General features: G+C 37.2%; 1 protein-coding gene and 88 non-coding genes across 89 annotated transcripts; 1 reads left to right on the top strand and 88 right to left on the bottom strand.

The window, feature by feature from the left end:
* Positions 1–59,489: 59,489 nt before the first annotated feature.
* On the bottom strand, positions 59,490–59,561 carry TRNAQ-UUG (transfer RNA glutamine (anticodon UUG)). The gene has a single exon. It is a non-coding gene; the product is annotated as a tRNA-Gln (tRNA).
* Positions 59,562–59,927: 366 nt separating this feature from the next.
* TRNAQ-CUG (transfer RNA glutamine (anticodon CUG)) lies at positions 59,928–59,999 on the bottom strand. Its single transcript has one exon. It is a non-coding gene; the product is annotated as a tRNA-Gln (tRNA).
* An 829-nt stretch (positions 60,000–60,828) lies between these two features.
* On the bottom strand, positions 60,829–60,956 carry TRNAH-GUG (transfer RNA histidin (anticodon GUG)). The gene is made up of 2 exons: positions 60,920–60,956; positions 60,829–60,863 (listed from the first exon to the last, which is right to left on the bottom strand). It is a non-coding gene; the product is annotated as a tRNA-His (tRNA).
* Positions 60,957–61,190: 234 nt separating this feature from the next.
* TRNAQ-UUG (transfer RNA glutamine (anticodon UUG)) lies at positions 61,191–61,262 on the bottom strand. Its single transcript has one exon. It is a non-coding gene; the product is annotated as a tRNA-Gln (tRNA).
* A 366-nt stretch (positions 61,263–61,628) lies between these two features.
* On the bottom strand, positions 61,629–61,700 carry TRNAQ-CUG (transfer RNA glutamine (anticodon CUG)). The gene has a single exon. It is a non-coding gene; the product is annotated as a tRNA-Gln (tRNA).
* Positions 61,701–62,069: 369 nt separating this feature from the next.
* Positions 62,070–62,141, bottom strand: TRNAQ-UUG (transfer RNA glutamine (anticodon UUG)). The gene has a single exon. It is a non-coding gene; the product is annotated as a tRNA-Gln (tRNA).
* A 366-nt stretch (positions 62,142–62,507) lies between these two features.
* On the bottom strand, positions 62,508–62,579 carry TRNAQ-CUG (transfer RNA glutamine (anticodon CUG)). Its single transcript has one exon. It is a non-coding gene; the product is annotated as a tRNA-Gln (tRNA).
* Positions 62,580–62,813: 234 nt separating this feature from the next.
* Positions 62,814–62,885, bottom strand: TRNAQ-UUG (transfer RNA glutamine (anticodon UUG)). The gene has a single exon. It is a non-coding gene; the product is annotated as a tRNA-Gln (tRNA).
* A 1,872-nt stretch (positions 62,886–64,757) lies between these two features.
* Positions 64,758–64,829, bottom strand: TRNAQ-CUG (transfer RNA glutamine (anticodon CUG)). Its single transcript has one exon. It is a non-coding gene; the product is annotated as a tRNA-Gln (tRNA).
* A 1,114-nt stretch (positions 64,830–65,943) lies between these two features.
* TRNAQ-UUG (transfer RNA glutamine (anticodon UUG)) lies at positions 65,944–66,015 on the bottom strand. The gene has a single exon. It is a non-coding gene; the product is annotated as a tRNA-Gln (tRNA).
* Positions 66,016–66,382: 367 nt separating this feature from the next.
* TRNAQ-CUG (transfer RNA glutamine (anticodon CUG)) lies at positions 66,383–66,454 on the bottom strand. Its single transcript has one exon. It is a non-coding gene; the product is annotated as a tRNA-Gln (tRNA).
* Positions 66,455–66,823: 369 nt separating this feature from the next.
* Positions 66,824–66,895, bottom strand: TRNAQ-CUG (transfer RNA glutamine (anticodon CUG)). The gene has a single exon. It is a non-coding gene; the product is annotated as a tRNA-Gln (tRNA).
* A 528-nt stretch (positions 66,896–67,423) lies between these two features.
* On the bottom strand, positions 67,424–67,495 carry TRNAQ-CUG (transfer RNA glutamine (anticodon CUG)). Its single transcript has one exon. It is a non-coding gene; the product is annotated as a tRNA-Gln (tRNA).
* A 369-nt stretch (positions 67,496–67,864) lies between these two features.
* TRNAQ-UUG (transfer RNA glutamine (anticodon UUG)) lies at positions 67,865–67,936 on the bottom strand. The gene has a single exon. It is a non-coding gene; the product is annotated as a tRNA-Gln (tRNA).
* A 366-nt stretch (positions 67,937–68,302) lies between these two features.
* Positions 68,303–68,374, bottom strand: TRNAQ-CUG (transfer RNA glutamine (anticodon CUG)). Its single transcript has one exon. It is a non-coding gene; the product is annotated as a tRNA-Gln (tRNA).
* A 234-nt stretch (positions 68,375–68,608) lies between these two features.
* TRNAQ-UUG (transfer RNA glutamine (anticodon UUG)) lies at positions 68,609–68,680 on the bottom strand. Its single transcript has one exon. It is a non-coding gene; the product is annotated as a tRNA-Gln (tRNA).
* Positions 68,681–69,046: 366 nt separating this feature from the next.
* Positions 69,047–69,118, bottom strand: TRNAQ-CUG (transfer RNA glutamine (anticodon CUG)). The gene has a single exon. It is a non-coding gene; the product is annotated as a tRNA-Gln (tRNA).
* A 992-nt stretch (positions 69,119–70,110) lies between these two features.
* TRNAQ-CUG (transfer RNA glutamine (anticodon CUG)) lies at positions 70,111–70,179 on the bottom strand. The gene has a single exon. It is a non-coding gene; the product is annotated as a tRNA-Gln (tRNA).
* A 372-nt stretch (positions 70,180–70,551) lies between these two features.
* TRNAQ-CUG (transfer RNA glutamine (anticodon CUG)) lies at positions 70,552–70,623 on the bottom strand. Its single transcript has one exon. It is a non-coding gene; the product is annotated as a tRNA-Gln (tRNA).
* A 1,076-nt stretch (positions 70,624–71,699) lies between these two features.
* TRNAQ-UUG (transfer RNA glutamine (anticodon UUG)) lies at positions 71,700–71,771 on the bottom strand. Its single transcript has one exon. It is a non-coding gene; the product is annotated as a tRNA-Gln (tRNA).
* A 367-nt stretch (positions 71,772–72,138) lies between these two features.
* TRNAQ-CUG (transfer RNA glutamine (anticodon CUG)) lies at positions 72,139–72,210 on the bottom strand. The gene has a single exon. It is a non-coding gene; the product is annotated as a tRNA-Gln (tRNA).
* Positions 72,211–72,579: 369 nt separating this feature from the next.
* Positions 72,580–72,651, bottom strand: TRNAQ-CUG (transfer RNA glutamine (anticodon CUG)). The gene has a single exon. It is a non-coding gene; the product is annotated as a tRNA-Gln (tRNA).
* A 361-nt stretch (positions 72,652–73,012) lies between these two features.
* On the bottom strand, positions 73,013–73,084 carry TRNAQ-CUG (transfer RNA glutamine (anticodon CUG)). The gene has a single exon. It is a non-coding gene; the product is annotated as a tRNA-Gln (tRNA).
* Positions 73,085–73,453: 369 nt separating this feature from the next.
* On the bottom strand, positions 73,454–73,525 carry TRNAQ-CUG (transfer RNA glutamine (anticodon CUG)). Its single transcript has one exon. It is a non-coding gene; the product is annotated as a tRNA-Gln (tRNA).
* Positions 73,526–73,759: 234 nt separating this feature from the next.
* On the bottom strand, positions 73,760–73,831 carry TRNAR-UCG (transfer RNA arginine (anticodon UCG)). The gene has a single exon. It is a non-coding gene; the product is annotated as a tRNA-Arg (tRNA).
* A 216-nt stretch (positions 73,832–74,047) lies between these two features.
* Positions 74,048–74,117, bottom strand: TRNAS-UGA (transfer RNA serine (anticodon UGA)). Its single transcript has one exon. It is a non-coding gene; the product is annotated as a tRNA-Ser (tRNA).
* An 864-nt stretch (positions 74,118–74,981) lies between these two features.
* On the bottom strand, positions 74,982–75,053 carry TRNAQ-CUG (transfer RNA glutamine (anticodon CUG)). Its single transcript has one exon. It is a non-coding gene; the product is annotated as a tRNA-Gln (tRNA).
* A 673-nt stretch (positions 75,054–75,726) lies between these two features.
* TRNAQ-UUG (transfer RNA glutamine (anticodon UUG)) lies at positions 75,727–75,798 on the bottom strand. The gene has a single exon. It is a non-coding gene; the product is annotated as a tRNA-Gln (tRNA).
* A 529-nt stretch (positions 75,799–76,327) lies between these two features.
* TRNAQ-CUG (transfer RNA glutamine (anticodon CUG)) lies at positions 76,328–76,399 on the bottom strand. Its single transcript has one exon. It is a non-coding gene; the product is annotated as a tRNA-Gln (tRNA).
* Positions 76,400–77,228: 829 nt separating this feature from the next.
* On the bottom strand, positions 77,229–77,300 carry TRNAQ-CUG (transfer RNA glutamine (anticodon CUG)). The gene has a single exon. It is a non-coding gene; the product is annotated as a tRNA-Gln (tRNA).
* A 676-nt stretch (positions 77,301–77,976) lies between these two features.
* Positions 77,977–78,048, bottom strand: TRNAQ-UUG (transfer RNA glutamine (anticodon UUG)). The gene has a single exon. It is a non-coding gene; the product is annotated as a tRNA-Gln (tRNA).
* A 216-nt stretch (positions 78,049–78,264) lies between these two features.
* TRNAS-UGA (transfer RNA serine (anticodon UGA)) lies at positions 78,265–78,334 on the bottom strand. The gene has a single exon. It is a non-coding gene; the product is annotated as a tRNA-Ser (tRNA).
* A 999-nt stretch (positions 78,335–79,333) lies between these two features.
* TRNAQ-CUG (transfer RNA glutamine (anticodon CUG)) lies at positions 79,334–79,405 on the bottom strand. The gene has a single exon. It is a non-coding gene; the product is annotated as a tRNA-Gln (tRNA).
* Positions 79,406–79,774: 369 nt separating this feature from the next.
* TRNAQ-CUG (transfer RNA glutamine (anticodon CUG)) lies at positions 79,775–79,846 on the bottom strand. Its single transcript has one exon. It is a non-coding gene; the product is annotated as a tRNA-Gln (tRNA).
* Positions 79,847–80,215: 369 nt separating this feature from the next.
* Positions 80,216–80,287, bottom strand: TRNAQ-CUG (transfer RNA glutamine (anticodon CUG)). The gene has a single exon. It is a non-coding gene; the product is annotated as a tRNA-Gln (tRNA).
* A 667-nt stretch (positions 80,288–80,954) lies between these two features.
* On the bottom strand, positions 80,955–81,026 carry TRNAQ-CUG (transfer RNA glutamine (anticodon CUG)). Its single transcript has one exon. It is a non-coding gene; the product is annotated as a tRNA-Gln (tRNA).
* Positions 81,027–81,260: 234 nt separating this feature from the next.
* Positions 81,261–81,332, bottom strand: TRNAQ-UUG (transfer RNA glutamine (anticodon UUG)). The gene has a single exon. It is a non-coding gene; the product is annotated as a tRNA-Gln (tRNA).
* Positions 81,333–81,548: 216 nt separating this feature from the next.
* Positions 81,549–81,620, bottom strand: TRNAQ-CUG (transfer RNA glutamine (anticodon CUG)). The gene has a single exon. It is a non-coding gene; the product is annotated as a tRNA-Gln (tRNA).
* A 369-nt stretch (positions 81,621–81,989) lies between these two features.
* TRNAR-CCU (transfer RNA arginine (anticodon CCU)) lies at positions 81,990–82,062 on the bottom strand. The gene has a single exon. It is a non-coding gene; the product is annotated as a tRNA-Arg (tRNA).
* Positions 82,063–82,578: 516 nt separating this feature from the next.
* TRNAL-CAG (transfer RNA leucine (anticodon CAG)) lies at positions 82,579–82,650 on the bottom strand. Its single transcript has one exon. It is a non-coding gene; the product is annotated as a tRNA-Leu (tRNA).
* A 234-nt stretch (positions 82,651–82,884) lies between these two features.
* On the bottom strand, positions 82,885–82,956 carry TRNAQ-UUG (transfer RNA glutamine (anticodon UUG)). Its single transcript has one exon. It is a non-coding gene; the product is annotated as a tRNA-Gln (tRNA).
* An 804-nt stretch (positions 82,957–83,760) lies between these two features.
* TRNAQ-CUG (transfer RNA glutamine (anticodon CUG)) lies at positions 83,761–83,832 on the bottom strand. Its single transcript has one exon. It is a non-coding gene; the product is annotated as a tRNA-Gln (tRNA).
* Positions 83,833–84,067: 235 nt separating this feature from the next.
* On the bottom strand, positions 84,068–84,139 carry TRNAQ-UUG (transfer RNA glutamine (anticodon UUG)). The gene has a single exon. It is a non-coding gene; the product is annotated as a tRNA-Gln (tRNA).
* Positions 84,140–84,942: 803 nt separating this feature from the next.
* On the bottom strand, positions 84,943–85,014 carry TRNAL-CAG (transfer RNA leucine (anticodon CAG)). The gene has a single exon. It is a non-coding gene; the product is annotated as a tRNA-Leu (tRNA).
* A 370-nt stretch (positions 85,015–85,384) lies between these two features.
* Positions 85,385–85,456, bottom strand: TRNAL-CAG (transfer RNA leucine (anticodon CAG)). Its single transcript has one exon. It is a non-coding gene; the product is annotated as a tRNA-Leu (tRNA).
* Positions 85,457–85,688: 232 nt separating this feature from the next.
* TRNAQ-UUG (transfer RNA glutamine (anticodon UUG)) lies at positions 85,689–85,760 on the bottom strand. The gene has a single exon. It is a non-coding gene; the product is annotated as a tRNA-Gln (tRNA).
* A 367-nt stretch (positions 85,761–86,127) lies between these two features.
* TRNAQ-CUG (transfer RNA glutamine (anticodon CUG)) lies at positions 86,128–86,199 on the bottom strand. Its single transcript has one exon. It is a non-coding gene; the product is annotated as a tRNA-Gln (tRNA).
* Positions 86,200–86,568: 369 nt separating this feature from the next.
* On the bottom strand, positions 86,569–86,640 carry TRNAQ-CUG (transfer RNA glutamine (anticodon CUG)). Its single transcript has one exon. It is a non-coding gene; the product is annotated as a tRNA-Gln (tRNA).
* A 234-nt stretch (positions 86,641–86,874) lies between these two features.
* Positions 86,875–86,946, bottom strand: TRNAQ-UUG (transfer RNA glutamine (anticodon UUG)). Its single transcript has one exon. It is a non-coding gene; the product is annotated as a tRNA-Gln (tRNA).
* A 366-nt stretch (positions 86,947–87,312) lies between these two features.
* TRNAQ-CUG (transfer RNA glutamine (anticodon CUG)) lies at positions 87,313–87,384 on the bottom strand. Its single transcript has one exon. It is a non-coding gene; the product is annotated as a tRNA-Gln (tRNA).
* A 369-nt stretch (positions 87,385–87,753) lies between these two features.
* Positions 87,754–87,825, bottom strand: TRNAQ-CUG (transfer RNA glutamine (anticodon CUG)). The gene has a single exon. It is a non-coding gene; the product is annotated as a tRNA-Gln (tRNA).
* Positions 87,826–88,059: 234 nt separating this feature from the next.
* On the bottom strand, positions 88,060–88,131 carry TRNAQ-UUG (transfer RNA glutamine (anticodon UUG)). The gene has a single exon. It is a non-coding gene; the product is annotated as a tRNA-Gln (tRNA).
* Positions 88,132–88,497: 366 nt separating this feature from the next.
* On the bottom strand, positions 88,498–88,569 carry TRNAQ-CUG (transfer RNA glutamine (anticodon CUG)). The gene has a single exon. It is a non-coding gene; the product is annotated as a tRNA-Gln (tRNA).
* Positions 88,570–89,377: 808 nt separating this feature from the next.
* On the bottom strand, positions 89,378–89,449 carry TRNAQ-CUG (transfer RNA glutamine (anticodon CUG)). Its single transcript has one exon. It is a non-coding gene; the product is annotated as a tRNA-Gln (tRNA).
* A 658-nt stretch (positions 89,450–90,107) lies between these two features.
* On the bottom strand, positions 90,108–90,179 carry TRNAQ-CUG (transfer RNA glutamine (anticodon CUG)). The gene has a single exon. It is a non-coding gene; the product is annotated as a tRNA-Gln (tRNA).
* Positions 90,180–90,413: 234 nt separating this feature from the next.
* TRNAQ-UUG (transfer RNA glutamine (anticodon UUG)) lies at positions 90,414–90,485 on the bottom strand. Its single transcript has one exon. It is a non-coding gene; the product is annotated as a tRNA-Gln (tRNA).
* Positions 90,486–90,851: 366 nt separating this feature from the next.
* On the bottom strand, positions 90,852–90,923 carry TRNAQ-CUG (transfer RNA glutamine (anticodon CUG)). Its single transcript has one exon. It is a non-coding gene; the product is annotated as a tRNA-Gln (tRNA).
* An 808-nt stretch (positions 90,924–91,731) lies between these two features.
* Positions 91,732–91,803, bottom strand: TRNAQ-CUG (transfer RNA glutamine (anticodon CUG)). The gene has a single exon. It is a non-coding gene; the product is annotated as a tRNA-Gln (tRNA).
* Positions 91,804–92,478: 675 nt separating this feature from the next.
* Positions 92,479–92,550, bottom strand: TRNAQ-UUG (transfer RNA glutamine (anticodon UUG)). Its single transcript has one exon. It is a non-coding gene; the product is annotated as a tRNA-Gln (tRNA).
* A 366-nt stretch (positions 92,551–92,916) lies between these two features.
* Positions 92,917–92,988, bottom strand: TRNAQ-CUG (transfer RNA glutamine (anticodon CUG)). Its single transcript has one exon. It is a non-coding gene; the product is annotated as a tRNA-Gln (tRNA).
* Positions 92,989–93,357: 369 nt separating this feature from the next.
* On the bottom strand, positions 93,358–93,429 carry TRNAL-CAG (transfer RNA leucine (anticodon CAG)). Its single transcript has one exon. It is a non-coding gene; the product is annotated as a tRNA-Leu (tRNA).
* Positions 93,430–93,796: 367 nt separating this feature from the next.
* On the bottom strand, positions 93,797–93,868 carry TRNAQ-CUG (transfer RNA glutamine (anticodon CUG)). Its single transcript has one exon. It is a non-coding gene; the product is annotated as a tRNA-Gln (tRNA).
* Positions 93,869–94,543: 675 nt separating this feature from the next.
* TRNAQ-UUG (transfer RNA glutamine (anticodon UUG)) lies at positions 94,544–94,615 on the bottom strand. Its single transcript has one exon. It is a non-coding gene; the product is annotated as a tRNA-Gln (tRNA).
* Positions 94,616–94,981: 366 nt separating this feature from the next.
* TRNAQ-CUG (transfer RNA glutamine (anticodon CUG)) lies at positions 94,982–95,053 on the bottom strand. Its single transcript has one exon. It is a non-coding gene; the product is annotated as a tRNA-Gln (tRNA).
* A 369-nt stretch (positions 95,054–95,422) lies between these two features.
* Positions 95,423–95,494, bottom strand: TRNAL-CAG (transfer RNA leucine (anticodon CAG)). Its single transcript has one exon. It is a non-coding gene; the product is annotated as a tRNA-Leu (tRNA).
* Positions 95,495–95,861: 367 nt separating this feature from the next.
* On the bottom strand, positions 95,862–95,933 carry TRNAQ-CUG (transfer RNA glutamine (anticodon CUG)). Its single transcript has one exon. It is a non-coding gene; the product is annotated as a tRNA-Gln (tRNA).
* Positions 95,934–96,303: 370 nt separating this feature from the next.
* TRNAQ-UUG (transfer RNA glutamine (anticodon UUG)) lies at positions 96,304–96,375 on the bottom strand. Its single transcript has one exon. It is a non-coding gene; the product is annotated as a tRNA-Gln (tRNA).
* Positions 96,376–96,591: 216 nt separating this feature from the next.
* TRNAQ-CUG (transfer RNA glutamine (anticodon CUG)) lies at positions 96,592–96,663 on the bottom strand. The gene has a single exon. It is a non-coding gene; the product is annotated as a tRNA-Gln (tRNA).
* A 234-nt stretch (positions 96,664–96,897) lies between these two features.
* Positions 96,898–96,969, bottom strand: TRNAQ-UUG (transfer RNA glutamine (anticodon UUG)). The gene has a single exon. It is a non-coding gene; the product is annotated as a tRNA-Gln (tRNA).
* Positions 96,970–97,336: 367 nt separating this feature from the next.
* TRNAQ-CUG (transfer RNA glutamine (anticodon CUG)) lies at positions 97,337–97,408 on the bottom strand. Its single transcript has one exon. It is a non-coding gene; the product is annotated as a tRNA-Gln (tRNA).
* Positions 97,409–97,775: 367 nt separating this feature from the next.
* Positions 97,776–97,847, bottom strand: TRNAQ-CUG (transfer RNA glutamine (anticodon CUG)). Its single transcript has one exon. It is a non-coding gene; the product is annotated as a tRNA-Gln (tRNA).
* A 369-nt stretch (positions 97,848–98,216) lies between these two features.
* TRNAQ-UUG (transfer RNA glutamine (anticodon UUG)) lies at positions 98,217–98,288 on the bottom strand. The gene has a single exon. It is a non-coding gene; the product is annotated as a tRNA-Gln (tRNA).
* Positions 98,289–98,504: 216 nt separating this feature from the next.
* TRNAQ-CUG (transfer RNA glutamine (anticodon CUG)) lies at positions 98,505–98,576 on the bottom strand. Its single transcript has one exon. It is a non-coding gene; the product is annotated as a tRNA-Gln (tRNA).
* Positions 98,577–98,810: 234 nt separating this feature from the next.
* Positions 98,811–98,882, bottom strand: TRNAQ-UUG (transfer RNA glutamine (anticodon UUG)). Its single transcript has one exon. It is a non-coding gene; the product is annotated as a tRNA-Gln (tRNA).
* Positions 98,883–99,249: 367 nt separating this feature from the next.
* Positions 99,250–99,321, bottom strand: TRNAQ-CUG (transfer RNA glutamine (anticodon CUG)). Its single transcript has one exon. It is a non-coding gene; the product is annotated as a tRNA-Gln (tRNA).
* Positions 99,322–99,690: 369 nt separating this feature from the next.
* On the bottom strand, positions 99,691–99,762 carry TRNAL-CAG (transfer RNA leucine (anticodon CAG)). The gene has a single exon. It is a non-coding gene; the product is annotated as a tRNA-Leu (tRNA).
* Positions 99,763–100,129: 367 nt separating this feature from the next.
* Positions 100,130–100,201, bottom strand: TRNAQ-CUG (transfer RNA glutamine (anticodon CUG)). Its single transcript has one exon. It is a non-coding gene; the product is annotated as a tRNA-Gln (tRNA).
* Positions 100,202–100,571: 370 nt separating this feature from the next.
* On the bottom strand, positions 100,572–100,643 carry TRNAQ-UUG (transfer RNA glutamine (anticodon UUG)). The gene has a single exon. It is a non-coding gene; the product is annotated as a tRNA-Gln (tRNA).
* Positions 100,644–100,859: 216 nt separating this feature from the next.
* On the bottom strand, positions 100,860–100,931 carry TRNAQ-CUG (transfer RNA glutamine (anticodon CUG)). Its single transcript has one exon. It is a non-coding gene; the product is annotated as a tRNA-Gln (tRNA).
* Positions 100,932–101,165: 234 nt separating this feature from the next.
* Positions 101,166–101,237, bottom strand: TRNAQ-UUG (transfer RNA glutamine (anticodon UUG)). The gene has a single exon. It is a non-coding gene; the product is annotated as a tRNA-Gln (tRNA).
* A 367-nt stretch (positions 101,238–101,604) lies between these two features.
* Positions 101,605–101,676, bottom strand: TRNAQ-CUG (transfer RNA glutamine (anticodon CUG)). The gene has a single exon. It is a non-coding gene; the product is annotated as a tRNA-Gln (tRNA).
* Positions 101,677–102,045: 369 nt separating this feature from the next.
* Positions 102,046–102,117, bottom strand: TRNAQ-CUG (transfer RNA glutamine (anticodon CUG)). The gene has a single exon. It is a non-coding gene; the product is annotated as a tRNA-Gln (tRNA).
* A 234-nt stretch (positions 102,118–102,351) lies between these two features.
* On the bottom strand, positions 102,352–102,423 carry TRNAQ-UUG (transfer RNA glutamine (anticodon UUG)). Its single transcript has one exon. It is a non-coding gene; the product is annotated as a tRNA-Gln (tRNA).
* Positions 102,424–102,789: 366 nt separating this feature from the next.
* TRNAQ-CUG (transfer RNA glutamine (anticodon CUG)) lies at positions 102,790–102,861 on the bottom strand. The gene has a single exon. It is a non-coding gene; the product is annotated as a tRNA-Gln (tRNA).
* A 3,141-nt stretch (positions 102,862–106,002) lies between these two features.
* TRNAQ-CUG (transfer RNA glutamine (anticodon CUG)) lies at positions 106,003–106,074 on the bottom strand. Its single transcript has one exon. It is a non-coding gene; the product is annotated as a tRNA-Gln (tRNA).
* Positions 106,075–106,443: 369 nt separating this feature from the next.
* TRNAQ-CUG (transfer RNA glutamine (anticodon CUG)) lies at positions 106,444–106,515 on the bottom strand. The gene has a single exon. It is a non-coding gene; the product is annotated as a tRNA-Gln (tRNA).
* Positions 106,516–106,749: 234 nt separating this feature from the next.
* On the bottom strand, positions 106,750–106,821 carry TRNAQ-UUG (transfer RNA glutamine (anticodon UUG)). Its single transcript has one exon. It is a non-coding gene; the product is annotated as a tRNA-Gln (tRNA).
* Positions 106,822–107,190: 369 nt separating this feature from the next.
* TRNAQ-CUG (transfer RNA glutamine (anticodon CUG)) lies at positions 107,191–107,262 on the bottom strand. The gene has a single exon. It is a non-coding gene; the product is annotated as a tRNA-Gln (tRNA).
* Positions 107,263–113,045: 5,783 nt separating this feature from the next.
* Positions 113,046–114,306, top strand: LOC149064898 (uncharacterized). Its single transcript, XM_089254807.1, has 2 exons — positions 113,046–113,324; positions 114,027–114,306. Exons 1-2 carry the CDS (start codon positions 113,214–113,216, stop codon positions 114,225–114,227), a joined length of 312 nt encoding a protein of 103 aa, XP_089110933.1. The 5' UTR covers positions 113,046–113,213; the 3' UTR covers positions 114,228–114,306.
* Positions 114,307–121,896: the final 7,590 nt, after the last annotated feature.

Genomic DNA, 121,896 nt, shown 5'->3' on the forward strand with positions numbered 1-121,896 from the left:
TACTAGTTTTGAGCGATTCATGTAATTTATCGTTCAACGTCGGATAAACACTATTCAGATATAGCACTATTTCTTTGCTATAGGATAGGATGCGGAAAAGGCGATTTGACGTCGTCGATGCCGAAAGACGTCTCTACAATCGAAAAAAAATGCCTATTTCTGCTACTGAAATACGGTCGGAACCAATTCTTCAATGCCCGAGACATGCTACTTAGCACGAAAGCACGCTACTTACGAGAAAATTCAACCAACAAGCTTATTTGCAACACATTTTGCTAAAAGATAACAAACTAATCTTATTAGTAGGGGGGGGGGGGAGGGGCTAGGATTTCTATGACAGTGCATACTTTTTACACATTTCGCATATTTCGCTATTTTTACGCGATAGAGCCTTTTCCACGATTTTCGGTAATTTTAAAGCATTTTTCATGATCTTCAGTAATTTTGAAGCATTTTTTCCTGTGATTTTCGGTAATTTTGAAGCATTTTTCCCCGTGATTTTCGGTAATTTTGAAGCATTTTTCCCTGTGATTTTCGGTAATTTTGAAGCATTTTTCCCTGTGATTTTCGGTAATTTTGAAGCATTTTTCCCTGTGATTTTCGGTAATTTTGAAGCATTTTTCCCTGTGATTTTCGGTAATTTTAAAGAATTTTTTATGATCTTCAGAATTTCACTTACCTTTGACATAGTTTTTAGCAATGGTTGGCGATTTTTCGGAAATATTAGCAACTGTTGGCAATTTTAATTTGTGTGCCTGCGGCATAATTTAGACAATGATCGGCGATTTCCAGTGAAAATATAGGTCGTAACTAGACTGATGCAACCAAAGCACTGCCCCTGGGCACTACCTCCTATATAACCCTGGGCCGCAAGCCGAATGGGAGAGCCCCCCCACAAAATTTCCACTTGTGTTTTGCATAATAATTACCCTTACAAGAGGAGTGCCCCAAGAAGTCTTCCCAAGTCTTCCCCAGCGCCCCGAGAATACACTACGACTCTCCTTATAATATAAATGATAGAAAAAGACAGAGAGAGTATTTCTCTTCCTCGGTTTACTGTTGGGGAGGTTCAAACACAATCACCTACACAAAATCCAAAAAAAAAAAAGCCTTCTTGAAAAAAAGATGTGGCATTTTACACAGAGTTTGGTTATTTCCCTCGTGCCACTTATTAATCCGGATCAGTGGAATTTATAAAACGGCGGAAATTGCTAAGTAGGGTACAGAATGGTCCCCCCCCCTCCAATAGGGCCCAGAAAAGTCCACACACAAAACCTCTTCCTTAATCCTTCCAGCTACACAGACAAAATATTATCTTGAATCGATTCATACACGCATAAACATTAGTTTAAAAATAATAATAATAATAACAACTTCGAAACAAAAACAAACACAAATCCCTTTCCTTAACTCCAAACTAATAACACTTAACGCACTGCCGATCATAAAAACCGAATCATTAAGTTTTTAATAACATAATAATTTTAATAAACGCTTTCCGAAAAATTTCTCGATCGTTTCCAGGAGATCAAACACAGAAATTATTCCCAGCTATAAAAATCCACAAACAAACAGATAACCACTAAAAACATGCCGGAAAGATCGAACGCGGGATCATTTAAAATCTCTCACGTTTGGAGCTCATTTGATAGCAAATAGAACGAATCCAGAAGGGATTCTGTTATTTCACTTTAATCCGAGGAATGAATGAAAATATTATTTTATTTTCCTCCATTATGACTATTATCATTTCTTTTTCGCGCGTGTGTGTGTGTGTTTAAACTAACAGAAGCGTGGCGATGTGATTATTATTTTCCGTATCTCTATCTTTTGTGAGCAGAACAATCGTTATAATTGAAATTGATGGGGAAAAGCATTCCTAATAGGCAGTCAGTGAGGATCAAAAGCATTTCGCTTAATTACTTTTTATCCCCCTGACTCCTTTTTATTATCACTCCTCTTTATCGATCCAGACATTCATACTCTGTGTATATACATCGAAAACGAGTTGTACATTTAAATGTAAAAAAAGGCATTCAATTTGGAGCAGACAACGGTAATATAATGTGGCACGTATCGTTTTCACTATTTTTTTTTTTTTTTCGGTTTTCCAAATCACTGCTTCTAATGGAAAATATTTTTCTAGCATGGTATTGATAATAATAATAATAATAACGCTCGAGATTGCGTGGATTAGCATGATTTATATCGGTGTTCTTTAACCGATGTATTCGCGGACTGGTGCTGTGTTCCGTGCGGATTTCCTACCGGTCTGCGAAATATTCCGTCCAATTTATGTAGCTACTACGTAATCCTAGATTGAATTTTAATTATATTATACAGTATCTGTAATCTTAGCCGTCAGCAGGTTTTTGAATGATTTTTCCAATTTATTTTGATTTCGCCGCTCCGAAAACTGTTTCTATTATTCAACTTCTTTTTTTTTTGCCGGTCTGCAAACTATTTCTTGCATTTATTTTTCAATCCGCAAATTATTTCTCCGATTGACTTACTTCTGCTGGTCCGCAAATAACTTTTACTATTTATTTATATTTTGAGGTCCGCGAATTACTTCTGTTTATTTAATTTTTCCTGTCCGCAAATTACTTCTATTTATTTATTTTATTCTGTCCGCAGATTACTTCTATTTATTTTTTCCTGTCCGCAAAGCACTTCTATTTATTTTTGGTTCTATTCATTTAATTTTTCCTGTCCGCAAATTGCTACTACCGTACTTATTTTCGTTCCCATTTTGTTTTTTTGCCTTTTCCCACAAACTATTTCTAAGATTTTGGCCCAGTTCTCAAATTATTTCTTCTAACTTATAATTCGCCGGTGCACAAATTACTTCCATTATTCATTTTTTCTCCAATTTCTTAATTCTTGCTGTTTCTTTGCTCGTACGCAAAGCCCTTCTGTTATTCTTTTTCTCTTCTATTTATAACTCACTTAAGCGCTACACAGACAAGTATTATTCCGAATAGATTCAAATTCGCATAAAAATTCGTAAAAGAAAAATCATTGCGAAACAGAAACAAATCAAGTCCCTTCCATCCTTGACGCCAAATTAATAGTACTTGATGCATTGCCCATCCTAAAAACCCTAATTATTGAATTTTCAATGATACAATAATTTGAATAACGATTTAGAAAAAAAATATTTCGATCATTTCCAGCAGAACAAACAGAAATAATTCCCAACTATAAAATCCACAAATAAACATTAAAAACATGCCAAAAGGATCGGGTCATTTAAGATCTCTTACATCTGGGGGTCATTTTATAGCAAATGCAACGAATTTGAAGATTCTTTTATTTCAATTTGAGGAATGAAAGAAATGCGAATGAAAATTATTTTTTCTCCATTATGTTTTCTTTTGGCTATTATTACTTTTTTTTTGGTATGTGTATAATGTAACATAAGCTTGGCGATGATTATTATTTTCCGCTTTTCTCTCTCTCTCTCTCTCTCTTGTGAGCAGAACAATCGTTATAATTGAAAGTGATGAGAAAGCATTCCTAATAAGCCGTCAGTGAGGATCAAAAGCATTTCTCTTAATTACTTTTCATCCCCCAAGCCATTTTTATTATCATTCCTCTTTATCGATCCAGGCATTTATGTATGTGTGTGTTGTACAGCAGTAACATATATATATATGTTACTGCGAAGCCCGAAATTGGCCGATTCGCGAATTGGCCAATTTTGTTAAATATTCACCCGGCCAATGTCCGAGTTTCTGACATTGGCAGCCGTGAACTAACTGGTCGGTGATCCTTTGCCAAAGGCCGATAGCAAAATACATGATTAGGGATAATCGTCAAGTCCGCGTATTTTTGCGTGATAATTACGTTCACGTTAGTTATGGCAACACATCTGGGTTCTCCTGTTTGCCAGGGTTCCCCGGCCACTTCATGAAATGTCCGGCTAAAGTCCGAATCATTTCTGCAATTCGGACTCTGGCCAATTCGTGAAGTGGCCGACCCCGTCACAGACTGGCCGCACTTCGAGCTTTGGCAGAAACATATATATACAGTGAAACTCCTCTAAGACGGCCACTCGGCGTTCCGCAAAAAAGTGGCCGTCTTCGGAGGTGACCACCGAATAGGGATTGTATGACAGAAAAAACACATTTCGGGGATGGGGGGCGGGGGTGTCAAAATAACGGTTTTCAATGTCACAAAAAAATCTTATGCTCAATTTACTTACAATGTCCACAAAACAGATACATATACAGTGAAACCTCGCTACAACGATACACGATATAACGATAAAACACTCTACAACTGTATTTTTTCAAATATTGTTTGGAACAGCCTATAGTCTGTAATGTTAAACTTCTCTGGATATAACGACATCCTTTACGCTCCTCTAAAACAATATTTCTAGGAGGATTTTGAGAGAGAGAAAGCACTACAAAACTTTCATTATTTTTATTTACCCAACGAGGACTGTAATGATAATTGCATGTGGATCAGCATGATGTATATTCTGCATTAGGGCCGTCGTAAGAGCATCATGGGCCCCGGGCCAAGTTGTTTTTTCTGAGGCCCTACCTGGTAAATTCTAGAGTATTTCAACCGGATCTCATTTTTGTGAGGCCCCCGGGCCGTGCTCGGGTGGGCCCCATGCTTTAAGACAGAATTTTTCTGTATGCTAATTCAACTATTTTTGCATGTGACTTTATACATACGCATGCATAAGAACTGACATCATCATCATCATCATCCCGGCGCCCTCCCCCAGAACTTGAAGTCTATCTCCGACTAAGCTGTGTATAATCAAGTTTTCACACCATATAGAGACTATATCAACACTAAATCTTCATTGTGGTGGAAGTTTGGAACTATCATGGAAGTTCTATGGTTCGTACCAAGTCATTTTTACACTAATATTCGGATTACTGTTTGACAGAGAAGATCTTATTCCCCTCTTTTCGAGATTCGGGGCTATAGTCTTGTTGAATTAGTCTGTTTTCTGTCTTGTATGATCGATTATGTGCTCTTAGGACCAAGAAGTCTTCATATTGGTCCGTCATTTTTCAACTTCGGAAATTCTGGGAAACTTTGAACGAGTATATGTTGTGCTATACTCGGGAAGTAATACATCATACATTGCATTCTTTTAATGAAACCTATCAAGTAAATATTTCAGTGAGACCTCGGTATAACGTCGATGGGTTTTAACATCACATCGCTTATAAAATCAGTTTTTTTTAAGTGTCGGAGATAATACGAATAAACGAAATAGAAATTCTTTGAAATTCTCGAGAAATTCCCGAAGAATACATAGGTTACGGCTGGAAAACAGGGTATACAAAAGAAGCAAAGCTCAAAACTCGAAAACAATGAACAGTGCGTGCAAAGTGCAATATGCGAAAAAATGCAAAAATACAAAATCAGTGCAAAAATACAATAGCAGTGCAAAAATACAATAGCAGTGCAAAAATACAAAATCAGTGCAAAAATACAATAGCAGTGCAAAAATACAATAGCAGTGCAAAAATACAATAGCAGTGCAAAAATACAATAGCAGTGCAAAAATACAATTACAGTGCAAAAATTCAATAACAATGCGAATATACAAAAAAAGAAAGAAAACAGGGTATACAAAAGAAGCAAAAGCTCAAAACTCAAAAACAACGAACAACGCAAGAGTACAAAACGCGAAAACATTCAAAATTTCAAAATCAATACAAAAATACAAAAAAAATTACATAGATTATGCTGAAAACGCAGGTTATGCAAAAGGAAGCAAAAACATGAAAACGATGCAAAACCATTAAGAAGTCCGACTGTATATAATGGTTTTCATGCATATTTTCATGCAATACAGTAGTACTAACGCACTGTGTTAGTATTCTCTTCGATCTCAAAAACATACTTGAAAAAAATTACATTATGGCAAAAAGGAGAAATTCCCAAAATGAGAAAAACGGTATTAGCCGTCCATGGTTTTTAATGGAATTCTATGTTTTTTACGGTGGAAACATGTCTTAGTCGTGCGTTGAATATTCACCAAGTAGAAAAAAAAAACACACAATATCTGCTGAGATGAGAGGAGGAAAACAAAAGAGAATATTCAAATTTATTATATATCCATGCGTGATATTGATCACGATCTTCCTCGCATGAGGTTTTTTTTTTCTTGGTAATAAATTATCGCTTATACGAGATAGTTTTTAAACGCCACTTTGTTAAGTGCTAGCTGTTTATGGGCAAGTCTGGTCAAAACACGACCAGAGAAAGGTACAAAAAAAAAGTTCGATTATTCGACACAATCGCGTGCTCAATTTCGTCCATACTCATTACAGAAAACCGACAACATCGTCAAGTAAAAAAAAAAAAAAAAGTTCCGAACATCACTCACATTTTTCCAATACTTAGGTAAGAATAGTATTATATAGTACCGGAGGGTGGAAGAGAGAGTCACTCACTCACTCTCACTCTTCTCAAACTTCACGAATCGGTTCTGAAAAGTGTTGGTTGGGAACACATCCAAAAACTTTTACGCAGTGAACTCAAACAAGTTTTTCAGCCTAAAATGTCACTTTTCACTTCCGAAAAAAATACAAATAAAAAGTAAATAAATAAGATTTAAAGGAAAAAAAGATATTTTCTACAGATTTCTAACAAAATTCTCGGCGAAGAGTTTCCAAGAGTTTTTTCCTTTCTTTAACATCGTTTTATATTTTATTTTACCCTTTGCTTCTGAAACTCTGTCCCAAAATCCAGTTTCGGAATTCAATCTTTTTTTTCTTGGTTTGCCTTATCTATTGAACTTCAATTCCGCAAATACCATCTTGGTTCCTTTCTTATCGACGAACTTCCGGGTGTTTCTACGTTTTTCTCTATATATTTCTCTCTCCCTCTTTTTGTACCATTCGACTTTAATAGTATACGTACTCGGTATTCGTATACTTTCCGCAGAGCTCTCAGAATAAGAATTTCCGATCCACAATCGGCAGTGATCGAACGGAACTGGACAGGAAATTCTCGTGTTTCTATATATTAATTGCAAGAAGTACAGGGTTCTTCTTATAAATTCGTGTATTATTATAGTGACGAAGCCCGAAATTGGCTAGTTCGCGACGGGGCCGGCTACTTCGCGAATAGGCTAATTTCGTTGAATATTGACCCGGCTAATGTCCGAATTTCGTTGAATATTAACCCGGCTAATGTCCGAATTTCGTTGAATATTGACCCGGCTAATGTCCGAATTTCGTTGAATATTGGCCCAGCTAATGTCCGAATTTCGTTGAATATTGACCCGGCTAATGTCCGAATTTCGTATGTTGGCCTCTGCCACTTCGCGATCTGGCCGGTGATCCCTAGCCGATAACAAAAGACATGATTCGTGTTTCAAGTACAAGGTTCCCCCATAAATTCGTGTATATGTATGCTGCCAAAGTCCGACATTGGCCAGTTCGTGACGGGGCCGGTCACTCCCCGAATTGGCTAATTTCGTTAAATATTGACCCGGCTAATGTCCGAATTCCGGATATTGGCCTGCCACTTCGCGATCTGGCCATAGTCTGATAACAAGTGACATGATTTGTGTTTTAAGTACAAGTTTTCCCCATAAATTCGTGTATATGTATGCTGCCAAAGTCCGACATCGGCTAGTTCGCGACGGGGCCGGTCACTTCCTGAATTGGCCAATTTCGTTAAATATTGACCCTGCAAATATCCAAATTTCGGATATTGGCCTGCCACTTCGCGAACTGGCCGGTAATCCCTCGCCAAAGTCCGATAACAAAAGACATGATTCGAGATCATCGTCAAGTTGGTGTATTTTGCCGTGATAATTATGTCAACATTAGTTACGGCAACTTACAAAACCGCACTCGCGATGCGGTCATCATTTGTTCTTCAAAATTTGGCAGAAAAAAAACTATATATTTATATAATTAAAAATTTGTATAGTTTTCTCCCGAATTTCACTTTTTTGCCCTCTCGTCACATGGAACTAATCCAATACAGATACTACATATATATGACCATCACATGTTGGCGATTAAAAATAGGGAATTTGGCTCCTATCAGGCCGTCTTGCATCAGTACATCGAGCTTTGGCCAAGGATCGCCGGCCCCGTCACAAATTGGCCGCACTCTAGGCTTTGGCAGTAACATATATATGTAGTTTAGAAATTTATGGAACTCGAAGGAATTGGTGCACTTACTCTACTCCGAGTTACGTGAACTCTCGCAATGTTTTGGGTGAATACGCACGTTCCAAATTCAGGAATAATCACAGGATGATTGCTGAATTGGTGGCGATCATCAAGTTATAATCAAGCAAGAATTTTCGGGTTAAGACGGCAATTAAGAATTGTGCGTAAAGACCGCACATTCTGAGTGAACTTCGCATATTATCAACTCATTCATTTGGACTTTCACAAACTTGAACTATAATTTTGTTCCAATCTTAGATGTTTGTCACGGCAAGATTGAAAAAGTTTCAAGAAATAACCACCGGGGGTGTTCTGGTTGTTACCATCGTGTAGCGCATGTGCGATTAAGTATTTTTCCATCTGTCTCTCTCTCTCTCTCTCTCTATCTTGAAGCCTCTTACAATCATTTTGGGATGCTCGAGAGCAAAAACAATGAGCATTTGAGAGAAATTAGCAACACTGGAAATTTCCCGCAATCGTGAATAACTCCTGAAATATGGCAGAGAGAATCATGAAAGTCGCTTAGATGTATAGCAATACGAGCACTTTCCAAACGATAACGAAGGTTTGAGTGCCACCTGGTGGAAAATATAGGAACTTTTCATGCTATCTCGAAATCTAAACAGGATACACCAAAAAAATTCCAAAAAATCAAATTCATAGAATGTCATCCAGTAAATGACAAACAGACTTGGTATTGAAAAATGTGTATAAAGTCACATTGAAAAAATTAATGTAACTAAGTTAGGCACGATCAATTCGGTAATCTGCTGCTTATTCATGAGTTAATCAACCTTTGCAAGTATGCATGCGTAGATTACAACAATACATGTGCTGATCAACGCTGATTTTTGAAAGAGTCTACAGTATAAGCTACTGCTATTAAACCACACATGAACCTCGTCTATATTCCTCTGCGGAATTTCTAACGAATCGGTACATGTTGGAATCTGCGCGTACGTGTCGTGAATCTAACATGAAGTTTGTTGCAGTATATTGCTTGTTATGTGTAGCGCTGCCATCTGCCATCAATTTTTCGAACTATGAGCGAAATGTAATGATTGAATAACTGTACCGTTGTAGGCCTATTGCTTGCTCTCTGCGGTGAAACTTTTTAAAGGGGTACAGTATGAGCTGGGAGTTGTTAAACATTTGTAATAACTCCCAGAACGAATTTATTTAAGGACAGCAATTAGGTTGGACTTCAGATATGAAATCATGACCAGCCTGCAAAAATGGCAGGTGCAACATCAAACCTCATACAGTAATAACATTTTTAAAAATCACGACAAAGTTTTCATTTTTAACAACTCCCCAGTTTATACTGTAGAGTTGTTAATCATGTCACATTGTAATCGCGCGTATGTGTGCTTGTATTTTATATAAATTCTGCTTGGCCAGGAGTTGACCATAGACGAACTGATGGACCTCCACATGCAACAGTAAGAGCTTATATTGAAGGTATATTTTTCTGAGGAAGAGAGAAGTGAGAAGTCCCTCACTTTCCAAATTTGATTAGAGAGATGAGTAAAAAATATGGGAATCCGTGCAAAATTCTGCAGAAAAGTACCAATGAAATAGAAGCACAGTAAAGCAAGCAATAAATCTGCTGACAATGCAATTTCCCATCTTGGAGAAATCCTAAAAAGGAGGCAAAAAGCAAGTGCCATTGGATACGTTCTTTTTTTTAAATCACACAAAAGGAATAAGCATGTAAACAATAGTGAGTCCGTAAAAATCGTCCAACACTAGATAATCGTCTTCTCTCTCGTTGTTTATAGTAAGTTAGTTTGTATACATTATCGTATTTTATCGACCTGGGCTACCACGCCCCCCAAGGCAATCAAATCCAAAACCCATTTGATGTTATCGAATCCATCTTATTTTAACCAAAATTTCATTTTAAATAATGTTTTTTTAATCTAGATGACGACTACCAAAGAAAAACTCCAATGAATAAATTCCTTTTCTAAATAATCAAAGTATAATATATTACTTGATTCCTAATATTAAGCTTTCATTTGTACTGTAAGTACACGTGTAAAATATTCAAAGATTATCTGGTATTTTTTGGATGAATGTCTCCACATGATTTTGGCTCCAACGTGTTCTTCCTTTTTTTCAATTGACAATAACGCGAAAAACGCGGTGCAATTAATGAATATTTAAATCGTGATCTCTTCACTTGCTCAATATTTTCGTACTTGTTAATGAAATAATCATTCTGCAACTAATTAATTATTCTATGTAACATAATCTTTAATGTAATATTAATGAATCGTTGAAGGGATGCATAATCTTTTCTCAATTCTTCCCGCAAAGAATAAAATACAAGGTACTTTGAACGGAGATTTATCTGCTTGACATGAGACACGTATGTAACCATTTACATAAGATTATATTATATCTATGAGAATGAAATGTATATTAATTTTTTGATCCAATCGGCAAAGAAATATTTTCAGAATTTGAAAGATATATTTTCAGAATTTTTGAAAGAAATATTTTCAGAATTTTTGAAAGAAATATTTTCAGAATTTTTGAAAGAAATATTTTCAGAATTTTTGAAAGAAATATTTTCAGAATTTTTGAAAGAAATATTTTCAGAATCTGAAAGGAATATTTTCAGAATCTGAAAGGAATATTTTCAGAATTTGAAAGGAATATTTTTAGAATTCCTGGAAGGAATATTTTCAGAATTTTTGAAAGAAATATTTTCAGAATTTTTGAAAGAAATATTTTCAGAATTTTTGAAAAGAATATTTTCAGAATTTTTGAAAGAAATATTTTCAGAATTCCAGAAAGAAATATTTTCAGAATTTGAAAGGAATATTTTTAGAATTCTTGAAAGACATATTTTCAGAATTCTAGAAATAAATATTTTCAGAATCATGGGAATTTTTTACTTGCCCAGCAATATTTGGAAATTTTAAAAGACTACCGCAGTGTAAGTTTTAATAGAAAATTTCATCCGGCATGAAAATAAATATCCTGTGAATTCGGTGAAATGGTAATCAATTGTTCATTTGGCATTTGAATGTGTGGACGGACTGCCACCGCTATTTGCCTTCAATACACAGGAAACACCGACACGCGTTCACATGTGTATTCCGTATGTAAAACAAAGCAAGTGTCCTGAAATTTTCGTTTGTCACCGCCGCTTATAATTTATGGCAGTGACAAGACTGTCAATGGAACAATACGCACGTATGATTTAGACACCGTTTTACGAAGAACTTGTTGAGAGAGACATAGTTTTTCGGATTTTATACAGCTGCACGTGCTGTTTTCGTGCTGGTGCATGAAGTTATCACAATCGCAACAACAATGAATCTTCGACTGGAGACAAAGAAACAGTCTAGTAACATCTATATCGTAACATTTTCCTCGATCGCGGTTTGAAGATGGCCGTTTGACCGACCGGTCACTTAAAGGAACGTATAATTTTATACACTTATTTACAGATCATGTGATGTACAATACTTTTGTTCTTGTCGCGCTGGTTTATCGCGTTTCGTGCGATACAGCTTCTGATAGAGAGGAAAATAACAAATCACGATTTTATTTTGTAGAAACACCGTCTCTCAGGATGCTTTTTACCGAAATAATACATTTTTCTGAATATACCAGATGATCCAAAAGTAAGAGGAAACGATAAAATTCAATTAGTCGAGAAGTTTAGGCCACGGATGGTCCGCGGACTGGTGCCGGTCAGTGAAAATGTCCTTCCGTTCAGGAAGAAGTTTCGATTCGTGTATCCTATACATAATTTTAGCTTTAATTGAATATTATGCCGTCCCTACATTGGTTTTTATTTGTGTCTTGGCCGTCAGCAGGCCCTGCACCCGATTATTTTTCCCATTTATTTTTTGCCGGTCCGCAATTACTCCTCTCATTTCTTTATTTTTTGCCGATTGAAAATTATTTCTCTCCTTCATTTATTTTTTGCAGGCCCGAAAATTATTTCTTATTTATTTAATGTTTGCCCGTTCGCAAATTATTAATTTAATTATTTCTCTGATTTGGTTATTTTTTTGCTCATTCGCTAATTATTGCTCCCATTTTTTTTGCCGGCCCATAAATTATTTCTCTCCTTTACTTATTTTTTGCCGGTCCACAATTATTTTTCTGTCATTTGATTATTTTTTGCCCTTTCGCAAATTATTTCTCCCGTTTGTTTATTTTTTGCCGGCCCGAAAATTATTTATTAAATTATTTATTATTTATTTAATGTTTGCCCATTCGCAAATTATTTATTTCTCTGATTTGATTATTTTTTGCTCATTCTCACATTATTGCTCTCATTTTGTTTTTTCCGGCCCATATAAATTATTTCTCTCCTACATTAATTTTTGAGAAGGCCCTCAAATAATTTCTTTCGTTCATTTATTTTTTGCCCGTTTGCAAATTATTTCTCTGATTCGTTTATTTTTTTCCGGATTGCAAATTACTTCTCCCGTTTATTTGCATTTTTCTGGTTCACAATGCATCTGTCTTGTGTACAATATTTTCTGTCTCTGTGGTCCGCAAATTATTTCTCGTACTAATTTACTTTTTTGTGGTCCATAAATTATTTCTCTCATACATTTATTTTTTTTTCCAGTCCGTAAATTATTTCTCCTATTTATTTATTTTTCTCCTGTACATAAATTATCTCTCCCATTTATTCATTTTTTGCTGGTCCTCTAAGTATTTCCGCTATCTATTAATTTCCCACTGGTCCGCAAATTATTTCTTACGAATGTTTATTTATTTGTTGACTGCCCGCAAATTATTCCTACCATTTATTTATTTCGAGGGATTATATGCTCATATTTAAATAAGGTAGTTTCATGTAGCTCAAATCGTAATAAACGTTAATCATGCATTGTGTTACATCACATACGCTCAGCTCATGACCCGCTGGCCAAATGTAGCTCTCAGTGTCAGTGCCGTCTTAAGGCTTGGGCCCACCCGGGCACTGCCGGGGCCTCAAGAGAAAAGGGGGGCTTCAGAAAAATATGAGCGGCTTGAGATTTTCGAAAATTTGCTTGGTAGGGCCTCAGAAAAATCATTTGGCCTGGGGGGCCCATGATGCTCTTAAGACGGCCATGCTCAGTGTAATCTTATGTGACTCGTGACCTCAAACCTAATGTTACTAAAATGAACCAAGTGGCACATTGACAGATCACTGAAGTGATTCACGGTGCAGTTTCACGTCATTTAGGTAGCCCGCGACAAATTCTGAGGTAATATAGATGACCCACGGCACATTTCCAGATTACTTGAATGACCCGTGTCACAGTTCCAGATCACCGATATATTCGAATTCGGAAAACAAAGGAAAGTTGGGGGGAAAAACAGCTCTAAATATGCGAAAAAACCGTTTCACCCGCACACATTTATAGCGCTGGTTTTTTTCCAAAATTTCCTCCATTTTCTTCCGTAATTCGAATGTCTTAGTGAATATTGTACTTAGAAACATTTTTTTTTTTTTTTTTTTTTTGGCATCAGAAGAGACAGGGCAACAACTTTGTAGTTGGGTTTTGGGCCCACACGGGACTGCATGAAAAGTTAATTTTTTTTTTATTTTAATAACTATACAACCCCTTGCACCCCTTGCAATGTGAATGACATATCTGAGTGCTACGCGTTGTTTGGGAACCCCTGTTTGCTATGCACCCTGTGTAATCTTATATCTATGATTTTATTGATTCTGAAGAATGTGGAAAATTCACGAATTTGTTGTTTTTTTGTCAAGAAATGTTGCAAAACTTTAAAATTCCTCACATCTTATCAGTAAAAAAATCTTTCTTGTCGAAATTGCTTTTTTTCCCCATAAGATTGATCAATTTCTGCAAAAATTATTGAATTCATGTGGAAAATTTTTTACCGAAATTTTTACATTTTGAGTCACGAAAAAAAAATCATTTTTCGTCTGCTTATCTTTTTTGTGTGTGTGTGTGTGTGTGTGTTTTCAGAAAAGTGTAAAGAAAACTTACTTTTCATTAATTATTTCTCATTATTATGAAATTTCAAGTTGTCATTACTTCTGGAATTTTTTCCAGATATTTTTCCACTATCATTGAATTTTGTCGTAATTTACACTTTTATGAGTGACTTTCATATTTAATACTAATTGTCCTATTCAATGCGCTTGGACAGCGCCGGGCTTGGTATCGCATCCCAACTGCCAATTGGCAAAAAACTTTGTGCACTTTGTTAATTCCGAAGAGCGTAGAAAATTTGAGGATTCGTCAAAACATGTACAGAGACTAAAATTTCTCGTATTTCATTTATAGCAAATTTCATTTGTTGTCTGAATTGTATTTTTTTTCCATAGAATTAATCAATTTCGTCAGAAATGATTGAATTCCCGAAGCGAAAAGTATTAGCCAAAACTTTTTCTTTGAATCACAGAACGTGAAACATTTTTTTATGTTTGTTTTTGACAAACAAAAAAGAATCAAAAATGTTTTTTTTTTGTAAAAGAAATTATATTTCCCATGATATGAAATTTCAAGTTTTCATTAGTTCTTGACGTCTCTCATTAGTTCCGGAATTTTTTCACTAGTTTAAAATTTTTGATTAGTTCTGGAATTTTTTCATTAGTTTTAAACGTCTTTCATTAGTTTTGGAGTTTTTTCATTAGTTTTAAACGTCTTTCATTAGTTTTGGAGTTTTTTCATTAGTTTTAAACGTCTTTCATTAGTTTTGGAGTTTTTTCATTAGTTTTGGAGTTTTTTCATTAGTTTTGGAGTTTTTCATTAGTTTTGGAGTTTTTCATTAGTTTTGAAATTCTTTCATTAGTTCCGAAATTTTTCCATTCGTTCTTAAATTCTTTTACTAGTTTCAAATTTTCATCAATCCGAAACTATCATTATTTTTCGTCTTAACAAATTACATTTGTGGAAGAATTTCATCATCATTACCAATCGTTCTATTCAATACGCTTGGTATTTCAACTCGATTGTCAAATTGAAGAACATGGAAAGTTTTAGGATTCGTCAAAACGTATAGAAAAACTTTAAAAATTCTCGTATTTATTTTGTTTTATTCGTAGAAAATCTCTTTTCCTGTCGGAATTGCATTTTTTTTCTTCATAAAATTGATCAATTTCGTCAAAAGTGACTGAATTCATGGAAAAAAATTTGACCGGCGAATTTTCGCTGAATCAAAAAAAAACAAACTTTTTCGATGTTGTTGTTTTTAGTGTAAAAAAAACATGTATTTTTTGCTCAAAGTTGGTTTATAAGCAAATATAAGCGGGCTCTTGCGAAAATAGATTTTGCTTTCCTCGGTATTTATAATTTCGTTAGCTAGCCTTTAGCCAAGAAGAGAAGTTTTCTCTAGTCTATTACTTCGTAACTTAATATTTCTCTAGCTAAAGTTGAAAAAGAGCGACTTTCGAAATCTTTTTCTCATTCTAATCCTTAGTGGGGATAAAAATGTTCGTAAAATATATTCCGAAACGATGGTTCTAATGGTTTCCAGATCAAATTATGTGTTCAAAGCAAAGAGTTTTTTAAAGAAATGAAAATTCGGTAGTTTACTGCTTCGAGTTTGTTTTTACTCGTCAACTACAAGATTAAAGAGCAGTTAGAATGATCGCCATTTTCAGAATGGAACGGAGGATCTACGGAAAATTCACCGACAGCGAGTGAGTGAGCGAGCGAGAGAGTGATCGAGTGAGTGACCGAATGACTGAATGAGCGAGAGAGTTATCGAGTGAGTGACCGAATGAGTAAGAGAATGACTGAATGAGCGAGAGAGTGATCGAGTGAGTGACCGAATGACTGAATGAGCGAGAGAGTGATCGAGTGAGTGACCGAATGACTGAATGAGCGAGAGAGTTATCGAGTGAGTGACCGAATGAGTAAGAGAATGACTGAATGAGCGAGAGAGTGATCGAGTGAGTGACCGAATGACTGAATGAGCGAGAGAGTGATCGAGTGAGTGACCGAATGGCTGAATGAGCGAGAGAGTGATCGAGTGAGTGACCGAATGGCTGAATGAGCGAGAGAGTGATCGAGTGAGTAAGAGAATGATTAAATAAGTGAGTGTTCAAATGGGTGAAAGAGTGACGGAGTGACAGGGTTAGTGATTGAGCGATTAAATGACCGAAAGAGTGAGTGAATGTTTTGACTGAGGGATTCGCTTACTTGCTTCTTGCCCCACTCACTCCTTCATTTTCTCATTTGTTCACTTTACTTGCTCTCTCACTAACTCGCTCACTCACACCTTCATTTGCTCACTCCACTTGCTCCCTCACTAATTTACTTGCTCATTTACTCACGTTCTCATCTCACACAAACTCTCTCAGTCACTTGCTCATACAATTGGTTACTACTTGTTGTTGTCGATGAATTTTCCCAGTGGGGATTTTTCCTGTCGGTCAATTTTCTCAGCGATAAATCTTCGTTCCGATGAATTGCGCGGTGGAAATTTTTTTTTTTTTTTTTTGGTGAATTACGTGACGATGAATTTTCTTAACGATAAATTTTCCTGTCGGTGAATTGCATGGAGCTGCATTGCATAGCGGTGAATTTTCCTGCCGTTGAATTTTCCCAGTAGTAAACTTCACTTCGGAGAGTTGCGTGACGATGAATTTACATTGCGGCGAATTGTTGGCGGTGAATTTTCCGGACACGATAAAGGCCAAGCCGGATGCTAACAAATATGCATGGTTTACGGGCAATATAATCGTTCCTGTTTACAATAGGAAATATGAGATATTTACGAAGATAATATTTCATTTCATTTTACAGTTTACATAAAACTGAATTATGCAGCGAGGGGACTGATTTCGTGGAAATATCGAATTTGTAATACTCCTTGAATAATCCCCTTCATGCACATTTTAAGGTACTGAATACTATGCCACCATCTACATTTTACTGAGCGTTATTTTTACGAAACGAGAATATAATGACGTCGTTGTTCATTTCCCTTATCCGAGATAATATACACAATCTATTCGATCACGGAAAAAAATCGTGAAATATATCACTAAATTCTGATAGGACAACAATATACGGGTGCTCCTTTTCTTCATTTTAACAAAGTTCCGTTTCCTTGCTGTGTCTTGTCACAACATAGATGAATCAGCTTTCCTGAATCGACCTTGGTCTTCATGAGAAGTTCTCTTGCTTTTTGTTCAGTTCAAAAAAGTGAGAATTATTTTCCTGTTGTTCACACGCGGCAGCAGTTTCTTCTCGTTTCCTCTTGTGAAAGCAAATTAAATCGGCACTATATAAATTCTTCAGGGCTAAGCTTAAGGGCAGTAATGAACCCTGCCCTGGAGCACAAAACGAAATGTTTCGCGGTCTGGTAATAAATTCCACGGACCGGTGCCGGTCCACGGACCACCGTTTGAATAACTTAGAAAATGTAACTAGAAAGTTTTTTCACAATATAATCGATTACATTCGCAATAAAAATGGGATAAATAAAAGTTTCGCTATAAAGCAGGGATTACACTATAAAAGTTTGATAAAAATACTTTTATAAAACTTGAAAAGTGAAACTAATAAGCGCATCGGTTACATTCAAGCGAATGTAGCTTATTGGTTGTGTTTTCTTTATTTTCAAGTTTTGTGAAACCACTTTTAAAGTGTAATCCCGGATTAACTGAAACCACTCTAACACCGGAATTACACTATAAAAGCTTGATAAAATATATTTTATAAAACTGGAAAAAAAAATCCAATAATCCTATTGTATACATTTGCTTGAATGCAACCGATACCCTTATTGGTTGCATTTTGCAATTTAGATTTTGCACTAATCGTGAAAAGGCTATATTCGGACACTCTTCTAATAACTCACGTTGCCAAACTGATGCGAGTCTAGTGATTGGATGATTTCAAATTGATGCGTCGACTAGAATTCGTCGTTGGTAAGTTGTTCGCGAATTACAGCGTTGCATGCACTCACAGCAAGAATCATTTTGTCGCATTTGCATGCGATCGATTGACTATTTGGAATGCGTGAGATCCCCCTTCCGACATCCTGAAGGAAATCTTTTGTGATGAGCATTGGTCGCGATGATAATCTACAGCACCGTTTACTCGATTAGTAGATCCAAGATTGTTTCTGTGATGAGTGAGGTGCAGTGATTTGGTATCGATATATTTGAACTAGAATTCGGTCCCGTTGTGTAGCTAGCATTGCCCAGTGTATCTTATTACATAAGCGTATCGATTGCTTAAAGCTTGACTACACTAAAGCAGGGGTGATTATGTAACCTTTTTGAGCTTCGAATCAACAACGAGATCGACTTCGCGACCAATGGGATTGTTTGTCTTTGGAAATTAGTGGAACCAGTGATGCAAGGGCGTAGCGAGGGGGGGGGGGACCAGACCCCTAAGTCCCCCCCCCCGAAATTTGAGAAAATGACCCAAAAAAGGAAAAAAGATGGCCAAATCCATTGTTCTGTCACTTTGGTCCCCCCCCGAACGAAATTTCTGGCTACGCCCCTGCAGTGATGCGTCAAGTGCATTTATAACAGAACTAACTGTAAGTGAATTCGTATTGGCCCTTGTCTGGAGCCTGTGCGAATCAAGTATGGGTGAACGGTAGCTCAAGAGAACTCTTAGCTGTGAGTAAGTTTGCACGACCCCTCTGAAGTCACTGTGGAGCAAGTTTGGGTCATGACCGATAGCTCAAAAATCATCCCTGGCTGTAAGTGGATTTCAACGACTCATTTCGGAAGCCCCTGTCACCCAGGTTTGGATCGCGACACACTTTTCACCTATGGCCACCTATCCAGCGTTTCCTCGACCTTTCTAAACCCAAGGACCCACTAAAATTTCTGAAATAATTCGAAGGACCGCTAATTTACATTACTATTTTGTGGGCCTTCGACGTAGCCGCACAAGAGCGGGGCTGACAGTGGAGAAGCCCTTTGTCATTATTCTGATTTTTATCATTCGGGGGGGGGGCAGTGAAAAATCCGAGCGGGGGCCAGCCAATGATCCTAGTCTAAGGGTCCTGCTGTAGTATTGGGGTCATGGCCTTTGAAATAGGATGAGTTATGGGAACCAGGGCAGTCTTAAGAGCATCATGGGCCTCCGGAACCAATGATTTTTCTGAGGCCTTATATTTAGCAGATATCACTTTATGAGACCCGCCTCCTTATCTTGAAGCCCCCGGGACGTTCTTGGGTGGGTCCATGAGTTGAGACGGCACTGATGGAAACCTGAATGTGTGTATCTGGTTCTTCAGGCTCAGTTATAGAGCTGATTATTTTATTTGAACTTACAGTGTGCAAACATCATCAATAATAATCACATACAATTGAATGATTTTCATTTAGTTTGAATGATTTTCATTTAGTTTGTATAATTTTCATTTAGTTTGTATAATTTTCATTTAGTTTGTATAATTTTCATTTAGTTTGTATAATTTTCCAAGTCTGCTTGCGGATCATACATCCCATCTCTACGGACCACGGTCCGCGTACCATAGGTTGAGAAACGCTGATTTATGAGATTAAATTTATACCAGCCACAAAAACAAGACCGAACAGCATGGAGTATAATTGAAACATTCGCATTTCCCATTAGCAAAGACCTGACACGTTGATATAAATTACGGGATAACGTCTCGCTTCGTTATTAGACTGTTATTAATAATAATAGACCGAGAATTATTTCGAACGGACATGGAAAGTATAAAAGGAATTCCACTAATGGAGCAATAGAAGGAAAAAAAAACAGGTATTTCTCCTCCGTAAAAATTGAAATTTTAATTTCCCAGTGTCTAGACTCCATATAATTTCCGTGTTTCCTCCCGAAATTAGTGCTGTCACAAAATCCACTATAAACCATCATTTCTTTTGTTTAATGTTCCCTATTTAATCTGGCTCGCGTTCCTCTCTGGAATTACGAGAGAAAGAAAAATCAACTAATAGCCATTTGTAATCTAAAACGAACACGTTCATGTGGAAAATGTTAACAGTTTTTCATAAAGCATCGTTAACTCGTCACCTCCTAATAAGTCGTCACTCCGGTTAAGTCGTCATTTTTCTTAAGTCCCGTAAAGGGACTTAAGAAAGACAGGAACTAAAGAAAGGGACATAGATAACAATGTTATTAAACCCTCTTTTACTCATCGCAAATTTCGGTTAACTCGTCACTATGGAAAAGTTTGAGAGAGATAGAGAGAAACACAGATGATTTGTATGGCTCCCTTTAAAGAAAGAGCTTAATAACAGCATTGACATATGTTCAAAGTGACCATAAAAGCCTATGTACCAAAACGGAACAACTCTAGTAACTAAAGTTGCACTGGGGAAGTTGATGTGCAGACTAAAAGAACAAAAACTCTAGAAACTTTAGGGATGTTTTGAGCTTTACCCGATTCCTGCATGGGTCCCACTAATTTAAGGCTTCAAATTTCAACAAAATATATTTGTGGAAAAACCAGACATTTTTTCCGAAGTTGAGGCCTTCTAGTGTCTGCTTTGCGCTGCCTTGGATCCCCCTCAAGTTAAAGGGCCTCCCGAGCATATCTTGTATTTCATCACGAATCACTGATAAATGTACCGCAGCGTGTTTTACCATATAAGTAAAACACTAAAACCTCAAGAAAGGTAAAAATTTAGTTTTTCTCTTTTTGTACTCCATACATTTTTTATTAATGTTGTAATTTTGATTCACATTTTAATAAATTTTATATTATTCTAAATTTATATAATTTTCACGATATTGCACATTGAAAATGACGTCACTTTGCTTAAGCCGTCATAATTTCTCGATAACGTGAATGACGATTTAATAAGGTTTCACTGTAATTGTGCAAAAAATAGCTACTAAATGCTAAGCACATATTAGTATGCCCGTTGAAATTCTTTGCTCGGATCCGAGCTAAAAATTAACAGAAAAAGGATTTTCATTGCCACGCGTGAATAGAAAAGAGATCAAAGTTGTTTAATAACAGTACTTCTCGTTAAGTGATAACAATATCCGAATTTTAAACAGTGTCAGTAACTCTTATAACGGCGTCCGAATAAATCTATACGGAAAGAACAGGAATGAAATAGAATATTGAAGTGAAAGATGGAAATTTAACATACTATTATCATAAAAGATTTCAATTCTAGGAGGAATGAACCGAATCTATTGTAAAGTGATTATTTCAAATGCACCGTTCTTATTAGAGGCAATTGTTTTCGAAATGATTATCAAGATTGAAATGAAGTAATACATTATAAGGGATATAATGGGATAATAACTTATATTATTGAATTCATAATTAGCCGAAAAACAAAATTAATCAACGTGGAGTATAATTGAAACATTCGCGTTTCTCATTAGCGAAGACCCGACGCGTTGAAATGAATTACTGGATGTGGTCCCGCTTCATTATTTAGGCTATTACTAATTCTAGACCAAGAATTATTTCAAACAAGCACGGAGAGGATAAAAGAAATTCCACAAATGGAACAACACAAGGAGAAGCAGACATTCCGCCTCAAAAATTTAAATTTTCCATTGCCTGGAATTTACATAATTTTTATGTCCCCCCCCCAGAAATGCACTATAAATTATAATTTACTTTCTGTTTGTTTCCTACTTAATTTGGCTCCAGTTTCTAGAACTAGAAGAGAGAGAAAAATCAACTATTCTATTCTACGCATTCTGCCACACGGAAGGAGGTGATGGCTGAACCCAAGGGGATCATGAAAAACAACCTACCAACTCTCCCTGTCCTATCTCAAACCGTTTTCGAGTAATGGTGGACAATCGAAGCTTAAAAATTAAAGAAGTTCAAAATCGAATTGTTGTGCCAAAATTTTTAATTGTCAATTCCGAAAAGACCCTTCTATCTATAATCAGTCAAATTTGCAAAACACTTGTCCATTCCACCAGTTTCCGAAAGAGCCTAGAATAAACTAAATTGGGAATCTAGTTCAGGAGAAATTTAGTCGTTTGTTTGCAATACATGACTGAAATCTGCGTTCGCTGAAGCATTTTCAGCAGGTTTTGGCGACAGTTCGATTTTTCACTTCACCGATCTCCAAGCGCTTGTAGCCGTCCATTAAACACAGATATCCTGCAGGTAGAGGTAGCGTCACCTTATAGGGTATTTTGTGCATAATCAAATTGTTCCAAAATCTGTAAATGCCAATTCTGAATTTTCCTCGAATATCTACTACTTCAACGAACAGAAATTTCAGTGATCTATTGCAAACAAACGATTAAATTTCTCGTGAACCAATTTGGTTTATTCTAGGCTCTTTCGAAAGCTGATGGAATGGACGACGAGTTTTTGTCCAATTTGACCGATTGTAGCTAGAAGGGTGTTCTGCAGAATTGGTCATTAAAAAATTTTAGCAACAATTCAATTTTGAACTTTGACAATCTTTCAGTGCTTGTAGCTTGACATAAAATCTAGATATTTCGATGAAACCTTATAGCATTGTGTCAACTCTTATAGCATTTTCTCTGCTCTTTCTAAATGTGTGTGCTTAAATTGTGTGTAAGTCTCTCAGAAACTTCAAAAATCTGGGTTTTTTTAGACTTGACGCATTTTTTTTTTTTTCACAATTGATTACCCACCATAACTCGAAAACGGTTCGAGATAACACAGGTTAGTGGGGGTGTTTCATGATCCACTTGGGTTCGTCTATCACCCCATTTGGTTTGGCAGAACCAATGGATCGGATTCAACCTGTATATCTCGAGCTATTCCTTCTCAATGTTTTTCAGTTAAGTTTTATGAAGAAAAAATTATATGATAACGAACAAAAAGATATCCTAACACCATTGCCTCTGTAATAAATCCACATTATTATCTCATTTGAACCTGGTGGAAGAATTTTTTAAGATCCCTTCTTAGGGGGGTCATTCAAATATTGCGTCAGCATCGATGGGGGGGGGTTCCGATTTGCTGACTTTTGATGACGGGGGGGGGGTTTGGATGATGCTTACGTCATCAGCCACCCTTTACAAAAATATGATATATTCTTGATGGCATCTTACTCTTTGAAAAATCTTTCGCTAGTTTGTAGGCACCTGAACTAACATTCTCCCTAATGATAAATCCCTTACAGAGCCCCTTCAGCGATCTCTAAATGTTTTATGGATCCTTCAAGTGCTCAGGAAATGTGTCCGTGCTGCATAAGTGCTATGGAAATTTTCCCGGGCCGCTTTTTAAGTGCTCTGGAACTGTGCAACGCATCACTCAAGTGATCCGTAATTTTGCCACGGATCACTTAAATTATCTGGGAATGTTCCGCGGGTAACTTGAGTGATGTAGAACAGCACTGGGGGGCCGCTTAAGTGCTCTAAAATTGTGCCACATATCACTCAAGAGATCTCTAAATAAGCCATGGATCGTTTAAGTGTTCTGGAATTGTGTCGCGGGTTACTTGAGTGATCTTTGAATGTGCCACGGGCCACTTAAATGCTCTGGAATTGTGCCACGGGTCATTTAAGCGTTCTGTAAATGTGCCGCTTAGTTCATTTTTACAAAATTGGGTTTGGGGGCAAGCCACATAGGATCACCTTCAGGACCACATTTGGTCGGCTGGTCAAGGGTTTACCATATATGGCTTAAAGGGTAGGTCGCAATGGATTTCTTAAAGAGAAATTTTGCGTTCTTACCCTTCAAATAGCATTGAAATTAACTGAAATCGATTATAATAACATATAAAGGTATTTTTTTCGAAATTTTCGTTTTTTAATAAAATGTTTTTTAGATTAAAATTTTTTTAGATTAAAAATTTTTTTTTCGTCTGGGGTGGAGGCGCATGAGCCCCCTATGCTTCCTCCACATAAGTGTACTTTCCACATAAGTATAAGCCGTTGTTTTTGAAATTATCATCAGGATTGAAATGAAGTAATATATGGATAAAGGATATAATAGGATATATAATAGCTTGTATTATCATATTCATATCAGCCATAAACAAAACACCGAGTTAATAGAAGAATTTGCATTTCCCATTAACGAAGACCTGAACTTTTGAAATGAATTACGGGATATAGTCTCACTTCATTATTACATTATTAATTATAGAACGGACATTATTTCAATGAAACAAGGAAAGGATAAAAGGAATTCCACTAATAGAATAGAGGAGCCAGAGTAGTCGAGAATAGTATGATCCACGCGGGCTTATCGAGAAGCTGGATACAGGCAGCAATTGCTGACGAATGTCTTAGGACCAAATCAAACCACACGGTGCAGCGATTAGATCAACCCAACAGCAAATTGACAGCTTTCACTGATGTGATAGCAACTGATTCAATGAAAATCCCTGAAGAGAAGCGGATCAAATTTTATCAAGAACTATTCTTGATTATGACGATTTCGTCATTTATAACCTGTGATTTATTTACATGAATCACCATTTTTCGATCATAAATTTTATACTTGTTTATTGACGATGCGCGTAATGGCACCTAATAAGGAGGTGTCCCTTCTTCTTTATGATGTGTTGCACCTGCCCATGTATGTAATACATCTTTCTCAAGCTCAATAAATGGTTAGGGTCCCCGGAGGCACCCGAGTCCTCAGGGACAATGTGCTTATATCATCGAGTGTGACAGAGCCTGGATGTCTTTCGGTTCCTATTACTAATAGAATAGAAGGGAAAGAAGTAAACAGAAGAAAGCAATAGAAGGGAAAAACAGACATTCCTTTTTAAAAATTTAAATTTACCAGTGTCTGGAATCCATATAATTTCGGTATTCCTCCCGAAATTAGTACTGTCACAAAATCCACTATGAATCATAATTTATTTTGTGTGTTTAATGTTTCCTACTTAATTTGACTTCTGTTCCTAGAATTCAAAACAAAACTAAAAGCCATTCGTAATTTAAAATGAACACGTTCACGTGGGAAATTATTACAGTTTCTCATAAACAATTACAAACTAGCTACTAAATGTAACGCACACATTAAAAACTGTGGCTCGGTGATGGGCTGAAAAATTAAGAAAACGGATTTTTTTCATTGCAACGCGTGAATAAAAAAAAGGTGTAAACAGAAAATAACGGTACTTTGCAAAAGTGATAGCAATACCCAAATGATAACATTATACGTGATTCTCCAATAATCGGTATCTACTGTAGTTTTTCATCCGTCATTTATTTATAACGTTACTGGAACGAGTGTTATTTCCCTGTCTTTTATACTTATGGAACGTTCAAATACATCAATACGAAAAACAAAAAACAGGGAAGAAACAAAATATTGAACAGAAAGATGGAAAATAACAACACATACTATTATCATACAAGATTCCATTATTGTAATGAGATTATCGCTCACATGCCGTTTTTATCAGAGGCTATTGTTTTCGAAATGATAATCAGGATTGAAATGAACTAAAACATTATAACGGATTTAATGGGAATAAAGCTTATATTATTATATTCATAAAATATCAACCGAAAAACACAACGAAACAACACTGAGTATAATTGAAACATTCGCATTTCCCATTAGCGAAGGCCTTACGCTTCGAAATGAATTTCGGAATATGGTCCCTCTTCATTACTGGGCCATTATTAATTATAGACCAAGAAACATAGAAGGGATAAAAGGAATTCACAAATAGAAGAATAGAAGGGTGGGGGGGAACACATTCCTCGTTAAAAATGAAATTTTAATTTCCCGGTGTCTGGAATGCATACAATTTCCATGTTTTCCCCCTGAAATTTGTGCTGTCAAAAAATCCACTATGAATCATAATTTCCTTTTGTTTAATGTTTCCTGCTTAATTTGGCTCGCGTTCCTCTAGAATTTACAAGACAAAGAAAAATCAACTAAAAGCCATTCGTAATTCAAAGTACACGTTGGAAAAATATGATAACACTTTTTCATAAATAATTGCAAAATGGCTACTAACGCACACATTAGTATTCCCGTTGAAGTATGTGACTCGGATCTGGGCTAAAAATTAATAGAAAAAAAGGATTTTCATTGCCACGGAGTGAATAGAAAAGAGGTCAAAGTTGTAAATAACAGTTTTCCCCGAAGGCTCGTTAAATTTCTGTGCATGCCGAGGAGATAATAAAGAAATGCTTAGAAATGGAAATATCATTAGCCTAATTTTCTGCGCACTCTGCAAGAGTTTTACGTATCTCTCACTCAGCTCCCTCTTTCTCTGTGTGTGTGTGTTATCTTCTTCGAATGGAATTTCCGGAATGCGACTACATTAAATGCGGTTATAGTTTAAGAGCGGCCACATAAGGGAATTAACTCATTTGTGTGTGTGAGTGTGTGTTCGTTATCCTCTCTACCCCATCTTCCTACCACGAACTGCCTCTCAGCTAGTTACTGTGTACTACTCTCCATCTCTATCCGTATACTCGAGATCGATATGTTGAAATGAAACGCTTCCGAACATTAGGTATGAGCTGCGATTGTAGGAAAGGCGACAAGAGCTTTAATGGAACGGTATGAATAGAAGTCCAAGCACAGGGCCTTATCAGACGCGGGACCCGGTGCCGAATCGGCGTCCAAAAGAGTCATGCTTTACCGTGGAATGTATAGGAGAATGCTGAAAAAAATATCTACTCGAGAATGATGATTCAGAATTAATGAAAGAAATAATTCCAAAGGATATTGATAATTAATGAGAGAGAGAAATGCCACAATTGATGAAAATTCAGATCTAGTGAGGAAAAAAAGATCCCAGAATTGTGGATTGGGGAAACTGATAGAAACTCATAACTAATGAGAGCAAAAAAATCTCAGAATTCATGAAAGTTCAGTTCCAATGAAAGAAAAATCCCCGCTATTGGTAAAAATTCAGATCTAATGAGTGAAAAAATCCCAGAATTGATGAAAATTGATGGAAATATAACTAACAGAAACAAACAAAATCCCAGAATTGATGGAAATTCTGAACTAATGCGAGAAAGAATTCCAGAATTGATGAGATTGTAGAATCAAATAGTTGAAGCTCAGATATACTGAAAAAATAAAACAATTTTCTTCATTTAAGTACATTTTTTAACTTTTGATACCGAAAGTGCACCCCCTCCCTCAAACCGGGGTGGCCCCGCAGTGACCGCACCTGTCATGCACCCCTAAGGGCGGCTGTGAATCCAAGCGCTGAGTAGATACCGACGTATTAGAGGAAACTGTCTAAACTTGATTAACTTGCTTTAGGAGAAATTTCTCATTGAGTCATGTCATGAAAATTATCCATTAAAGAAATTTAAGAATTGGTTTTTATTGGGGATAGAGTGTAGTCAGGTGTTCAACCTTTTCACAACTGCAGACCGGAGTTGAACATCGCGGAACGGCAGGAATTTGAGGTGGCCAATCTGAGAAATAAGTTTCAGATTTTCAGAAACCTTAGAAATAAATAATTTGGGGACAGGGAAAAGAAGTAAATTGGAGCAAGAAATATAAATTTAGAGTAATTATTTGAGGGCCGGCGAAATATACATAATTAGGGGAGAAAATAAACAGTAGAAGTACTCTGCGGACCGTAAAAATAAGTAAATCTGAGAAAAGATTTGCGGACTGAAATAATATAGATGGTAGAAGTACACTTAGCAGACTAACAAAACATAGCAAAAATGCAGTAAAAATCCGTTGTAACGAGTATGGCTTATAACGTCAATCTTGATATAACGAGCGATTTGCAAGTGATTGTCAAAGAGCGAATGTTACGAAAAAACATCCGCTTATATAACGAGAAGTCCATTATAACAATAATTTTTTCCGTGATTGTGAGCCGTGAGTGTGAAACAATAAACGTTGTAAGAGTAATTTGCGGACCGGCAGAAACTAAGTAAATAGGAGAAATAATTTGTGGACTGAAAATAAATGAAGGAAATAATTTGCGGAGCAGCAAAAAATAAACAGGGGAAGAAATTAAATAATAAAAATAATTTACAGGCCAGCGAAAAGCAAATAAATTAGAAAAATAACGCGCAGACCTTCTGACGGCTAAGACAAAAATAAAAACCTATGTAGATATAATACAGTCGGATGCCGTTATAACGAACTTCAAGAGACCGGAGAAATCACTTCGTTGTAACAAAATTTCGTTATAAAGGATTTCCAGTTTTTCGCATTGTTTCCATATAAACTTACCTGGAGAATTAGAAAAGTGTCCGTTAAAACGAGATTTTCGCTATAACGGTATTCGTTAAAACGGGATGTAACTGTATTCAAAATTAAATCTAAAATTATGTAGCAGCTACATGAACTGGGTAAAATGTTTTCGCAAACTGGTAGCAAATTCCTACGGATCGGCATCGGTCTGCGGACCAACTGCTCGCTGGTCCGCAGATGACTATAAACCACTAATCTAAACATCTAAGTAATTTATTACCAGAATCAAAATATATTTATGACCACGTTGAACATTCGCGCATTCCTGAACAAGTTGTGTTTTCGGCGAATTATAAAATATCGGATTAGACGCGCTTTTCCAAACGCGGCTTAACTTTTTAATGTTCCCCGTAAACATTAACCTTATGATGGATAGTAAAGTTTCCTCACTTTGTCTCCCCATTGATAAAGTATATAGAGGACGTAAGTTTTCATTTCACTCTGATAATGTGAAATTTTACGAACAGATGTAGATTATAATCATCAATTTCAACTTGTATTATTCAGCCAAAAACCTCTTAAAATATTCAGAACAGTTGCGATAAAATATTATACTCGTATCTTAATAATGTTACCTTAAAATATTATATCTTACAAGCTATCTGTCAGACGTACCTTATTTCTCTGTCTCAGTTTTCCACTAAAAATCTTCATTTATTTCAAGGAAGTTCAAAAATATTCTTTAAATATTAACTATGTATATTAATGCCCTCGGGATATTTATTTTCTTGAGGGTTGTACGAAAAGTAATATACGCTTACTCAAAACTACTGTTATTTCCAGGTAAAATAGCGGATTCTAGGATATTGAAATCTTATTCTGGAAATTATCATTCAGCTTTCTCACGGTTGTCGGAGTTATTCAGTTTTTTTGTTTTTTTCGAAATCTCTCATTCAACTTTCACATACATGATTCTTCGAAAAAGGAATTCATAGACAAGTTATTCGGTTTCCATACGACCTACGATCTTTGAAGTTATTCAGCTTTCATATGATTGTCAAAGAAGTTATTCAGTTTCTATACGATATTCGAAATTATTCATTCGCTATACTATATTCAACATTGTTCAGCTTTCATACGATTGTAGAAGTTATTTAGTTGCTATAGGATATTCGAAATTATACATTATTAGATGATTATTTTCATATAGGGCTTAAATTCTATCATCTTGGCTGATGCTTACGTCATCAACCATCCTTTATAAAAATATGAAATATCCTTAATATCATCTTTAATAGGAATGCAAAAAACGGGATAAACCTTTCCCTAGTTCGTGGGCACCTGAACAAACATTCTCCCTATTGATAAGTCCCCAAAAGACCTCCTTCTCTAGTAGATCTCTCAGACCTCAGCAGACGCCCCTCCCCCTCATGCCCTGCCTCAATTGGGGGGAGGGGGTGTCGGCTAAATGGTTTTGTGTCCACTCAGTGTGTCACATGCATTATCATTGAGTGATTTGAGCCAACACTACTTACAGAAGACCAACACCACCTCTTCTATAGTTGTACAAAAGCGGATACAAGCTCTACGAATGGGAGGGTGGAGTTGTGGTTCACCAAGGGTGTGCATGGTGGTTGGAGATTGTCTACTTTCGTCTATTCTCTAATCTCTCCCACCTCAACATGCCAATTTCTTCCTACCTGCCCCAAAAGCCTTCTCCACACTTCTTTTGAAATCAGGCTGCGGTCTCCAGCCCTTATGTGCCGCCGCTATGTGGTCGTGTCAGCATCGCGCTGGACTCTCGTCCTAAGGATTCAGGTTCAAACCCCGTTGACAGCACAGTGGTAGCCGGCTGAAGCTAGTTTTCTGCGGTTTCCCGGCTTCGAGGCGCGAATGCGAGCCGGTCTCCCATTTGAAGGAGTCTCCCCGCAGGGAACAGGCAGACCTACAACATTGCATGAAAACTCAAGCATTTCCATCTTGACTTCAGAAAATGTAAGGCAGATGGCAACACGAAACTAGAGTAAGCCGACAACATAAATACGTTAGGGCCACACATACACCCAGGACACACATTCCGACACGCGCCGATCCGTCCGAAATTCCGTAGAGTGTGCACGAGGTGCATGTGCGGTTAAGTAGTAGTAGCCCTTAAATGCCACTGGGCGCACGTGCAATTTTTCTCTTTGGTCACATGGGGAGAACGACGCGAGTGATTTGATATTTGCGCGCACGGGGCAAGGAACCACTGCTATAAATCTTTGCTGACCTTTCCCAACACAACTCTGTCTCTTTTGAGGTAAAGGAAGTAAGTAGCTCTGCATTAGTCCGGGGCTCTGTGTGAGCGCTTCTATCTATATCTATCTCTCTTCATTCATAAGTGCAGTGAAACCTGTCTGGCGGCTGTATTCACCAACACAGTTTAAACTACAATCGCAGGTTAAAGGACTTGCGATCGACACGGATTGGTTAAAATCCTCAATTTAACCAATCCGTTTCGATCTTCAAGAGCTTTTTTCAAACTTTTATAGTGTAATCCCTGCCTAAAGCGGGATATTATTTCAAGACGTTCCGTCTCGTACAGGTTTCAGTGTGTGTGTGTGCGCGTGTGTGTGTGTGCGGATTAAATGACTTAGAAAACTATACTTTCATTTCATTCCGATAATAGGAAATTTAACGAACATATGGAGATTAAAATCATCAATTTCAATTGATTTTATTCAAACCGAAAACCTCATAAAATATTCAAAACAGTTCTGAGAGCCCTGAAAATATCATATATTACAAGCTATCGGTCATATACAGTGTACCTTATATTCTCTGTCTAGTTCTCCACTAAAAATCTTAATTTATCTCAAGAAAGTTCGCATTCTTCAAATATTAAGTTTATTATTAGTGCTTCAGGATAGTCATTTTCCCCGAGGCTTGGGAAAAGGTCAAATATGCTAACTCCAAACTGTCTGTTATTTCCAGGTAAAAAAAAACGGATTCTAAGTAATTTTCAAATTTTATTCTGGAATTTAAAGCCATGCGCAGGAGAAAAATAAAAAATAATTTATCTTCCGGCAGATTGCAATGTTATCGATAACCGTAACCCGTGGTTTTAGATTCGAGGACGCACTTCGTTTGTGATTTTAATGGAGGTTTGTTGTTTTCAAGAATTGGACGGACGCCTGGAAGAATGAGCGAGATGGCAATCGATAGTTTTAAAAGAGCGATGAATTATTTATTTATTTCTCTTTTCGCAATTTATTATTTGTGAAATGAGCCGATGATGCGGTAGCCGACAAAAATTGAACGTTTGGGAAGTGAGTGGTCTACCGAAATTCACGTTACCGTTTGGAAATTATGAATCAGTTGAATAATGAATGGCTAGTGTGGTTTTCGAGGTAAAAGAGAATTTTCTAGATACAGTAGGACCCCGACAAACGATTCGTCGGAAGGAGAATTCAGCGCCAGGAAAATCGATTGACATACCATTCTTTGCTAGGAAAATCGACCAATAACCGGTGAATTTCAGCGGTGAAACCAGCGGTGAATTTCACCGCAAGAAAAATTGACCGACAAACAATTCACCGCTAGGAAAATTGACCAGCAAACGATTCACCGCAAGGAAAATTCACCGCCAATAGTTGGACACAAGTGAGTGAACAAGTGAGCAAACGAACGAGTGAGCCAGTGAATGATAAATTCCGTGAGTGTATGTTAGCGAATGAGCGAGTGATTGCGTCATTCACACGGTTATTCGATAGCTCACCCACTAAATTATTAATTCACCTACTCACTTGATCACTAACTCGGTCACCACTCGGTCATTCATTTACGGTAACTCACTTATTCCGCTCACTCGTAGTTACTTACTCGTAACTCACTTATTCCGCTCACTCATAGTTACTTACTCGTAACTCATACGATCACTGCTCACACACTCTTAGCTTATTCCCTAGCTCATTCACACCATCCCATCCAGTCACTCACTTGTAACGAACTATTGCCAGTGAGAGAGAGCGAATTGTTCATCGAAGAATTTTCCCAGCGGTGATTTTTCCTATCGGTGAACTGTTGTTGGTGAATTGCTCGAGATGAACATTCCTAGCAGTGAATTGCAGTGGTGAACTGGTTCGTCGGTAACTTTTCCTATCGGTGAACTCTTTGGCATTGAACTTTCTTAACGATGAATTCCCACCGGTAAATCTTCCGATGAATTTTCTCAGCTTTAATTTTTTCGTCGATGAATTTTCCTACCGATAAATTGCGTGGCGGTAAATTTTCCTTTCGGTGAATTGCGGGGAAGGTGAACTAAGGTCGGTGAATTTTCCCAGTGGTTAATTGCGTGGCGGTGAATTATTCTCGGTGAATTTTCCGAAGATGTTATCTTTCCCTCGGTCAGTTGTTTGTCGGTCTATCGATGAAGTGCGTGGCGGTGAATTTTCCCACCGTTGATATTTCCATCTTCCAATTGTTTGTTGATGAACTTTCCCATCAGTGTATTTTCCGGTGGCGAATTTTCCCAAGTGGTGAGGTCTCCCAGCGTTGATTTTTCCGTTGGTGAATTTATGTCCGTGAATTTTCCATAAATCTCCAATAAATCACTATAACGTTTCATAAAATACCTACGCACGTTTGCACTGCTGTTGATGGCACAAACAGCATCTCCGGCCATTCTCATTCTTGCTTTTATGAGCACACACGCACATCTTCTTCCTTTATATTTTCTTTATTGATCTGTTTTCGCGACATTTCATACATAATATCAGGTATCATATTCCGAATATTTCCATCACTAAAATCAGAACAAAACGTAGGAGAAACGTTATTTCATCACGAGGAAGGAAAAATAAGGAATGAAAAGACATTCATAGAGCAAGAGACATTCGAAATTTCTGAAGCTTTCTAATATCGAGAAAAATTCTCCTTTGATATCTTTTCAACAACAAAATACGATCTTTTCATTTTTCATTCAAAAATAGTATTGAATTCAATATTATTTATGCTAACTCACGTTCAATCTTCATATACGAAATAGAAATGCGTTTATTCCATTGATAGAGAATTTCCATATTACTTTGAGCGCATAAAACTACTCCATGCGCTGCATTCAACGTGATTACGGTAGGATTCCTTGAATGCACATAAATAATGTGTTTTTTTACTTTTTATTTTTTTCCCGTCTCTTAAATATTCCCATCCGGCAGCGGACGGGAATTGACCGCCACATGGAACAGCGGGTTAAATGCCTGGCAAAAATCCAGGCTAATATATATAATTTTTCTTTCAGCTCGTGCACAAGCGCAGTAGAACACGATCTCTGATGCACGAAGCCAATACATATATATTAAAAAAGAACGCTCCATTGCTCTTACGTCTCCTTGAACTAACATAAATTCGAGATCCATTTTGCATAGCTAATGATTAACTGATAATCTCGGATTTATGAGTGGGAAGGATGGATTCTGATTTCACTTCGGAAGGATTTATGGCTTGCATTCATGGCATTTGCTTCATAAAACTTTACAAAAAAAAAACGACTTGTATATATACACATTCAAGAAATTCCTTTTTCTTTCGAATTTAGTCACAGAAATGTAAATAAATTATTCAAATTTGTGGGAATATTCTATGCCTCATTGCAGAATCAGGACAAGGTCAATGGGTATTTTAGAAACACGAGAAAGTAAAGGGAAAAACTAAAAATACATGTCGATGATATGAAATCTTAATTTTGAATCTCAAAATATTTGCTTTCTTTTTTTTTATTTGTCACTTAATAAGACTAGGTACAAAAACTCACTGAACGTCATGATACAAAACAATATAATATACAGGTTGATTATTATGAAGTTTCCCTTACTTTGAGTAGTTTTATCTCGAAAACTACTCACCCGAATACAGCCAAATTTTCAGGCTATCTTGAGACCATGGGAGACAAATTCTGTGGTGTTTGGGCAGAAAATAACTCCAAAATCACATTTTTGAGATGCAATCATTCTCATTGTCATTTGAAAATCAAAAATAAAGCATACACACAAATGCAAATGAAAATATCATACATCAGCATGTTTTATAGCTGTACGCACGTATTTGTGCATTTATCTCACTTATAATTAGTTATAATTAGCAAGACGTACTTTTAGATCAAAAAGTCATTTTTGGAGATATCATGTTCTGACCAAACACCACAAAATTTATGCAATAAAAAAGTAGTACAATTTTTGACCACCAGGTGAATAAGTGCTATTGCATTCCAACATGTACCAATTCGTTTGAAGTTCCACAGAGGAATATGGACGAGGTGCATGTCTGGTTCAGTAGTAGTAGTACGTGAATAAGTGTCAGATTTTTATTGAATTTTCTTTTCGTCCATGATCCACATAGCGTATATACCAAATTTCGATGGACTACCTCCATCAGAACGGGCGCTTCGTAGATCTGAGTAGTCAATATACTGAAACTGCTCAGACACCTATGTAGCGCACATTATAGTGGTGGTATTCCATCGAAACTTGGCATATACGCTATGTGGATCATAGAAAAAAAGAAAATTCAATAAAAAAAGTGACACTTATTCACCTGGTAGTCAAAAATTGTACTATTTTTTACTGCATAAATTTCTCTCCCATCGTCTCAAGGTAGCCTGAAAATTTGGCTGTATTCGGGTGAGCGGAAATTTTAATTACTATAATGACCCTGCACATGTTATGGTAAATGTGATAAACTGGTTATTATGCATAATCGGCAATCGTCTCAGTAAGTTTGATACATTTATCACTTTTATCAGTAATGATGTATAATACACAAGTGTCGTTGGTGAAAGTTTGATAAATAATAAAAGAATTATCACTTTTAACTGCGATTATACATAATACATAAGTTCCGTTGGTTATGGTTAAGGTTGCTAAATGAGAGTTCACACATACAAACACACACACAGAGATATATGCATAATAACCGGAAAATGTGATGAATTTAGTACGATTTATCATATTTAACAACGACCCTTTGGTATTATGCATTGGCGGTAAAAGTGATAAATTTAGTGGAACTTATCAAACTTACCTAAAACTGACGGCGATTATGCATTATAAATGCTTTATTATGCACGATAACAGGATTTATCACATTTACCGTAGCATATACAGCACAATAACACAATAAAGAGAAGTAAAGAAAAATAAGCATTATTCGAAATTTATGATTTTTTTTCACAATTTTTATGTATTTTTCGACCATTCTTTCAAAATAATTTCTTTTTGTTTTAAAGATACGATATTTAGTCAAAACTCGGCAAATGTTTCGCTCTAAAAAAATGATAAACACTTTTCCCCATTTTGTGAGAATTTCATCAAAAGCTTTTAATAAAAATCATCACTAAAAAAATTTTATTTACTTTATTTTACGTCAAATTCAAATCAAATACGAAAATCCTCAAGCTAGTAAAAAAAAATTACTTAATAAAAATTTCAAAGATTGAGAGAAAAAAATAATAAGGAATGATTCAGAAAAAAAATTAACAAAGGGATGTAGTTTTGAAAAAAAAAATGCAAGTATTAGGTGTAGAAAAAAAATAGAAATTGAATTTCCTTACAGAAACAATTTTTTTATAACAAAATTGAAAGAATCAATAAAAATCTAAAAACGAAAATGTGAAATTCCTTAATGGAAGAAAGGGCTTAGGGTCATGGTTCAGTTTAATGTGAAAAGAAAAATGCATGTTATAGGGGGGGGGGGTGCACGATTCTGGCTTTCTTTGCTTTCCTGTGGGAACACCCTCCTTCCTCTAAGGAGCATTCAAAGATTTTTTATTCACTCCAGGCACTCGATTCTTTTTTCCCAAATACTGTGAATATTTTTATACAATTCAATACAAGCATTTAGGATTTCAATTTTTGGCTATTTTTTTTTTCTTGAAATTTTAACGATTACGAGTTTTTTATACGATCTAGGATCTTTGAAATTATTCAGCTTACATATGATTGTCGAAGAAGTTATTCAGTTTCTATACGATTTCCAAAATTATTCAGCTTACATATGACTGTCGCAGAAGTTATTCAGTTTCTATACGATTTCCGAAATTATTCAGCTTACATATGACTGTCGCAGAAGTTATTCAGTTTCTATACGATTTCCGAAATTATTCAGCTTACATACGATTTCCGAAATTATTCAGCTTACATACGATTGTCGAAGAAATTATTCAGTTTCGATATGGTCTCCGAAATTATTTGGCTTTCATTCGGTTGTCGAAGAAGCTATTAGGTTTTTATACGATCTACTAACTTCGATATTATTCAGCCTTCATACGATTGTAGAACTTATTCAGTTTCTATATGATCTTCGAAATTATTCAGCTTGCATAGAATTGTCGAATAAATTATTCGGGTTGCATACTATTGTTCAAAGAAATTATTCAGTTTCTATATGATCTTCGAAATTATTCAGCTTACATACTATTGTCGAAGAAATTATTCAGCTTACATACTATTGTCGAAGAAATTATTCAGCTCACATACGATTGTCGAAGAAAATATTCAGCTTACATACGATTGTCGAAGAAATTATTCAGCTTACATATGATTGTCGAATAAATTATTCAGCTTACATACTGTTGTCGAAGAAATTATTCAGCTTACATACGATTGTCGAGGAAATTATTCAGCTTACATACTGTTGTCGAAGAAATTATTCAGCTCACATATTCAATTTGTATATGATCTTCGAAATTATTAAGCTCACATACGATTTTGGAAGAAATTTTTCAGTTTATATGATCTTCGAAATTTTTCAGTTCTATATTATCTTCGAAATTATTCGGATTGTCGAAGAAGTTATTTAGTTTTGATTCTAAATACGAAATACAAGTTTCAAGACATTTGAATGAGTAGTGTTCGGAAAAATGTTCCTTATCTAAAAAAAACAGTTTTGAGAAAAGAGAATTTTAGTTGAAAACATTAGCACATCTATAATGCCTGCCAGAAGTTTACATTAAAATATATTAAAAATATTTCTAGCACAGGTAGAACAAAAACTAGAAAACGCAGTCCCAGAAAATTCCATAGTATTTAGAAATTCGAAAATGAGTTTTTTTAGGAAATTTGCGTGCACCAACCCCGTTAATGAGAAAAGTACAATCATGAAAAATAATACCGTGATTGCTCCTGTGATTTGTGTAATCACCATATTTTCTGTGTTACACGCAATCCAATTTTATTAAAGTTATTCGATTTTTCTTTTCCTCTCGCACCGTGTGCCTTAATATAGTTTTAGGCTCTTTCTGCCAGTAGCGTAATAACCACAATTTAGACGTGAGATGAATATTGCTAGGACGCTTAACGGATCATTAATAATAGAAATATGTTACATTTACCTCGCTTGTGCACTTTTCTCAGTGTCGCGAAATTCTGGCCATTCCGTGCGATTTGTTTTTTAATTCTTTCCTTGGGTAAATTCGAATGTTATTTCATTTCTGCCAAAGTCTCTTTTCATGTCCTACGGATTCGTGAAAATAACTTTCATCCGAGGAAGGAAGGACACCTCGGATTGCAACACTATAATTCCCAGCCAGTAATCCGCGGATTATGAGTTGAAAAATATACATGGTGTCCTGTAAGTGCTAATGCAGCCTTTAATTCATAAACCGTCCGCTGTAGAGGTTTAGTCTCAATTTAGAAAATACACAAAAAGGCGTTCAAAAACTTTTCTGCAGCAGTTTTCAGGGTGAAAATTCAGTTTGTTACAAAATAAAGAATCTAAATTTTATTCGGTTCCCCCCGTACATTAACTTCCAATTAGAAAGTTTTCCCCCGTCTCTCCTGAGGCCAACAGATAAAATCCCACATTTCATTCGCCAAGATATTTGAATTACAAAATCGGAGAAGAACTGGAAAGGAACAGCAAAAACTAACGGAGGAAAGCTCCTCTCCCTCATTTGAGCTGTCTTTTCCGAACTTTTCTGCGGTTTTTGAATTCGAATATCTCAGTGAATATTGCACTTTTTTCTGTTGGCCTCGGGCGAGAGACAGGGCAACAACTTTTTAATTGGGAGTAAGAGACAGGGGGCAGAAAGAAAGTTTTGATTTGCGAAATTTCATTGTCGAAATTTTTATTTCGTGACACACTGAATTTTCACTCTGAAAACTGGTACAAAATAATTTTGAACACCTTTTGAGCATTTGGAATCTTACCTCTACTACGGACGGTTGATGAGATATAGGCCGCACTAGCGCTTATAGGACACCCTGTATATCCGAGTTTTTTAGTGTGGGGTTACACACGGTAATTCCATAATAAATGCCGCGTTTTACTGGCAAACCGTTGATCCTAGAGGCATGCTTCCAATTAGAAAAAGTATCCGAATAACGTGAAAAACTCAGATACGTCATTCATATTGCAAAGGGTTGCATAGTTATCAAAACATAAAAAATAAACTTTTGATACGGACATCCTGTCCTGAAAACCCCAATTAGAAAGTTTTTACCCTGTTTCTCTTGATGCCAACAAAAAAAATCTACATTTCTAAGAGCAATACTTGCTGAAATATTTGAATTTAAAAACGAAAGAAGAGAAAAGTTGAGAAAGACCAGCATGAACGAGGGAAAGAAATGTTGCCCGTTAGTTTATGATGAGTTTTTTTCAAACTCTTCTCAGATTTTTCGAATTCAAATATCTTAGTCAATAATTACATTTGGAATAATTGCACTTCCTTGATCTATCACTTGGAAGCGTGGAATTTCTTTTGTTTGCCTCAGGAGAGACAGGGTACGTATACAACTTTCTTATTGAATTTCTGATCACAGAGTGTTCGTATAACAAGTTGGTTTTCTTCATTTTAATAACTACACAACCCCTTGCAACATCAATGCCATATCTCAGTACTACACGTTATTTGGATACTTTTCCTAATTGGAAGTATGCCTCTTAGGATTCACCAGTAAAATACCATACGCCATGTTACCTATACACGCTGTATATTAAATGTAGCACGGACTGTTATGTGTCATATGTGAAATATTGTGTTTAGTTCAAGCCAACTCACATATTGCTTCGTTCGTCACTCCAACGTAGCTTGTCATCCAACGAGACATCAGCTTATCACGATGAATGCAAATATCACCCTGTCGAAATTAAAGTCAACAAACCAGTAATACAGTTAGACCTGGTAATAGCGAACACGGGTATTACGAATTTTCACTTACAACGAAGTTTTTCCATGTCCCGTGTATTACGTATTGCTTATCTGTGTTATTTTGATTGCTTATAACGAGCATCGATTTCAGCAAAGTGCGCATATAACGAATTTTCTCAACCAGTTTGCAGAAAAGTATTTTCAAGAACTTCTTTGTATTCTCATCTAAATCTTCTAATCTGAAAATTAACCTTACTACAATACTTGGTTACAGCTGGAAATGTTCTTTTTCCTTGCTTTAAAAATGTTTCTTAATCCTGGAAGACATTCTATTGGCGCATTTTTTGGTCTTTATTTTGTAAATTCTTCTTTACTTTTTATTTTAACTTTTCTCCATTGAGTCCAATTTTGCTTGAAGAAAGTTTTGGAAGAAAGAAGAGGAAGGTTATTTCATTATAACACTTCCGACGTCCCTGTTTGCCACTTTTTTCTTTTTAGCTACATTCGGGTATTGGTTGTGGTAGTGTTACCGCGTGCGAGTAAATTTTCAGAATGTCCAAGTGCAAATTTCTTTCTATAGCTTTTAAAATTGGAGCTATACAAGCTATTTTGGCTTAAAGCCAAAAATGAACTAAAAGTGAAGTATCAAAGAAATTCCAGATTCCTCGAAGTCCGTTATTCACGATTTCGAACAGCAAAGAGGAATTGAAGAGAAATTTCGATTGAGAGAGAAGAAGAATCCGATGATGATCTGAACATCTGTAGAAGGAGATTCAGCGAAGGACCTCACATTGATGAGGAGGCAGCTCTTGCATCGTTCGAAAAAAGGGAAAAGGAGGAATAGAGTACTGTACGTATGTTCCACTGAATACATTCTAGAACATCTGCTCTAGAAGGTTTTGCCAGGACCCTACTAAAAGAGAAGACTTGACATTCGGCATGTTCATTAAGCAAATATGTTTTAAACTACTGCGATAGGGCACTCAATAAATAAGGTGGCGAGTGCTTCCAATACAGATATCCTTCGCTTTACACGATTTTCGAAAGTTTATTTTTTAAAAATTGCAGCCTGCAAAATTTGGCTTGGAGTTTAACTTTAATCTTGGAAATGGGCTGGCAAACTCAAGAGATAGTATAGTTAGATCCTTTGTTAATGAAATCCGTTGGATTTTTGATGATGTAGTTGAGACAAATACGAGAGAATATCTCAGATACAAATCTCACCAGATATCACTGATGAACAACGTTTGGTGACGCATTAGCGATTCCATCCAAAAGAAATTTAATGTAGAGCGAAATGAACTAGAATGAAACTAGAATTTCCATATTTGTGTGGATTGTTCTCTGGCTTGGCTAATAAAGTTTTTATAAAGAGACAATGAATGCTACTCGGCAGCCGAATCTCGACTATTTCAGTAAAAAGAGTTATCAGCTTATCATAAGCCTGCAACTTGGGATTTTTCTCTACAAACCCCTGTACCTCACTCCACATGGAGATGCCCTTAATTACGAAAATTAGCAGCGAAGTCACGTGGGCACGCCGACGAAATCCAAGTCAAATTTTTCTCGGAAAAAATCGACGATAACCGAGGTATTGCTGTTGTATTTAACATCGATATTTTTTTATGTACATCTTTTTTTTGGCCACCTCGTTGGTCATTTCCCTATTGTGTATTTCCATTAGGTCTCAGACATTTCAACTCAAAACTTTCTTCACTTCTGAATTTTCGGGTTAATTTACACTTATTTGTCTCTATATTTTTGTAATAATATATGAATCTTTGAATTTTCTTCCCTAACAAAATTCATAAAATCGGGCTAACGGACCTGAAATTATTAAGATGTGCCTCTGGCCCCACTACCCCCTCCCCCTATACATTTATTGTTCTTACTTATTTATGCATATAAATTTTATATTTTATTTACCTTTTTTTAAATTTGATTTATTGAGTTATTTATTTGTTGAATTAAAATTGAATGCGGAGCATCATCAGAGATCTTAACGGGACGCTTTATCACAACTCTTCTGTGCACATCACTGTAATAGCGTCACGATGCAGCTCACAACAAAGAGCTGAGTGGATTCAATTATAATCGAAACTGAGTTAATTTTAAATGTTTATCGATGAATTATAGCAATTATTCGTAAGGCTTTTCGACATTCTCTATTCGGATTATTTCATCAAAGCTGTTCGAAAGGAATATCACTCTTCTGTGGGTCATCTAATTCAATCAGCAAAGAATTTCAGCAATTGCTCTGTAAAAATTTAATGAGAATTTGCCGGAATATCCAATATTTTAAAATTACTTTCGTTTTTTATTTAATTACTATGTATTTCCCCGTTATTCTACCTTTTTTTAGCTTTAGCTCTCTTTTTTTTTTATAGGTGAATTGAAAGTTAACAATTGAAAGTTCAACAATTGAAATGCAAAAATACTTTGCATTTCAGTTGTTGCGAGAATTGGATTTGGCTGCACGAGATTGTGTTAGCTCATGCAACAAAATGCTTAATTGTTTAATTTGTTTTGTTCACCCATTGTTTGAGTGAGAAAAACTGAAAAAAAAATGAATACCAACAATTAGCTTCGATGTTGCGGTGTTTAAAGGTTCTTGCAGTAACAATGGCGAACCGAAGGCTTGAAATCTAGATATTGCAGTGAAAAACAATTGAAGAAAAAGTAACCACTTTTTGCAATGATTTCTCCTTTCTATCAGAGACGTATAATCAATTGTTTGATCAATTTTTGTCTAATTGCGTTTGGCAAAAACGGATTTCTTGTCAGGACAAAATCCATTATTCACTTTTCTTCAATTACATAGCACAGAAAAAATTTAATCTTTCCGGGAGCACAAAAATTGACTCTTTTGCCGGGTGTCCCATAAATTGGCAAATAATTCAAAAATAAATGAAAATTGAAGGAATTTGAAAATTTAAATGTGGTTTGCGAAAAAGTTATACCCACGAAAGGGGATGGTTTTTTCCAGAAAAGAAATTTAGTTGAAGCTTTTGTTGATAGAGGGCGCCACACCAAACAAAATAACAAATTCTGGACCTGAACATTTCTTTAAGCTCTTCTGCGTCCAAAACGTTCGTCAAGCTTCAGCTGGAGTATGGTCACGTGAAGAATCGTCAAGGAGTTTGTAACAGAAGAAGTAAAAGGGGAAAAACTATCCTGACAGAAACAGCGTTGGAGTAAGGACACATTCACCATCGAGGTGTAAGTATTATTTCTAGCGCTCGGATTTTTATGACCTAAAAATCTTAAAAATATGCAAGCATTCATGACCAAAGAAACATAAAAATATGACCTTAAAAGTGAAAAAAAAATGGCATCATAATTTTCCCACATTATTTAATCTCTTCAAATTCAGTTATTATTTCTTATCTCATTTGAGTAAAAATAAATAAACAAAACTTCACATCAGTTTAACTTTTTGATAAAAAATTCTCTCACCAAATGCAAATGAAAACCATCTCGGTTTTATGCACATTAACTGGTGTTTCGTGCGTTCTACAATCGCACTGAGTTCTTTGCGATGCAGTTTCAAGTGTTTGAATAAAACTCCCACATTGTTCAGTTTCTTCTACGAAATATTTGAACCAACTACTTGGCAAAGGTTTTTTTTACTTTTAAAAATCCGGCAAAAACCTACGAGACCGCGAAACATTTCGCCTAATTCATGTATATACTCTATAATATAAAATCACAAACTCGAAAAGGGTCTGTTTCTAAGCAACCGAAATTAGTGACGATTTTATGTTACGGAAATGGGTGACGTTTTTGTGTTACGGAAATGGGTGACGTTATGGTGTTACGGAAGTTCGTTACGATTTTCGGTCAAGTATTCATTTAACTCTAGCACATATCGGGACCCATTTGACCCATCGGGACCATGTTATGTGCGTGTACCGAGAGGCTCCCACATCCTACAGCAGGGCCCCTAGGCTGGAATTTAGATGGCGAGCCCCCAAACTAGCTTTTCAGGGGCCCCTCTGTGGTTAATTTATAGTGTGAAAAATCAAAAAGTGATAAGAATCGTTGTGGCCCCTGTCAGCTCTGCCCTTGTGGGAGGTGAGGTCATGCCGAGATGTATGTATATGTATAATATACATATAACAGCAGTTAAATTACTTCCACTATTAGTTTTTTATCTTGTTCACAAATTTTCTGCCCAGTCCGCAAATTACTTCCACTATTAATTTTTTTTTCTTGTTTACTAATTTTCTGCCCAGTCCGCAAATTACTTCTCCTATTTACTAATTTTTTGATAGTCCACAAATTACTTCAATTCTTTATTGTTCATTCTACTTATTTCTATTCTTTCGGTCCGTGAATTATTTCCACTATTCATTTTTTGAGACCGCAAATTACTTCCACTATTAATTTTTTATCTTGTTTATTAATGTCCTGCCAGTCCGCAAATTACAAATACAAATACAACGCCACAACAGGCAAATTGCCCAACGAGGTGGCTGACTTAAGAACATCATGGATCCCCGAGCCCCTACCTACTACTGCTACACCACACATGCACCTCCCCCCGCGGAACCCCCCCCCCAACGAATCGGTACATGCGGGAATGTGCGTGTACGTGTAGTGCAACCTGACGTAAAGTTTGTTTCTGTGTAATGTTTGTTATGTGTAGTGCTGTCATCTGCCCCCAGTTTTACTAACTATGAGTGAAGTGTTATGGTTGAATGATTTACCGTTGTAGGACTGTTGCTCTCTGTGGCGAGACTTTAACGGGGAGATCGGCTCGCATTTGCGCCTTGAAGTTGGGAACCACAGAAAACCAACTTCAGCCGACCACCACTGTGGGGTTCGAACCCGGATCCTCGCATCACGAGTCCGGCACTATAACCACTCGACCACCACAGCGACCACCACTATTAATTTTTTATCTTGTTTACTAATTTCCTGATAGTCCTTAAATTACTTCCACAATTAGTTTTTTCTCTTGTTTACAAATTTTCTGCCCAGTCCGCAAATTACTTTCACTATTAATTTTTTCTCTTGTTTACAAATTTTCTGCCCAGTTCGCAAATTACTTCCACTATTGATTTTTTCTCTTGTTTACTAATTTTCTGCCCAGTCCGCAAATTACTTCTCCTATTTACTAATTTTTTGATAGTCCACAATTTACTTCAATTCTTTATTGTTCATTCTACTTATTTCTATTCTTTCCGTCCGTGAATTATTTCTACTATTTATTATTTCACTCTGCAAATTGCTTGCAGTATTTATTTTTTGTCTTGTTTATTAATTTTTTGCCTGTCCACAAATTACTTCTATTTTCTTTTTTTGTGTACAAGTTGCCACTATTTTAATTTTTGCTCTTATTTATATTATTTATAAAAAAGGTCCGCAAATTGTTTCTCAAATTTCTGCCGGTCCGCGGAAATGTCCAACTTCTTCCACCGGTCTGCAGTTATGAAAAGATTGAAGAACACTGGTCTAACGTTCAAGTTGGGTTCTGTTTTGTACGTGCGCTAAATGAGATGAAGATTGCAGACCGGTATTGCGAAGAAACAAAATGAGGAAAACCAACTTAGTATACCTTTATTCCATTTCGATAAATAAAATGGTTTGAAGCTTATGGAAATAAGTAAATCGGAATTCTCTATTGAAATGCTGCGGTAGAAGATTTGAAAAAAAAATTTTGCATGATTTTTAAGATAAAAGAACATTTTGATAGAAATTATCCCAAAATGATGAAAACAAAAATAAATCTTGGACTACCTATTTCATTTTGTATGAAAACGTCATTTTATGTTGAATTTTAAGTGAATATTCTAAACACGATTGCAAGAAATTCCATGAATGGAATGTTTTGTTGTTTTCACAGTACATTCGGATAGTAATGGTGCAGGTTATGAACCAAAATTTAACTCTTACAGTGACAATCCCGAGATATCTCGTCAAGCTTAATCTGCTTTATTTCAACCACCCCTATGGTGACGACATAGTGACGTCACCATCGTCTTGTTCCCGTCGGCGATTGATGCCAACTTGGCGTCGCGATCAATGCGTTTTATTATCGGACCATAAAATGCTAGCAGTAGGGAGATAGAGCCTTTTACATTAAGCAGTCAATGTACGCTTTTATTTCCAATGTAGTAGTTATAATGGTATCGGGAAAATTTTAGAAACCGCTTAAAGTGTTAAAGAAGTGTATGATATGCTCATAAATTGCACTCAAATCTACACGAATGTACATCTGAATTTTTTTGAAAAATCATCCTGCATTTCGTCTATAAAACACTGTAATTAATCATTTTTGTCGCACCACGGTCATTTTCGGCACACGAGGGCTAATTAGACACACACAGGGACCTACAATTTATTGCCGATTTCGAACGGCAGGCTTGTTTTTCATACTCATCGAGAGGTCGGTGCGCTAACCCTTCGATGGGGGACTCCCTGCGGTAGCAATTTTTTGCTGCGGTCAAGTCGCCGTTTTTTGTTGTACCCCTGTGTGACGAAAGTCTTCTGACAAGGACAAACCGGGTATCGAACTCGCGACGCCTCTAAACATCCTCTGGTACTTTAGGCGAGTATCTTATCGACCTGGGCTACCGCGCCCCCTGTAGTTAATCAAATATGCACGATAGATCTTAGATGTTTTTGTCGCAGTCTCGATAATATGTATAGCAGAATATCATATTAAAATTTCGTAACGATACAATGAATGTATTTTTAGAAATCATTTTTCAAACTCAAGTAAAATGTCAAAAATGGCATTCTTCGTTAAACGCGTTAAACGTTTTTATTCACGGATATTACTTGTATGTAAAAACGCAACACTAAAGGGGGCGTAACTTTGGTTCTGAGCGTCATATAAACAAAACAAGGCCTGTTTTGCAATTACAAAGAAAATATGACTTGCATGGGAAGTAAAATAATAAAAATCGATATTTTCTTCCAAAATGGCGTTTTTCAACGTAGTCGGAGATACCTAAATATTTCATTATTTTTTTGCCATGCATCAACATAAATGAATGGTTCTTTCACTTTCGGCATCGACCAAACGAGATCTTTCTCCCTCTTGAAACTCTCCAAAGGAGGAAAAAAATGTCTTGTTTTCTTCATATCTTGCCGCTTCATCTGTCTTTCATCTCGCGTTTTTTTTTATCATCGCATTGACACTATCAGAAAAATTTCTTTTCAGATTCGCCGACATTAAAAACAAAGAAATTGTGAATAAACACACACACATATATAAAGAGTGTTAGAGTGTAATACACAGCCTAACATATTAAATATCGAACTTCCTCTATCGTAAACATGTTATCTGGCGTACATCCATTCATATTTGTACCGCGTTGCTCACCAATGAGAGACAGATACTGGGAGAGAAAACAAAACCCCCTCCCCAGAGGTTCCTGTTCCAGACATAGCCCAGTTGACAGTGCCAATGTCCGAATTTCGGGCTGTGTGTGGTCGGCCTATTTCTTTCTTTCTTTCAAACCGAGTACGACGCAGGTCTATCGCCACGGGTAATTTACTACCCAGTGAGAGTCGTGCCGAAAATGTAAGAGTATGGACCTAACAGTCTGAGTGCGTATCTAGTGTTGTGTCTGATTTTTCAGTGCTGCGATCTATATGTCCGAAGTGAAGTGTGATGATTGAATATTTGTACCGTTTGTAGGCCTGTTGTTCTCTTTGGTGACTTTTTAATTGTATTCTATTCTTGAGCACAGGGTCTCCGTATAAAGCAGATAACTATACAACCCCTTGCAACATGAATGACTTATCTCAGTACTACACGTTATTTGGATACTTTTTCTAACTTGAAGTCCACCTCTCGGATAAACGGCTCACCAGCAAAATATCATACACTCTGTTACCTATGTACCCTTTATATACACGTAAAAAATATACTCATGTCCATAAATTAAGGATGATGCCAGCTCCGGCAAATAAAGGTTCAGAAACAAAACAAACGTTACTTATTCATAAAGCCCATTTATTAAACAAAAGATAAAGAACAAAAAAGATGGTGTATGTATGATACCATTCATAAAAACTACGATTTTCGCTCCCTGGAGCAATTGTAAAAAATATCTCCTTTACAAAAACTTACTATTACATGGTTGGTATGATGGCTAATACGTCGTATGTCTCCCATGCGATGAAATACAGTCCGTACAACGCCTAGGCATGCTGAGTATCAAATTATCGATCTGATCTTGGGGAAGATCACTCCACTCAGCAAGCAATGCTCTCCGAAGTTCCGGTGCACATGTAGGACGTGGTTGACGGGCTGCAACTCGTCGGCCAAGCATGTCCCACACATGCTCTATCGGATTAAAGTCAGGTGAGAATGCTGGCCATTCCATACGGGTTATATCCTCAGATTCAAGGCATTCGTTTACGATGTTTGCTCGGTGAGGACGGGCGTTGTCATCTGTAAACACAAATAATTGTGCACCCATGGCACCCCTAAACAAACGTACATTTTGTTCCAGAATGATGTCCCGATAAATTTGGGCTTTCATGGTTACGGTTTGAACATGCAGATCTGTTCTGGAACCCAGTATAATTCCACTCCAAACGAGCAATGCTGCACCACCGTAACGGTGTCGTTCAATGATGTTGTCTTGGTGGTAACGGGTACCTGGCGTTCTCCATATGAAAGTCCGACGTGAATCAGACTACAAGCTAAACCTGGACTCGTCGGAAAACATCACACAAGCCCATTGTGGCGATGTCCACATTGCATGTTCCAGGCTAATCGCTGCCGACAGTTAGTTGCCGTGAGCGGAACACATCTGACAGGCCTGCGAGCATATAGACCAATATCTCCCAAACGTCTGTACACGGTTTGCCTTGAAACTGTGGTACCCGTGGCTGCAGATAGCTGATGAGACAGGTCGGATGCTGTGCTCCGTCTGCTTCTTTTGGCAGTTACTGCCAAATACCGGTCTTCATTCGGCGTTGTAACTCGGGGGCGACCTGTACTGTAACGTCTACTGACATTTCCGTTATCTTGGAATCGTTGCCAAAGCCTAGAGATGACACTTTGGGCAATTCCAAGTTCCTCGGATACTTCCATCTGAGTACGCCCACATTCCAGGCGGCCGATAATTCTACCACGTAAAAAATCATCCACATGTGCCCTCTGTGTCATAACTATTCGCTTATGGCACCGAGCGCCTTACAGAACTCTTGTGAACAATTTTACTTCTTTGCCACCATTCCTTATATACCCCCCTCTTATACTCTCGTCATTGTGACGTACTATCGGCATCATCTGGTGGCTTCCTGAAATTTGCATATCATTCTTGCAGATGTGTGTGATAATTCTACAGGTGAAATTTTTACTTTAGATTTCGATTTCCGTGTGATTCTGAATTATCCTTAATTTATGGACATGAGTGTAGTTTGTGATGAAATATAAAAAAAAAATTACATTTTTGCGCTGAAGAAGTTTAATTTTAACAATTTAATGTGAAAACAGTCACTCTTATAACTTTAGGAAGAAAATGAATGGAATAGAGGGTGAGGGAAAGAATGGACAAGAAGGGCTCAGTTGTGCATAAATGCCTTCAAATTCCACTTGTGCGCAAGGGAAACCGCGCCTCTGTGAGACCCCATTTATGTCTCCCAGTTACATGATTTCACATTTATGATACGTTTGATTCGGTCACGATTTATCCCAATACCTTTCAACGTTAAAATATTTGATTTCTGCGACGCTCAATTTCAATTATTTGACATTATCGCTTCAATTCTAGCTCCAAATCTTTGGAATCTACGAAAATCATTTCTAAATATCAAATTCACCCAACTTTTGTGAAAACGCGTCGCTGAACTAATTTTGCATGCATATTATCAACGCAAAAATCATAAACTTTAATTTGACATTCGGATTGGATTGGAGTTGTTTTCTCTTGGTGCAAGGACCATCAAGGTTCAAACAATAGTCAGCGGTACAATGAGTGGTGGTAGATTTTGCGTTACCCAATTTGCACCATGAGAAGGCCTACCACATTACAATACCCTGCATCTTAGTCACGAGCATTGGCGTAGGCAAGATCAGCCTTTAGGGAGGGGGGCACATTGGGTTTGGGGAGCACCAGGAATTTCTCCAAGAGAGATTTTGAGCTACTAACTTTCAAAAGTAAAAGTAAGTTCTTAAACTAACATGAATTGATAAAGATAGCACAATAAAAAAGGTAATTTCTTTCGATGTTTGAATTTTTGACTATAATATTTGAAAATATTTTCAATTTTTGATCGTCTTGGGGAGGGCATGGACCCCCCCCCCCCCCCCCCACCCATGTTCTCTCCTGCGTATGCCTCTGGTCGCAAACGTATGAATTCCGGGATGCTACTTCGCCAGAAAATATCGCAGCAACGTATAAGTAAAATTTCGTGTCAGCCTCACAACATACATCGTAAAACCACCCAGACTGCATATGTAACACCCCCCCCCCACTTGTTAATGTTACTTAATGTCAAGGGGACAATTGCGGGAAAAAATATTCTACACTTGGGACCATATGGCTCCCGGTTGAGAGCCACTGGCCTAGACGATCGGTTAGACTGAGGAAAAAACGACACCTCCTTCTTACTGAGGACTCCAATTCTGACTAGAACAAGTTCTGCGGAATCGCACATTGATTACTATCAAAGGGTTCCTTTACGGTACCCCTCCCTTCCCTCCTCCCCCCCCCCGGAAACATTTTGTACGCTATCTTTTTTTTATTAGTCGACTCGTCTGCCCATGTCACGATAATTTATACCATTTTACAAAGGTTCTTGATTTTACATATCTTATCTGTGTATATTTATGCTATTTGTAAACTGCCAGAATGAACAAAATTTTTCCGACACGGCCACGTCTTCCGGGGCAATATGTTTAAATTGCGCAAGTGACAAGAGTCTGGCCGTAATCAGTAAGTAAGTACGTAACTGTGATCACTTGGTCACCGAGAGAGCCAAAAGTCGAATTAAAATCACCACATATCCCACGCCATATTAATTTTAATGGACTTTTACTGTACTATTAAATCTTGTGGTTATACAGTATTTATAACATATACACTGATCTTAATAAAACCCCACTGAACAGTAACAATAGGCAATCGTGTAACAAAAACAAATATATAAATCTGAACTGGTTTTAATTTGCTGAAAATAAATGAATTAAAAAATTTGAAGTGAAATAATGTTGAGAATACATTAAACCTAAAATTTAAAAAAAAAAGTGAGAAAAAAATTGATGGCTTTTCGAGATTTTTGGAAAAAAATATTGCCCACGATGTGCTTGCCACAAACAACCAAGTCCAACGGCCTGCTATTTTTTTTTTCTAAATTGAATTGTTCTTCAACCGGGTCAGACATCCATAACTCCTAGAAGAGCCATTCTGGCGTCATGTAGCTTGTCAGTTAGTTCCTCAAATTCAAGAAGAAAGTCGTCTGAGGCTCGTTTCTGGTAATAACCATCATGATATAGATGGTAATCAAACACCTCAATGAAGGCATCTTTTAAAGTCCGTCTGACGAGCGCTGGAAGATCCTTATTTCTTACCTTTAGCACCAACTCTGTGACGAGAAAGCATTTCATCGGAAATACTTTTGAAATGCCCGCAAATGGAAAAAAAAACCCTTCATTTTCCAATCGGTGAAACGCTATTTCTTCATGCAGACTATCTTTAGAAGATTCTTTCACTTTGCGCAATACTTTCGAAATTGACCATTTGCTATTCCACGACGTGAAAGATTCATCAGCAATAGCGTTAAGAACGAATCCATAATGATTGTGTAGAGGTGGCCTCTCTCTCCGTTATACGCTCCACGCCATAAACCTGTGTGACTGTTCAGCATATGCAAGCAAAGTCTTCCTCTATCCATATTTGGCAGAAAATCTTTCGAACCTCCAATAGCAGAGCATAGTTCCACTTTAGGTGGTTTCTTGGGATAGTTTTCAGAAAAGTCGATAGTCAAATGGAACGGAATACCTCGGAAATGTTTATGCTCCATTTGGTTTACAACGACATGCCAAACATTGAGAGCGAAATCATCTCTTACAACCGTTAGTCCGTCAATTACTTCGAGCTTCTGGTATTCCTCATTTAATTGTTTCGCCAACTTTACCCACGAATGCATAATGACACCAACGACTTCACATCTCTATTATAACCAGGTCAAACAAGAACTCTCCACTATATACCGAGACGAGCAAACGAAGTATCTTGCGAGAAAATGTTTGATCGAAAAATTCCGGTAAACATACAACCGTTGACAAAAGAACTATTTTGGATAAGTATAAGCGTGCTTTGTAACTGCTAACTCCGCAACACCGGTGCTTCTTCCTTTCACAGGCAGCTTCTTTTGCCGTGCCATTGCAACAGTACAAATACAAATACAACGCCACAACAGGCAAAATGCCCAACGAGGTGGCTGAGAAAAAGATGCCCATAAAAATATGGATGTCATATATTTCAAAAATACAGCAACACAATTAAAAATGCAATTAATACAAATTATAAACAATATATAATTGAAACACATGTGCATATGCATTTGTAAATTTCGGCTTTTTTTTTAGCATTAATGCATATAAATTCATAAATTCATAAAATCAAAGAACTTTTAGTATAAGTTCATATTTTTGAAGGTTTATTTTGAAGGTTTAACAGTACAATGCTCTTGTATTATTTACAATTTTTTCCGTTTCAAATGGTCTGCTCATGCCGAGATCGAGCCTAAGCGCTACGCGTTCGTGACAAGTTTGGTTCATTGAAATTAGAACCCCTTTAATAACGTCTTATAAAGGACAACTTATATAAAGGCGTCTTAATTCAAACATATAGTATTTGACAGGTGCGGCAATAATTCAGGGCAGTGTAGGAGGATGTGCTCGATCATTTCGCCGTTCATCCTGCAGGAATGAACTCTGCAAGTCTGTGATTCACCTACAATGATTGAGTTCGAGCCTTGAAGAAGAATTTTTGCTTTCGCCCCCACCCTCACCCGCAGTCCCAGGAGATCCGTCGTACGCGCTTTCCAAGGAATAAGCACGCATTCTTGAATAATAGTTTACTGAAGATATTTTTGAATTTCCCGCCTCAATAATTCATGGGGGCCTTCTGGCGAACAGATGTTTTTATTGCTCGACCGGGTCATTGATGCCTGTTGACATTCTGTAGCACTGCCATATTTGGAAATTTTTGCCAAGAAAGTTAGTCCTACGCCACTAGTATGTACTTTGGAGGCAGTAAAAGCATCTGTATAAAGAGTTTCTCCACCACTCTACGATCATCTAGTGACCACAGTTGTCTCTTCCGCTGTGGTGGTCGAGTGATCATAGTGACGGAACCGGGTTCGAACCCAACCGTCGCCGCAGTGGTGGCCGGCTGAAGTTAGTTTTCTCTAGTTGCCAACTTCGAGGCGCAAATGCGAGCCGATCAGCCCATTAAAAATTCTCGCCACAGAGAGCAACAGGTCTACAACGGTGCAACTAATCAATTATTACACTTCACTCATGATTAGAAAAATTGACGGCCGATGGCAGCACTGCACATAACAAGCATTACACAGAAACAAACTTCACGTTAGGTTCACAACACGTGCACGTACATTCCGGCATGTACCGATTCGTTAGAAATTCCGTAGAGGAATGTGTACGAGTAGCATGTACGGTTAAGTAGCAGCAGTGACCACAGATGGACAACATATGACATCTTTGCTATTGCTTTAAAGGTAGAGGTGCCAACTTCACTTAGAATTGTGAAGCTAACACCACTGGGCTACTTTGCTTATCGAGCAGAATAGTTTATTGGCGTGGCTGCTTGGACAGTTAAAGGAAATATGGCCAAGATTTCTATCTGATCCAAACATCTTGTTTGCCGCAGTTCAAACAAGGTCATTCTTTTCTCGCTAAGTCGAGCGAGAATTTGATGCATGACACTTTTTGTAGCTTTCTCCAGGGCCACCTCTACACCGGTATAATCTGTCAACATCATTCGTGTTGATCTGGTGCTCGAGGAAAGGTTTCTGGGCCACTCTTGACTTGGAGCATCTATGGAACTCTTCTGAGAATGAGTAAAATTCTCGATGAAAGGTGTGGGTTCTCCGTCGGGTTTGAAACACCTCGAGAGTACTTTCAAGCCTTCAATCAAAGCCTTCACGTCGCTCATGAGTGAAGTGGGTACCTCCATCTTCACGAAGTCGACAGAGGGATGATTCAGCAGGTAGTGCCGGGAGTGCACTGTTTTACGATGTGCTTTCGATGAACGAATGTCGCGTCTCAGGAGCTTCAGAGAAGTATCACATTCCTTGCTGAACATCCAGGACGATTCCAGTATCTCTGAGAAATTCCATACCTAGAAGGGTTCGGTTTTCCTCTTTCGTTTCATTCTGGGGCGAAATGTACGTGGCTAATTGTTCGGGGGGAAATGTCCAGGCGAATTGTCTGGAACGATTTGTCTGAAGCAAAAAGTGTAGGACGAAATATCAGGGGCAAAATGTTCGTGGCTAACTGTCCGGGACGAAATCCCGAGGATGGCTAATGGATACGTGGCTAATTGTCCGGGGCGAATTATCTGGAACGAATTGTCAGAGGTGAAATGTTCGGGACGAAATGTCCGCGGTGAATATTCGGGCGAAATGTATGCTGCAAATTGTCCGGGGCGAAATGTCCGGAACAAAATGTCAGGGGAGAAAAAGTCCTGGGCGAATTGTCAGGGGTGAAATGTCCGGAACGAATTGTGAGAGGCGAAATTTCCATAAACTTTTACAATGTATGTTTATCTTCCATAATGTATGTGTTGAAGTTTCTGATACTTTCAAGACTCCAGTTATATGTATAAAACACCGGCAGCGACGAGATACAAGACACACGCATTAATAAACTATAAAACTGCGATGAAATGGTGTTTTTGCTGGAGTAGAGAATTTTTTGAAAATAAAATAAATATTTGTGAGAAAAGACAATTATTATATATATTTTTACTCTTTTGAAAGAGTGGATAAATTCCAAGAGTTTCTGTTGTTGGGTTTGCCCCGATGATGACTTGCCACCATCCACCAGTGCAGACAGAATACCGGCTTGTCACTGTGGATGCGAACAACAGCAGATGGTCACTGAATTTTCTATCGCATTTGTTTTCTGGAAATGTCAGGGGAGAAAAATCTCCCGAAAAACATTTTTTTTTTCTCTCTCCCATTCTTTTCGGTATCCTTTTTTTTGTGAATGGGACCAGCTGTATTTCATTGTTTGCGTCTTTTTTTACTCTTTTCTCCTTTTTGTCTCAAAGAGAATAAAGTAACATTAGCACACACACAGACGTTCCTATAAAAGGATAGAAATTATTTCGAAGCATTTATTGCCTTGCAGTAAATATTGCGAAGCGGAATTAGTTCTGCGATTCTTATGTACGAATTCTTTTCTTTAGGCCAGGACTACAATACAAAAGTTTGATAAAAGATCTTGTATAAAACGAGAAAAAGCAACCAATAATCCCATATTGATTATATTCGCTCCAATATAACCCAATGAGCTTATTGGTTGCATTTTCGAAGTTTTATAAAAGAACTGTCATCAGACTTGGAGTAGCATAAATATCTGACGTGTTATTTTGATACTGCAGAACAAATTGTTATTGAATTTAAGAATATGTATATGTTACGGCAGCCATCTCCAACCTGTCGCTCGGGAGCACTATGGTGCTCCCCCTGAAGCACAAAGACTGCTCAATGCTCTCGTGAAAGATTTCGTGCTCGCGAGAGCACTTGATCAACTCTTCAATTAAATACACTGTAAAGATTGCATTCGAAAATTAAGATTTCAAGCTTTCTTTTTTTAGTTTCTTTCATACCGAGCACAGCTCCGGTCTATCGCCAAGGGCAATTTACTACCGAGTGAATTGGGCCGGAAGTGTGAGTGTGTGTGTGTATGGCAAACAGTTTGGGGGGGGGGGTAACAGTATATAGTATATGAAAACCTTTTTTTAACGGGGAAATCGGCCCCTTTAAAAGTTCAAGCATACGTATGTAAGCGTTGCCGAAAAGGCATACATGCTCAACTATTGGTCCGCGAGCCTAATGTGGTCCTCTGAGTAACCTGATGTGGCCCACCCTTCAGTGAATTCTGTAATCAGAAAATTTGCCAGAAATTCAATTTTCGGGCTAAAACTAGTGGTATCCCGTATTTAGGACCGCAATTTGGATTAATCATCTCTAATTCTTGGAATGCCTTCGGAAAACGAAATAAAAACGGAAGCAAAAATTTGTCGTTGTATCCGAGGTCATTGCATTTTCAACGACGTTGTAAGCAAGGCTCGTTAACATTGTTCTAAATGGGAACCACCAATTTTATTAATATTATAGTTCAGTGATTCCCAAAAGGGACTGCCCGGACCCCCCGGCGTCTTCATTTGCAATCCATCTCATTAATGGCAGTAAATTGCTATATAGCAATAAGTAAAAAATAAAAAATAAATGCCAAGTCGGAAAAAAATTATGATATTAATAAATTATTTCAAAATAAAAATTTTAATTAAATAAACATGCAAAACACAGTTGCAACGTTGGTAGACTGCAGTAGCTACATTGTTATGATTCGACAAAAATTGTACTTGTGGTGGCATCTTCCGCATATAGGAGTATGAAACATTGTTTTAGCTGTTTTGGTTCTCTTGCAGTCCAGTAAATGGCATTGCTGTTGCATCATATTTGCTAGTACTGAAAATAGAATGTTCTTCGTATTATGAGAGCATTCTCGATGATAGATAGTTGCAGGTTCTGCTTCTTTAAATGGAGGTCCATGCAGGGCCGCAATTAGATACTGAGTCGTCAGTTGGGGTGAGCACGCATTTTCGCTCCCCCAATTCGTTCGGTGGCCGGGGCACCAGACCTACTTGCACTCCCCCTCCCCCCCACAGTTGCGACATTGGGTGCATGGCAGACACCGAAATTTCCGGGGGACCACTACTAAAAGTGTTTGGAAACCGCTCAAAAAATTGGATAAATTGCCAGATAGTACAATATTTGGAGAAGGCTTGTGCGTGATAAAGCAGACATCTAGTTTGCGCAATCTCATTGATAGTATCTCAAGCTAAATTGCAATGTTGCGGCACGTCAAATCAGTTTTGTAGTGGAACTTTTAACTTGTTTAACAAAATATAATATACAGTGGTACCATCGGTCCTTCTTCCTTTAAACCGTCACACATACGACATTTCACTACCGTGTTACACCCTTTCAGAGGTAAGTCAGTTGTGACGAAAGTGTGTGTATGTATGTGTATAGCCAAACGTCTGTGTGCGTATCTAGTGTTACGCTTTCAGTTAGTGCTGCCACCTCAATCTCAAATCTTGCGTAAAGTGTAATGCTTGAATATCTGTACAGTTGTAGATAAAAAATTCCGCAACTTTTTAATACTCTGAACACTCAACTTTAGGTAGCGCCAGAATTACAGGAAATGCCAAAGGGAGTCCAAACTACAAAATTCTGATAGTTTCAATTTCAAGGATAAGAATTTAAAAAAAGAAATAATGAATAATATACATATTTTAACTGGATTGAAAATGATATCCTCCGCATGTACTTGACGTACGATTGAGAGTTTCCGTTCGGAAACATATTATAGCGAGAGGATCCTCCAAGAACAAAGAATGGCTACTGAGAACGCAAAAGTCACCCTCCCCCAAAAAAAGACAATAATTTATTGTAAGTGCATAACTACGTCACTGGAAAAAAAATGCATTCAGATTAAAATTTCGCTGATAAATGACCAAAAACATTCTCTATTGCTTGAAAATTCTGTGATGTTTGGTCAAAACATAATATCTCCAAAAAAATAGCTTTGTTATCTAATTAGAAGTGAGATAAATGCACAAGTACGTGCGTACGGCTAAATAACATTGCTGATGTATGATATTTTCATTTGTATTTGGGTTTATGCTTTATTTTTGATTTTTAAATAACAATAAAAATGTTCATATCTCAAAAATGTGATTTTGCGGTTATCATGTTCTGACCAAACTTCACAAAAATATGGCCAATAGCTCGAAAATGCACAAAATATGACTCGTCATAAAAAAAAAACAAAATGACATTTCATAAAAATCCGAGCCCTACTCATCATTCATCTTGCTGCTGGATTATTTCTTATACAGACTGATATGATGTAAGCTGTAATTCTCTCCTTATTACGATGGAAGAACTCATTGCCCGACAAATCTTGATACCGCAAGAAAATAAAAATTATTCGTATTAATGTTCTGATGGAGAGTTCGAGCTTTGGGTTATAATACACACATACCATTGGTAATACTTCGATAAATCTCCCCAGAGGAATCTTCTCCATCCATTTTATTTCCTCTCCAGTCAATATATGGGACACAGAGACGGTCAGAAGGAATCCATTCCGTTTGCTTCGTTTTCGCTTTTATGAGAGGAGTTCCGGCATCCACACACAGACATATCGAAATCACAAAATCGATATCATTTGAGCAAACATCGGGTAACAACAGGTCGCTCCAATTCTCTCTGTATTACGCGGGAGGAGTTGTTTCTTGAAAAGAAACGTACACCGAGATTTCGAAGAACTCGGGTTTTATAAGAGATGTTTTTTTTTTTTCGGAAATGAGTTTCATAATTGCTGTTTAAAAGAATAAAATACGGTCAAATCCCGTTACAACGAACTCGAAGAGAACGGAGAAATAACTTCGTTATAAAGGAATTCCAGGTTTCTGCATTTTTTTCCCATGTAAACTTATCTGGGGGGGGGGGGGGATTAGAAAAGTTTTCGTTAAAACGAGATTTTCACTATAACGGTATTCGTTAAAACGGGATTCGACTGTATACAAAGTTTCTGTTTGCTGGTTTTTCTTTGTTTATATTGCTCCATTTCGTGAATTTGAGGCTGCTAAGATGTAGTCCCATCTTGAAATGCCTCTAAAACTATGAAGGGTGCCCATGCTGAACGTATACAAAAGTCAGGGCGGCTCTAGCTCACCTGTCGCCCGGTTGCAAAACCTCATACGTCATCCTTTAATGACAACCCTGGTTGCAGGGTCTAAAATAGGTTGTTTGATTAGCCGGTGGAAGCAAGCATTTCGATGCCCTTTTCAATGTTAAAAAAAAGTTGAAGGGTGAAATTTGCATTCCCCCTCCCCTCTGGTCCAGTGTCCGGGGAGCCACATCCGTATGCTCACCTTCCTTGCGGCCCTGCATCTCCTGATAGTTAGAGTGCGATTCATGTGGTCCCTCTATCATACAGCGATGGGGTTGGGGGGAAATCTCAAACTTTTTCTCATCCGTGGAGCCCTTTTCGCTATTCAACGCTTATCCTCGGCTTCCCAGAGCAGAGTAACAAAAAATTGCTTTGACGAACCTTTGTCAGCGTCACCACTCAGCGGTGCCCCAGAAAAAGATTGGCGACTCATCAGGAAGCCGAGGTGCACAGTTTGAGAACTTATGTTACTGCCTCAGAGTATGGTTTTCGTGAACACCTCGTGATCGACAGAGTATGGTTCTCGCGGTCCCTCTGCTATTCAAAATCTCGTCATCGAATGAGTATGGTTCCCGTGGTCTATCTGCTATGGATCGTCGGTTTCAGTGTTCAAAGCGCTAACCATGGAACCACGTTCTTAACAGGAAATCTTTAGGACAACGACCGGAGAAAAATATCACAATTAAGGGAGTAAGAAGGTTCCTCCGAGATTGGAACTCGGATCATGAGATCCGAAACGCTGACCACTACACCACCGAACCACGTGTATAACGCGAAAACTTTAGGACCAAGACCAGAGAAATAAAACATTTACCAATACAAATGTATACCAAAGTACCACGATTAATGGAGTAACAAGGTTCCACTCAGATTCGAACTCGGATCGTTGGAGTCAAACTCCAAAGTGCTCAAAATTACATTATGGAACCCGAACTCGGATCGTTGGATTCACAGTCCAAAGTGCTAACCATTACACCATGGAACCACATGTGTAACGGGAAAACATTAGGACCAAGAAACAGAAATTTCTTCAGTGCAAATGTATACCAAAGTACCATAATTTAATGGAGTAACAAGTTTCCACTGAGATCCAAAGTGCTAAAAATTACACTATCGAACCACGTACCAAAAAACAAATCTTTAGAAACAACACCAGAGAGAGAAGAAAAAATTCATCAATATAAAAAGTTATATATTACTACGTATTAACGGAGTAAGTAGGTTCCACCGAGATTCGAACTCGGATCGTTGGATTCAAAGTCCAAAGTGATAACCATTACACCATGGAACCACATTTGCAACCCGAAAACATTAGCACCAAGACCAGAGAAACAAAAAATTCATGTATACAAATGTATACCAAAGTACCATAATTAATGGAGTAACAATGTTCCACCGAGATTCGAACTCGAATGGTTGGATTGAGCCCAACCATGGCACCACGTGCCAAACAGGAAATGTCCAGGACTACTACCAGAGAAACAAAAATATAGTTCAATATATCAGAATTAAGGGAGAAAGAAGGCTCCACCGAGATTTGAATTCTGATCGTTGGATTCAAAGGACCATGGAACCGCACGTTGAACTGGAAACTTTAGGACCAAGACAGGAAAAAAATTTTGATCAGTAAAAAAGTACCACAACTCATAGAGAAACAAGGTTCCACCGAGATTCGAACTCGGATCGTTGGATTCAGAGTCCAAAGTGCTAACCATTACACCATGGAACCATATGTGTAACGAGAAAACATTAGGACCAAGAAACAAAAATGTTTTCAATACAAATGTATACCAAAGTACCATAATTTAATGGAGTAACAAGTTTCCACTGAGATCCAAAGTGCTAAAAATTACACTATCGAACCACGTACCAAAAAACAAACCTTTAGAAACAACACCAGAGGGAGAAGAAAAAATTCATCAATATAAAAAGTTATATGTTACTACGTATTAACGGAGTAAGCAGGTTCCACCGAAATTCGAATCGTTGGATTCAAAGTCCAAAGTGCTAACCATTACACCATGGAACCACATTTGCAAATCGAAAACAATAGGACCAAGACCAGAGAAACAAAAAATGCATGTATACAAATGTATATCAAAGTACCATAATTAATGGAGTAACAATGTTCCACCGAGATTCAAATCGTTGGATTCAAAGTCCAAAGTGCTAACCATTACACCATGGAACCACATTTGCAAATCGAAAACAATAGGACCAAGACCAGAGAAACAAAAAATGCATGTATACAAATGTATACCAAAGTACCATAATTAATGGAGTAACAATGTTCCACCGAGATTCGAACTCGAATGGTTGGATTCAGTCCTAACCATGGCACCACGTGCCAAACAGGAAATGTCCAGGACTACTACCAGAGAAACAAAAATATAGTTCAATATATCAGAATTAAGGGAGAAAGAAGGCTCCACCGAGATTTGAATTCTGATCGTTGGATTCAAAGGACCATGGAACCGCACGTTGAACTGGAAACTTTAGGACCAAGACAGGAAAAAAATTTTGATCAGTAAAAATGTACCACAATTCATAGAGTAACAAGGTTCCACCGAGATTCGAACTCGGATCGTTGGAGTCAAACTCCAAAGTGCTCAAAATTACATTATGGAACCCGAACTCGGATCGTTGGATTCACAGTCCAAAGTGCTAACCATTACACCATGGAACCACATGTGTAACGGGAAAACATTAGGACCAAGAAACAGAAATTTCTTCAGTGCAAATGTATACCAAAGTACCATAATTTAATGGAGTAACAAGTTTCCACTGAGATCCAAAGTGCTAAAAATTACACTATCGAACCACGTACCAAAAAACAAATCTTTAGAAACAATACCAGAGAGAGAAGAAAAAATTCATCAATATAAAAATTTATATATTACTACGTATTAGCGGAGTAAGTAGATTCCACCGAGATTCGAACTCGGATCGTTGGATGCAAAGTCCAAAGTGCTAACCATTACACCATCGAACCACATTTGCAACCTGAAAACATTAGGACCAAGACCAGAGAAACAAAAATTCATGTATACAAATGTATACCAAAGTACCATAATTAATGGAGTATCAATGTTCCACCGAGAATCGAACTCGAATGGTTGGATTCAGTCCTAACCATGGCACCACGTGCCAAACAGGAAATGTCCAGGACTACTACCAGAGAAACAAAAATATAGTTCAATATATCAGAATTAAGGGAGAATCAAGGCTCCACCGAGATTCGAACTCGGATCGTTGGATTCAAAGGTACATGGAACCGCGCGTTGAACTGGAAACTTTAGGACCAACACAGGAAAAAAATTTTGATCAGTAAAAAGGTACCACAATTCATAGAGTAACAAGGTTCCACCGAGATTCGAACTCAGATCGTTGGATTCAGAGTCCAAAGTGCTAACCATTACACCATGGAACCACGTGTGTAACCGGAAAACATTAGGACCAAGAAACAAAATAATTTTCAATAAAAATGGATACCAAAGTACCATAATTTAATAGAGTAACAAGTTTCCACTGAGATCCAAAGTGCTAAAAATTACACTATCGAACCACGTACCAAAAAAAAAATCTTTAGAAACAACACCAGAGAGAGAAGAAAAAATTCATCAATATAAAAAGTTATATATTACTACGTATTAACGGAGTAAGTAGGTTCCACCGAGATTCGAACTCGGATCGTTGGATTCAAACGTACATGGAACCGCGCGTTGAACTGGAAACTTTAGGACGAAGACAGGAAAAAAATTTTGATCTGTAAAAAAGCACCACAATTCATAGAGTAACAAGGTTCCGCCGAGATTCGAACTCGGATCGTTGGATTCAAAGTCCAAAGTGCTAACCATTACACCATCGAACCACATTTGCAACCTGAAAACATTAGGACCAAGACCAGAGAAACAAAAATTCATGTATACAAATGTATACCAAAGTACCATAATTAATGGAGTAACAATGTTCCACCGAGATTCGAACTCGAATGGTTGGATTCAGTCCTAACCATGGCACCACGTGCCAAACAGGAAATGTCCAGGACTACTACCAGAGAAACAAAAATATAGTTCAATATATCAGAATTAAGGGAGAATGAAGGCTCCACCGAGATTCGAACTCGGATCGTTGGATTCAAAGGTACATGGAACCGCGCGTTGAACTGGAAACTTTAGGACCAAGACAGGAAAAAAATTTTGATCAGTAAAAAGGTACCACAATTCATAGAGTAACAAGGTTCCACCGAGATTCGAACTCGGATCGTTGGATTCAGAGTCCAAAGTGCTAACCATTACACAATGGAACCACGTGTGTGACCGGAAAACATTAGGACCAAGAAACAAAAAAATTTTCAATACAAATGGATACCAAAGTACCATAATTTAATGGAGTAACAAGTTTCCACTGAGATCCAAAGTGCTAAAAATTACACTATCGAACCACGTACCAAGAAAGAAATCTTTAGAAACAACACCAGAGAGAGAAGAAAAAATTCATCAATATAAAAAGTTATATATTACTACGTATTAGCGGAGTAAGTAGGTTCCACCGAGATTTGAACTCGGATCGTTGGATTCAAAGTCCAAAGTGCTAACCATTACACCATGGAACCACACTTGCAACCCGAAAACATTAGCACCAAGACCAGAGAAACAAAAATTCATGTATACAAATGTATACCAAAGTACCATAATTAATGGAGTATCAATGTTCCACCGAGAATCGAACTCGAATGGTTGGATTCAGTCCTAACCATGGCACCACGTGCCAAACAGGAAATGTCCAGGACTACTACCAGAGAAACAAAAATATAGTTCAATATATCAGAATTAAGGGAGAAAGAAGGCTCCACCGAGATTTGAATTCTGATCGTTGGATTCAAAGGACCATGGAACCGCACGTTGAACTGGAAACTTTAGGACCAAGACAGGAAAAAAATTTTGATCAGTAAAAAAGTACCACAATTCATCGAGAAACAAGGTTCCACCGAGATCCGAACTCGGATCGCGGGATTCAGAGTCCAAAGTGCTAACCATTACACCATGGAAACACATGTATAACGAGAAAACATTAGGACCAAGAAACAAAAAAATTTTTCAATACAAATGTATACCAAAGTACCATAATTTAATGGAGTAACAAGTTTCCACTGAGATCCAAAGTGCTAAAAATTACACTATCGAACCACGTACCAAAAAACAAACCTTTAGAAACAACACCAGAGGGAGAAGAAAAAATTCATCAATATAAAAAGTTATATGTTACTACGTATTAACGGAGTAAGCAGGTTCCACCGAAATTCGAATCGTTGGATTCAAAGTCCAAAGTGCTAACCATTACACCATGGAACCACATTTGCAAATCGAAAACAATAGGACCAAGACCAGAGAAACAAAAAATGCATGTATACAAATGTATATCAAAGTACCATAATTAATGGAGTAACAATGTTCCACCGAGATTCAAATCGTTGGATTCAAAGTCCAAAGTGCTAACCATTACACCATGGAACCACATTTGCAAATCGAAAACAATAGGACCAAGACCAGAGAAACAAAAAATGCATGTATACAAATGTATATCAAAGTACCATAATTAATGGAGTAACAATGTTCCACCGAGATTCAAATCGTTGGATTCAAAGTCCAAAGTGCTAACCATTACACCATGGAACCACATTTGCAAATCGAAAACAATAGGACCAAGACCAGAGAAACAAAAAATGCATGTATACAAATGTGTACCAAAGTACCATAATTAATGGAGTAACAATGTTCCACCGAGATTCGAACTCGAATGGTTGGATTCAGTCCTAACCATGGCACCACGTGCCAAACAGGAAATGTCCAGGACTACTACCAGAGAAACAAAAATATAGTTCAATATATCAGAATTAAGGGAGAAAGAAGGCTCCACCGAGATTTGAATTCTGATCGTTGGATTCAAAGGACCATGGAACCGCACGTTGAACTGGAAACTTTAGGACCAAGACAGGAAAAAAATTTTGATCAGTAAAAATGTACCACAACTCATAGAGTAACAAGGTTCCACCGAGATCCGAACTCGGATCGCGGGATTCAGAGTCCAAAGTGCTAACCATTACACCATGGAAACACATGTACAACGAGAAAACATTAGGACCAAGAAACAAAAAAATTTTTCAATACAAATGTATACCAAAGTACCATAACTTAATGGAGTAACAAGTTTCCACTGAGATCCAAAGTGCTAAAAATTACACTATCGAACCACGTACCAAAAAACAAATCTTTAGAAACAACACCAGAGAGAGAAGAAAAAATTCATCAATATAAAAAGTTATATATTACTACGTATTAACGGAGTAAGTAGGTTCCACCGAGATTCGAACTCGGATCGTTGGATTCAAACGTACATGGAACCGCGCGTTGAACTGGAAACTTTAGGACGAAGACAGGAAAAAAATTTTGATCTGTAAAAAAGCACCACAATTCATAGAGTAACAAGGTTCCGCCGAGATTCGAACTCGGATCGTTGGATTCAGAGTCCAAAGTGCTAACCATTACACCATCGAACCACATTTGCAACCTGAAAACATTAGGACCAAGACCAGAGAAACAAAAATTCATGTATACAAATGTATACCAAAGTACCATAATTAATGGAGTAACAATGTTCCACCGAGATTCGAACTCGAATGGTTGGATTCAGTCCTAACCATGGCACCACGTGCCAAACAGGAAATGTCCAGGACTACTACCAGAGAAACAAAAATATAGTTCAATATATCAGAATTAAGGGAGAATGAAGGCTCCACCGAGATTCGAACTCGGATCGTTGGATTCAAAGGTACATGGAACCGCGCGTTGAACTGGAAACTTTAGGACGAAGACAGGAAAAAAATTTTGATCTGTAAAAAAGCACCACAATTCATAGAGTAACAAGGTTCCACCGAGATTCGAACTCAGATCGCGGGATTCAGAGTCCAAAGTGCTAACCATTACACCATGGAAACACATGTGTAACGAGAAAACATTAGGACCAAGAAACAAAAAAATTTTTCAATACAAATGTATACCAAAGTACCATAATTTAATGGAGTAACAAGTTTCCACTGAGATCCAAAGTGCTAAAAATTACACTATCGAACCACGTACCAAAAAAAAAATCTTTAGAAACAACACCACAGAGAGAAGAAAAAATTCATCAATATAAAAAGTTATATATTACTACGTATTAACGGAGTAAGTAGGTTCCACCGAGATTCGAACTCGGATCGTTGGATTCAAAGGTACATGGAACCGCGCGTTGAACTGGAAACTTTAGGACGAAGACAGGAAAAAAATTTTGATCTGTAAAAAAGCACCACAATTCATAGAGTAACAAGGTTCCACCGAGATTCGAACTAGCATCGTTGGATTCAGAGTCCAAAGTGCTAACCATTACACCATGGAACCACGTGTGTGACTGGAAAACATTAGCACCAAGAAACAAAAAAATTTTCAATACAAATGTATACCAAAGTACCATAACTTAATGGAGTAACAAGTTTCCACTGAGATCCAAAGTGCTAAAAATTACACTATCGAACCACGTACCAAAAAACAAATCTTTAGAAACAACACCAGAGAGAGAAGAAAAAATTCATCAATATAAAAAATTATACATTACTACGTATTAACGGAGTAAGTAGGTTCCACCGAGATTCGAACTCGGATCGTTGGATTCAAAGTCCAAAGTGCTAACCATTACACCATGGAACCACATTTGCAACCTGAAAACATTAGGACCAAGACCAGAGAAACAAAAAATTCATGTATACAAATGTATACCAAAGTACCATAATTAATGGAGTAACAATGTTCCACCGAGATTCGAACTCGAATGGTTGGATTCAGCCCTAACCATGGCACCACGTGCCAAACAGGAAATGTCCAGGACTACTACCAGAGAAACAAAAATATAGTTCAATATATCAGACTCAAGGGAGAAAGAAGGCTCCACCGAGATTTGAATTCTGATCTTTGGATTCAAAGGACCATGGAACCGCACGTTGAACTGGAAACTTTAGGACCAAGACAGGAAAAAAATTTTGATCAGTAAAAAAGTATCACAACTCATTGAGTAACAAGGTTCCACCGAGATTCGAACTCGGATCGTTGGATTCAGAGTCCAAAGTGATCACCATTACACCATGGAACCACGTGTGCGACTGGAAAACATTAGGATCAAGAAACAAAAATTTTTTCAGTACAAATGTATACCAAAGTACCATAATTTAATGGAGTAACAAGTTTCCACTGAGATCCAAAGTGCTAAAAATTACACTATCGAACCACGTACCAAAAAACAAATCTTTAGAAACAACACCAGAGAGAGAAGAAAAAATTTATCAATATAAAAAGTTATATATTACTACGTATTAACGGAGTAAGTAGGTTCCACCGAGATTCGAACTCGGATCGTTGGATTCAAAGGTACATGGAACCGCGCGTTGAACTGGAAACTTTAGGACGAAGACAGGAAAAAAATTTTGATCAGTAAAAAAGCATCACAATTCATAGAGTAACAAGGTTCCACCGAGATTCGAACTCGGATCGTTGGATTCAGAGTCCAAAGGGATAACCATTACACCATGGAACCACGTGTGCGACTGGAAAACATTAGGATCAAGAAACAAAAATTTTTTCAGTACAAATGGATACCAAAGTACCATAATTTAATGGAGTAACAATGTTCCACCGAGGTTCGAACTCGAATGGTTGGATTCAAAGTCCAAAGTGCTAACCATTACACCATCGAACCACATTTGCAACCTGAAAACATTAGGACCAAGACCAGAGAAACAAAAATTCATGTATACAAATGTATACCAAAGTACCATAATTAATGGAGTATCAATGTTCCACCGAGAATCGAACTCGAATGGTTGGATTCAGTCCTAACCATGGCACCACGTGCCAAACAGGAAATGTCCAGGACTACTACCAGAGAAACAAAAATATAGTTCAATATATCAGAATTAAGGGAGAATCAAGGCTCCACCGAGATTCGAACTCGGATCGTTGGATTCAAAGGTACATGGAACCGCGCGTTGAACTGGAAACTTTAGGACCAAGACAGGAAAAAAATTTTGATCAGTAAAAAGGTAACACAATTCATAGAGTAACAAGGTTCCACCGAGATTCGAACTCAGATCGTTGGATTCAGAGTCCAAAGTGCTAACCATTACACCATGGAACCACGTGTGTGACCGGAAAACATTAGGACCAAGAAACAAAATAATTTTCAATAAAAATGGATACCAAAGTACCATAATTTAATAGAGTAACAAGTTTCCACTGAGATCCAAAGTGCTAAAAATTACACTATCGAACCACGTACCAAAAAAAAAATCTTTAGAAACAACACCAGAGAGAGAAGAAAAAATTCATCAATATAAAAAGTTATATATTACTACGTATTAACGGAGTAAGTAGGTTCCACCGAGATTCGAACTCGGATCGTTGGATTCAAACGTACATGGAACCGCGCGTTGAACTGGAAACTTTAGGACGAAGACAGGAAAAAAATTTTGATCTGTAAAAAAGCACCACAATTCATAGAGTAACAAGGTTCCGCCGAGATTCGAACTCGGATCGTTGGATTCAAAGTCCAAAGTGATAACCATTACACCATCGAACCACATTTGCAACCTGAAAACATTAGGACCAAGACCAGAGAAACAAAAATTCATGTATACAAATGTATACCAAAGTACCATAATTAATGGAGTAACAATGTTCCACCGAGATTCGAACTCGAATGGTTGGATTCAGTCCTAACCATGGCACCACGTGCCAAACAGGAAATGTCCAGGACTACTACCAGAGAAACAAAAATATAGTTCAATATATCAGAATTAAGGGAGAATGAAGGCTCCACCGAGATTCGAACTCGGATCGTTGGATTCAAAGGTACATGGAACCGCGCGTTGAACTGGAAACTTTAGGACCAAGACAGGAAAAAAATTTTGATCAGTAAAAAGGTACCACAATTCATAGAGTAACAAGGTTCCACCGAGATTCGAACTCGGATCGTTGGATTCAGAGTCCAAAGTGCTAACCATTACACCATGGAACCACGTGTGTGACCGGAAAACATTAGGAATAAGAAACAAAAAAATTTTCAATACAAATGGATACCAAAGTACCATAATTTAATGGAGTAACAAGTTTCCACTGAGATCCAAAGTGCTAAAAATTACACTATCGAACCACGTACCAAGAAAGAAATCTTTAGAAACAAAACCAGAGAGAGAAGAAAAAATTCATCAATATAAAAAGTTATATATTACTACGTATTAGCGGAGTAAGTAGGTTCCACCGAGATTTGAACTCGGATCGTTGGATTCAAAGTCCAAAGTGCTAACCATTACACCATGGAACCACACTTGCAACCCGAAAACATTAGCACCAAGACCAGAGAAACAAAAATTCATGCAGACAAATGTATACCAAAGTACCATGATTAATGGAGTAACAATGTTCCACCGAGATTCGAACTCGAATGGTTGGATTCAGTCCTAACCATGGCACCACGTGCCAAACAGGAAATGTCCAGGACTACTACCAGAGAAACAAAAATATAGTTCAATATATCAGAATTAAGGGAGAAAGAAGGCTCCACCGAGATTTGAATTCTGATCGTTGGATTCAAAGGACCATGGAACCGCACGTTGAACTGGAAACTTTAGGACCAAGACAGGAAAAAAATTTTGATCAGTAAAAAAGTACCACAATTCATAGAGAAACAAGGTTCCACCGAGATTCGAACTCGGATCGCGGGATTCAGAGTCCAAAGTGCTAACCATTACACCATGGAAACACATGTATAACGAGAAAACATTAGGACCAAGAAACAAAAAAATTTTTCAATACAAATGTATACCAAAGTACCATAATTTAATGGAGTAACAAGTTTCCACTGAGATCCAAAGTGCTAAAAATTACACTATCGAACCACGTACCAAAAAACAAACCTTTAGAAACAACACCAGAGGGAGAAGAAAAAATTCATCAATATAAAAAGTTATATGTTACTACGTATTAACGGAGCAAGCAGGTTCCACCGAAATTCGAATCGTTGGATTCAAAGTCCAAAGTGCTAACCATTACACCATGGAACCACATTTGCAAATCGAAAACAATAGGACCAAGACCAGAGAAACAAAAAATGCATGTATACAAATGTATATCAAAGTACCATAATTAATGGAGTAACAATGTTCCACCGAGATTCAAATCGTTGGATTCAAAGTCCAAAGTGCTAACCATTACACCATGGAACCACATTTGCAAATCGAAAACAATAGGACCAAGACCAGAGAAACAAAAAATGCATGTATACAAATGTATATCAAAGTACCATAATTAATGGAGTAACAATGTTCCACCGAGATTCAAATCGTTGGATTCAAAGTCCAAAGTGCTAACCATTACACCATGGAACCACATTTGCAAATCGAAAACAATAGGACCAAGACCAGAGAAACAAAAAATGCATGTATACAAATGTGTACCAAAGTACCATAATTAATGGAGTAACAATGTTCCACCGAGATTCGAACTCGAATGGTTGGATTCAGTCCTAACCATGGCACCACGTGCCAAACAGGAAATGTCCAGGACTACTACCAGAGAAACAAAAATATAGTTCAATATATCAGAATTAAGGGAGAAAGAAGGCTCCACCGAGATTCGAACTCGGATCGTTGGATTCAAAGGTACATGGAACCGCGCGTTGAACTGGAAACTTTAGGACCAAGACAGGAAAAAAATTTTGATCAGTAAAAATGTACCACAACTCATAGAGTAACAAGGTTCCACCGAGATTCGAACTCGGATCGTTGGATTCAGAGTCCAAAGTGCTCACCATTACACCATGGCAACACGCGCGTGGCTGGAAAACATTAGGACCAAGAAACAAAAAAATTTTCAATACAAATGTATACCAAAGTACCATAACTTAATGGAGTAACAAGTTTCCACTGAGATCCAAAGTGCTAAAAATTACACTATCGAACCACGTACCAAAAAACAAATCTTTAGAAACAACACCAGAGAGAGAAGAAAAAATTCATCAATATAAAAAGTTATATATTACTACGTATTAACGGAGTAAGTAGGTTCCACCGAGATTCGAACTCGGATCGTTGGATTCAAACGTACATGGAACCGCGCGTTGAACTGGAAACTTTAGGACGAAGACAGGAAAAAAATTTTGATCTGTAAAAAAGCACCACAATTCATAGAGTAAAAAGGTTCCGCCGAGATTCGAACTCGGATCGTTGGATTCAGAGTCCAAAGTGCTAACCATTACACCATCGAACCACATTTGCAACCTGAAAACATTAGGACCAAGACCAGAGAAACAAAAATTCATGTATACAAATGTATACCAAAGTACCATAATTAATGGAGTAACAATGTTCCACCGAGATTCGAACTCGAATGGTTGGATTCAGTCCTAACCATGGCACCACGTGCCAAACAGGAAATGTCCAGGACTACTACCAGAGAAACAAAAATATAGTTCAATATATCAGAATTAAGGGAGAATGAAGGCTCCACCGAGATTCGAACTCGGATCGTTGGATTCAAAGGTACATGGAACCGCGCGTTGAACTGGAAACTTTAGGACCAAGACAGGAAAAAAATTTTGATCAGTAAAAAAGGTACCACAATTCATAGAGTAACAAGGTTCCACCGAGATCCGAACTCGGATCGCGGGATTCAGAGTCCAAAGTGCTAACCATTACACCATGGAAACACATGTACAACGAGAAAACATTAGGACCAAGAAACAAAAAAATTTTTCAATACAAATACAAATACAAATACAACGCCACGACAGGCAAATTGCCCAACGAGGTGGCTGACTTAAGAACATCATGGATCCCCGAGCCCCTACCTACTACTGCTACACCACACATGCACCCCCCCCCCCCCGCGGAACCCCCCAACGAATCGGTACATGCGGGAATGTGCGTGTACGTGTAGTGCAACCTGACGTAAAGTTTGTTTTCTGTGTAATGCTTGTTATGTGTAGTGCTGTCATCTGCCCCCAGTTTTACTAACTATGAGTGAAGTGTTATGGTTGAATGATTTACCGTTGTAGGACTGTTGCTCTCTGTGGCGAGACTTTTTAACGGGGAGATCGGCTCGCATTTGCGCCTTGAAGTTGGGAACCACAGAAAACCAACTTCAGCCGACCACACCAACTTCAGCCGACCACCAAAGTACCATAATTTAATGGAGTAACAAGTTTCCACTGAGATCCAAAGTGCTAAAAATTACACTATCGAACCACGTACCAAAAAAAAAATCTTTAGAAACAACACCACAGAGAGAAGAAAAAATTCATCAATATAAAAAGTTATATATTACTACGTATTAACGGAGTAAGTAGGTTCCACCGAGATTCGAACTCGGATCGTTGGATTCAAAGTCCAAAGTGCTAACCATTACACCATGGAACCACATTTGCAACCTGAAAACATTAGGACCAAGACCAGAGAAACAAAAAATTCATGTATACAAATGTATACCAAAGTACCATAATTAATGGAGTAACAATGTTCCACCGAGATTCGAACTCGAATGGTTGGATTCAGCCCTAACCATGGCACCACGTGCCAAACAGGAAATGTCCAGGACTACTACCAGAGAAACAAAAATATAGTTCAATATATCAGACTCAAGGGAGAAAGAAGGCTCCACCGAGATTTGAATTCTGATCTTTGGATTCAAAGGACCATGGAACCGCACGTTGAACTGGAAACTTTAGGACCAAGACAGGAAAAAAATTTTGATCAGTAAAAAAGTATCACAACTCATTGAGTAACAAGGTTCCACCGAGATTCGAACTCGGATCGTTGGATTCAGAGTCCAAAGTGATCACCATTACACCATGGAACCACGTGTGCGACTGGAAAACATTAGGATCAAGAAACAAAAATTTTTTCAGTACAAATGTATACCAAAGTACCATAATTTAATGGAGTAACAAGTTTCCACTGAGATCCAAAGTGCTAAAAATTACACTATCGAACCACGTACCAAAAAACAAATCTTTAGAAACAACACCAGAGAGAGAAGAAAAAATTTATCAATATAAAAAGTTATATATTACTACGTATTAACGGAGTAAGTAGGTTCCACCGAGATTCGAACTCGGATCGTTGGATTCAAAGGTACATGGAACCGCGCGTTCAACTGGAAACTTTAGGACGAAGACAGGAAAAAAATTTTGATCAGTAAAAAAGCATCACAATTCATAGAGTAACAAGGTTCCACCGAGATTCGAACTCGGATCGTTGGATTCAGAGTCCAAAGGGATAAACATTACACCATGGAACCACGTGTGCGACTGGAAAACATTAGGATCAAGAAACAAAAATTTTTTCAGTACAAATGGATACCAAAGTACCATAATTTAATGGAGTAACAATGTTCCACCGAGATTCGAACTCGAATGGTTGGATTCAGCCCTAACCATGGCACCACGTGCCAAACAGGAAATGTCCAGGACTACTACCAGAGAAACAAAAATATAGTTCAATATATCAGACTCAAGGGAGAAAGAAGGCTCCACCGAGATTTGAATTCTGATCTTTGGATTCAAAGGACCATGGAACCGCACGTTGAACTGGAAACTTTAGGACCAAGACAGGAAAAAAATTTTGATCAGTAAAAAAGTATCACAACTCATTGAGTAACAAGGTTCCACCGAGATTCGAACTCGGATCGTTGGATTCAGAGTCCAAAGTGATAACCATTACACCATAGAACCACGTGCGCGACTGGAAAACATTAGGATCAAGAAACAAAAATATTTTCAGTACAAATGTATACCAAAGTACCATAATTTAATGGAGTAACAAGTTTCCACTGAGATCCAAAGTGCTAAAAATTACACTATCGAACCACGTACCAAAAAACAAATCTTTAGAAACAACACCAGAGAGAGAAGAAAAAATTTATCAATATAAAAAGTTATATATTACTACGTATTAACGGAGTAAGTAGGTTCCACCGAGATTCGAACTCGGATCGTTGGATTCAAAGGTACATGGAACCGCGCGTTGAACTGGAAACTTTAGGACGAAGACAGGAAAAAAATTTTGATCAGTAAAAAAGCATCACAATTCATAGAGTAACAAGGTTCCACCGAGATTCGAACTCGGATCGTTGGATTCAGAGTCCAAAGTGACAACCATTACACCATGGAACCACGTGTGCGACTAGAAAACATTAGGATCAAGAAACAAAAATTTTTTCAGTACAAATGGATACCAAAGTACCATAATTTAATGGAGTAACAAGTTTCCACTGAGATCCAAAGTGCTAAAAATTACACTATCGAACCACGTACCAAAAAAGAAATCTTTAGAAACAACACCAGAGAGAAAAGAAAAAATTCATCAATATAAAAAGTTATATATTACTACGTATTAGCGGAGTAAGTAGGTTCCACCGAGATTTGAACGCGGATCATTGGATTCGAAGTCCAAAGTGCTAACCATTACACCATGGAACCACACTTGCAACCCGAAAACATTAGGACCAAGACCAGAGAAACAAAAATATAGTTCAGTATATTAGAATTAAGGGAGAAAGAAGGCTCCACCGAGATTTGAATTCTGATCGTTGGATTCAAAGGACCATGGAACCACGCGTTGAACTGGAAACTTTAGGACCAAGACAGGAAAAAAATTTTGATCAGTAAAAAGGTACCATAATTCAAACAGTAACAAGGTTCCACCGAGATTCGAACTCGGATCGTTGGATTCAGTCCAAAGTGCTATCCATTACACCATGGAACCACGTGTGCGACCGGAAAACATTAGGACCAAGAAACAAAAAAATTTTCAGTACAAATGTATACCAAAGTACCATAATTTAATGGAGTAACAAGTTTCCACTGAGATCCCAAGTGCTAAAAATTACACTATCGAACCACGTACCAAAAAAGAAATCTTTAGAAACAACACCAGAGGGAGAAGAAAAAATTCATCAATATAAAAAGTTATATGTTACTACGTATTAACGGAGTAAGCAGGTTCCACCGAAATTCGAATCCTTGGATTCAAAGTCCAAAGTGCTAACCATTACACAATGGAACCACTTTTGCAAATCGAAAACAATAGGACCAAGACCAGAGAAACAAAAAATGCATGTATACAAATGTATATCAAAGTACCATAATTAATGGAGTAACAATGTTCCACCGAGATTCAAATCGTTGGATTCAAAGTCCAAAGTGCTAACCATTACACCATGGAACCACATTTGCAAATCGAAAACAATAGGACCAAGACCAGAGAAACAAAAAATGCATGTATACAAATGTATACCAAAGTACCATAATTAATGGAGTAACAATGTTCCACCGAGATTCGAACTCGAATGGTTGGATTCAGAGTCCAAAGTGCTAACCATTACACCATGGAACCACGTGTGCGACTGGAAAACATTAGGATCAAGAAACAAAATTTTTTTCAGTACAAATGTATACCAAAGTACCATAATTTAATGGAGTAACAAGTTTCCACTGAGATCCAAAGATCTAAAAATTACACTATCGAACCACGTACCAAAAAACAAATCTTTAGAAACAACACCAGAGAGAGAAGAAAAAATTTATCAATATAAAAAGTTATATATTACTACGTATTAACGGAGTAAGTAGGTTCCACCGAGATTCGAACTCGGATCGTTGGATTCAGAGTCCAAAGTGCTAACCATTACACCATGGAACCACACTTGCAACCCGAAAACATTAGCACCAAGACCAGAGAAACAAAAATTCATGCAGACAAATGTATACCAAAGTACCATAATTAATGGAGTAACAATGTTCCACCGAGATTCGAACTCGAATGGTTGGATTCAGTCCTAACCATGGCACCACGTGCCAAACAGGAAATGTCCAGGACTACTACCAGAGAAACAAAAATATAGTTCAATATATCAGAATTAAGGGAGAAAGAAGGCTCCACCGAGATTTGAATTCTGATCGTTGGATTCAAAGGACCATGGAACCGCACGTTGAACTGGAAACTTTAGGACCAAGACAGGAAAAAAATTTTTATCAGTAAAAAAGTACCACAATTCATAGAGAAACAAGGTTCCACCGAGATCCGAACTCGGATCGCGGGATTCAGAGTCCAAAGTGACAACCATTACAACATGAAAACACATGTATAACGAGAAAACATTAGGACCAAGAAACAAAAAAATTTTTCAATACAAATGTATACCAAAGTACCATAATTTAATGGAGTAACAAGTTTCCACTGAGATCCAAAGTGCTAAAAATTACACTATCGAACCAGGTACCAAAAAACAAATCTTTAGAAACAACACCAGAGAGAGAAGAAAAAATTTATCAATATTAAAAGTTATATATTACTACGTATTAACGGAGTAAGTTGGTTCCACCGAGATTCGAACTCGGATCGTTGGATTCAAAGTCCAAAGTGCTAACCATTACACCATGAAACCACTTTTGCAAATCGAAAACAATAGGACCAAGACCAAAGAAACAAAAAATGCATGTATACAAATGTATATCAAAGTACCATAATTAATGGAGTAACAATGTTCCACCGAGATTCAAATCGTTGGATTCAAAGTCCAAAGTGCTAACCATTACACCATGGAACCACATTTCCAAATCGAAAACAATAGGACCAAGACCAGAGAAACAAAAAATGCATGTATACAAATGTATACCAAAGTACTATAATTAATGGAGTAACAATGTTCCTCCGAGATTCGAACTCGAATGGTTGGATTCAGTCCTAACGATGGCACCACGTGCCAAACAGGAAATGTCCAGGACTACTACCAGAGAAACAAAAATATAGTTCAGTATATTAGAATTAAGGGAGAAAGAAGGCACCACCGAGATTTGAATTCTGATCGTTGGATACAAAGGACCGTGGAACCACGCGTTGAACTGGAAACTTTAGGACCAAGACAGGAAAAAAATTTTGATCAGTAACAAAGTACCACAAATCATAGAGAAACAAGGTTACACCGAGATTCGAACTCGGATCGTTGGATTCAGAGTCCAAAGTGCTAACCATTACACCATGGAACCACGTGTGCGACCGGAAAACATTAGGACCAAGAAACAAAAATTTTTTCAGTACAAATGTATACCAAAGTACCATAATTTAATGGAGTAACAAGTTTCCACTGAGATCCAAAGTGCTAAAAATTACACTATCGAACCACGTACCAAAAAAGAAATCTTTAGAAACAACACCAGAGGGAGAAGAAAAAACTCATCAATATAAAAAGTTATATGTTACTACGTATTAACGGAGTAAGCAGGTTCCACCGAAATTCGAATCGTTGGATTCAAAGTCCAAAGTGCTAACCATTACACCATGGAACCACATTTGCAACCCGAAAACATTAGGACCAAGACCAGAGAAACAAAAAATGCATGTATACAAATGTATACCAAAGTACCATAATTAATGGAGCAACAATGTTCCACCGAGATTCAAATCGTTGGATTCAAAGTCCAAAGTGCTAACCATTACACCATGGAACCACATTTGCAAATCGAAAACAATAGGACCAAGACCAGAGAAACAAAAAATGCATGTATACAAATGTGTACCAAAGTACCATAATTAATGGAGTAACAATGTTCCACCGAGATTCGAACTCGAATGGTTGGATTCAGTCCTAACCATGGCACCACGTGCCAAACAGGAAATGTCCAGGACTACTACCAGAGAAACAAAAATATAGTTCAATATATCAGAATTAAGGGAGAATGAAGGCTCCACCGAGATTCGAACTCGGATCGTTGGATTCAAAGGTACATGGAACCGCGCGTTGAACTGGAAACTTTAGGACCAAGACAGGAAAAAACTTTTGATCAGTAAAAAGGTACCACAATTCATAGAGGAACAAGGTTCCACCGAGACTCGAACTCGGATCGTTGGATTCAGAGTCCAAAGTGCTAACCATTACACCATGGAACCACGTGTGTGACCGGAAAACATTAGGACCAAGAAACAAAAAAATTTTCAATACAAATGGATACCAAAGTACCATAATTTAATGGAGTAACAAGTTTCCACTGAGATCCAAAGTGCTAAAAATTACACTATCGAACCACGTACCAAAAAACAAATCTTTAGAAACAACACCAGAGAGAGAAGAAAAAATTCATCAATATAAAAAGTTATATATTACTACGTATTAACGGAGTAAGTAGGTTCCACCGAGATTCGAACTCGGATCGTTGGATTCAAAGGTACATGGAACCGCGCGTTGAACTGGAAACTTTAGGACGAAGACAGGAAAAAAATTTTGATCTGTAAAAAAGCACCACAATTCATAGAGTAACAAGGTTCCACCGAGATTGGAACTCAGATCACGGGATTCAGAGTCCAAAGTGCTAACCATTACACCATGGAAACACATGTGTAACGAGAAAACATTAGGACCAAGAAACAAAAACATTTTTCAATACAAATGTATACCAAAGTACCATAATTTAATGGAGTAACAAGTTTCCACTGAGATCCAAAGTGCTAAAAATTACACTATCGAACCACGTACCAAAAAAGAAATCTTTAGAAACAACACCAGAGGGAAAACAAAAAATTCATCAATATAAAAAGTTATATATTACTACGTATTAGCGAAGTAAGTAGGTTCCACCGAGATTTGAACGCGGATCGTTGGATTCAAAGTCCAAAGTGCTAACCATTACACCATGGAACCACACTTGCAACCCGAAAACATTAGGACCAAGACCAGAGAAACTAAAATATAGTTCAGTATATTAGAATTAAGGGAGGAAGAAGGCTCCACCGAGATTTGAATTCTTATCGTTGGATTCAAAGGACCATGGAACCACGCGTTGAACTGGAAACTTTAGGACCAAGACAGGAAAAAAATTTTGATCAGTAAAAAGGTACCATAATTCAAACAGTAACAAGGTTCCACCGAGATTCGAACTCGGATCGTTGGATTCAGTCCAAAGTGCTATCCATTACACCATGGAACCACGGGTGCGACCGGAAAACATTAGGACCAAGAAACAAAAAAATTTTCAGTACAAATGTATACCAAAGTACCATAATTTAATAAAGTAACAAGTTTCCACTGAGATCCCAAGTGCTAAAAATTACACTATCGAACCACGTACCAAAAAAGAAATCTTTAGAAACAACACCAGAGGGAGAAGAAAAAATTCATCAATATAAAAAGTTATATGTTACTACGTATTAACGGAGTAAGCAGGTTCCACCGAAATTCGAATCCTTGGATTCAAAGTCCAAAGTGCTAACCATTACACAATGGAACCACTTTTGAAAATCGAAAACAATAGGACCAAGACCAGAGAAACAAAAAATGCATATATACAAATGTATATCAAAGTACCATAATTAATGGAGTAACAATGTTCCACCGAGATTCAAATCGTTGGATTCAAAGTCCAAAGTGCTAACCATTACACCATGGAACCACATTTGCAAATCGAAAACAATAGGACCAAGACCAGAGAAACAAAAAATGCATGTATACAAATGTATACCAAAGTACCATAATTAATGGAGTAACAATGTTCCACCGAGATTCGAACTCGAATGGTTGGATTCAGAGTCCAAAGTGCTAACCATTACACCATGGAACCACGTGTGCGACAGGAAAACATTAGGATCAAGAAACAAAATTTTTTTCAGTACAAATGTATACCAAAGTACCATAATTTAATGGAGTAACAAGTTTCCACTGAGATCCAAAGTGCTAAAAATTACACTATCGAACCACGTACCAAAAAACAAATCTTTAGAAACAACACCAGAGAGAGAAGAAAAAATTTATCAATATAAAAAGTTATATATTACTACGTATTAACGGAGTAAGTAGGTTCCACCGAGATTCGAACTCGGATCGTTGGATTCAAAGATACATAGAACCGCACGTTGAACTGGAAACTTTAGGACGAAGACAGGAAAAAAATTTTGATCAGTAAAAAAGCACCACAATTCATAGAGTAACAAGGTTCCACCGAGATTCGAACTCGGATCGTTGGATTCAGAGTCCAAAGTGCTAACCATTACACCATGGAACCACGTGCGTGACCGGAAAACATTAGGACCAAGAAACAAAAAAATTTTCAATACAAATGGATACCAAAGTACCATAATTTAATGGAGTAACAAGTTTCCACTGAGATCCAAAGTGCTAAAAATTACACTATCGAACCACGTACCAAAAAAAAAATCTTTAGAAACAACACCAGAGAGAGAAGAAAAAATTCATCAATATAAAAAGTTATATATTACTACGTATTAACGAAGTAAGTAGGTTCCACCGAGATTCGAACTCGGATCGTTGGATTCAAAGGACCATGGAACCGCACGTTGAACTGGAAACTTTAGGACCAAGACAGGAAAAAAATTTTGATCAGTAAAAATGTACCACAACTCATAGAGTAATAAGGTTCCACCGAGATTCGAACTCGGATCGTTGGATTCAGAGTCCAAAGTGCTAACCATTACACCATGGAACCACGTGTGCGACCGGAAAACATTAGGACCAAGAAACAAAAATTTTTTCAGTACAAATGTATACCAAAGTACCATAATTTAATAAAGTAACAAGTTTCCACTGAGATCCCAAGTGCTAAAAATTACACTATCGAACCACGTACCAAAAAAGAAATCTTTAGAAACAACACCAGAGAGAGAAGAAAAAATTCATCAATATAAAAAGTTATATATTACTACGTATTAACGGAGTAAGTAGGTTCCACCGAGATTCGAACTCGGATCGTTGGATTCAAAGGACCATGGAACCGCACGTTGAACTGGAAACTTTAGGACCAAGACAGGAAAAAAATTTTGATCAGTAAAAATGTACCACAACTCATAGAGTAATAAGGTTCCACCGAGATTCGAACTCGGATCGTTGGATTCAGAGTCCAAAGTGCTAACCATTACACCATGGAACCACATGCGTAACGAGAAAACATTAGGACCAAGAAACAAAAATTTTTTCAGTACAAATGTATACCAAAGTACCATAATTTAATGGAGTAACAAGTTTCCACTGAGATCCAAAGTGCTAAAAATTACACTATCGAACCACGTACCAAAAAAGAAATCTTTAGAAACAACACCAGAGAGAGAAGAAAGAATTCATCAATATAAAAAGTTATATGTTACTACGTATTAACGGAGTAAGCAGGTTCCACCGAAATTCGAATCGTTGGATTCAAAGTCCAAATTGCTAACCATTACACCATGGAACCACTTTTGCAAATCGAAAACAATAGAACCAAGACCAAAGAAACAAAAAATTCATGTATAGAAATGTATATCAAAGTACCATAATTAATGGAGTAACAATGTTCCACCGAGATTCGAACTCGAATGGTTGGATTCAGTCCTAACGATGGCACCACGTGCCAAACAGGAAATGTCCAGGACTACTACCAGAGAAACAAAAATATAGTTCAATATATCAGAATTAAGGGAGAAAGAAGGCTCCACCGAGATTTGAATTCTGATCGTTGGATTCAAAGGACCATGGAACAGCACGTTGAACTGGAAACTTTAGGACCAAGACAGGAAAAAAATTTTGATCAGTAAAAATGTACCACAACTCATAGAGTAACAAGGTTCCACCGAGATTCGAACTCGGATCGTTGGATTCAGAGTCCAAAGTGATAACCATTACACCATGGAACCACGTGTGTGACGGGAAAACATTAGGACCAAGAAACAAAAAAATTTTCAATACAAATGTATACCAAAGTACCATAATTTAATGGAGTAACAAGTTACCACTGAGATCCAAAGTGCTAAAAATTACACTATCGAACCACGTACCAAAAAACAAATCTTTAGAAACAACACCAGAGAGAGAAGAAAAAATTCATCAATATAAAAAGTTATATATTACTACGTATTAACGGTGTAAGTAGGTTCCACCGAGATTCGAACTCGGATCGTTGGATTCAAAGTCCAAAGTGCTAACCATTACACCACGGAACCACAATTGCAACCCGAAAACATTAGGACCAAGACCAGAGAAACAAAAATATAGTTCAGTATATTAGAATTAAGGGAGAAAGAAGGCACCACCGAGATTTAAATTCTGATCGTTGGATACAAAGGACCGTGGAACCACGCGTTGAACTGGAAACTTTAGGACCAAGACAGGAAAAAACTTTTGATCAGTAAAAAGGTACCACAATTCATAGAGTAACAAGGTTCCACCGAGATTCGAACTCGGATCGTTGGATTCAGAGTCCAAAGTGCTAACCATTACACCATGGAACCACGTGTGCGACCGGAAAACATTAGGACCAAGAAACAAAAAAATTTTCAGTACAAATGTATACCAAAGTACCATAATTTAATGGAGTAACAAGTTTCCACTGAGATCCCAAGTGCTAAAAATTACACTATCGAACCACGTACCAAAAAAGAAATCTTTAGAAACAACACCAGAGGGAGAAGAAAAAATTCATCAATATAAAAAGTTATATGTTACTACGTATTAACGGAGTAAGCAGGTTCCACCGAGATTCGAACTCGGATCGTTGGATTCAAAGGTACATGGAACCGCGCGTTGAACTGGAAACTTTAGGACCAAGACAGGAAAAAACTTTTGATCAGTAAAAAGGTACCACAATTCATAGAGTAACAAGGTTCCACCGAGATTCGAACTCGGATCGTTGGATTCAGGAGTCCAAAGTGCTAACCATTACACCATGGAACCACGTGTGTGACCGGAAAACATTAGAACCAAGAAACAAAAATTTTTTGAGTACAAATGTATACCAAAGTACCATAATTTAATGGAGTAACAAGTTTCCACTGAGATCCAAAGTGCTAAAAATTACACTATCGAACCACGTACCAAAAAAGAAATCTTTAGAAACAACACCAGAGGGAGAAGAAAAAATTCATCAATATAAAAAGTTATATGTTACTACGTATTAACGGAGTAAGCAGGTTCCACCGAAATTCGAATCGTTGAATTCAAAGTCCAATGTGATAACCATTACACCATGGAACCACACTTGCAACCCGAAAACATTAGGACCAAGACCAGAGAAACAAAAATATAGTTCAGTATATTAGAATTAAGGGAGAAAGAAGGCTCCACCGAGATTTGAATTCTGATCGTTGGATTCAAAGGTACATGGAACCGCGCTTTGAACTGGAAACTTTAGGACGAAGACAGGAAAAAAATTTTGATCTGTAAAAAAGCACCACAATTCATAGAGTAACTAGGTTCCACCGAGATTCGAACTCGGATCGTTGGGTTCTGAGTCCAAAGTGCTGACCATTACACCATGGAACCACATGTGTAACGAGAAAACATTAGGACCAAGAAACAAAAAATTTTTCAGTACAAATGTATACCAAAGTACCATAATTTAATGGAGTAACAAGTTTCCACTGAGATCCAAAGTGCTAAAAATTACACTATCGAACCACGTACCAAAAAAAAAATCTTTAGAAACAACACCAGAGAGAGAAGAAAAAATTCATCAATATAAAAAGTTATATATTACTACGTATTAACGGAGTAAGTAGGTTCCACCGAGATTCGAACTCGGATCGTTGGATTCAAAGTCCAAAGTGCTAACCATTACACCATGGAACCACATTTGCAACCCGAAAACATTAGGACCAAGACCAGAGAAACAAAAAATTCATGTATACAAATGTATACCAAAGTACCATAATTAATGGAGTAACAATGTTCCACCGAGATTCGAACTCGAATGGTTGGATTCAGTCCTAACCATGGCACCACGTGCCAAACAGGAAATGTCCAGGACTACTACCAGAGAAACAAAAACAATCCGTTCAATATATCAAAATTATGGGAGAAAGAAGGCTCCACCGAGATTTGAATTCTGATCGTTGGATTCAAAGGACCATGGAACCACGCGTTGAACTGGAAACTTTAGGACCAAGACAGGAAAAAAATTTTGATCAGTAAAAAAGTACCACAATTAATAGAGAAACAAGGTTACCCCGAGATTCGAATCGTTGGATTCAGAGTCCAAAGTGCTAACCATTACACCATGAAACCACATGTGTAATGAGAAAACTTTAGGACCAAGAAACAAAAATTTTTTCAATACAGATGTATACCAAAGTACCATAATTTAATGGAGTAACAAGTTTCCACTGAGATCCAAAGTGCTAAAAATTACACTATCGAACCACGTACCAAAAAACAAATCTTTAGTAACAACACCAGAGAGAGAAGGAAAAATTCATCAATATAAAAAGTTATATATTACTACGTATTAACGGAGTAAGTAGGTTCCACCGAGATTCGAACTCGGATCGTTGGATTCAAAGGTACATGGAACCGCGCTTTGAACTGGAAACTTTAGGACGAAGACCGGAAAAAAATTTTGATCTGTTAAAAAGCACCACAATTCATAGAGTAACTAGGTTCCACCGAGATTCGAACTCGGATCGTTGGATTCAGAGTCCAAAGTGCTAACCATTACACCATGGAAACACATGTATAACGACAAAACATTAGGACCAAGAAACAAAAAAAATTTTCAATACAAATGTATACCAAAGTACCATAATTTAATGGAGTAACAAGTTTCCACTGAGATCCAAAGTGCTAAAAATTACACTATCGAACCACGTACCAAAAAACAAATCTTTAGAAACAACACCAGAGAGAGAAGAAAAAATTCATCAATATAAAAAGTTATATATTACTACGTATTAACGGAGTAAGTAGGTTCCACCGAGATTCGAACTCGGATCGTTGGATTCAAAGTCCAAAGTGCTAACCATTACACCATGGAACCACATTTGCAACCCGAAAACATTAGGACCAAGACCAGAGAAACAAAAAATTCATGTATACAAATGTATACCAAAGTACCATAATTAATGGAGTAACAATGTTCCACCGAGATTCGAACTCGAATGGTTGGATTCAGTCCTAACCATGGCACCACGTGCCAAACAGGAAATGTCCAGGACTACTACCAGAGAAACAAAAACAATCCGTTCAATATATCAGAATTATGGGAGAAAGAAGGCTCCACCGAGATTTGAATTCTGATCGGTGGATTCAAATGATCATGGAACCACGCATTGAACTGGATACTTTAGGACCAAGACAGGAAAAACTTTTGATCAGTAAAAAAGTACCACAATTCATAGAGAAACAAGGTTCCACCGAGATTCGAATCGTTGGATTCAGAGTCCAAAGTGCTAACCATTACACCATGAAACCACATGTGTAACGAGAAAACATTAGGACCAAGAAACAAAAATTTTTTCAATACAAATGTATACCAAAGTACCATAATTTAATGGAGTAACAAGTTTCCACTGAGATCCAAAGTGCTAAAAATTACACTATCGAACCAGGTACCAAAAAACAAATCTTTAGAAACAACACCATAGAGAGAAGAAAAAATTTATCAATATAAAAAGTTATATATTACTACGTATTAACGGAGTAAGTAGGTTCCACCGAGATTCGAACTCGGATCGTTGGATTCAAAGGTACATGGAACCGCGCTTTGAACTGGAAACTTTAGGACGAAGACAGGAAAAAAATTTTGATCTGTAAAAAAGCACCACAATTCATAGAGTAACTAGGTTCCACCGAGATTCGAACTCGGACCGTTGGGTCCTGAGTCCAAAGTGCTAACCATTACACCATGGAAACACATGTATGACGAGCAAACATTAGGACCAAGAAACAAAAAAAATTTTCAATACAAATGTATACCAAAGTACCATAATTTAATGGAGTAACAAGTTTCCACTGAGATCCAAAGTGCTAAAAATTACACTATCGAACCACGTACCAAAAAAAAAATCTTTAGAAACAACACCAGAGAGAGAAGAAAAAATTCATCAATGTAAAAAGTTATATATTACTACGTATTAACGGAGTAAGTAGGTTCCACCGAGATTCGAACTCGGATCGTTGGATTCAAAGGTAAATGGAACCGCGCTTTGAACTGGAAACTTTAGGACGAAGACAGGAAAAAAATTTTGATCTGTAAAAAAGCACCACAATTCATAGAGTAACTAGGTTCCACCGAGATTCGAACTCGGATCGTTGGGTACTGAGTCCAAAGTGCTAACCATTACACCATGGAACCACATGTGTAATGAGAAAACATTAGGACCAAGACCAGAGAAACAAAAAATTCATGTATACAAATGTATACCAAAGTACCATAATTAATGGAGTAACAATGTTCCACCGAGATTCGAACTCGAATGGTTGGATTCAGTCCTAACCATGGCACCACGTGCCAAACAGGAAATGTCCAGGACTACTACCAGAGAAACAAAAATATAGTTCAATATATCAGAATTAAGGGAGAAAGAAGGCTCCACCGAGATTCGAACTCGGATCGTTGGATTCAAAGTCCAAAGTGCTAACCATTACACCATGGAACCACATTTGCAACCCGAAAACATTAGGACCAAGACCAGAGAAACAAAAAATTCATGTATACAAATGTATACCAAAGTACCATAATTAATGGAGTAACAATGTTCCACCGAGATTCGAACTCGAATGGTCGGATTCAGTCCTAACCATGGCACCACGTGCCAAACAGGAAATGTCCAGGACTACTACCAGAGAAACAAAAATATAGTTCAATATATCAGAATTATGGGAGAAAGAAGGCTCCACCGAGATTTGAATTCTGATCGTTGGATTCAAAGGACCATGGAACCACGCGTTGAACTGGAAACTTTAGGACCAAGACAGGAAAAAAATTTTGATCAGTAAAAAAGTACCACAATTCATAGAGTAACAAGGTTCCACCGAGATTCGAACTCGGATCGTTGGATTCAGAGTCCAAAGTGCTAACCATTACACCATGGAACCACGTGTGTAACGAGAAAACATTAGGAACAAGAAACAAAAATTTTTTCAGTACAAATGTATACCAAAGTACCATAATTTAATGGAGCAACAAGTTTCCACTGAGATCCAAAGTGCTAAAAATTACACTATCGAACCAGGTACCAAAAAACAAATCTTTAGAAACAACACCAGAGAGAGAAGAAAAATTTTATCAATATAAAAAGTTATATATTACTACGTATTAACGGAGTAAGTAGGTTCCACCGAGATTCGAACTCGGATCGTTGGATTCAAAGGTACACGGAACCGCACGTTGAACTGGAAACTTTAGGACGAAGACAGGAAAAAAATTTTGATCAGTAAAAAAGCACCACAATTCATAGAGTAACAAGGTTCCACCGAGATTCGAACTCGGATCGTTGGATTCAGAGTCCAAAGTGCTAACCATTACACCATGGAACCACGTGTGTGACCGGAAAACATTAGGACCAAGAAACAAAAAAATTTTCAATACAAATGTATACCAAAGTACCATAATTTAATGGAGTAACAAGTTTCCACTGAGATCCAAAGTGCAAAAAATTACACTATCGAACCACGTACCAAAAAACAAATCTTTAGAAACAACACCAGAGAGAGAAGAAAAAATTCATCAATATAAAAAGTTATATATTACTACGTATTAACGGAGTAAGTAGGTTCCACCGAGATTCGAACTCGGATCGTTGGATTCAAAGTCCAAAGTGCTAACCATTACACCATGGAACCACATTTGCAACCCGAAAACATAGGACCAAGACCAGAGAAACAAAAAATTCATGTATACAAATGTATACCAAAGTACCATAATTAATGGAGTAACAATGTTCCCCCGAGATTCGAACTCGAATGGTTGGATTCAGTCCTAACCATGACACCACGTGCCAAACAGGAAATGTCCAGGACTACTACCAGAGAAACAAAAATATTGTTCAATATATCAGAATTAAGGGAGAAAGAAGGCTCCACCGAGATTTGAATTCTGATCGTTGGATTCAAAGGACCATGGAACCGCACGTTGAACTGGAAACTTAAGGACCAAGACAGGAAAAAAATTTTGATCAGTAAAAAGGCACCACAATTCATAGAGTAACAAGGTTCCACCGAGATTCGAACTCGGATCGTTGGATTCAGAGTCCAAAGTGCTAACCATTACACCATGGAACCACGTGTGTAACGAGAAAACATTAGGACCAAGAAACAAAATTTTTTTCAGTACAAATGTATACCAAAGTACCATAATTTAATGGAGTAACAAGTTTCCACTGAGATCCAAAGTGCTAAAAATTACACTATCGAACCAGGTACCAAAAAACAAATCTTTAGAAACAACACCAGAGAGAGAAGAAAAAATTTATCAATATAAAAAGTTATATATTACTACGTATTAACGGAGTAAGTAGGTTCCACCGAGATTCGAACTCGGATCGTTGGATTCAAAGGTACATGGAACCGCACGTTGAACTGGAAACTTTAGGACGAAGACAGGAAAAAAATTTTGATCAGTAAAAAAGCACCACAATTCATAGAGTGACAAGGTTCCACCGAGATTCGAACTCGGGTCGTTGGATTCAGAGTCCAAAGTGCTAACCATTACACCATGGAAACACCTGTGCAACGAGAAAACATTAGGACCAAGAAACAAAAAAATTTACAATACAAATATATACCAAAGTTCCATAATTTAATGGAGTAACAAGTTTCCACTGAGATCCAAAGTGCTAAAAATTACACTATCGAACCACGTACCAAAAAACAAATCTTTAGAAACAACACCAGAGAGAGAAGAAAAAATTCATCAATATAAAAAGTTATATATTACTACGTATTAACGGAGTAAGTAGGTTCCACCGAGATTCGAACTCGGATCGTTGGATTCAAAGTCCAAAGTGCTAACCATTACACCATGGAACCACATTTGCAACCCGAAAACATAGGACCAAGACCAGAGAAACAAAAAATTCATGTATACAAATGTATACCAAAGTACCATAATTAATGGAGTAACAATGTTCCCCCGAGATTCGAACTCGAATGGTTGGATTCAGTCCTAACCATGACACCACGTGCCAAACAGGAAATGTCCAGGACTACTACCAGAGAAACAAAAATATTGTTCAATATATCAGAATTAAGGGAGAAAGAAGGCTCCACCGAGATTTGAATTCTGATCGTTGGATTCAAAGGACCATGGAACCGCACGTTGAACTGGAAACTTTAGGACCAAGACAGGAAAAAAATTTTGATCAGTAAAAAGGCACCACAATTCATAGAGTAACAAGGTTCCACCGAGATTCGAACTCGGATCGTTGGATTCAGAGTCCAAAGTGCTAACCATTACACCGTGGAACCACGTTTGTGACCAGAAAACATTAGGACCAAGAAACAAAAATTTTTTCAGTACAAATGTATACCAAAGTACTATAATTTAATGGAGTAACAAGTTTCCACTGAGATCCAAAGTGCTAAAAATTACACTATCGAACCACGTACCAAAAAAAAAATCTTTAGAAACAACACCAGAGAGAGAAGAAAAAATTCATCAATGTAAAAAGTTATATATTACTACGTATTAACGGAGTAAGTAGGTTCCACCGAGATTCGAACTCGGATCGTTGGATTCAAAGGTAAATGGAACCGCGCTTTGAACTGGAAACTTTAGGACGAAGACAGGAAAAAAATTTTGATCTGTAAAAAAGCACCACAATTCATAGAGTAACTAGGTTCCACCGATATTCGAACTCGGATCGTTGGGTACTGAGTCCAAAGTGCTAACCATTACACCATGGAACCACATGTGTAACGAGAAAACATTAGGACCAAGACCAGAGAAACAAAAAATTCATGTATACAAATGTATACCAAAGTACCATAATTAATGGAGTAACAATGTTCCACCGAGATTCGAACTCGAATGGTTGGATTCAGTCCTAACCATGGCACCACGTGCCAAACAGGAAATGTCCAGGACTACTACCAGAGAAACAAAAATATAGTTCAATATATCAGAATTAAGGGAGAAAGAAGGCTCCACCGAGATTTGAATTCTGATCGTTGGATTCAAAGGACCATGGAACCGCACGTTGAACTGGAAACTTTAGGACCAAGACAGGAAAAAAATTTTGATCAGTAAAAAAGTACCACAACTCATAGAGAAACAAGGTTCCACCGAGATTCGAACTCGGATCGTTGGATTCAGAGTCCAAAGTGCTAACCATTACACCATGGAACCATATGTGTAACGAGAAAACATTAGGACCAAGAAACAAAAAATTTTTCAGTACAAATGTATACCAAAGTACCATAATTTAATGGAGTAACAAGTTTCCACTGAGATCCAAAGTGCTAAAAATTACACTATCGAACCACGTACCAAAAAAACAAATCTTTAGAAACAACACCAGAGAGAGAAGAAAAAATTCATCAATATAAAAAGTTATATATTACTACGTATTAACGGAGTAAGTAGGTTCCACCGAGATTCGAACTCGGATCGTTGGATTCAAAGGTACATGGAACCGCGCTTTGAACTGGAAACTTTAGGACGAAGACAGGAAAAAAATTTTGATCTGTAAAAATGCACCACAATTCATAGAGTAACTAGGTTCCACCGAGATTTGAACGCGGTTCGTTGGATTCAAAGTCCAAAGTGCTAACCATCGCACCATGGAACCACACTTGCAACCCGAAAACATTAGGACCAAGACCAGAGAAACAAAAATATAGTTCAGTATATTAGAATTAAGGGAGAAAGAAGGCTCCACCGAGATTTGAATTCTGATCGTTGGATTTAAAGGACCATGGAACCACGCGTTGAACTGGAAACTTTAGGACCAAGACAGGAAAAAAATTTTGATCAGTAAAAAAGTACCACAATTCATAGAGAAACAAGGTTCCACCGAGATTCGAACTCGAATCGCTGGATTCAGAGTCCAAAGTGCTAACCATTACACCATGGAAACACATGTGCAACGAGAAAACATTAGGACCAAGAAACAAAAAAATTTACAATACAAATGTATACCAAAGTACCATAATTTAATGGAGTAACAAGTTTCCACTGAGATCCAAAGTGCTAAAAATTACACTATCGAACCACGTACCAAAAAAAAAATCTTTAGAAACAACACCAGAGAGAGAAGAAAAAATTCATCAATATAAAAAGTTATATATTACTACGTATTAAGGGAGTAAGTAGGTTCCACCGAGATTCGTACTCGGATCGTTGGATTCAAAGTCCAAAGTGCTAACCATTACACCATGGAACCACATTTGCAACCCGAAAACATAGGACCAAGACCAGAGAAACAAAAAATTCATGTATACAAATGTATACCAAAGTACCATAATTAATGGAGTAACAATGTTCCCCCGAGATTCGAACTCGAATGGTTGGATTCAGTCCTAACCATGACACCACGTGCCAAACAGGAAATGTCCAGGACTACTACCAGAGAAACAAAAATATTGTTCAATATATCAGAATTAAGGGAGAAAGAAGGCTCCACCGAGATTTGAATTCTGATCGTTGGATTCAAAGGACCATGGAACCGCACGTTGAACTGGAAACTTAAGGACCAAGACAGGAAAAAAATTTTGATCAGTAAAAAGGCACCACAATTCATAGAGTAACAAGGTTCCACCGAGATTCGAACTCGGATCGTTGGATTCAGAGTCCAAAGTGCTAACCATTACACCGTGGAACCACGTTTGTGACCAGAAAACATTAGGACCAAGAAACAAAAATTTTTTCAGTACAAATGTATACCAAAGTACTATAATTTAATGGAGTAACAAGTTTCCACTGAGATCCAAAGTCCTAAAAATTACACTATCGAACCACGTACCAAAAAAAAAATCTTTAGAAACAACACCAGAGAGAGAAGAAAAAATTCATCAATGTAAAAAGTTATATATTACTACGTATTAACGGAGTAAGTAGGTTCCACCGAGATTCGAACTCGGATCGTTGGATTCAAGGGTAAATGGAACCGCGCTTTGAACTGGAAACTTTAGGACGAAGACAGGAAAAAAATTTTGATCTGTAAAAAAGCACCACAATTCATAGAGTAACTAGGTTCCACCGAGATTCGAACTCGGATGGTTGGGTACTGAGTCCAAAGTGCTAACCATTACACCATGGAACCACATGTGTAACGAGAAAACATTAGGACCAAGACCAGAGAAACAAAAAATTCATGTATACAAATGTATACCAAAGTACCATAATTAATGGAGTAACAATGTTCCACCGAGATTCGAACTCGAATGGTTGGATTCAGTCCTAACCATGGCACCACGTGCCAAACAGGAAATGTCCAGGACTACTACCAGAGAAACAAAAATATAGTTCAATATATCAGAATTAAGGGAGAAAGAAGGCTCCACCGAGATTTGAATTCTGATCGTTGGATTCAAAGGACCATGGAACCGCACGTTGAACTGGAAACTTTAGGACCAAGACAGGAAAAAAATTTTGATCAGTAAAAAAGTACCACAATTCATAGAGTAACAAGGTTCCACCGAGATTCGAACTCGGATCGTTGGATTCAGAGTCCAAAGTGCTAACCATTACACCATGGAACCACGTGTGTAACGAGAAAACATTAGGACCAAGAAACAAAATTTTTTTCAGTACAAATGTATACCAAAGTACCATAATTTAATGGAGTAACAAGTTTCCACTGAGATCCAAAGTGCTAAAAATTACACTATCGAACCAGGTACCAAAAAACAAATCTTTAGAAACAACACCAGAGAGAGAAGAAAAAATTTATCAATATAAAAAGTTATATATTACTACGTATTAACGGAGTAAGTAGGTTCCACCGAGATTCGAACTCGGATCGTTGGATTCAAAGGTACATGGAACCGCACGTTGAACTGGAAACTTTAGGACGAAGACAGGAAAAAAATTTTGATCAGTAAAAAAGCACCACAATTCATAGAGTGACAAGGTTCCACCGAGATTCGAACTCGGGTCGTTGGATTTAGAGTCCAAAGTGCTAACCATTACACCATGGAAACACCTGTGCAACGAGAAAACATTAGGACCAAGAAACAAAAAAATTTACAATACAAATATATACCAAAGTTCCATAATTTAATGGAGTAACAAGTTTCCACTGAGATCCAAAGTGCTAAAAATTACACTATCGAACCACGTACCAAAAAACAAATCTTTAGAAACAACACCAGAGAGAGAAGAAAAAATTCATCAATATAAAAAGTTATATATTACTACGTATTAACGGAGTAAGTAGGTTCCACCGAGATTCGAACTCGGATCGTTGGATTCAAAGTCCAAAGTGCTAACCATTACACCATGGAACCACATTTGCAACCCGAAAACATAGGACCAAGACCAGAGAAACAAAAAATTCATGTATACAAATGTATACCAAAGTACCATAATTAATGGAGTAACAATGTTCCCCCGAGATTCGAACTCGAATGGTTGGATTCAGTCCTAACCATGACACCACGTGCCAAACAGGAAATGTCCAGGACTACTACCAGAGAAACAAAAATATTGTTCAATATATCAGAATTAAGGGAGAAAGAAGGCTCCACCGAGATTTGAATTCTGATCGTTGGATTCAAAGGACCATGGAACCGCACGTTGAACTGGAAACTTTAGGACCAAGACAGGAAAAAAATTTTGATCAGTAAAAATTCACCACAATTCATAGAGTAACAAGGTTCCACCGAGATTCGAACTCGGATCGTTGGATTCAGAGTCCAAAGTGCTAACCATTACACCGTGGAACCACGTTTGTGACCAGAAAACATTAGGACCAAGAAACAAAAATTTTTTCAGTACAAATGTATACCAAAGTACTATAATTTAATGGAGTAACAAGTTTCCACTGAGATCCAAAGTGCTAAAAATTACACTATCGAACCACGTACCAAAAAAAAAATCTTTAGAAACAACACCAGAGAGAGAAGAAAAAATTCATCAATGTAAAAAGTTATATATTACTACGTATTAACGGAGTAAGTAGGTTCCACCGAGATTCGAACTCGGATCGTTGGATTCAAAGGTAAATGGAACCGCGCTTTGAACTGGAAACTTTAGGACGAAGACAGGAAAAAAATTTTGATCTGTAAAAAAGCACCACAATTCATAGAGTAACTAGGTTCCACCGAGATTCGAACTCGGATCGTTGGGTACTGAGTCCAAAGTGCTAACCATTACACCATGGAACCACATGTGTAACGAGAAAACATTAGGACCAAGACCAGAGAAACAAAAAATTCATGTATACAAATGTATACCAAAGTACCATAATTAATGGAGTAACAATGTTCCACCGAGATTCGAACTCGAATGGTTGGATTCAGTCCTAACCATGGCACCACGTGCCAAACAGGAAATGTCCAGGACTACTACCAGAGAAACAAAAATATAGTTCAATATATCAGAATTAAGGGAGAAAGAAGGCTCCACCGAGATTTGAATTCTGATCGTTGGATTCAAAGGACCATGGAACCGCACGTTGAACTGGAAACTTTAGGACCAAGACAGGAAAAAAATTTTGATCAGTAAAAAAGTACCACAATTCATAGAGTAACAAGGTTCCACCGAGATTCGAACTCGGATCGTTGGATTCAGAGTCCAAAGTGCTAACCATTACACCATGGAACCACGTGTGTAACGAGAAAACATTAGGACCAAGAAACAAAATTTTTTTCAGTACAAATGTATACCAAAGTACCATAATTTAATGGAGTAACAAGTTTCCACTGAGATCCAAAGTGCTAAAAATTACACTATCGAACCAGGTACCAAAAAACAAATCTTTAGAAACAACACCAGAGAGAGAAGAAAAAATTTATCAATATAAAAAGTTATATATTACTACGTATTAACGGAGTAAGTAGGTTCCACCGAGATTCGAACTCGGATCGTTGGATTCAAAGGTACATGGAACCGCACGTTGAACTGGAAACTTTAGGACGAAGACAGGAAAAAAATTTTGATCAGTAAAAAAGCACCACAATTCATAGAGTGACAAGGTTCCACCGAGATTCGAACTCGGGTCGTTGGATTTAGAGTCCAAAGTGCTAACCATTACACCATGGAAACACCTGTGCAACGAGAAAACATTAGGACCAAGAAACAAAAAAATTTACAATACAAATATATACCAAAGTTCCATAATTTAATGGAGTAACAAGTTTCCACTGAGATCCAAAGTGCTAAAAATTACACTATCGAACCACGTACCAAAAAACAAATCTTTAGAAACAACACCAGAGAGAGAAGAAAAAATTCATCAATATAAAAAGTTATATATTACTACGTATTAACGGAGTAAGTAGGTTCCACCGAGATTCGAACTCGGATCGTTGGATTCAAAGTCCAAAGTGCTAACCATTACACCATGGAACCACATTTGCAACCCGAAAACATAGGACCAAGACCAGAGAAACAAAAAATTCATGTATACAAATGTATACCAAAGTACCATAATTAATGGAGTAACAATGTTCCCCCGAGATTCGAACTCGAATGGTTGGATTCAGTCCTAACCATGACACCACGTGCCAAACAGGAAATGTCCAGGACTACTACCAGAGAAACAAAAATATTGTTCAATATATCAGAATTAAGGGAGAAAGAAGGCTCCACCGAGATTTGAATTCTGATCGTTGGATTCAAAGGACCATGGAACCGCACGTTGAACTGGAAACTTTAGGACCAAGACAGGAAAAAAATTTTGATCAGTAAAAATTCACCACAATTCATAGAGTAACAAGGTTCCACCGAGATTCGAACTCGGATCGTTGGATTCAGAGTCCAAAGTGCTAACCATTACACCGTGGAACCACGTTTGTGACCAGAAAACATTAGGACCAAGAAACAAAAATTTTTTCAGTACAAATGTATACCAAAGTACTATAATTTAATGGAGTAACAAGTTTCCACTGAGATCCAAAGTGCTAAAAATTACACTATCGAACCACGTACCAAAAAAAAAATCTTTAGAAACAACACCAGAGAGAGAAGAAAAAATTCATCAATGTAAAAAGTTATATATTACTACGTATTAACGGAGTAAGTAGGTTCCACCGAGATTCGAACTCGGATCGTTGGATTCAAAGGTAAATGGAACCGCGCTTTGAACTGGAAACTTTAGGACGAAGACAGGAAAAAAATTTTGATCTGTAAAAAAGCACCACAATTCATAGAGTAACTAGGTTCCACCGAGATTCGAACTCGGATCGTTGGGTACTGAGTCCAAAGTGCTAACCATTACACCATGGAACCACATGTGTAACGAGAAAACATTAGGACCAAGACCAGAGAAACAAAAAATTCATGTATACAAATGTATACCAAAGTACCATAATTAATGGAGTAACAATGTTCCACCGAGATTCGAACTCGAATGGTTGGATTCAGTCCTAACCATGGCACCACGTGCCAAACAGGAAATGTCCAGGACTACTACCAGAGAAACAAAAATATAGTTCAATATATCAGAATTAAGGGAGAAAGAAGGCTCCACCGAGATTTGAATTCTGATCGTTGGATTCAAAGGACCATGGAACCGCACGTTGAACTGGAAACTTTAGGACCAAGACAGGAAAAAAATTTTGATCAGTAAAAAAGTACCACAACTCATAGAGAAACAAGGTTCCACCGAGATTCGAACTCGGATCGTTGGATTCAGAGTCCAAAGTGCTAACCATTACACCATGGAACCATATGTGTAACGAGAAAACATTAGGACCAAGAAACAAAAATTTTTTCAATACAAATGTATACCAAAGTACCATAATTTAATGGAGTAACAAGTTTCCACTGAGATCCAAAGTGCTAAAAATTACACTATCGAACCCCGTACCAAAAAAACAAATCTTTAGAAACAACACCAGAGAGAGAAGAAAAAATTCATCAATATAAAAAGTTATATATTACTACGTATTAACGGAGTAAGTAGGTTCCACCGAGATTCGAACTCGGATCGTTGGATTCAAAGGTACATGGAACCGCGCTTTGAACTGGAAACTTTAGGACGAAGACAGGAAAAAAATTTTGATCTGTAAAAATGCACCACAATTCATAGAGTAACTAGGTTCCACCGAGATTTGAACGCGGATCGTTGGATTCAAAGTCCAAAGTGCTAACCATTGCACCATGGAACCACACTTGCAACCCGAAAACATTAGGACCAAGACCAGAGAAACAAAAATATAGTTCAGTATATTAGAATTAAGGGAGAAAGAAGGCTCCACCGAGATTTGAATTCTGATCGTTGGATTTAAAGGACCATGGAACCACGCGTTGAACTGGAAACTTTAGGACCAAGACAGGAAAAAAATTTTGATCAGTAAAAAAGTACCACAATTCATAGAGAAACAAGGTTCCACCGAGATTCGAACTCGGATCGCTGGATTCAGAGTCCAAAGTGCTAACCATTACACCATGGAAACACATGTGCAACGAGAAAACATTAGGACCAAGAAACAAAAAAATTTACAATACAAATGTATACCAAAGTACCATAATTTAATGGAGTAACAAGTTTCCACTGAGATCCAAAGTGCTAAAAATTACACTATCGAACCACGTACCAAAAAAAAAATCTTTAGAAACAACACCAGAGAGAGAAGAAAAAATTCATCAATATAAAAAGTTATATATTACTACGTATTAAGGGAGTAAGTAGGTTCCACCGAGATTCGAACTCGGATCGTTGGATTCAAAGTCCAAAGTGCTAACCATTACACCATGGAACCACATTTGCAACCCGAAAACATTAGGACCAAGACCAGAGAAACAAAAAATTCATGTATACAAATGTATACCAAAGTACCATAATTAATGGAGTAACAATGTTCCACCGAGATTCGAACTCGAATGGTCGGATTCAGTCCTAACCATGGCACCACGTGCCAAACAGGAAATGTCCAGGACTACTACCAGAGAAACAAAAATATAGTTCAATATATCAGAATTATGGGAGAAAGAAGGCTCCACCGAGATTTGAATTCTGATCGTTGGATACAAAGGACCATGGAACCACGCGTTGAACTGGAAACTTTAGGACCAAGACAGGAAAAAAATTTTGATCAGTAAAAAAGTACCACAATTCATAGAGTAACAAGGTTCCACCGAGATTCGAACTCGGATCGTTGGATTCAGAGTCCAAAGTGCTAACCATTACACCATGGAACCACATGTGTAACGAGAAAACATTAGGACCAAGACCAGAGAAACAAAAAATTCATGTATACAAATGTATACCAAAGTACCATAATTAATGGAGTAACAATGTTCCACCGAGATTCGAACTCGAATGGTTGGATTCAGTCCTAACCATGGCACCACGTGCCAAACAGGAAATGTCCAGGACTACTACCAGAGAAACAAAAATATAGTTCAATATATCAGAATTAAGGGAGAAAGAAGGCTCCACCGAGATTTGAATTCTGATCGTTGGATTCAAAGGACCATGGAACCGCACGTTGAACTGGAAACTTTAGGACCAAGACAGGAAAAAAATTTTGATCAGTAAAAAAGTACCACAACTCATAGAGAAACAAGGTTCCACCGAGATTCGAACTCGGATCGTTGGATTCAGAGTCCAAAGTGCTAACCATTACACCATGGAACCATATGTGTAACGAGAAAACATTAGGACCAAGAAACAAAAATTTTTTCAATACAAATGTATACCAAAGTACCATAATTTAATGGAGTAACAAGTTTCCACTGAGATCCAAAGTGCTAAAAATTACACTATCGAACCACGTACCAAAAAACAAATCTTTAGAAACAACACCAGAGAGAGAAGAAAAAATTCATCAATATAAAAAGTTATATATTACTACGTATTAACGGAGTAAGTAGGTTCCACCGAGATTCGAACTCGGATCGTTGGATTCAAAGGTACATGGAACCGCGCTTTGAACTGGAAACTTTAGGACGAAGACAGGAAAAAAATTTTGATCTGTAAAAATGCACCACAATTCATAGAGTAACTAGGTTCCACCGAGATTTGAACGCGGATCGTTGGATTCAAAGTCCATAGTGCTAACCATTGCACCATGGAACCACACTTGCAACCCGAAAACATTAGGACCAAGACCAGAGAAACAAAAATATAGTTCAGTATATTAGAATTAAGGGAGAAAGAAGGCTCCACCGAGATTTGAATTCTGATCGTTGGATTTAAAGGACCATGGAACCACGCGTTGAACTGGAAACTTTAGGACCAAGACAGGAAAAAAATTTTGATCAGTAAAAAAGTACCACAATTCATAGAGAAACAAGGTTCCACCGAGATTCGAACTCGGATCGCTGGATTCAGAGTCCAAAGTGCTAACCATTACACCATGGAAACACATGTGCAACGAGAAAACATTAGGACCAAGAAACAAAAAAATTTACAATACAAATGTATACCAAAGTACCATAATTTAATGGAGTAACAAGTTTCCACTGAGATCCAAAGTGCTAAAAATTACACTATCGAACCACGTACCAAAAAAAAAATCTTTAGAAACAACACCAGAGAGAGAAGAAAAAATTCATCAATATAAAAAGTTATATATTACTACGTATTAAGGGAGTAAGTAGGTTCCACCGAGATTCGAACTCGGATCGTTGGATTCAAAGTCCAAAGTGCTAACCATTACACCATGGAACCACATTTGCAACCCGAAAACATTAGGACCAAGACCAGAGAAACAAAAAATTCATGTATACAAATGTATACCAAAGTACCATAATTAATGGAGTAACAATGTTCCACCGAGATTCGAACTCGAATGGTCGGATTCAGTCCTAACCATGGCACCACGTGCCAAACAGGAAATGTCCAGGACTACTACCAGAGAAACAAAAATATAGTTCAATATATCAGAATTATGGGAGAAAGAAGGCTCCACCGAGATTTGAATTCTGATCGTTGGATACAAAGGACCATGGAACCACGCGTTGAACTGGAAACTTTAGGACCAAGACAGGAAAAAAATTTTGATCAGTAAAAAAGTACCACAATTCATAGAGTAACAAGGTTCCACCGAGATTCGAACTCGGATCGTTGGATTCAGAGTCCAAAGTGCTAACCATTACACCATGGAACCACGTGTGTAACGAGAAAACATTAGGACCAAGAAACAAAATTTTTTTCAGTACAAATGTATACCAAAGTACTATAATTTAATGGAGTAACAAGTTTCCACTGAGATCCAAAGTGCTAAAAATTACACTATCGAACCACGTACCAAAAAAAAAATCTTTAGAAACAACACCAGAGAGAGAAGAAAAAATTCATCAATGTAAAAAGTTATATATTACTACGTATTAACGGAGTAAGTAGGTTCCACCGAGATTCGAACTCGGATCGTTGGATTCAAAGGTAAATGGAACCGCGCTTTGAACTGGAAACTTTAGGACGAAGACAGGAAAAAAATTTTGATCTGTAAAAAAGCACCACAATTCATAGAGTAACTAGGTTCCACCGAGATTCGAACTCGGATCGTTGGGTACTGAGTCCAAAGTGCTAACCATTACACCATGGAACCACATGTGTAACGAGAAAACATTAGGACCAAGACCAGAGAAACAAAAAATTCATGTATACAAATGTATACCAAAGTACCATAATTAATGGAGTAACAATGTTCCACCGAGATTCGAACTCGAATGGTTGGATTCAGTCCTAACCATGGCACCACGTGCCAAACAGGAAATGTCCAGGACTACTACCAGAGAAACAAAAATATAGTTCAATATATCAGAATTAAGGGAGAAAGAAGGCTCCACCGAGATTTGAATTCTGATCGTTGGATTCAAAGGACCATGGAACCGCACGTTGAACTGGAAACTTTAGGACCAAGACAGGAAAAAAATTTTGATCAGTAAAAAAGTACCACAACTCATAGAGAAACAAGGTTCCACCGAGATTCGAACTCGGATCGTTGGATTCAGAGTCCAAAGTGCTAACCATTACACCATGGAACCATATGTGTAACGAGAAAACATTAGGACCAAGAAACAAAAATTTTTTCAATACAAATGTATACCAAAGTACCATAATTTAATGGAGTAACAAGTTTCCACTGAGATCCAAAGTGCTAAAAATTACACTATCGAACCCCGTACCAAAAAAACAAATCTTTAGAAACAACACCAGAGAGAGAAGAAAAAATTCATCAATATAAAAAGTTATATATTACTACGTATTAACGGAGTAAGTAGGTTCCACCGAGATTCGAACTCGGATCGTTGGATTCAAAGGTACATGGAACCGCGCTTTGAACTGGAAACTTTAGGACGAAGACAGGAAAAAAATTTTGATCTGTAAAAATGCACCACAATTCATAGAGTAACTAGGTTCCACCGAGATTTGAACGCGGATCGTTGGATTCAAAGTCCAAAGTGCTAACCATTGCACCATGGAACCACACTTGCAACCCGAAAACATTAGGACCAAGACCAGAGAAACAAAAATATAGTTCAGTATATTAGAATTAAGGGAGAAAGAAGGCTCCACCGAGATTTGAATTCTGATCGTTGGATTTAAAGGACCATGGAACCACGCGTTGAACTGGAAACTTTAGGACCAAGACAGGAAAAAAATTTTGATCAGTAAAAAAGTACCACAATTCATAGAGAAACAAGGTTCCACCGAGATTCGAACTCGGATCGCTGGATTCAGAGTCCAAAGTGCTAACCATTACACCATGGAAACACATGTGCAACGAGAAAACATTAGGACCAAGAAACAAAAAAATTTACAATACAAATGTATACCAAAGTACCATAATTTAATGGAGTAACAAGTTTCCACTGAGATCCAAAGTGCTAAAAATTACACTATCGAACCACGTACCAAAAAAAAAATCTTTAGAAACAACACCAGAGAGAGAAGAAAAAATTCATCAATATAAAAAGTTATATATTACTACGTATTAAGGGAGTAAGTAGGTTCCACCGAGATTCGAACTCGGATCGTTGGATTCAAAGTCCAAAGTGCTAACCATTACACCATGGAACCACATTTGCAACCCGAAAACATTAGGACCAAGACCAGAGAAACAAAAAATTCATGTATACAAATGTATACCAAAGTACCATAATTAATGGAGTAACAATGTTCCACCGAGATTCGAACTCGAATGGTCGGATTCAGTCCTAACCATGGCACCACGTGCCAAACAGGAAATGTCCAGGACTACTACCAGAGAAACAAAAATATAGTTCAATATATCAGAATTATGGGAGAAAGAAGGCTCCACCGAGATTTGAATTCTGATCGTTGGATACAAAGGACCATGGAACCACGCGTTGAACTGGAAACTTTAGGACCAAGACAGGAAAAAAATTTTGATCAGTAAAAAAGTACCACAATTCATAGAGTAACAAGGTTCCACCGAGATTCGAACTCGGATCGTTGGATTCAGAGTCCAAAGTGCTAACCATTACACCATGGAACCACGTGTGTAACGAGAAAACATTAGGACCAAGAAACAAAATTTTTTTCAGTACAAATGTATACCAAAGTACCATAATTTAATGGAGTAACAAGTTTCCACTGAGATCCAAAGTGCTAAAAATTACACTATCGAACCAGGTACCAAAAAACAAATCTTTAGAAACAACACCAGAGAGAGAAGAAAAAGTTTATCAATATAAAAAGTTATATATTACTACGTATTAACGGAGTAAGTAGGTTCCACCGAGATTCGAACTCGGATCGTTGGATTCAAAGGTACATGGAACCGCACGTTGAACTGGAAACTTTAGGACGAAGACAGGAAAAAAATTTTGATCAGTAAAAAAGCACCACAATTCATAGAGTGACAAGGTTCCACCGAGATTCGAACTCGGGTCGTTGGATTCAGAGTCCAAAGTGCTAACCATTACACCATGGAAACACCTGTGCAACGAGAAAACATTAGGACCAAGAAACAAAAAAATTTACAATACAAATATATACCAAAGTTCCATAATTTAATGGAGTAACAAGTTTCCACTGAGATCCAAAGTGCTAAAAATTACACTATCGAACCACGTACCAAAAAACAAATCTTTAGAAACAACACCAGAGAGAGAAGAAAAAATTCATCAATATAAAAAGTTATATATTACTACGTATTAACGGAGTAAGTAGGTTCCACCGAGATTCGAACTCGGATCGTTGGATTCAAAGTCCAAAGTGCTAACCATTACACCATGGAACCACATTTGCAACCCGAAAACATAGGACCAAGACCAGAGAAACAAAAAATTCATGTATACAAATGTATACCAAAGTACCATAATTAATGGAGTAACAATGTTCCCCCGAGATTCGAACTCGAATGGTTGGATTCAGTCCTAACCATGACACCACGTGCCAAACAGGAAATGTCCAGGACTACTACCAGAGAAACAAAAATATTGTTCAATATATCAGAATTAAGGGAGAAAGAAGGCTCCACCGAGATTTGAATTCTGATCGTTGGATTCAAAGGACCATGGAACCGCACGTTGAACTGGAAACTTTAGGACCAAGACAGGAAAAAAATTTTGATCAGTAAAAAGGCACCACAATTCATAGAGTAACAAGGTTCCACCGAGATTCGAACTCGGATCGTTGGATTCAGAGTCCAAAGTGCTAACCATTACACCGTGGAACCACGTTTGTGACCAGAAAACATTAGGACCAAGAAACAAAAATTTTTTCAGTACAAATGTATACCAAAGTACTATAATTTAATGGAGTAACAAGTTTCCACTGAGATCCAAAGTGCTAAAAATTACACTATCGAACCACGTACCAAAAAAGAAATCTGTAGAAACAACACCAGAGGGAGAAGAAAAAATTCATCAATATAAAAAGTTATATGTTACTACGTATTGTGGCGCTGCGATCGTCACGAGAAAGCGCGCGCGTCCGTGGAGGAAGAAAGGAAATTATTGCGTCTTCTTCCCGCGCTCGACAAGGTTGTAACACCTCTGTGTGAATAAATTTCTCTTTATCTATTTTGTTGTTTTGTGAAGCAGCAGTTTGGTGACCCGGCATCCAACGATAACGATGTCCAATCCATCGGAGCAACCGACGATGTCCAATCCATCGGAGCAACCAACGATGCCCAATCCATCAGAGCAACCACCTGCAATGTTCCGGGTCGCTGTCAAAGCCCCACCGTTTTGGGCCAAACAACCCCATCTATGGTTCAAGCAATTGGATTCTCAGTTCCCTGCGAGTGGAATTACCTCCGATGCCACTAAATACCACACAGCCGTTGCAGCCATGGATACGAGTGTTTTGGCACATGTGAGTGACCTCATCATGAATCCACCGGCGGCAAACATGTACGACGCACTAAAAAGACGCCTCCAAGCTGAATTTGCTGAACCAGATGAGCGACGCTTACAACGTTAGATGTATGAAGTCGAGCTGGGCGATCGTCGACCTTCGGCGTTACTCCGAGAAATGCGGGATCTATCCAGTGGCCGTCTCAGCGATGAAATACTTCGAAGTCTATGGATACAACGGTTACCATATCAAGTTCAAGCAATCCTCTCCACAAGTTGAGAAACGTTGGAAAAGTTATCGGAGATGGCAAACAAGATCATCAGCGTCAGCGGGAAAGCAGAAGTACAGAATATTTCACCAAATCTCGATCACCCACAACAACTTGATGTGCAACAGCTGACAGAAAAAATAGAGACATTAACATTGGAAGTTGACGCGCTACGTCGATCTCGAGAACAACGTGGAAACCCACAACGTCCTCCCAATCGAAACCGCCACGAAGGTGCAAAATCCATGAGGTTTCGGAACGATCTCTGCTGGTATCACCGTGAATTCGGATCCAACGCCCGTAAGTGTGTGCAACCATGTAGTTTCTATTCGGGAAATGACCAAACCGACAACTAATGGCGACGAGGGAGTCGGTTTCATTCAGCAGTCGCCTTTTCATCACAGTACCCCCCCCCCCTCCAGTGCGGATCGCACGAACTAATTATTGACAACAAAAGGCTCTGGTGTCCAGGTAATAAGTGTTTTGTCATACGTGTACAATTTCGAAGTACTAGATGCAGTGGCAATTGTATCGCAGCCGCTTTCGGTAAAAAGCGACGGTAAAAATTAACCATACCGATAAATCGGAGAAGTTCTGTCTTGTTTTTGGGTCTTGGGTAAGAGTCAATGGCATCGACTTTGGCTGGTAGCGGTTTAATGCCCTGAGAGTTGACTAAATGTCCTAGAAACTTGATTGAGCTGCATGCGAACACGCATTTGTCGATATTTATTTTTAATCCGTGTTTACACAGACGTTTCAAGACCTCACGCACATGACCGACGTGCTCTTCAAGGTTAGAAGATGCAATTAACACGTCGTCTAGATAAGGGAAACAGAATGGAAATCCTCGCAATATTTCGTCTATATAGCGCTGAAACGTTTGCGCAGCGTTTCGCAACCCGAAACTGAGGACGTTAAATTCAAAGAGTCCGAAAGGGGTGACAATAGCAGTTTTTTGGTACATCGGAAGCAGACAATTGTATTTGATGATAAGCGCGTTTCAAGTCTATGGTAGAGAAGATGAAGAAAGACATCCGAAATTGGGCTCAAGCGTGCATCGCCTGTCAGAGGTCAAAAATTCATCGTCATACCAGCCCTCATATTGGACAGTTCGTATCTCCATCTCGACGATTTAGTCACGTGCACATCGACATAGTGGGTTCGCTTCCATTATCAGAAGGTTATCGCTACTGCCTCACTTGCGTAGATCGCTTTTCAAGATGGCCCGAAGCCATTCCTATAGCAGATATTACTGCTGAGACTGTTGCTAAGGCTTTCATACATACTTGGGTTGCACGGTTTGGAGTACCAGAAGTGATCGTTACTGATCAAGGTCGACAATTTCAGAGTGAACTATTCTGATCTCTCGGCAAACTACTGGGGATCAAACAAAATCGTACCACTCCATACCATCCGGAAGCGAATGATGCCGTTGAAAGGTGGCATCGCGTCCTTAAAGCAGCGATCAAGTGCCATTCATCAACAGATTGGGTGGCAGTATTGCCAATCGTCCTTCTAGGACTAAGAGCGGCATACAAGCCGGAACTGGAATGCTCCACATCTGAACTGGTATATGGTGAACCTATCAAACTCCCTGGCGAGTTCTTCTCAGCTTCCACCACAGACGACAATGAGAAACAGTTGCTCACTGAATTACGACAACACTTTTCGAAAATTCGACCTGTCCCAGCGTCTCACCATAATAAATCCAAAACATTCATCCATAAAGAACTTGATCACTCCACTCATGTTTTCCTTCGCAATGACGTTGTCAAGAAGCCATTGCAGTGCCCATGTGATGGCCCCTATGAAGTGGTCGCAAGGCGCAATAACACTATCACCATCAAATGCAAAGGAAGAAACGTATGTGTGAACATTGCACGTGTGAAACCAGCGCACATTGCCACTAACAGTGACAGTACAAACAGTGAACCCATTGTGACCCGTTACGGCAGAGTAAGTCGTCCCCCGAATCGTCTCATTGTATAAGTGCATTCATAATCCCGTCCTTATATGTGTATATATATATTTTTTTCTTTTGTTGTCAATAATTAGTTCGTGCGACCCGCACTGGAGGGGGGGTACTATGGCGCTGCGATCGTCACGAGAAAGCGCGCGCGTCCGTGGAGGAAGAAAAGAAATTATTGCTTCTTCTTCCCGCGCTCGACAAGGTTGTAACACCTCTGTGTGAATAAATTTCTCTTTATCTATTTTGTTGTTTTGTGAAGCAACAGTATTAACGGAGTAAGCAGGTTCCACCGAGATTCGAACTCGGATCGTTGGATTCAGAGTCCAAAGTGCTAACCATTACACCATGGAACCACATTTGCAATCCGAAAACATTAGGACCAATACCAGAGAAACAAAAAATTCATGTATACAAATGTATACCAAAGTACCATAATTAATGGAGTAACAATGTTCCACCAAGATTCGAACTCGAATGGTTGGATTCAGTCATAACCATGGCACCACGTGCCAAACAGGAAATGTCCAGGACTACTACCAGAGAAACAAAAATATTGTTCAATATATCAGAATTAAGGGAGAAAGAAGGCTCCACCGAGATTTGAATTCGGATCTCGTTGGATTCAAAGGACCATGGAACCGCGCGTTGAACTGGAAACTTTAGGACGAAGACAGGAAAAAAATTGTTATCAGTAAAAAAGTACCACAATTCATAGAGAAACAAGGATCCACCGAGATTCGAACTCGGATCGCTGGATTCAGAGTCCAATGTGCTAACCATTACACCATGGAACCACATGTGTAACGAGAAAACATTAGGACCAAGAAACAAAAAATTTTTCAGTACAAATGTATACCAAAGTACCATAATTTAATGGAGTAACAAGTTTCCACTGAGATCCAAAGTGCTAAAAATTACACTATCGAACCACGTACCAAAAAACAAATCTTTAGAAACAACACCAGAGAGAGAAGAAAATATTCATCAATATAAAACGTTATATGTTACTACGTATTAACGGAGTAAGTAGGTTCCACCGAGATTCGAACTCGGATCGTTGGATTCAAAGTCCAAAGCGCTAACCATTACACCATGGAACCACATTCGCAACCCGAAAACATTAGGACCAAGACCAGAGAAACGAAAAATTAATGTATACAAATGTATACCAAAGTACCATAATTAATGGAGTAACAATGTTCCACCAAGATTCGAACTCGAATGGTTGGATTCAGTCATAACCATGGCACCACGTGCCAAACAGGAAATGTCCAGGACTACTACCAGAGAAACAAAAATATTGTTCAATATATCAGAATTAAGGGAGAAAGAAGGCTCCACCGAGATTTGAATTCGGATCTCGTTGGATTCAAAGGACCATGGAACCGCGCGTTGAACTGGAAACTTTAGGACGAAGACAGGAAAAAAATTTTGATCAGTAAAAAAGCACCACAATTCATAGAGTAACAAGGTTCCACCGAGATTCGAACTCGGATCGCTGGATTCAGAGTCCAAAGTGCTAACTATTACACCATGGAACCACTTGTCTAACGGGAAAACATTAGGACCAAGACCAGAGAAACATAAAAATTGATTAATATATCACAAATTCAAGAAGACTGCCATGAGATTCGAACTCGGATCGTGCCATAATTAATGCAGTAACAAGTTTCCACTGAGATCCAAAGTGCTAGAAATTACACTATCGAACCACGTACCAAAAAGAAAATCTTTAGGAACAACACCAGAGAGAGAGAAAAAATGCATCAATATAAAAAAAAAGATATATATTACTATTAACGGTGTGGTTCAACCGAGATTCGAACTCGGATCGTTGGATTCAAAATCTAAAGTGCTAACCATTACACCGTGGAACCACTTGTGCAAATGGAAAACATTTGGACCAAGACCAGAGAAACAAAAAATTGATCACTACAAATGTATAACAAAGTACCATAATTAGTGGAGTAACAATGTTCCACCGGTCAAGGGGGAGGGGCGTTGCTTCCCCTCCCGCCCAATTCATTGGAATACGTCACCAGAACGGGTTCTACATAAGTCTGAGTAGTTCAGTATACTGAACACTATTCCGACTTATGTAGCCCCCGTTCTGGAGGACGTATTCAATTGAAACTCGGTTATTTGTTTTATGGTCATGAAGGGGAGAATCAATAAAAAAGCGCCCCGTTTTCACCTGATGTCGAAAATTTAAAAAATATATATTTTTTTTTTCAATTTTTTTTTTTATTTCATAAATCTCATTAAAATATCCTAAAAATTTGGCTGTATTCGGATAAGCATTTTTTGAGACAAACTACTCAGAGTACGGGAACTTTAATTATAATAACCCTGTATATCGTGGGTTACTTGAGTGATCTGGGAATGTGCCGTAGACTACCTGACTGAGATACGGACCTCTAACGCAGGTGGCTTAAGTGACCCGTTCCTGAAGTTCATTTTTGCAAAATTAGGTTTGAGGTAGCGAGCAACATCAGATAAATGAGCCAGATATTGCCCGCGATCTATGGCTTGAATATGTGTGGAGGGGGATGTACAGTATTCATTAATTCGTTACCTATGTTGTATAGTTGTGTTGCTCCTACCTCCGTTCACACACATCATTTCAAGTTGAATTGAAAAGAACCACCTCTACGCTCCACTGTACGTTTATTTCAAATTGTTCAAAAGTTAATTCAAAGAAATTAATGTGCAAACGAATTTCATCGAAAAAAATAATTATTGGAAACTTTTTCTTCAAATTTCTAAAAATTCGTAGCTTGTACATCGACACGTTTCTTGGAAAGATGTTTTGTACGATTTCATTCTGTCCGAAGAAGAACAAATAACACTTGATCTGCCCACTGAAATATGCGGCGAACAACAACAAAAATCTAGTCCATAAGAAATGCATACTTGAATCGAAAATACACATAAAAATAGAAAACGAGGTATGAGCCTGTTTTTTTTGGTTCTTTTTTTTAGTAAATTTTTAGGCTCTATTGCAAATGTCATGCCACGAATTTTGAAATTTCTCTACGGCGAAACGTGACTGAAATTCTTGTCCTCTTCCAGAAAAGTTTTCTTTCTTCTTCTCTGAACGTCTCGACCGAATGCGAATTTCAAATAAAAACTCGTTGTTGTATTTACTGGAATGAAATAATAAAATTGAAGAGAGAATGTTTCTCAAAAAAAAGGGAATAAGAAACGATGTTTTCATAGAGAACACAGAAATATGTATCTGTCAACTGCAATATACTTGTTCCGGAAAATGTGATGAATTGGTCATCATACATAATAACCGGTTGTTATGCATACTTACCAATCGTCTTGGTAAGTTTGATAAATAGTAAAAAATTTCCACTTTTGCCGGCGATTATTTATTATAACTAAGTGTCGTTGGTAAATTTCATAAATACTCGGAATTTATCGCCTTTACCTGTTATTAAGCATAATATCTTAGTGTAATTAGTGAATTTGATAAATACAGTGTGTGAAAAAAAATTCCGAATGAGTCCAGTATGTGCGATGGATACAGCCGGATTACGATATAATGATAACAAATTTTACGATCGTACTGCGATATGATAATGTAATGCGTGTATGAGTTATCATGTGCAGTATGTCGTATAGTACGATTTAGCATGTTTACCAGAAACGCGAAGCTTGGGTATTATGCATAATCACAGATAAAAGTGATATTTTTTTAGTACTTATTAAATTTACCAACGACGCTTGAGCAATATGCATAATCGCCGATAAAAGTGATTCCCTCTTTGTGACAGAGCGGGAGTCATGTTCTGGTTTGGGTAAAAGTCATTAATTAAAGGAAGTGTTTAAAATTTACCGACGACGCTTGGGTACTATGCCTCATCGCCGGTGAAAGTGATAAATTTAGAGAAATTCGGTTATTATGCATAATCACAGAGCATAAATCAGGTCATTATACATAGTAACCGATTATTATGCCTAATCACAGAGCATAATAACCGGTTACTATGTATAATGGCCGGATTTATCACATTTACCGCAATATATTTTCTGCAACAGTGATATTTGATCGTAATTTTTCAGGTTTGATCAAGCGCATTTCAAGCGTTTAATTTCAATTTTAAATGCTCTAGCGTTTTAAATCGTTGCCCGACTGCGAGTTTTGACTTGAGTGATGTCATATGCATTTATGTAGAAAAAGATGTCCTCTCCACTTGTTAATACAAGATGCATGTATGCGCAAAGCTGGCTGTATGTACTATCGCAAGGGGGACGAGCAACTCCAGAACTAATTCAGAAGTCGATAAATCCGTCATAAATGGTTTCTTATGGTGCTCAAGCCGAGCAGCTACAGATCCAAAACATTTCCGGCGCCTCTGATCACAGGAGTTTCTGTGAACAGGTTTTCACGGTTAAAGTATGCGACTACCTTTCTTGTCACTTTCCTTTAAAATGGTTGAACTTTATTGGACTGAACTTTAATAACACTTTTTGATGGAAAGTGTCCCAAAATGATGGAAAATAATAAAGAAATATTGAACTACCTATTCCATTTTTTATGAAAAAGTCATTTTTATGTCAAATTTTCAGCCAAATTCATGTGATATTCCAAACATGATTGCATAAAAAATTCTATAAATGGAATGTTTTGTGTATCACAGTACATTCAGCTAGTAATGGTGCAGGTTATGTACCAAAACATAAAGGATATAATATAATAAGGATATATATAATATATATATATATATATATATATAAATATAAGGTGCTCATAAGTTACACTCAAATATGTAAATGTACATTGGAATTTTTTTGAAATTTCATTCCACATTTCGCCCATAAAACAAATACAAATACAACGCCACAACAAGCAAAATGCCCAACGAGGTGGCTGAGAAAAAGATGCCCATAAAAATATGGATGTCATATATTCCAAAAATACAGCAACCCAATTAAAAATGCAATTGACACAAATTATAAACAATATATACACATGATAAAATATTATACAATGCCCATAAAGAATACTTATGGTTGTCTTATTCTAAGAATGGATAGCTTCTCGATTTACCCCAACATGTTTATCGTATTTCTTTTTAAACGTGTCAATTGTGTTACAATTCACTACCTCCGGGGGTAAGCTATTCCATTTATTGACAACCCTATTAGAGAAAAATTCCCCCTGCGACACCATAACCTTGCATTGTTCCTTACCAATCGATACTGGTGTCCCCTTGCAAAAGCAGTCTATTGGCGGTGTACTAAAAGTTATGGTCCATCCTATCCACCCCATTGAAAATTTTGAACACTTCGATCATATCTCCTCGACACCTGCGTTCATCCAATGTAAACATATTAAAAAAATGAAGTCTCTCTTCATAACTCAAGCCCTGTGTGCCAATAAGGACACGCGTAGCTCTTCTCTGCACCCCTTCAACCAAGTCTCTGTCCCTCTGTAGGTATGGTCTCCAAAACCTTACAGCATACTCCAGTCCAGGACGAACTAAGCCTCGAAAAAGCGGAAGAATGACTTTAGGAAAATACCGTAATTCTATAAATATATGTGATATAGACTTCAGTTTTTATTTCATAACCTCAACAATATATAACAGAATATCATATCAAAATTTCGTCATGATACATTGAATGGAGGTCTAGAAATTGTGTTTCAAACTCAAGTAAAATGTCAAAAATAGCAGTTTTTATTCACGGATTACTTGTACGTAAAATCGCAACAGTAAAAGTGGACGTAACTTTGGTTTTAAAAAATCAAGGCCTGCATTGTAATTTAAAAATAAGGACTTCATGAAAAATGAAAGAATGAAAATCGATATTTGTTTCTTAACTGATGTTTGCAACGTTGTCGGATATCTTAAAACGATATAGTAAGAGTTTCAACTCTATGGTGAAACAATGTTGTTAGTGTTAAAACAAAATTAATATTTTCAAGTAAAGATTTTCAGTTTTCTTTCATATCTAAGTTATCGTCTAAAGCAGCGTGTTCCTCAACCTTTTACAACTGCGGACACCAGTGAAAAAGGTTGAAAATTGTTTGCGGACCTGCGGAAATAGGAAAAATAATTTGCACACCGGCAAAACATAAGAACAAAAAAATAAATACAGTAGTAAAAGAATTTGTGAACCAGCAAAAAATAAAGAGCTAGGAAATATAAAACAAATATTATAAATAATTTACAGACAGACGAACAAAAAATAAACAGGAAGAAATTTGTAGGAGGACAAACAAAATAGAAGGAGGAAAAACAGGAGGACATTGTAAACAGTTAAAACATTTTACTGACCGTAAAAAATTAATAAATGCTGGAAAAAATAAATGAAATTAGTTTGCGAACCAGCAAGAAAATAAATAAGAAGAGAAAATGAATAGTAGAAGTAGTTTTTGTGGACCGGCAAAAATGAAATAAATAGGAAAAATAATTATTTCGCCGCCAAAAACTAAAGAGATAAGAAACAAAATAAATATCGGAAATAATTTGTAGATTGGCAAAAAAAGAAATAAATAAGAGAAAAAAATATGTAGTGGAAATGATTTGCTGACCGTCAAAAGTAAATAAACACAAGTAAAAATAAATAGAAGTAACTTGTAGGTAATTTTTGTACTGGCAAAAAAAAAATGGTATGCACGAAGAAAAATAAAATAGTAAAACTAATTTGCAGGCCCGGCGAAAAACAACTAATTAGGAAAAATAAATTTTCAACCGGCAAAAAATAAATAGGAGAAAATTTAAATAGTGTGATAATTTGCAGATTTGCGAGAAATGAATAAATTGGAAAAATATTTTGCAGACCCTGACAGCTGAGACAAAAATTCAAACGATTATAGATAGGTTGTACAATATTTAAAAAATTGGATTAAAATATTTTCGTGGTGGATACATAAATTGGAAGAAACCATCTGTGGACCGGCACTAGTACTCGAACCAGAGGTTGAAGAACACTGGTTCAAAGAATCTGTTTTTAATCGCCATGACTCATTAGTTCATCAATCATTCTTCTGATTCCACATGTGGTTGGTCAGGTAAAAATACAGAAATAAAAATCCACACAAGAGAAACTTGAAAATTTCCTCATTATCCCTAACTCTGTGTCAAGAAATACAGTAGAATCTCGACTATCCGGCCTCCGTACTATCCGGTCTAGTGTCTTGGCGGTATGACATCGCCAAATCATCCAACTGTCGCCAAACTTAGCTGAGTTTGTTGCAAATTTGGCGATATTTAGGTGTTAAAATAGTGTTCTTGATGGTATGGGGGTAGAAAGCGAGAATTTTTATAGAACGCCGGCCAGCTCGGCCAATACCTTCTAGAGTAGAAGGCCTTCGCCCGCGATATTTTCTATGCTGTGACGTCACCACACTCCGGCTTAAACGAGAAAGAGAATTTCTTCTTCTCGGCATTCTCCCCCGATCCACGCTCTGCTTCTCCCAAGAAATCGCCATTAACGAAGGCACGTGGTCGTCGATTAGATATTTTTTTATAGAAATATGTCTGACCCAAAAGTATCTGTATTTTATTTTCCGAAATGTGAAGATCTGAAGAAGAAGTGGTTGAATTCCATCCAAAGAAAGGACTTCGTACTGAATGATCGCAGTAGTGTAAGTGCTCATTTCGTAAACATTATATTGTTTTATTCTTTAAGAAAAATTAAAGAAAAATACAACGGAATGCAAAAAAATCAACTCCGATATTAAGAAGAAATGGGACAAATAGTGATTCGGCGGAATAACCGAGTACCAAATATTCAGATAATGTTTTGGCCAGATATCAAATATTTCGTGGCCGAATATTAATTTCCTTAAAATTCATCACAATTGTAAATGAAATTAGTGTTTTTAATTAAGAAATGAAATTATTGGTAACTTTAAATATTGAATTTTAAGTATTTATTAATTAATATTTATAATTTTAAGTATTATAACTTAATTAATAATTAAGTAATTTTTTTATTTCAATAGATATTGAAAAACTGGTAATTGGGAGATATTGCCATGATACTGACAAAATTTGACAATGATACATCATAGTACATTAATATTACCAAATGATTTTTGTTTTTAATTAATTACAATTTCATATCCAATCAAGGAAATGTAAATCATTATTTACTCCTAACTAGTAATGCACCATATAATTTATGAACTAGTATTTAACTAGTTATAATAATAGTATATTATATATAATTTAGCAGCAGATTATTTGTCCCATCTCTTATGGAGAACAAGTAATAGTCAGAGACTAAATTAATTTCATGTTATTACCAATAGCCATCAGTCTGATTATGCTTATTTTATGTCTAGGTATGTGAACTGCATTTTCTGGCCACGGATTTGGTAACAAAATCTTCGGCTTTTGATGATAAAAGTGGTAAGACTTTAGCAGCTCCGTTGAAAATTAAGAGAAGAAAGAACGCTGTGCCGTGCCTCTTCGAAGGATATCCCTCAACTTCTATGACACTTCTAATTAAACGAAGGTTATCTCCAAACTACAAAAAACACTGAAAGAATGAACGCTTAAAAACGGCCCTTGAGGAAAGTGTGACTAATGCAGCAACATTTTCTCAACAGAGACAAATCAGCAGTATGGAAGATCTACAGTGATGTGTTGAAACATTTGGTCTTGAAAATTTTTATGAAGTGTCGAATCAGTGAAAAATTTTGTGTTTATCATTTGGATATACAACCATATCCACAGATTTCGCATTCAGTGGTTGTAAGTAATCTTAATGTTTCTGTTTATCTAAAAAGTATTGCATTGAAAAGAATTTCAAAATTTACCCTCCCATATAAGTTCACAAATTTCAATGACTTAATTGATATATTAGACACACTTAAAAGTATGAATCCTATGTATGAGGAAAAAATTCCTCTAAAATAGATTTCTTCAATGATGCTCTGTCTTCTTTGAAGACTGGTGAAAATGAATTACTGATAAATTTTATAGAGGAACAAATTAAGATTGGTCGTTGTGCAAAAAACAACTTGAAATACTCTAATGACATCATATATTTGCTACTCTGTTACATTCAATTTCGCCACAAGTGTACAAATTTATAAGATCTAGCAATAAAATAATACTGCCTCATCCATCAACTTTGAGGAAAATGAAAATTAGTCAGCGACTACCAGTTTCACCAACCGAGGAGGTGAGTCAAAATTTCTTGATGTACATAAAAGCCAGAGCAAAATATATTTCTGATGCAGATAAAGTTATTTTTCTTGTTGACGAAATTTACATAAAACCTTATTTTGATTATAAGGGAGGTTCTGTTGTTGGCATGGCCCTCAACACAGAAGATTAACAGGCCATTTAACATTTAATTAGTTAGCTCCCAAACTTGAAATAATATTTACTCAATTACTTTTCAATATCAGTCAAACATTTATCCATCATTATCAGCTCAAAATTTCAAATTCACCTTAAATTCATTTTTTATTTTTAAATCTTTGAAATAAGTGTCTTATTACTGGTACATTTTACACCTCCCTTTTTTTCTTAAAAAAAAGTTATACATAAATGATGGTGGTTATGATTTTAGTCGTTCACAGAAAATTGGCATCAAGTTCTGAATATATATGTGTTGCTCATATGCTTTCATGAAAAAACTTAAATGCTCAGAGTGGAAAGAGTATCTAAGTACTGAAAAAGAAATGTGTTTATGTGTGAAGATGGAAGTTTCATAATCATACGAAATTTGGTTAAAAGGGTTTGTCGTGTCAACTCCTGTAGTTGTTAGTTATGTTCTATATAATGACGTTGTGACTGAGAAACTGAAAAATGATGTTGAATTCATGTTTAATGCAAATGTTCAATTAAAGATTGTTTTTCAATTCTAGCAAGTTTTATTTCTTGTGTAATTCCATGTGTGTAGTGAAAAACATTGGATAGAATTTTTGCTCCCCAGCCTAAATAAAATATGAACCTGATGATATTTATAATCTTGAACATAGATCACACTTTGCTTCATAACAAACCTCAAAATTAATCTACGTATTCTTGGTTTGTTTTTTTTCTGGCTTATTTCTAAAGAATCTTCAAATAAAAATGAATTTTTAAGAGAAGTTATAAATAATAAAACAATTTTATGCAAAGAAGAAACCAGTGACATTGAAGAAAAAAACTATTTTTGAAATGGATTTTTACTACTTGAATGTTATGAATTTTTGTACGAATGAGAATCATGCAATCTATATCTAATCCATAGTTTCCATTGAAATTTTCTGGAAGGAGCAAAGCATATTTGTTCATTCGTTCTTTTTTCTTCCTTTCAATAAAATACACATTACGTGAAAAGTTTGTATATACTGTATATATTTTTTAAATAAAATATATAGTGAATATTACATATGTCTATCTTAATGAAAAATAAAGGATATTTTATATATACTTAAATTTTGGTATTCAATGGATATTTTTTTGGGTTAAAATCAACAAATGAAATTCCGAAAAATTCTCTTGGGGAAATTTTGATGTCAAATGGTAATTTCTTCAAAGTTTTCGTAAAAACTCTGGCTCTAACTGATACTTGAAAATAATGTTGAATTATGAGTATAAACTCGTCCATTCGAGTGCTAAATTCTAAGGTAATTCAACCTTTTTTTTTATAAGAAAAAAATATATATTACAGCGGGGTGGGTCAAAAAAAAATATTTGTATATATAACGGCGTTACAGTGTGTGGTGCTGCTGGAAAACGATCTTACAGGGAAGACGATTTTAGGACGGAATTCGATGACGTCACGAATCTCGGGGTCAGGCCTTCTGCTCTAGAAGGTATTGGCTCGGCCCGCCTTTCTGCCACATTCGGCCGGATAGTACGGGGATTCTACTGTACATACCAAAAATCTGGAAAATATATTCTTTGAGGTCTCGCAAGATTTTGGTGCAAATAAGTAAGTATACACATAAATGGGAGCTGTGGTAGATAATTCGCAGGTGAGCTTCTTATGTTCAACACGATACCTTCAACCAGATTTACGACGTTTAATGATCAGCGGCAACCCCACAAAAGAGTCTGGTAGGCGGTCAAGAGATTCAAATGTTTCGCTCTCCGGCATCTCCTGTTTCCCGGATCACCTATATATATATATATATTTGTTCAAGTCATTGGTCCCATTACACGTACCTTATAAGCGCGGAAATGTTCACGATAATCAATTACGCTTAATTTATTCTGATTTCCTCGAACGTAAGCATGTTTGAAACCATTTGCCGTTAACCCGTGCTTTAGAACGACAACAAATCGTTCCGGCGAAACCGGATGCTGAAATTAATCTTCGGCTTTTGAGAGATAGTGTATATTAATTAAAAGTTTTCTCCTCTCTCTTCCTTAGTCAGTTTTATACTCTCAAGTACACATTGCTTTACGCAGGTAAAATATCACAGTAAAAGATCGGCAAACTGTATCAATTAATGCAAGAGCAAGGGTTTTCTTCAACCTTTCAGATACTGCGGGCCAAATTGAAACTTCCGACGAAGCCCGCGGGACACCAACTCGTGTAATTTCGTGACATAATATAATTGGCCAATGGGGCCCAAAAACGAACAGGGCCAAAAATAATTGAAGATTTCATTCATTCTGAAATTATTTCTTTTTATCAACTTTGATTAGTTCCGAAATAATTTCGTTCACTAATTCTGAAAAATATTTTGATTAATTACTGATTAAATTAATTTATTTTGATATAAATTTTAATTTGAAATCACTTTGAATGATTCTTTAATTATTTATTTCGGTAATTCCGTGAAACTATTTTCCTTCTGAATATATATCGTTATAACATTATTTTTTCAATAATCATACAATTACTCTTTTCTTGATTGTAAAATAGTTTCTATCATTGATTACGAAATTGCTTCTCTCCTTGATTTATAAGTTATTTTTTTCACTACTTTTGAAATAATTTGCTTTAAAAAGTCAAAAAATATTTCTTTCAGTAATTTTGAATTTTCATCAATTTGTTCCGCAATGATTTCTATCATTTATTCTAGAATTATTCCTTTCATTTATTCAGGAATTATATTATTTCTTTCATTCATTCTATAATTATATTATTTCTTTCATTCATTCCATAATTATATTATTTCTTTCATTTATTCCAGAATTATATTATTTTTCATTTATTCCAGAATTATATTATTTTTCATTTATTCCAGAATTATATTATTTCTTTTATTTATTCCACAATTATTCCACTGTAACTACTGCTGCCATCCACAAAAAATTAAAAAATGCATATGTCATAAAATATTATATTTCACGTTACTTTCTACTTTTTCATATTCAACACATCGAGAAGTACAGGGTCTTTATAAAGTTCCACATTGAAATGGCCATAAAAGGAAAGCTACTGGACAAAATGTTATCAAACTTGGTAATAGTTTACAGGACGTCATGGGATTCCATTTTTTCAGCAAGAAAAAAAAATTAAAAAACCTCACCACCAGCGGGAAATGGCGCTTTATGCAATATTGTTAAACGAAATAAGACACGATGACATCGGTTTAAAATGTTTTTAATCGTTTCTAAAACTTGTTACAAAGCATGTTCAATGGGGGCGTCTATCATTTTCTGAAAACAAGTTAAATCGCATTGTTGCGTTCTCAACAGTAGCTTTATCATACCAGGAGAAATGTTACGGACATGTCGGTGCATCGCATTTTTCAATTCCGCCAAATTGTTTGTTTTATCTCCATAAGCAGTGGCTTTGAGGTAACCCCATAGCCAGAAGTCACAGGGGTTGAGTTCTGGTGACAGTGGTGGCCAAGAAATGGGGAAGTGTCATCTTATAATCTTGTCATCCGTGAAATGGTGCTGAAGTAACTATTTGACACATGTGAGGTGGAGTCCCGCCCTGCATAAAAATCGTGGTATCTAAAATGTCACATTGCATACAGCACCATTTCTCCGCTGGTGATGAGTTTTGCATTTTTTTGCGGAAAATTGAATCCCATGACCTCCTGTAAATTATTACCAAGTTTGATACATAATACAATGATTAGGGATCGGATTTTGATTACTTCAGGTATATTTTTGCATGTTTTTCCTATTTTTACGCAATAGAGTGGTTTTTTCATCATTTTCCGCAATTTTAAGGCATTTTTCATGATTTTCAGTAATTTTTATGTATTTTTCGTTATTTTCAGAATTTAATTCATATTTTCGTGTTTTAGAGCATTATTTTGTATATTTCAGCAGAACGATGAAGAACTGGTGCCCCCTCCAAGAGCTCACTCTTTCACTCTTCACTAGCTTCATTTCCCACACTTGGCAAATGCCAACTGGCATCCACATTTTTTCGGCGATATTAGCAACAACTGACAATTTTATTTGTGGGCATTTTTTGCATCATTTTGGACAATGATTGACAATTTTGCTGCAATTTCTTTGCAGAAATATGGTCAGCCTATTTATAAAGGCATATTTTTAGGTTTTTACGGCATACCTAAAGTTTGTTTTATAACATAAATGTATTTTTTATGAAGCATATTTGTTAAGATTTAGGTTATAAAAATCCTAGCCCCAATAATAATATAATAATATATGAACTTCAGTGGCAAACATAAAAACATATCAACTGGTATTCTGGGGTATAGAATTTACACAGATATGCAACATAAAAACGAACAACATATGAAACCATACAATGTTTTTTTTTGTTCATTTTGATGCTGCATTCAGTTTTAAACCAACAACCCATTTTATTCCAAGATTCATAACAGACAGTTCTGTTTTTTTTATTTTGATAGATGGCAGCAGGCAGGGCCGGGCCGCAACTAGATACTTTGTAACCTGGAGCAAACCGAAATTTTGACACCCCTGGAAAAAGTGGTTATAAACGAATTTAGCGCCTTTTCTGGTCCAGCGCCCGTGGCACCAGACCCGCGTGCTCCCTCCTAGTTGCGGTCCTGGCAGCAAGGGTCCCAATTCAACCGGTTTCTCGCATTCATTCATTGGGATTTTTCAAAACAATAGATTTCGCTTGCCATTCTTCAATCTAAAATTAGCTTTCAACGCTCTGCAAAGAATGACAGTTCCAGGGCAAATAGAATAGTGTAAGTAGAACGTTGAAATCTTCCATTAAGAATATACGCGGTGTAGTTTTCTAAAGCGCTATCCCCAAACATTAACCCTTTTAAATTATCCGACTCATGCAATTTTACCGAAACGCATTTACGTCTTTTCAAGTCCAGGAATGTGTTCATTAAATGTTCCACTCGGTTAATACGAATTAAATTTATAACAAAGCACCAGCAGTTACGAGAATTCCTCTCCCTAAACTTCCTCTCTTACTAAAATGTACGTACGTTCATATTAAGTCCAGGCGAACCTCGGAGAGAATCCGTTCGTTTGTTGCACTGTGTTATCTTCACTGTGAACAAAAGCTTGCACGTAAAATAATGAAATAATAAATATTAGTAAAATCTATATATATAAAATTGATTTTCTGTGTGTGTGTGTTCTCTATACAAATCTACAATTTTAGATCGATCGTCGCCAAATTTTGCAAATATACCAAATGGGACCCGACTTGAACGATAGGCTACTTTAAAATTTCGTCAGACCAGGGCAAATGCCCCAAATGGGCAAAAAACTGTCCGGCAACAATGGTTTTTGGGCCTCAACAATCACTTTCCGAACGTTTACTTTGGTTACCGTGGTTCCCTAGCGATGAGTTTCAGACGTGTATATGCCTTTACAACGGTTTGTCACTTCTTTAATCCTGTTAGTATATGTATATGTAATAGTTTATGCCTTTATAATGGTTTGCCACATTTTCAATATACTCTCAGTAATGAGGCTTTTTGAATAGACGTCATAATCATCATCAGCATCGCTTTGAGAGTCAGGAAAAGGGTGATCCTCGTAGAAATCAGTGCTAAAATTGTCGATTTTACTGTAGAAATGCGGAAATTAGTGGGATTTTCCGCCCCATCAATAATTTTAAAAATTGTATTGAATTCTCGATTTTTGAAATGTTCAGTTCGCTTAGAAATATACGAAGCCCAGGAGATTAAATATGAAGTAATTAGCCAAACCTATAGGCCGCTGTGGTGGTCGAGTGGTTGTAGTGCCGGACTCGTGATGCGAGGATCCGGGTTCGAACCCCACAGTGGTGGTCGGCTGAAGTTGGTTTTCTGTGGTTCCCAACTTCAAGGCGCAAATGCGAGCCGATCTCCCCGTTAAAAAGTCTCGCCACAGAGAGCAACAGTCCTACAACGGTAAATCATTCAACCATAACACTTCACTCATAGTTAGTAAAACTGGGGGCAGATGACAGCACTACACATAACAAGCATTACACAGAAACAAAACTTTACGTCAGGTTGCACTACACGTACACGCACATTCCCGCATGTACCCGATTCGTTGGGGGGCCCGCGGGGGGGGGGGTTCATGTGTGGTGTAGCAGTAGTAGGTAGGGGCTCGGGGATCCATGATGTTCGTAAGTCAGCCACCTCGTTGGGCAATTTGCCTGTTGTGGCGTTGTATTTGTATACTTTTGAGTTGGATATTCGAGCAATATCATTGATTTCATTTATATCTTCTCAAGTATGAAAATTAATGTCTCCATATTGTCTCTTTTGATATTTATTTGCATAAATTCATGTGGGTTAGGATATTTTAAAATTAGTTATGAGCCCGTGAAAAGTGCATCGAAAAAATTCCACAGCTTTAACTAAGGATTTTTGGAAGCTGGAACAGACAGATGGATAACTTGAAGTTCAGGGGGGGGGGGATCGAAATACCTAGCGCCCCTTAAAAAAAGAAAAATATATATTCATTTCTACGTTTCTGTGTAAATCTATATTTGTTTCATGAATCGCGCAGGTCGCCATATTGGTTAACTTGGACACGGTTTGTATGTCCCTCAAGAAAAATAGAAGGAGATATCACGTGATCCAAAAAAGCCTCATTGAAGAAAACCCGAGCAGCGCCGGGTATTATAGCTAGTAATAAATAATTTCGTTTCAAATATTATTTGAAACGAAATAACTATCCATAACCGCGAATACGTATATATGAAACAAAAAGAGGGGTTAAAATATTTACATCCAGTTGTAGCAGAATTAAATATAATAATGCATGCGCATTGGGTATAGTGTACTATATCTTAAAGTCCGATATAAACAAGTCTTTACGATCTGCAGAACTAATAAAGGGGGAAAA

This window comes from Pholcus phalangioides, unplaced genomic scaffold (assembly GCF_987345545.1).
Source record: "Pholcus phalangioides strain wild (caught in Gottingen) unplaced genomic scaffold, Ppha-v1.0 ptg000042l_1, whole genome shotgun sequence".
NCBI classification, from domain to species: domain Eukaryota; kingdom Metazoa; phylum Arthropoda; class Arachnida; order Araneae; family Pholcidae; genus Pholcus; species Pholcus phalangioides.

Coding starts and splice junctions, on each gene's coding strand:
- LOC149064898 (XM_089254807.1), top strand. CDS start 113,214: ATGTCTGACCCAAAAGTATCTGTATTTTATTTTCCGAAATGTGAAGAT. Junction 113,325..114,026: donor TACTGAATGATCGCAGTAGT/GTAAGTGCTCAT, acceptor TTTTATGTCTAG/GTATGTGAACTGCATTTTCT.